At 40.1% G+C, this 144179-nt stretch overlaps 2 protein-coding genes across 3 annotated transcripts; both read right to left on the bottom strand.

Annotated features, from left to right (window-relative positions):
- Positions 1-1330: 1330 nt before the first annotated feature.
- Positions 1331-2812, bottom strand: LOC120105591 (snakin-1-like). Its single transcript, XM_039118178.3, has 3 exons — positions 2718-2812; positions 2478-2607; positions 1331-1702 (listed from the first exon to the last, which is right to left on the bottom strand). The coding sequence occupies exons 1-3, from the start codon at positions 2718-2720 to the stop codon at positions 1506-1508; spliced, it is 330 nt and encodes a 109-aa protein (XP_038974106.3). The 5' UTR covers positions 2721-2812; the 3' UTR covers positions 1331-1505.
- Positions 2813-2930: 118 nt separating this feature from the next.
- Positions 2931-6604, bottom strand: LOC148714922 (uncharacterized). 2 transcript variants are annotated; one of them, XM_088717248.2, is made up of 9 exons: positions 6431-6604; positions 6109-6353; positions 5594-5992; positions 5403-5504; positions 4914-5306; positions 4409-4808; positions 3920-4072; positions 3713-3838; positions 2931-3200 (listed from the first exon to the last, which is right to left on the bottom strand). In XM_088717248.2, exons 1-3 carry the CDS (start codon positions 6597-6599, stop codon positions 5720-5722), a joined length of 687 nt encoding a protein of 228 aa, XP_088573374.2. In that variant the 5' UTR covers positions 6600-6604; the 3' UTR covers positions 2931-3200; positions 3713-3838; positions 3920-4072; positions 4409-4808; positions 4914-5306; positions 5403-5504; positions 5594-5719. The 2 variants fall into 2 exon arrangements, with proteins under 2 accessions (XP_088573374.2, XP_089779993.1); XM_089923867.1 differs by lacking the exons at positions 2931-3200; positions 3713-3838; positions 3920-4072; positions 4409-4808; positions 4914-5306 and having other exon boundaries at positions 5320-5504.
- Between the last annotated feature and the right edge of the window lie 137575 nt (positions 6605-144179).

The following is a 144179-nucleotide window of genomic DNA, read 5'->3' as shown; positions in this document are numbered from 1 at the left end:
GGAGCTAGGATTTGCAACACGTGCTAGCATGTTCATCTTGCAAACATGATCTAATCCAATTAGACCCTTGATCAATTCCCTTGTGTGTGACCCATTGGGTTCCTTATCTTAGCCAGCAGTAGGTGCAGGTGCAAGTTGACCTAACCTGATTAGAATACCTCTAATCCAATTTAGGTTCAATTTAGTGCTAAACCTGACTTAGCAATCAGAACCTTTCTGATGCTTTGATCTAATCAAACTCTTTGATCCGATCAACCCACAAGACATGATTGACGTCTAGCAACGTATCATGTCTACCCGGAAGATGAGGAATGTATTGGACAAATCCAAACATACCCTTCAGTGAAAAGTTACTGTGCAATTCAATCCCTCAGTCATACTACATCCTGAATAAGTGCATGAGTATGGATCAATATCAAACTCAATCACTTATTCATGTCTCTCTCAATCTTTTATATGATAATTCAAACAATGAAACATTAGAAACTCTTTCTAATATTCATTTTGCTTTGATCAAAGGCTTCTTGAATCATCATAAGATTAGAGTAAGTAGGATGTTACATTCTCTTACTAGAAGTGACTGATTCCTTGTTGACCTACTCACAACCTTCGTACAAAATCCACCATATCCAGAATACCCCGTACACAACGCAATGTCGTGAATGAGGGTAAACCAAAACATAGCTTCAAGTGCACAAGGTACCATCTCTACAAAAGAAGGAAGAACTCCCGGCGCTTTTTTTTGTCTCTACCGACGCTTATAAGCGTCGGCGAATTTCCAGCCCACGCTACACAAAGCGTGGGTCAGACGTCGGGCAGGTGGGCGTGGGTCGGGTTTTACCCGACGCGTCAAAAAAGCGTCGTTGGTCTATGCCGACGCTTTTAAGCGTCGTTACATTTACCATACTCCGACGCTTATAAGCGTCGTTAAAGGATTGCTTTTCCCGACGCTTTTAAGCGTCGTTTCTTCTATCAGACTCCGGGGAGAAGGGTTGGTTAATACGGATTTAGGCCGACGCTTAAAAGCGTCGTTAAAGGCTTGGTTTTTCCGACGCTTTTAAGCGTCGTTTCTTCTATCATACTCCGACGCTTATAAGCGTCGGCGAGAAGGGTTGGTGACTACGGCTTTATGCCGACGCTTAAAAGCGTCGTTAAAGGCCTGTTATTAGGTTTACATTCTTGTTGCATTTTCCGACGCTTATAAGCGTCGGCATTAAATTTTTTTTTAAAAAAAAAAATTTTGTAAAAGTAATTTTTAAATACTCTGTGTACATTAAATTCTTACAAAACAATATAAACAAATACACTGAATCACATTTATAACAAAATATGAGTCACAAACAAGAACTTTGATTACATTCATATTATCATATTTGATTACATTGTACTTCAAAAACATTCTAAAAACATACAAGTCAAATTCCTAAGTACACAATCTACAATATGTATCAAGGGTCGGCATCATCATCTCTACAATATTGTCATTAAGCTTGGGGCGAGCCCAGTCAACCAAGCTCTGCTGCTTGCTCGGGACCCTTTGTTCTCATAGAAGCCTTCTGCTGCTTGCAGGGGCAGACACCTTTGTTCCCATAGAAGCCTGGGGGCACGCAGAGGCACTTCATGCAGCATTTCTGGCAGAAGAACATGCATGGCTTGTGGTATTGGGTATTCGAGCATCTCCTTGAGCATTGAGAGGGGCATTCTGATTACAGAAATTCAGAAGTTACACAAGGTAAAAAAAAAAAAAAAACTACAATAGTTTCAAAACAATTGATCCAAGAGCTAAATTTTGAAAAGTTTACTGCTCCTAAGTCATATGAGATGTGCAGCATCAATATCAAATGGGAGGGGGCTGTATGTGGTGAATTGCATTTTCCAGTCTGAAGGATAGAAAGAGTAGAAATCACTAAATAATTATTTATGATAAACACTATATTATAACTTATTAACAAACTTTCAGTAGAAGTAGATGCAATTTGACATAGGTAGAAGTGAACTGGGAAAACAAATGATTGTTAAGCTTAGAAACAAGATAAGAGTTGCAGAAAGGTAATATAACACCATAACTTGATACAATTCAACTTCTTAATTACTCATAATCATTTACAAATACCCAAGGCCTAGTTCTGTGATTAGTGAGAGTCGAATAAACATATCGCAATCTAGGGGCATCTAGCTAAAGTCACCAGAAAAATCTATGACAGGAACAATGCCTGCCACTAGGTTTTAATGTTTAATCTTCACAGTGAAAAGTAGACAATGGGATTCCAGAACCAAGCAATAAGACAGTTCATGGCATGAGATAACATGAAATTTATAAGCTGATCCTCTCATCAGAGGATCAATCTGCGTACACAAGAAAATACAGTAAACAAACACAGCTTCAAGGCAGCAAAATATATACAGTAGCAATATAAACTAAAATCCTGGCCTTCTCAACAAAGAGCAAAATACTTGTCTTGTTATAATTTGCTAACCTGTATGGTCTCTCTTGCCCTGGCACCAGAACTGAAGAAGCATAAGAGTCTTACGGATATCACCTAGACAAGACCTGATTAAGTGCTCCATCAATTGGGCAGAAATTTGAGCTTTCTCAGAAGCACAAATCTACAGAAAAATTGAGAATGAACAATTTGTAACACCAATTAACACATCCAAGGTACCCAAGGCATGTAGAAATGACAGATATATGATTTCAAAATTGTAATTTTTTTTACCATGTGTACAAGTGACAGCAGCTCCTCAGATGATGGATGTTTGAACTCCAAAGTGACCCGGTCCAGAAGCTGTGGTAAGATAGGATTCTTATCTACATATCAGATAAATATTCAAAGGATAAGAAATTTATAGTCGCTAACAATCTCTACCATGGATTGATTAGTTACTCACCATTGCTTGTAAGTATTATGGGTCGCTTTGCAATTTCAGCCAGCTGAAGTATAGTAGAAATAAAACCACGATCTTCATCAAAAACAGTATCTACATCCTCAAAGAGAATTAGGGTTTTATTTGCAACTTGGGTCAGGGCACGTCTATTCTCTACAACATTACAAGAGCATTCTATATGAGCTTTCTCTATTTCACATTCTCTTAAAGCCATCTTAATTGAGCAATTCTCTAAGTCCTTAGCTTCTCTCATGCAAACTGTGTTAGGCAGTAACTCAGAGTTATGCTTTTCCCTCGGACCTATCAGTTGAGACCTGGATGAAGGAACACAAGCACATCATGTTAATCTTCATCAATAAAAATAATATAAAAACAATGCAGTTTGTTTTATCCCTGACTGCATTGCAAAAGCAGTGGAGCAAAATACAATACATGCAAACATAGACAGTCTGTCAAAGTCATCGCTCAAAATATACAGAGAACAATCAAATGAAAATATAGCTTAAACAAGCTAGAACACCACCTATTTTATGTGTTGCATTCAAATGGGTCAGCACTTGTTCCTTTCAGATTGATAGAATAATAGAACCATCATAAAAAAAGATCCGATAATCCTTCTGTGCGGCTCATCTCTATCATAGTAGAGATTTAATACTGCAGAGAGCTTTTTCACAGAATCTAGAGAATATTTTGTACCGAGATCTAAAAACTAGAGAATATCTTGCTAAAAGCAAACTAAAGAAGAACATGTAAATTAAGTTGATAAACAGCGAGAGGGAACTGGCAGAAATTAATGAGCAAACTAGTAATGTTATAATTGATTTACTTTTGGATGTGGAATCTCTGCTAGTGCTCCTTTCTGTAAGTGATGATGGCTCCATTTCTCCTGTTATATTTGTATATTTTTCATGCAATGCCTCTTCAGATAAACTTGGCTGAGCATTCCCATATGCTGCAAGCATTACAAAGTAAGGTATGCGAGATTGCTACATAGCTAGAGTTGATGCCAAGATATAGGGGGGGAACTACTTACGCTTGATATAGGTAAGAGCCACAGTGAAAAGGATATTGAAAAGGATCATATATCCGGCCAATGCACCCGTACCAATCCAGTACCATTTGGCCTCTGTAAAAATTCCACGCCTGTGGAAACAAGATTCACACCTTGTACATATGCTTGGCATGCCTGTGGAAACACATCTTTTGTGGAAGTATTTGTCCATATATAGTTAGAAAGCTAAGGAGAAATTAAACAAAATTAACCACCTAAAATATGGCATACAACTTAAATTTCTATAACTAACAAATGCATGTTTTTTAGCTGGATGATGCCAATTCAATACTTCAATTGATCAAGCAATAGTAATACGTGTTAAAAATTCTCACCCTGCAAATCCACTATGGATTAACTCAGCATTACTGGGATGCTGGACCTGTACCAAGTAGCAGCAAATGATACATGTCAGTCACTAATTTGCAGAGAAAAGAGCGAGAAGACTTGTCAATAGTGCAAGAGTTATACCATTATACCAGTAATGGGACCGGTCTATTGGCCCTGGAGCCCGTTAGGACCTAAAATGGAGTGGAGTGTCTAGATAGTGTTTCTTCCTTTGGCTGAGGTTGACCGAATCTGCATTATCTATCTTAAACCGATCAAACTCTACAAACTAATTGTTATACATAAGATTTTGGAAACCATGTTCCTGTCAAGTCAACATAGAACATACTAATTAAAGTCCTTTCCAAGATCTATACTTATCAAAGTTCTGGCATAATCGTATTTTGGAAATTGAGGTAAGTATCAAAAAAAAAAATTTAAAACAATCTAAAAACATTCATCTCAAAATCGTAAGTACACAATCTACGATGTATCAAGAGTCGACGGCATCATCATCTCTACGAGTAGATGAAGTATCAGCAACCTACAAGAAAAAAATACTTTAGAAACTAAAAATACGAAAGTCATCACGCTCATACAAGAATACATTATAATTATATAAAATATTCAAATATATTTAGTTATGTACCGGAGGAGCAAATCTCTGCAAAAAAGATGAAATATGGTCAAGCTGATCCTGCAAAGATTGTATCTTCAACTCTTGGCTCTGCTTCAACTCCGCCATATCAGTCATATGACTCTGCCTCATCTCCTCTATCCTTGTCTCATATGACTGCTTTAACTGTGCTATCTCTGTCTTCAAACTACAAACCTCTGCAGTGCTAGTACCTTGTCTGGCATCTTGGGTATATCGGCTCACTGCAGACAGCTGAGTGGGGGTAACTCCGACACCGTAACCCCTCACGCGTCCATAACGTTCTGGGCCCATCAATTCTGCATAGACCTGAGCCTCGACGTGACTGGCCGCGTCGGATGATGATGACTCCCCGACGCGCTCTGAAATGAGATTTGTAGCTCTTTCCTATATCTCTCTCAAAAAAATAAACAGTCACATTAATAATTTAAAGGAAGTAAAATTAATAAAATAATTATGATCAAATAAAAAATGAATACATACAACTATATCTCTCGACTCGTCCCGGACAAAGCTGCCATCTCGGTGAGTGTGGGTCATCTTATAAAACTCTACCTCACCAGGCTCCCTTCCATGCTCTACTATCTACACATACAGAAAGTATATTGCCAAACTATCTATCATGATACGTGCTATATATTAGTAGAGTTTCAAATAGTTTCAAACAAACTTACGAATTCATTTCTACGTCTCGCATAACTTTTCGAGCCTGAAGTATGAGGAACTGCTTGAGATGCTCGTGCAGCTCTACCAATATTAGAATATGTCTGCCAAAATAAAAGCACACAGTATAATATTATTCAATGTATATATTTGCAATCTATATTAATAATAAAAATAATATAAGATATTGAAACAATATACGTGACCTGTCCTTTTTCAGAAAACCAGTAGTGAACAAGCTCCCTCCACTGCTGAGGGTATACATCAGGAGGAGTCACACGAGCAACCTCCTCCTCTGTCATACCCTCACGCTTGAAGTCCGTCTTCAATTTTGCTTTATATTCTTTCCATTTGCGGTTGAGGGACTTTAGCACCCAATCATGGCTCTCTGGAGGGAGTACAAACTTACCCTATAACAAGATACAGAATGTTATAATAATATTAAACCTCAAAAGTAAAATCATGGTAGTAAGCAAATTAACATGCAGGAGGTGTCAAATTAAAAAGAACAAATTCAATTCATTACCTGTATGAGTCTAAGAAGCTCAACCTTATACGAAGGAAGCATGTCATTCCACTTCGTATAGTTGAGCGGACACAGCTGACCCTTGCGTGCAACCGATCCTAAAAAGCTTGATAGAAGACTTCCAGCTCTATTAATGGGCTGCCCCAATTCGTTACATCGGATGATGATCTTCTCACCCGGAGGAAGCTTCCACACATCCTTTGCTTGAGTGGGTCCCCGTCTTGTCCTCACTGTCCCTTGTCCATCTATTCAAATTAAATAAAATGTCTTAAAAAGTTGAATACAAATATGAACATAAAATATGAACTTTAAATCGAATTACCCTGGATCCGGAGCTCATCCTCCGGACAATCAGCAGGAGGCTCGCGCTGAGATCCTGACTCGTGCTGCTGGTGCTCATATGGCTGCTGGGACTGCAGGGACTGCTCAGAAGTAGATCCCACCTGAGAATGCTGGAACTCCACATCTCTAAATCGTCTCCCTCGGGACATATTGTTACCTGGTATGCACAAAAGAGAATCAATATTATTTTCAAGCCTAAAGTATGCATACACATATGTAGTTTCATAGGAGCCTAAAGTTGATCTTATCATTTCTCATAAGGGTAAGTGCACCAATCCAAGATATTACGAATCAATATCTAATATGCATAAGGGCAAGTAATGCATAATGCATCAAAGTTATATCAAAGTAATGCATAAAAGTATGCATAAGTTTGTAATGTCCATACAAGAAATCAAAGTTAATATTTCTCCTATCAGATAGCAAAATCATCAGCACTCTACTATAAAGTTACTAGGAAGATTAATGGAAACTTAGCCATCTGATTCAGAGAATGCATTCACTACATGCTAATTATTCTGAGACAAAAATTATCCAATTTCCTTTTGATCACCAGTTTATCAATATTCCATGGTACGAGGAGAGACTGAAATAATCCAATTTATCAGCCAATAGGCTATCAAAATATCTGCCAATTTTTTCTAATCAGTTTTCCTAAAACCGATTAGAGCTTCAAATAAAGGTCAACATCCGCTAGAGCAACCGGTCTTGGTTGAGCAATGCCTTCTATCAGAAGTTGATGGCTCTTCCGATTATTATAACACAAACATGCAAGGATAAGTATGAAATACATCTTAATTAAATTGATGATTACAACATCAGCTATTCCTTGGAAGAAACTACACACATCACTGGAATAAAACTATAGCTCAGGTCAATGCTTTCCCAATTTCCTTCTCCCATCACTCTCATCCGAAACAAAGCCTTTTGAAATTTGACTTTATCAAAGAACCTTAGATACCTTGATGAGGTTTAAGGATTGTATTAACCTTAATATCCTTCACATACCTTCCCCTATGTTTAAATTAAGCTCGAGAGGATAATTATGTGATATCCATCCATCACACACACAACATCCTTTAAATTGCACGTTCCACTATCTTTAAATTAAGCTTGAGGGCACATCAAGTGAACCCCATCCACCGAGACCAAAACACAAACACACATAAAAAAAGGTGAATAGATCAAGGTGTTTTTGTCCACAAGGGCATTTGCATGATAAGACTGTTTGCCAGAGCTTAATGAGACACCAGCAAATAAATAAAGTCGGTCTGAAGTCGTGATGTTAATGCTGCAATAAGACCAAGAAACAAAGAATTAAATTGGTTACAGGAAATAGTCAGGTCCTAAGTAAGCAAAATAGCTAGTGTCCAACATACAAGGCTAGAAGAAACAAGTCATTGGGCAAATTAACTAGAATCAACATTCTTCATTGCTCATCTGTTAAACTTGAAACATTGTACTGTTCTCTGCAATACCCTAACTATATTACAAACCGAAGTCCTGAATGGGCGCTGGTCTTCCACTTTCAATGGAATTTCCACCATGTCCATTTATCAAGACTATTTTCCTAAGTTTGTTCTATTTTCCTAAATTCTGAATTAGTTGAAATCCAGTTCTTAAGCACCAAATACAGGGGTTGGGGTGTTAATATGGAGCTGACATAGTAATTTACAGGAGATGCTTAGCAAAAAAAAGTGAGAGTAGATTTATATCTGATTATATAAATATAATATAATAACTCCTGTAGAATGTAACTATCATATGTAAACTTCTTCTGTTACATATAGGTGATAAATTAAAAACAGAATACATTATAGTATCAGGAATTACAAACTTTCATACTTTCCCTTGCATGCATTGGACATTATAGGCAATGATGTTATGAGGCAAACTCAAAACTTGATGATCGTCAGACTAGCCACCATACCATCACCATTAAATACCACGTAGCTGACACAGAAAAGTGAGATATTTCTGTATGACTTTTGCATGCTACTGTAGCATTACTCATCGAATTTGTCCTAAAGAACTACTCTCCTATTGCATGTTGGGGCTCTTTTACCATATCACTTCTTTCATGTATGATCTGCGTCTTTTGCAGAAAGTCACAACAGTTTGCTAGGCTTCACAAACTCTTGTATTATCACAAAGTATCACTCAGGCAAAACAAATGTAATCTAAAGCTTGCACCATGCCCCCAAACCCAAGGTGCGAAACAAATGTAATCTGAAGCTTGCAACATGTCTCCAGCCCTAAGATGCGTTAACCTGTCTTATTGCTTGAATTCCCAGCAGGCGGGCAAAAGAAAAGGGAATAATGAGCGTTCAGACCTCCTCCTACTCCATTAGATCACAAATATCATTATAACTATAATCTGACATCCAAACAATAAAAAGTCCCCTCTACATATGTATATCATATATTTCTAAATAACATCTATTATATTGTATAGCACAGATAATGTCCTTAAGTGGACACATATGATGTTTCTTTGTTTTTAAGAATGTCACAGCTGTCTGTTTAAAGAGGCTGACATGAATTCATTAACAGATTCAGGCTATACTCATTTGAATGAAAATATGGTTTCGGGTCCGGATTTGTAGTTTTTTAAAATATATATATTTGGTTTTTTGGCAGATTCAGTTGTGCCAAGTTTCCACAAAGTCCAATACCAAAATCATTGCAAATACAGATTGCCGTGTGCATTCAAATTGAGATTATGCCAAAAAATTCCAAAATAATTGGATGTAAACATGCAATGGGTTCTTAGAATGACTACTTACATACAAAACCTGATCTTGTTTGCATTATGGTTAATAAATCAGATTTAATTAACAATAGCAGGGATGGGGATATACTGCATCATCAAACTATTGTCATTGTGGAGACAATTTCCAAATGCTTGCACCCAACAGTGCCTATATGGTTCAGCAAATAACCCCATCATGATCCCAAATAAATACAGACATGCTCCTAGATCAACATCCTATATTATTTTCAAGCCCCATGAACACGGTTGGCAAGAGGATTAAAATAGCAAAGAAGAACTAAATTAGTGGAAGTGTAGATAGCAGCCATTCACGCAGTTCAACCCAAATATAATGAGAATCAAGCATAAATACTGAAAAAACAGGGTGTTAACCAAAAGAGGGATCATACATAAAACCAAAAATGGTGACATGTCATTCAAGAACTAATTAATTCTCTATTTCCATTCCCGATCGATTGAATGCAATGATGCCATGAACCAGATGCAAACCTTCGTCAATAATTTAGAAGATTCAGAAATCATAAGAAGCGGACGCTCAAAAGAAAGGGAGAGAGAGAGCATACGATTGCTGGAGCCGAAAATGGTTGCGAACTCTCTTCGATCGCTGAGACGGAGAGGATGTGGATCTGCGACGATAGAAGATACGAATCGATTAATTGGGGCCTGAATCGATCGGGACTTGGGGCCGGTCGGTCGACGCCGGAAAGGAGAGAGAACAAACCCAGAACATCCGAAGAAGAGGAGGAGGAGAAGAAGGAGAACAAGCGAGACGGTGGGAGAGGAGGGAGGAGGAGAAAAATACCTCCGGCGGAGCGGGTTGGGATCGGTCCGCGCCGGAGAGGAGGTAGCGCCGGAGACGAGGAATGGGGGCTAAGGCAGCGCCGGAGACGAGGAATGGGGGCTAAGGCAGCGCCGGAGACGAGGAATGGGGGCTAAGGCAGCGCCGGAGACGAGGAAGATGAGGGTGCTCGGGAGTAGCTAGGGCAGATTTGCGGGCTCGGGGTCGGCCGCTGGGTATTAAGTGGGCTTCGGCGACGCTTATAAGCGTCGTTTGATGTTAGGTCTTCGACGACGCTTTTAAGCGTCGTTGATTGCTTCGAATTACCAACACTCCTACAAAGCGTTGGAAACAGTGGGCGCGGGAGAGGAATTTGCCGACGCTTTTTCCTAGCGTCGGCAGATAAGCGTCGGCGTTTTATTCTTTTACTGTAGTGCATGGTGATCTCAGGTCTAAGGATTACTTGCACAACTCCCACTATGAGAACCATCTTTTGATAATTAAGTAAGAATCCATAAGATGTTCTCATGGCTGGTCATTTCAGTAAACTCATTCCTCTAATGAGCACCCACATCTTTGTATTAGTGTCTCACACAAGTGATTGTGAGATCAATCACCCTCTACATTGAGCATACATAAGATGTGCCAGTCTTTCCGATAATATTGATCCCCGACTCAATATACCAATTTGACTGGGAATATTCTAAATTAGGATTTTAGGATTTTAGGTCTCACTGGTATGATCTCATCATAACCCTAAAACCAATGTCCTAATTTATGGGGTTCATCATCCAATAATAAAATAGATAAGCAGCAAATGATGAAACACAATGCCTTTATTGATATATATCGAGTGTCAAAGTACATGATTTGGAGGATTACAAAGAGAAACCCATCAAATGATTGGCTTATAGGGCATCTACTCTTTCATCGCGCATCTTCCGAGTAGTGCTCGTGACTTCGCTCATGCTGTGGAACTGGGCTTGGATCAGGAACCTTACATTGTCGATCTCTTCCCGCACATGGGCCGTCATCTCAGCCACGGCGGACAGGGAAGGGACCAACGCTGAAGAAGGTGCAGGAGAAGGAGCAGGCACTGAACCCCGGAGCTCCCTAAGTAGGTCGTCCCGGAGATCTCTAACTATCTCCTGCCGCAACTCCCGGAGCTGCTCAGGAGCGATCCGGACCTCCATGGGCTGAGTAGGTGGAGCTGAGGAGGAGGGTCCGACTGAGGTGGTGGGAGCAGAAGTGGAGGGAAAGGTAGGATAGTCTGAGTTTGGGTCAGGACTGGGGGAATGTCTGGTGGTATGTGTGGAGGTGGATGATTTCCTAACCCAGGTTCCCTCGACCTTCCGAAACCCCATCCTGTGTAGGGTTTCCGGACGCATGCGATCTGTCCATCGCAATGCGCGAGAGGGTTCCCCCTCAGGAATGGGAATCTCGGCCTCCCTAAACAGAAGAGTGAACATCATGCCATAGGGGAGGGTGAGCCTAGGTCTATCTAGTGGCTCACATAGGTATCTATACATCATCTTGGGAAAGTTGATTGGGGTGTCCTGGAGGATGTAGAACATAAGAGCTAGGTCTCTCTCAGATACAAAATCGAAGCGGCCAGTCTTCGGGAAGAGGGACCTAGAGATGATACTCAAGAGGAGCCGCATCTCAACAGAAAGTGAGCTAGCGGACACCTCATCTAAGGGGGACTGAGGTGGATGTCCTAGAATGGCCGTAAGGGCCTCAGTCCTATCCTCGGGGTGTGTGGGAGCTACCCCTACTTGTGGAAGGTGGAGGATTTGGGCTATAAAATCCTCGAAAATAAACAATGGGACACCGGCTACAGTTCCCTCTATTCCCCCATTGCCCCTATGGACAGTACCATAAAACTCTCTAACTAGGCCAGGGTATGTGGGGAGATCTAAGGAACAAAAATACTCTAAACCCTGGGCCCGCAATCTCTCTCCTATGGTAAAGCCCTCCCTGGAGAGATAGTCAAAATCGACGTATCTCCCGGTGGAGACCGCCTTCCCGGCGCACGGCCTCGAGGGAACCTCCCTTGGCGGGGAACGAGCCGGAGGTTGTGGCCTCATGGGATCGTTCCGAGCTTTGGACCGTCGCTCGGTGCCGCTCGCGGGTTGGGGCCTCTTCCGGCTTGGGACAACGGCTTTACGAGGCATGGTCGACCTAGAATGGGGTAGAACGCTAATGGACGGAGGAAGGTCGACGGAAAAAGTCCTAAGGACGGTCGAAGACAATCTAGGAGACGGCTCTAGGGTTTTTTGAACAGTGGCGGCGGTGAATAGAAGTGTTGATAAAACGCTTGGATTAGGGTTAAAAATCCGGATCCCGACCTCGAGTCGACTCCACTGAGTCGCGAGTCGACTCGACCTCGAGTCGACTCTAAAGTATGCGCGAGTCGACTCCCCCTCATGAGCCATCGACTTAGAGTCGACTCCCGTCAATGTGCGAGTCGACTCCTCTTATGCTTCATCTTCCTCGAGTTGACTCCCGTCTGTGTGCGAGTCGACTCCTTCTTATGAGCCGACTCCGAAACTTACTCGAGTCGACTCGAACTCTGGCACGCACCTAAAAGTTATGCTATTTTCGTACCAAACCAGGGACACTCACTAAGTTATGATCTAATTTGATGATCATAGTTGAGAAACTCTATTTTTAATCATCAAAATCAATGAACTAGTGGAAAATACCACTAGGATGGATCAATCACTCCTAATCCCCTCCTAAGCACACTAAATCTCTCTTCACTTAAGGGTTTTGTAAAAATGTCAGCTAATTGATCATCAGTGCAAACAAATTGAAGTGTCACATCACCATTCAGTACATGATTTCTTATGAAGTGATGTCTTATCTCAATATGTTTAGTTCTTGAATACTGAATTGGATTTTTAGTTAAGTTAATGGCACTTATATTATCACAATTAATGGGAATTTTATCTTGTTTAATGCCATAATCTTCCAATTGTTGTTTGATCCACAAGATTTGAGCACAATAACTCCCGGCTGCAACATATTCAGCTTCAGCAGTAGATAATGCAACCGAGTTTTGTTTCTTGCTAAACCATGAGATTAAGTTTTCTCCTAGGAATTGACATGACCCGCTGGTGCTTTTTCTATCACGTTTACATCCAGCAAAGTCTGAATCTGTGTATCCTATTAAGTTTAGGCTAGATTCTTTAGAATACCATAATCCTATATTCTTTGTTCCTATTAGGTATTTAAAGATTCTCTTGACTGCAATTAGATGAGATTCCTTAGGATTAGACTGATATCTAGCACACATGCAAACACTAAACATGATATCAGGTCTACTTGCAGTAAGATACAATAAAGATCCTATCATACCTCTATATAATTTCTGATCTACAGATTTACCTGATTCATCTTGGTCTAATTTGCATAATGAGCTCATGGGGGTGCTGATTGACTTGTTCCCCTCCATATCAAACTTCTTAAGCATCTCCTTGATGTACTTAGCTTGATTGATGAAGATGCCTTCTTCAGATTGTTTGATTTGAAGCCCGAGGAAATAATTCAGCTCTCCCATCATGCTCATTTCAAATTCACTCTGCATCAAGTCAGCAAATTCTTCGCAGAGGCGATTGTTAGTAGCACCGAAAATAATATCATCAACATAAATCTGTACTAACAACATATCTTTGTTTTTCTTCTTTAGAAACAATGTTGTATCTACATTACCCCTAGAAAACTCATGTTCTAATAGGAATTTGCTAAGCCTCTCATACCATGCTCTAGGTGCTTGTTTCAAACCATAAAGTGCCTTGTTCAATTTATATACATGATTAGGGTATTGATGATTTTCAAAACCAGGAGGTTGTTCTACATATACCTCCTCATTAATATACCCATTTAAGAATGCACTTTTTACATCCATTTGAAATAATTTGAATTCCTTAGAGTATGCAAATGCTAGTAAAAGTCTAATTGCTTCAAGTCTAGCTACAGGAGCAAAGGTTTCATCAAAATCTATACCTTCTTCTTGATTATAACCTTTTGCTACTAGTCTAGCCTTATTCCTTATTACAATTCTATTTTCATCAAGTTTATTTTTATAAATCCATTTAGTACCTATAATTGAATATTCAGTAGGTCTTTCAACTAGATTCCATACTTTGTTTTTAGTAAATTGGTTTAATTCTTCTTGCATTGCATTTATCCAATTTACATCTTTTTCAGCTTCTTCTATGTGTTTGGGCTCAAAATGTGAAACGAAAGCTAGATGATTGTTTAAGTTCCTAAGAGATGCTCTAGTCCTAACAGGTTGAGATGGATCATCTAGAATTAATTCCTTAGGATGCCCGTGAGCAAACCTCCAAGCCTTAGTCAGCCCATGATCCATAATAGCCTGTTGGCTTGATGATGCATTTCCAATTAATTTTTGATTATCATCTTGTAATGTCATCTCATCTATCTTCTCTTCAAGAATTTCACCATCATCATCAAAATTAACTCTCTTGCTAGAAGAGATATCACTAAAATCATCAAAAACAACATGTATGGATTCTTCTATAACTAGGGTTCTTTTATTAAAGATTCTATAGGCTTTACTAGTTGTGGAGTACCCCAAGAATATACCCTCATCAGATTTAGAGTCAAATTTTCCTAGATTATCTTTTCCATTATTATGAACAAAACACCTACATCCAAAAATATGAAAATAGTTCACTTTTGGTTTTCTGTTTTTCCAAAGTTCATAAGGTGTTTTCTTTATGATGGGTCTTAATAAAACTCTATTTAATATATGACAAGAAGTATTGACAGCTTCTCCCCAAAAGTACTTAGGGAGGTTACTTTTACACAACATAGTTCTAGCCATTTTCTCTAGAGTTCTATTTTTCCTCTCCACAACTCCATTTTGTTGTGGTGTCCTAGGTGCAGAAAAATTGTGTGTTATTCCCTTTTTACTACAAAACTCATCAAATAAATGATTTTCAAATTCGGTACTATGGTCACTTCTAATAGCTATTACAGAAGTATCTCTAGCATTTGTTACTTCTTTATGAAATTTATTAAAAATTGAAAATGCTTGATCCTTATGGCCTAAGAACATGACCCAAGTATATCTAGAATAATCATCTACGATAACTAGACCATATTTATTTCCACCTAGACTTGTGGTTCTAGTTGGTCCGAATAGGTCCATGTGTAGTAGTTGTAGAGGTCTAGAGGTAGAGACACAATTTATAGATTTAAAGGAGTTTCTTGATTGTTTGCCAAATTGACATGCTTCACATATTTTATTCTTTTCAAACTTTAATTTTGGCAAACCTATCACAGAATCTCTTTTAACTAGTTTAGATATGGTGTCCATGCTTGCATGACCTAACTTACGGTGCCATAACCAACTAGCATCATTATCCTTAGTTTCATTAACAACTAAACATGGGTTGTGTTTGGCAAGATCTCAAGGTCTACAACATACACATTTCCACGTCTTATTCCTTTAAAAACTAAACTATTGTCATTTGGGTTTGTTATGATGCATAGTGATGGTTTAAACATAACATTATAACCTCTATCACATAATTGACTAATGCTTAATAAATTATGCTTAAGACCATCAACATATCGAACATTATCAATAAAAGTTGAAGGGGTAATTTGTATTTTACCTATACCAATGATGTGACCTTGGTTATTGTCTCCAAAAGTCACAACACCTCCCTTCTTAGCTTCAAGGGTGAAGAATTGATCCTTGTCACCCGTCATGTGTCTTGAGCAGCCACTATTCAAGTACCAACAATTTTTGTCGACCTTGGCTGCAAGACACTCCTACACAAGCAAATCATATAATCTTAGGTACCCAAGTTTTCTTGGGTCCTTCATGGTTAGTAATGTTGGTTCCTTTTGGAACCCAAACCCTCTTAATTTTTCTTTTAGTTTTCCCTTTCCTATACTTACACACATTTGCTTTATGTCCTAAAATTCCACAACAAAAGCAGGTTATTTTCTTAGTTTTACTTTTTCCTGCTTTAACAAAGAAGTTACTAAGAAGTTTTTGCTTATGTTTAGGTTTATACCCTAAACCCGCTCTATTGAATACCGCTCGTTGACTATTAAGTATCATATTCAATTTTTCAGAACTATATGTAAATTTTTCAACCAAGGGTTTGTATTTTTCAAGTTCTTTAGTTAGTGTTTGTTTTTCTGCTTTTAGATCATTTAGTTCTTTTGTGAGACTCTCATTTATATGTTTATTATTTTTGGGTTCTAATGTTTCTTTGTTCAGCCTTTCATTTTCTTTAGTTAAGGTATTATTCTTTTGTATCAAGATTTGGTTACTTGTTTTAAGTTCTGCATTTTCTTTAATAAGAACATCTTTATCCTTAACTAATGAATCATACTTACGGAGATGAGTTTGGTTAGTTACTTTTAGTTCTTTGTTTTTAATGTTTATTATTTTGTATTCATCCATTAATTCATTGAAAGCATCATATAATTCATCGAAAGTAAAATCTAAATGTGATGCGGATGTTACCTCATTTTCATTGGCCATGAAGCAAAAATTGGCCTTTTCTCCTTGTTCCTCATCCGATGATGATGATGATGTGTCGGAGTCCGATAGGGTGGTGACAAGGGCTTTCTTCTTCTTGTACTTGCTCCCCTTCTTCAGTAAAGGACACTCAGCTCTGATGTGTCCCGGCTTCTTGCACTCATAACATCCAATCCCCTCATTTTTCCTTTCCTTACCTTTATCCTTTCGATAGAAATTTGAGGGGCCTCTCCTTTGATGAAAGGACTTCTTTTGGTTGATGAATCTTCTGAACTTACGTACGAGAAGAGCCTCATCATCCTCTCCCTCGTGATCTTCTTCTTCACTGCTGCTACTGCAAGACAAGTCTTTGTTAGATGATGTAGATTTGAGAGCTATTACCTTTTTCTTATGGGAGGACTCTTCTTCGCTGTGTTGCTTCATTGTTAGCTCGTGCGTCATTAGGGATCCAAGAAGCTCCTCAAGTGGTAGCTTGTTCAAGTCCTTGGCTTCTTGGATTGCCGTCACCTTGGCTTCCCATGACCTTGGTAGACAGCGAAGAATCTTCCTGACAAGATCACTGTTAGTATAGTTTTTGCCAAGGCTTTTTAGGCCATTGACAATGTCAGTAAATCTAGTGAACATGCAAGTGATTGTTTCATTAGAATCCATCTTAAATAGTTCATACTTATGAACCAATATGTTTATTTTGGATTCTTTGACTTGATTCGTGCCCTCATGGGTCACTTCAAGTCTATCCCAAATCTCTTTTGCAGAATTGCAAGTAGAGACTCTATTGAATTCATTCCTATCTAATGCACAGTAAAGCACATTCATTGCTTTGGAATTGAGTTGTGCCTTTCTCATGTCATGATCATCCCAATCCTTTTCGAGTTTGGGTACAGTGACACCCTCTACATAGATGGATGGGATGTATGGTCCATTTACTACAATGGTCCACATCTCATAGTCTTGGGCTTGGATAAATATTCTCATCCTAGCCTTCCAATATGAGTAGTCGGATCCATTAAAGAATGGGGGTCTTTGGGTGGACTGACCCTCAATGTGGGAAGATCCAAATGGGGTTGTCATTTTGATCTTTCACTCTTAGGGTAGAAAAGTTTAGGCTCTGATACCACTTGTTGCCCAGAAAGACAACCCAAGAGGGGGGGTGAATTGGGTTTTAAAATAATTTTGCAATTAAAACGTTTATGGATGACTAATTAATACTTTTGCAAGATGATTAATTAGTTGCTATGTGCTGTGAGTGAAATGAGAGTAAGAGAGAGAGACACAAGCAATCACAAATACAATGTTTATAGTGGTTCGGAGCTATCCCTTGCTCCTACGTCCACTCCCCAAGTCTCACTTGGGAATTCACTATAACCCCTTGGATTACAGCCGGTTGTTTTACAAGCTCACAACCCAACTTGTTGTTTTACGAGCTCACAACGAACTCGGTCGGTTTTCCCAGGCTCACCGACTAGAACCACCCCAATTGTTTTCCCGGGATCACAATCGAACCCTTACACGTTGGTTTTACCCTCGGCTCACCAACCAACCTCTACACTTTTGATTCAATCCCCTGATTGAATCAAGCAAAGACAAGATGGAAAGAACAAAGACAAATAGAAAAACAGAGCTTCTAAAAAGCAGATATACAGCAATATAAACTAGAGAGAAGTTAAGAGCCCTCAAACACGTTTGAGTTGGAGTAGAGTAGGGCTTCTTGAACTGTGAGTCTCCTCTCGAATGTCTGGTCGACTTGAAGGCAGGAGGAGACTTCTTTAAATGCTGGGAAGAGGTTGCTGGATGGAGTTAATGGCGCTCTTCCTTCTTTTCTGTTGAAAACCAGTTGGCCAAGATAGGATGCTTGATTTCTTTGAGTGGAATAGTGCTTCTCTACCTTGCTACAGTCCTCTGTGGCTATTTAAGCCATCCCCCACGGAAACTAGCCGTTAGACACTTTTTTCTGCCCGTTCTGCACACTCTGCACATCCTGACAATATGTCCGTTGGGGTCGGAGTCGACTCGCGCGATCTGGAGTCGACTCGGCTGTAGCGGGAGTCGACTCATGCTTTTCTGGAGTCGGCTCGGCAACTGTTCCGAATTTGAATTAAAGTAACCTCCGCGACTGGGAGTCGACTCGACTTAACCCGGAGTCGACTCGCCAACTTCTGGAGCTGACTTGCCATTTTCGGAGTCGGCTCATCCCATGAAGTCCATGGAGCTAATTTTTCAACTTGGCCCACTCGAGTCGACTCGACAATCCTGGGAGTCGACTCGGCGCTCAGAGTCCGAACTCCCGATCTTCTGTCTTTTGGCTCGTCCAGTCTTGGAGTCGACTCGAACTGTTCCGGAGTCGACTCGGCTCTCAGTTTCCGAAACACAGCCTTCTGCCTTTTTGATGTAGCGCTGCCTTGGAGTCGACTCGAGCTGTCTGGGAGTCGACTCGGCTCTCAGAGACAATAATTCGGTCTTCTGTCTTTTTGGGGTCGCGCTGTCTCGGAGTCGACTCGCGCATTGCGGGAGTCGACTCGGATCTCAGAGTCCGAAAACTGCTCTCTGACTTTTGCCTTGTGTACCACTGAGAGTCGACTCTCACTTTCTTTGGAGTCGACCTGCCAACCATCGGAGTCGACTCGCGTTCCACAGGAGTCGACTCGAATCTCAGGGTCGAAAATCGCTTTCTGACTTTTCTGTCTGTAACTCCTTGGAGTCGACTCATACTACTCCGGAGTCGACTCGGTAATCATCGGAGTCGACTCGCGCACTTCAGGAGTCGACTCGCTGACAGATTTTGAGTTGAGTCTTTCTGTTCGTCTGTCAGTTCTCAGTCGGAGTCGACTCGTAATGATCCGGAGTCGACTCGAGCCCGTGCCAGTGATTCTGATACGCTTGGAGTCGACTCGTAATATCCCGGAGTCGACTCGAGTCTCAGACTTTGGTTCAAACTGACTTCTTAACTTATCCAAAATATCTTGAACCAAGTCTAGAAACACTTAGACAAGATTTTCACTGAAATACTCAATTGAATTCATTAGTAAACAAAAGATATACTCAAATGCTTTGAGCTCATCAAAATCAAATAGGGTTTTAATCAATCACTCCACACTTTTAAACCAAAAGATTTCCACTGCACCCTTAGAGATGGCTTAACATTCAGCTTCTAAGGTAGAATCTATAATGATCGGTTGTTTGAAACTCTTCCAATTTACTGAACCACCATTGCACATATTCTGATGTAGACTTTCTATCATCAATATGTGTGCATCCTTCTACCTTCAACTCTGATCTTCTCCCAAGGACCAAGAACATGTCCTTAGTTCTTCTCAAGTACTTAAGACTGTTCTTCACAGCTATCCAGTGCTTTTTGCCTGGATTTGATTGACATATGCTCGTGACATTCACAGCATGTACTATATCAAGTTATGTACACAGCATGGCATACATGAGGCTCCCTATCGCTGATGCATAGGGGATCTTGCTCATGCGTTGAATCTCTTCAGATGTGTTGGGGCACATCTTCTTGGAGAGATTTATTCCATGCCTTAGGAGTAAGAGACCCCTTTTAGAGTTTTCCATGCTGAACCTTTTCAGCACTTCCTCTATGTACATCTTCTGTGATAGGCCAAGCATCTTTTTAGATCTATCTCTATAGACCTTTATTCCCAAAATATAGGATGCTTCCCCAAGGTTTTTAATGGAGAATTCTTTTGACAACCAGACCTTGACCGAGGTTAGCATGGGAATATCATTCCCTATCAGTAGGATGTCGTCCACGTACAGTACGAGAAATACGACAGCGCTCCCACTAACCCTTTTGTAAACACACGGTTCCTCTTCGTTTTTGATGAAATCAAACGTTTTGATTGCGTCATCGAAACGAGTGTTCCAACTCCGAGACGCTTGCTTTAGTCCATAGATGGACCTTTGCAGCTTGCAGACCTTGTGATCTCCATCACTGGAAGTGAAACCCAAAGGCTGTTCCATATAGATATCTTCATCAAGATATCCATTCAGGAAAGCAGTTTTCACATCCATCTGCCAGATTTCATAATCATGAAATGCTGCAATAGCAAGCAATGTTCGGATGGATTTTAGCATGGCTACAGGTGAAAAGGTCTCCTGATAGTCAATGCCTTCGCGCTGACTATACCCTTTCGCCACAAGCCTTGCCTTATAGGTCTCTACCTCTCCATCCGAACCTATCTTTCTTTTGTAGATCCATTTGCATCCAATAGGTACAATACCTTCGGTAGGTCTACTAAGGTCCAGACTTGGTTGGAATGCATGGAGTCTAACTCTGACTTCATAGCTTCCAACCATTTCTCGAAATCGATATCAGATATCGCCTCGTTGTAGGTTTTGGGATCCTGTATGTGATCCCTATCTCCCACTAGGAACATTTCCTCGGTATCCTCTTCTATTATACCTAAGTATCTATCGGGAGGATGGGAGACCCTACTAGATCTACGAGGTGGTCGAGGGACATCGTGTACTGGCTCTGTATGAATGGGTTCAATAGGATCCATGACTCGTTGCTTTTTAGAGACTTTCTCTTCAAGCTCAATTTTCCTCCCACTGCCTCTATCAAGGATAAACTGGTTTTCCAAGAAGATGGCGTGACGGCTCACAAACACATTGTGATCCTCTGAGACGTAAAAATTGTATCCTAATGACTCTTTAGGATATCCTATAAAACGAGCACTTATGGTCCTAGCCTCTAGTTTGTCCGCCTGTAGTCTCTTGACGTGGGCCGGACATCCCCAAATCTTGAGATGACCAAGACTTGGTTTCTTACCATGCCATATCTCATACGGTGTGGTAGGAACGGATTTAGAGGGAACTCTATTTAGTAGATATACTGCGGTAAGTAAGGCATCTCCCCAAAGAAACATAGGTAAATCAGTGAAGCTCATCATGAACCTGACCATATCCAATAGGGTCCGATTCCTCCTCTCTGACATCCCGTTGAGTTGAGGTGTACCCGGAGGTGTCCACTGTGAGACTATGCCGTTTTTCTTGAGATAGTCCCGGAATTTCCCACTAAGGTATTCTCCTCCTCGATCTGATCGAAGAGCCTTAAGAGGTTTTCCAGTTTGTTTTTCTACTTCATTCTTGAACTCTTTGAACTTTTCAAAAGATTCAGACTTGTGTCTCATAAGATACACATACCCATACCGTGAATAATCATCGGTAAAGGTAATGAAGTAAGAATAACGTCCCCTGGCTAGCACATCGAATGGACCACATACATCTGTATGTACTAGGGTAAGTATTTCAGTGGTCCTCTCCCCATGTCCTACAAAGGGCAGTCTAGCCATTTTTCCTTGAAGACAGGACTCGCAAACTGGATATGACTCGAAAGTCAATGAGCCGAGAAGCCCATCTTTATCCATTTTGTTCATCCTATCCTCTCCAATATGGCCAAGTCTGAGATGCCACAAATATTTTTGGTTTATCTCATCTCTGGATCTTTTGGATCCTTTGGCACTCACTTCTTACTCGGTAACATTCACAGATACATCCCTATGTAAATGATAGAGACTGTCAATCATAAAACCACGTGCGACTATTTTATTTCTTAAATAAATAGAACAGCAGTCTTTATCAAATGTAAAAACATGACCTTCCTGTGCTAGACATGAAACAGAAATCAAATTTCTGCTAGCAACAGGTACATAATAGCAGTCTCTAAGTAATAAACTAAATCCAGACGGTAGTCGCAGATGGTAGGTGCCCACAGCCACAGCAGCAACTTTTGTCCCGTTGCCAACCCGAAGGGTTACCGCACCTTCCGCCAGCCTTCTACTTTTCTTTAGACCCTGCATGGTAGTGCACAAATGAGCACTAGAACCAGAATCTATAACACAACTAGAAGTAGAAGAAACCGTTAGATTAGTTTCAATAATGAGCAAGTCTATACCTTCTGAAGGTGTGTCACCTTTCTTGTTCTTCAGGCTCTCGAGGTATGAAGGACAGTTTCTCTTCCAGTGGCTGTCGACATTGCAGTGGAAACATTTTCCTTTGTCGTTAGCCTTTTTCTTTTGAACTTCCTTCTTTGGCTTCTTGTCTTTCTTCTGCTTCTTAGCAGGCTTCTTTTTCTTCCAAGTAGACTTTCTCTTAGAACCAGAAGTCAACTCAGCAGCAAGGACATTGCCCCTTGAACCTTTCAAGGCTCCCTCAGCAGTTACCAACATGTTTATCAGTTCAGTCTTAGTGCATTCAATCTTATTCATGTGGTAGTTTACTATAAACTGACCAAATGAATCAGGAAGTGACTGTAGGATCAAATCCACTTGTAATTCCTTGTGCATGTCCATACCGAGCTTCTCAAGCTCCTCCAGATCCTTGATCATAGTCAGACCATGATCATGGACAGACTGCCCCTCGCGCATCTTTGTTTTGAAAAGCCTCTTGGACACTTCAAAACGAGCTGTGCGACTCTGCTCACCATACAACTCTTGCAGGTGTGCCAGTATGTCCCTAGCAGTCTTCATATTTTCATGCTGGCATTGGAGTTCATTTGACATGGATGCCATCATATAGCATTTTACTCTAATGTCATCATCCAACCATTTTTTATGCATCTCACGCTGAACATCAGTAGGACGTGTTGGTAGTATGGGGATATCTGAATCGAGTATGTAGCCTATTTTCTCAGAGTCCAAAACAATTTTGAGGTTTCTAAGCCAGTCTTTGTAATTGGTTCCGGTCAGTCGGTGGTCTCAAGAATACGGGTCAAAGGGTTTGAAGCTGACATTGTATCTGCAGAGAGTAAAGATTCTAGTTAAACTTTTGTACTTGATCCTAATCTGTTCTAAGGTCTTTTAGAACAAATGTAACTCCCACTATTTTCTCGAATCCCTCACACTCCCCTGGTAGGGAAACGAAAATCCCACACGACTAGGGTTTCTAGTGGGTACTGCGGTCCCACCAATTTACATGCCACCTCATCTAACAGTTATTGGTGACACATAGATTGATGAATGTACAACTCTTGTACAATGCTTCTCAAGCATGTTGCAGTGCTCCTTGGTCTCTAAGCCATGAAGACCTCACCTAACAGTTATTGGTCCCATTTCTTAGTTAAGTCATACCTACCGTATAACCGTAGAAATAAAGTCGTCATTGGGTCCTCACCTAACAGTTATTGGTGCCCAACCCCACCTTTACCCTACAACATCTCATGTCTATAGAGAGGTCCAGCCCTCCGATGCAACTTGACCACTGTGTCCAGCCGAGACAAATCAACATCAGAAATGCCTTAGCAGCTCTACCACAGTAGAAGACCTATTGACTTAATATTGGTTAATCAGGTCTTAGTGTTTGCAACTTGAGCTCTTCATAAGAGGTAATCGAACAATCGGCCAGGTAAGCAGGTGGGAGGCTCCCCTTACTCAGAGAATAAGGTCCTAATTAAGTAACCACCTTTCATGCTTTCCTAGACACCAATTAGATCAATTAATCTAATATGACTTGCTCATGTTGGTTCACTCTCGACTTGATTGAGGAGGTTTTAATTTAGGTCTCAATTGTGTTTGCTACATTACATGTAAACCTATCTACCCGACTCTCATTCACATCACATGCAAACGGCACATTGCAGGCAGTTATAATCGCAGCAATAATTAAAGCTAAACTTTAAATCGGTGATGATCATGGATTCTAGTTAGGTCGTATTACAAGCACATGCACGTCAATCGATCAACTGGTCTTCAACTCTTGAATTGGTTCCAAGCCTCCTTGATTCGATCCTTGATCAACTCTTGATCCAATCGCCATCAACCGCTTAGATCACCTGTTCATCTCATGCCTAGTCTTCAACTTGATCACCTGTTCATCTCCTTTTAGGAGGCACGCAGGCCTCTCAAAACATCAAATAAGATGCATGCAAGCATCTGAAAAATTACATGACATTGCAGATCACATCGCAGGTCATTACATTTGATACCAAAAGGGTTTGAATCCTATGATCATCACTATATGCAATAATTATAATTTTTAGATCTGAAAACTAACTGATTATATCATGACATAGGTTGCTGATCATGCTAATTATGATTCTAAACTTTGTAATCTCATTAACAACGCAATTAGAATCATCATTTTATCACATAAAAATCAGCATGCAAAAATCAGCACCACTGAAAAATCTGCATGCAGAAATTTTCAGCATGCATGATCATTCAATTTTCAGATCTAATAAGCCTTTAGATAATTAATTCTTACCTTAATCTACGAAGCCTAGGCTCTGATACCACTATTGGTAACCCGCCCATGCCGCTAATATTTCAAAAAAATTCAGATGGCAGCGGAATCGGCATAAGCGGGATCGACGTTCATCGCATGAACGTTGTTTCATGAATCGTCGTAGTTAGATAAGAATTAAAACTTTTTTAAACCTTTAGGAAGATCAGATCTTCACCTTGTGCGGGTAGATGATCACTGCAAATTGAAGTTCATGGTCTAGGATGAAGGTTTGCTTGAAGCCGTTCAAGTGTCCGGCCTCTACGGGTATCCACACGAAGCAGTGATCCGATCAAAGCTCTCTTGTCTTCCCGGGGTGCTAGCTCCCTTGCAAAGACTTCTTTTGATGGCTGATTTCCTCTCTTTCAATCAACCCTTGATTGTGTTTGAGAGGAGGAAGAAGTATTATGAAGAAGAGGAAGAAGAAGAATCCCCACGCAGCCTTCTTTCTTTTCCCTGCGTTGGAAGAAAGAAGGGAGGAAGAGGATGCCGCCAACACCTTTGGCTTTTATCTTCCTTGCTTGTGGCTGAACCAAGAGGAGAGGAGAGGGAGGCGTACGGCAAGGAGGAAGAGGACTTCTTCTATGCCCTAGGTGCCGCCCACAAGTCCCTTTTTATAGACATGTGGAGCTCCTAACATTTAGGAGTTCTTGATGTCTTTCCTAAGAGGGGGCGCCGTCTCTTCTCCCTTCTTCACGTGGAAAGGGGAGGGGCTATCCCCTTCCTCATGGTAAACCCTAATCCATATTAGGTAGGGATTGGAATGCCCTAATGTGGTCAAGCCCTAATCCAATTAGGCTTAGCCCAAGGGTGAACCAATTTGGATCCAATCTAGGTAAGTCCTAATCCAATTAGAACTTAAATCAATTTTGACTCAATTGAACTCTTCAATCCTAATCCAATTAGGAGTCTTATTGATTCATTAGATTAATAATTAATTGTGACTTAAGAAACCCTAATCCAAATTAGGACATATATAATTTTAGTCCTAATCCAATTAGGACTCTATTTGAATCCGAAGTCCTAATCCGATTAAGACTCTATGAATCCTACTCCAAGTAGGAATCCAATTTTGATTCAAAACTCCTAATCTCATTCAGATTGCAGGAATCCTATTCCAAGTAGGAATCCCAGTCCTACTCCAACTAGAATTTCCAGTCCTAATCCAATTAGGACTATAGGAATCCTACTCGAAGTAGGACTCTTGTTTCAAGTCTAATTAATTAATTCCCTTTCCTTTTTCAACTTCTTATCAATCGAATTGATTACTCGTGATTCATAATCACTTTTCAACCATCGGATCGGTCAATACTTCTAGTGTGTGTGACCCCATAGGTTCTACTCTGACTGGTAGTGAGATATATTATGATCTCTATCATAATATCATTGAAAACTCCTTTCAATGGATTGGAACGATTCCAACTCTACTCTTTAGGATTTATCGATCATCGAGATAATCCCTGTGAGTCCCACCATCCACCAGTGACACCTAGCAGCATGTAGTGGCTACCCAGTAGAATAGAATGATGAACCTCTAGGTGCAGTTATCGTGTGATACAGTCCTACTATCGTGGATCCCTACAGGACGGAGGTCATGGATAACTCGTCAAACCCCTTCGTCTGTCATATGTCAAGATTTATTTGACTTGAGTTCGATAGTGAAAAGCTCTTTCTCCACTTTATATTACTGCCCTGGCCAAGGTCTTAGAACTCAGTCTAACAAATTACATAGGATCACTCCTCTTCTATCAAGGTCGATAGATTCCATGTAAGTGCATACCCTACTCCTACAGTGAACTTACTGCAGCCAATCTACACTACAAGGACCCATATGACTAGAGACCATGTATACGTGTAGTCAAACTACAATAACCTCACTGTGAGTAGCTGAAGCACCGCAGGTCAAAGGACCAGTCATACTACTGCAACATCAAGCAAGTCACTGACGAGTGGATAGACATCCAAGTGACTTATTGTCTTGGTCACGCTCAGTACCCTTGTTCTCTAACAAGAACCTGCACTATCACTTCAGTGTCCCTACACTATGGACTCAAGTCTCGTCCATCCAGAAGAAAAGTGATCTGTGCACTGATCGGATCGATCACCGTCCTCGTGATGATCCATTGATCAGGAGCATTTAGAAATTAATCACTAATGATACATGGCTCAAATTCTCAACTCTTGAGAATATGTATCATCATCTTATTAATTTCTTGGACGATTCATAGACACATAAATAATATGAATGAAAAGATGCCTTTTATTTATCCAATAATAAATAGTCAAGTACAAAATTATGTCCCTAGAATTAATAATGTGTCAGCCAGATTGGCTTCTAGGGCATACTTCTAACAATAAACACTGCTTGCCATATTCTAAATCGGATTTTGATACGACCAATAACCAAGAAAACTCCTTATGAACTTTGGAAGAATAAGAAACCAACTGCTAAATATCTTAGAGTATTTGGATGTAGATGTTTCATCCTAAACAATGGCAAGGAGGATCTAAGTAAATTTGATGCCAAGTCAGATGAAGGTATCTTCTTAGGATACTCCACATCTAGCAGGGCATACAGAGTATTTAATAAAAGAACTCTTGTAGTGGAAGAGTCAGTGAATATCATATTTGATGAGTCTGATAGTGAGTCTGCTAGGAAAGAAAATATTCTTGATGATGATACAGGAATTATCGACTTTGAAAAGTTGAATATTAATGACGTGCCAATTCAAGATAAGGGAGATGATTGCGTGCCACCACAATCTCAAAACTTGCCAAAGGAATGGAGGTATGCATATGGACACCCTAAAGACTTAATCATTGGTGATCCATCTCAAGAGGTAAGAACTCGATCATCTCTTAGAAATTTAAATGATTATCTTGCTTTTGTTTCACAATTAGAATCTAAGACTTATGAAGAAGCTGAAAAAGATACTAATTGGATAAATGCCATGCAAGAAGAATTAAATCAATTCAAAAGAAGTAATGTATGGACATTAACTGAAAGACCAAAGCATAATTCAGTAATTGGAACAAAATGGATCTTTAGAAATAAATTAGATGAAAATGGGTTAGTTATAAGAAATAAAGCTAGACTTGTAGCTAAGGGATACAATCAAGAAGAAGGAATAGATTTTGATGAAACATTTGCTCCTGTAGCTAGATTAGAGGCCATTAGACTACTTCTAGCATTTGCATGTTTCATGGATTTCAAATTATATCAAATGGATGTAAAGAGTGCATTCTTAAATGGTTTTATTGAGGAAGAAGTATATGTAGAGCAACCTCCTGGTTTTGAGAATCATGAATTGCCAAATCATGTGTTTAAACTACATAAGGCATTATATGGATTAAAGCAAGCACCTAGGGCTTGGTATGATCGATTAAGCAAATTTCTGCTTAATAATGACTTTAGTAGAGGAAATGTAGATAAAATACTATTTCTCAAAAGAAAGGACAAAAATCTATTAGTGGTACAAATATATGTAGATGACATAATCTTTGGTGCCACAAATGATACTCTTTGCAAAGAATTTGCTTATTTAATGCATGGAGAATTCGAAATGAGTTTGATGGGAGAACTAAGTTTCTTTCTAGGATTACAAATCAAACAAACTAAAGAAGGCATTTTCATTCATCAAACTAAGTATACAAAGGAAATACAAAAGAAGTTTGGGAATAAAAATCATAAGGGAGTAGGTACTCCAATGAATCCTACTAGTAAGCTAGACAAAGATGAAAAAGGAAAGAGTATTGATATTAAGCTTTATAGAGGACTAATTGGATCCTTGCTCTACCTTACTGCTAGTAGACCAGACATCGTATTTAGTGTAGAAATATGTACTAGATACCAATCAGATCCTAAGGAGTCACATTTAAGTACTGTTAAAAGAATCCTTAGATATTTAAGAGGAACTACGAATATAGAATTATGGTACTCAAGAGACTCCTGTCTAGATTTGCTTGCATACTCAGATGCTGATTTTGCTGGATGCAAATTAGATAGGAAGAGCACTAGTGGTACATGTCAATTCTTAGGAAACAACTTAGTATCATGGTTTAGCAAAAAGCAGAATTCAGTGGCACTGTCAACAGCTGAAGCTGAATATATAGCTGCTGGTAGTTGTTGTGCTCAAGTACTATGGCTTAAGCAACAACTAGAGGACTATGGAGTTAAGCTAGATAATATTCCTATTAAGTGTGATAATACTAGTGCCATCAATCTTACTAAAAATCCGGTTCAGCATTCTAAAGCCAAACACATAGAAATACGATATCATTTTATTAGGGATCATGTGCAAAATGGAAACATATGTATTGAGCATATATGCACTGAAAAACAATTAGCCGACATATTCACAAAATCCTTGAGTGAAGATAGATTCTGCACTATAAGGAGGGAATTAGGCATATGTGATCCTTTTTATTGAAGAGATATAAAAGGGAGCAAGCTGTCTCATGATACATTCCTCCCATTTCTAAAAATCCATGAAACATGAGTCAAACTTGTCATCTATAGATTTTCTACTCATGTATCATTGTCCTAGAAAGAATTTATAAGGATTGGAAGCAAGAAAAATTTTTAGAAGCAAAAAGGAAGAGAAAGAAAAAAAAATTCTGAACTTGGGTCGACCCAACCCAGAATAGGGTCGACCCAATGTTGAGTCGACCCAAGAAAATTCTTGAGTCGACCCAACATCGGGACCCCACTGTTAAAAGGAGGACCCGAGAGCTCTTTTAGGGCACTGTTTGCCCTTGTCCTCTTCTGAAAACCCTATTCCCTACTCTCCAAACTCCTTCAATTATCTCCAAACAGTAGATTACTTTAAGATCTTGGAGAAATGGGACCCAAAAGAGCTGTAGCCAAGAGATCCGGAAGAGTCTCACGGATCCAACGTGAAGAAAGACATGCTACGGAGCCATCTACAGTGTCTCCACAACGTGAGGCATGTGCAGAGCCACCTCCTCCTCCTTCCCCCTCAGTAATACTTGCAAGATTTGTGGGGAGACCAGTTACAACGGGGAGAAGGATCCATTCCGAGTTCTTTGATCAAGAAGGGTTCCGTTTGAGGGAATGGATCCAAAGGCAAGGTTGGGAGTATCTTTGCTCCCTAGATGTGATGATCTACCCCGGATTAGTTCGGGAGTTCTATGCCTTCCTCAAAACTGGAATGGGAGGGCTTATTTCGGAAGTTTGAGGAGTTAGGGTTCGAGTTTCCGAGGAGAGTTTGAGTGAGCTACTTCATCTTTCATGTGAAGGAGCCACTCCAGAAAAGCCTGAAAATAAGATGAGAGCCCTACAGTTGATAATGGAAAATGAAAACTTCGACTTTTCCGAGAAGGTAATAGCTAGCTCTCTTTCTGCTGAAATGAGGTTATTGCTCAGTATCATAAATAGGATTTTATTTTCGAAGAGCGGAAGATTCGATCTCATCACGGAGCGAGATCTAGTAGTGATGGAGCATATTATTTAGGGTATTCCCCTGAATCTCCCGGCCATGATCCTGAGGCAGATGAGGAAGGTGATCTGCAACTCCAGAGTATCTCTGCCTTATGGTATGATACTCACCTTGATCTTCCGACAGCACGACATATCTGTCGAGGGGGAGATCTCCAGGCAGCTACTTCATACTGATACATACACTGCACGATCACTTATACGCATGGGCTATGAGAAAGTGAACGGGCAGTGGGTTCATACTGGAGCAGAGATTCAGGGTGATGCACCAGAGGGTGATGCACCAGATATTGGAGACCCTATCCCTGAGGATGAGAAGCATATGGATCATCCTACTGCACCTTCAGAGGCTGGACCATCGTCATCTGTTCCTGCGGGAGACATAGATGAGTATTGGAGTAGGATGACTGAGCTTATATTAGCTCAGACGAGGATTTGCTCTGATAGGCTGACGAGCAGACTCGATGTCATGACTGTTGAGATCAGTGATCTGAGAGAGCAGATAGGAGCTCTACGGAGAGAGAGAGAGGTTCATCGACCATTTGTGCCACAGGCAGCTGAGTCAGAGATTTCGGCACAGAGTCATCCAGCTCATCATGCTCCACGCCAGACTCAGTCTCATCAGGCTCGACCTTCCCTCGCCACGTACACTAGGAGGATGAGGACTAGATCCCAGCCATTAGATACTCCCTAGGCTGATATTAGTATTTATGTTTAGAGCCTAGGATAGGTATCTAGTTCTCATATGTATTTTGTGTTCATCATGTACTTTAAACTTTGATTGAGGAACATTGTATTTGCTTTTGTTTTTGGTATTAATGTACTGAAATGTTCCTATTTTGATCAATGAAGTTTGAATGTATGTTATTTATTGTGTCTATTCCCATGCACCTATTTGATGATAACAAAAAGGGGGAGAAGTAAAGAAAGAGAAGTAAAGAAAGAGAAATAACTTGTAAAAGAAATTGAAAATTATAAAGGAAAGCATATACATTTAAGGGGGAGCAATTTATAACAATGAAAATGATCAAATCAAAAATTTCTATTGAATTTCAGAATTTGGCACATAGAATTTCAGAATTTGGCACATACCCTTCACACCTCGATACATAATCTGAAACTCATGCATTATCTCAAATTTTTGAAGTTTCATCTTTAATGAAATATAAAAGTCAAATTCAAAAAGTCAAATTGGAAAACATTTGGATAAAATAGGGGGAGACTTAACTCTCATATTTGAAAAGCTGAAATTCAGCAACTTGAGTCCTTTTAAAACTGATTTTAAGATAAGTATCAATAGGCTCATACTCTATATTTTGTAATCATCAAAAAGGGGGAGATTGAGGATGATAGTGTTATTTTGATGATTAACAAGCAATAATCAAGAGTATGTTACAAGTTAATTCGATACTTTATTTATAAGTCTGTTACTCTCAGTATATTTGTATAAATGCATTTCATTGTTTATTTGGATGAATTTAACCTTGAGTTGCAGCAAAGTGTGGATTGAGTCAACCCCAAGGATGATTGGGTCGACTCCGGTGATGACCCAAAGATTGATTCATAGATTGATTTTGATGATCACACAACCTTGAAGTATAGATACTAATGTTTATGTTGCAAGGAGAAAGATATTTATTTTGCAAGGAACATAGCAAGTTGGAAGAACACAAGAAGGCCTCCAAAGCTCTCAAGTTGGAAGAAAGCTACAATTTATTGGCCCAAGCTTAAAGTTCAAAGGATTCAAATTGGAGGAGTAAAATCAAAAGAAAAATTCAAAAGAACAGTCTTTGAGTCGACTCCAGTGGAATTCGAGTCGACTCCAGAGAAGTATGAGTCGACTCCGGAGAAGTATGAGTCGACTCCTAGGAGTCACAGGCAGAAAAGTCAGAGAGCAGTTTTCGGGTCTGAGATTCGAGTCGACTCCAGTGGAACGCGAGTCGACTCCGATGGTTGGTAGGTCGACTCCAAAGAAAGCAAGAGTCGACTCTCAGCGGAAAAGGAAAAAGTCAGAGAGCATTTTTGGGACTCTGAGATTCGAGTCGACTCCCGCATTGCACGAGTCGACTCCGAGACTCCGCGACCATCAACAGACAGAAAACCAAGTTACTGCCTCTGAGATTCGAGTCGACTCCCAGACAGCTCGAGTCGACTCCAAGGCAGCGCTACACCAAGATGGCAGAAGGTTGTGTTTCGCAAACTGAGAGCCGAGTCGACTCCAAGGAAGTTCGAGTCGACTCCAAGACTGGACGAGCCAAAAGACAGAGGATCGGGAGTTCGGGCTCTGAGATTCGAGTCGACTCCCAGGACAGTCGAGTCGACTCGAGAGGACAAAATTCAAAATTGGATCCACGGACTTCAGTGGATGAGCCGACTCCGAAATTGTCAAGTCAGCTCCAGAAGTTGGCGAGTCGACTCCGGGTTAAGACGAGTCGACTCCCAGTCGAGGATGCACCATAATTCAAAATTGGAACAGTGGCCGAGTCGTCTCCAGTAAAGCATGAGTCGACTCCTGCAACAGGCGAGTCGACTCCTGATCGCGCGAGTCGACTCCGATCCCAACAGTAATATTGTCAGGAAGTGCAGACTGTGTCCAACGGCTCTATTTTTGTCTCTAACGGCTAGATTCTTGTTTCCACGCCATCTAAAGCTATAAAAACAAGAGGAGAGCTAGGGGAGAAGGCATGGAAGTGGGAGAGATCATCTAGGAAAGAGATCTCAAAGAGATTACAAAGGAAATCTCCCACAAGCACAAAAGGGCCATCCAAAACGAAATAGAGAGAAGAAGAGCATCCAAGTGAATCCGAAAGCTTCCTCTCCATCCGCGTGCTGCCTCGGGGATCCTCTACTTCATGCCAAATCAGAGGAGGATCAAGTAAAGAAGAAGCCGAGCTCCTCCATCTTCAAAACTCGTTTGAGGGCTTCTCTTTACTCTATTTGTTTATATTGTCATATCTGCTTGTTTAAGAAGCTTTGATTTGTTTTTATTCTTTGTTTTAATATCTTGTAACTTGATTCAATCAAGGGATTGAATCAAGGGGTTAAAGGTTTGTTGGTGAGCCAAAGGGAAAACCAGCGGAGATAGGTTTGTTGGTGAGCCGAGGGTAAAACCAACGTGTAAGGGTTTGATTGTGAGCCCGGAAAAACAATCGGGGTTGGTTCTAGTCGGTGAGCCTGGGAAAACCGACCGAGTTCGTTGTGCGCTCGTAAAAACAACAAGTTGGGTTGTGAGCTTGTAAAACAACCGGCTGTAATCGGTAGGATTATAGTGAAATTCCCAAGAGGTCTTGGGGAGTGGATGTAGGTGCTGGGGTGCACCGAACCACTATATGTCCTTTGTGTTTGTAATGCCTCTAGTTATTGTCTAACTAACACACTTACTTACTTAGATAAATTGCTTGCTTAATTCTTATCCGCACATCCTTTAGTTGCAAGCATATTTAATCAAGTCGAAGTCTATACATCAAACCCTTGCTAAGTTTAACTTTCACTGTGCATCTATACAACTTAGCATAGTTAATCATAAAGTTTTAGAAGTAGCATAAAAGTTTTAAAAGACCCAATTCACCCCCCCCTCTTGGGTTGTATCTACTGGGCAACATGTGGTATCAGAGCAGGTGCTCAAATATTATTTGTAGTCTTAACCGACTAGAGCCAAAGATCATGACAACTCAAATAGATAGTTTTCTAGAAGAAGGACAAGCAATTGACACACCTCCACTATTTAATGGCATAAACTATGCACATTGGAAAATACGCATGCGCATCTTTATTCAATCACAAAACTATTACTATTGGAAAATCATAATAAATGACCCTCACACACTCTCTCAAACTTTTAATGAAAAGGACTTAGCACAATTAAATGCTAAAGCTATGAACATATTATATTGTGCGATTCAAGAAACAATGTTTAATGAAATTTCTGCATGCTTATCTGCAAAGGAGATCTGGGATACTTTAGAAAATATTTATGAGAAATCTCAGAGTAGCTCACATGTACTTCAATTGCATACTAACAATGAGACTGCAGAAAAAGGTGTTGAAACTTCCATCTCAGTCGAGTCGACCCCAAGTATTTCAGAGTCGACCCTCAAGTTAACCGAGTCGACTCCAATAAGGTCCGAGTCGACTCCAAGGCAAATCAGCTTCCTAAAGACAAAGAAGAAGAGGAAGCAAGAAGAAAGGAAGAAAGAGGTAAAACGCAAGAAAGCCTTGACCAAGAGAAATTCAGACAAGGAATTGAAAGTTAGGAGCAACAGTGAACTACAAAAGGTAACTAATTTATGTTTTATGGCATTAGAAGAAAAAGTAAAATCTGAATCTAATTTTAAACCAAACGAATCTCATGAAGAATTTTCTTATGATGAACTTTTAAATGCTTTTCATGAGTTGTATAGTGATTGTAGAAAATTATCTGTAAAGAATAAAAATCTTAAGAAACTAAATTCTGAAAATGAAAGCTTAAGGTCATTTTCAGAAGAATTGATTCAGAAAAATCATAGCTTAATTAAAGAAAATCAAAACTTAAGTAAAGAAATTAACCAATTAAAATGTTTTATTAACAAATTCACTGTAAGTTCAGAAAGATTAAAAATGATGTTTGAAAGCCAATATGCTGATTTTGATAAATCAAAATTTAGCTTGACTCCTTCACTTAGCCATAAATCTCTAGAGAAAAAGGTTATCAATTTACCAAGCAAACCATTAAATAAGATAACTTATTTCAAAAATGAAAAGGATGGGAATAACAACTTTACCTATCGTTCTAGTATAATTAAATCAAATGGTAAAGTTATTATTATTAAACAGATATGGGTTCCAAAAGGAACCATATGTCCTAACTCTCAAGGACTCAAGCAAGCTTGGGTACCCAAAATGAGAAAATGAGGATGTACACATAGGTGTACCAAGGTACCTATGGAACATAAAGAAACTTAAAAAGTTATTAACAAAAAAAATAATGAAATCAGTAATTCTTGCATCTCATCATTATTTGTGCTTTAGTATTTGATATGATTTGCTAGTAGTGATCAATTTTGTGATATAGAAAATACTTTTGGAAATATAATCAAATCTCTTCATTTTTTAGTATACTTTACTCACTATTGGACAAGTTGCTAAATGATTAATCAATTTATTAAGAATAACTCTATGAATTCTCTATATGCTTGATTGAGAGTTATTATCCATGGCATTATTGTTTATTGATCATAGATATGATAATGTGTACTTGGTATGCTTTTGAATATATGCACTATGAATACCAAGAAACCATCCTTGGCATATAAAATCAACTCATGCTAGTATGTACTTAATCTCAAAAGACCTTGCCATAGGCTTACTTAGATTATCTACTTAAAGGTCAAAGTTTTGCTATGCATGCTAACTAAGGAAACAAACAAAAATCATTTCTAAATCTTAAGATGTTGTTTCCATCTCCAAGTTTTTCAAAAGCTTACATTGGATTTATTCTTGAAAAATAAAACTGAAGTATTTTTTCTGTATTTACTAAATCTTGTAAAAGTGGTTCAAATGATAAAGGTTTCCAAACTGTGAAGATAAAGAGTATCATGGCACAGTGTTGAAAACCAAAATCCTGGTAAAGGTTATACAGAAAATAATATTAAATCCAATGATTTCAGCACCAAGGACACCATAAGCAAAATAGGATTAATAGAATTCTTGAAGAAATGAAAAAGACAATTATGTATGATAGTCATCTACTTCAATAAATTTTTAAAAGACTATCATCACTGCTTGTCATACATATGATTTCTATTTTTGATGAAAATTTTGATCTTCTGAAAAATGGAAAATGAACCATTGCATATCTTTCATATTTTTCAGTCGTACATGTTATTATGAAAATAATGCCAAATCTGATAAAGATACTTCTATCCTTGGATATCATTCATCAAGCAATGCATATAGAACATTCATGAAAAATTCTAGTTGTAGAAGTATCAATTCATTTTATTCTTTATGAGACTAATGATTTATTATCAAAATACTAAAATCAAATTATATGGTTAATCTTTTACATATGCACTTAATGAAGAAAAATTGATGACTACTAAAAGACTAAATCAAGAAAAGAGGAAATAGATCTTGATAAAGATTCTTGCATGATTAGAAGTAAAGATCATCATTATCATGTGCTTGCTTCATGAGCTTTATATTCTGTCAAATGAATGTGTAGAAGTCACTCCTATGTGGTTACTTCATTAAAAAGGAGATCTATGAAAAATAACCACCATATTTAAAAATACACATTACATATATGATAAAGCAATATGTGATTTAGAACAAGCATCAAAAGCATGATATATAAAAGCTTAAGCAACCTTTTTGATAGAAAGTAATAGTGATAAATCTATGCATCAAAATAATGAATTTGTGATATCTTATTTGCTCAAAGTATGCATTGATGACATCATTTTTGGTTCTACTAATGAAGAGTTATATTGCAAAGTGAGTTTGAAATATGATGAATGAATTAACATCTTCTCTCAAACTCCAAATTAAGACAAACAGGAAAGGGGATCTTCATTGACCAACGTTAGTCCACAAGAAAACTCTTATAGAAGATTGGCATGAAGAAGGTATATCTATGACCCCATCTTGTAGAATTTGAAAAGGATGAGCAAAGTAGATCTATTGTGTTAAAGCTGTATTGAAGCATGATAGAATAATTATTTTACAGCTAGTAGACCAGATTGTATGCTCATTATGTGACCTTGTGCAAGACTTCAATCTAACTTTAATTAATCATATTTTATTGATAACAAATAAATCATAATCTGAATTTTGATAGAAACAAATGTTTAAGATAAATTGATTAAAACATAGTTAACATATCTTATTGATAATTATCTTAAGCAAATAGAATCTAAACTAAATTGACTTAAACTATCTTGGTTAATGAATCTATCTCTTTAGTTCAAATGATATGTGCTTGCTTATATTTAGGCAATCTCTTGAGTAAAGTGACTCAACATGCAACTATTGTCATATCTTATATTGAGTCATCTAGTTAAAAAATATATATGTTGGATGAATGCTTTGTATCTTAAAGAAACTAATGACCTTCCTTCAAGAAAGAAAAATGAGAGATTTCAACTTGAAGGATATCTTCATGTAAGATACACTAAACATTCACATGCAAATAAGAGAGAGGATCTTCTTCAGCCAAAAGTTCACACATAAGAAATCTAGTTTGGCTTGAAGAACATATAATGAATAGGTAATTTAGATACCTTTCTCACAAATTAGTTGAGCAAAGTCAGTAACTTAAATCTTATTATGGCATGATTAAATTCTTTAATTATTAATTTTTGATATCATGTCTATATGTGTATTGACTGACTTATACTTTTAGAAATTATTTCATGGTTTGCCCAAACTAAAATATATCTTTGCCTATGTCATAACCATGAAATACACAAGTATATGCTTAAAATGTTGATGTAAAATAACTTGTGAGAAGTTATGAAACCTTGAGCATAATGAAAATGTTGTTTGCATGATATACATATATATGATACGTAAGATTAATTCTCTATTCTGCTCTCTCATGAAAATTACTTGAGAATAACAAAAAGAGAGAGAGATAAAGAAAAGAAAATGGATATTATTCAAGAGAAGTAAAATCCAAGTAGAGGCAAACACTTCAACCTTAAGGAAAAGCAAAACAAACTTAATATATTCGACACATTTGTGAGACTTGTGTGAGCATTCTTTTGGAAGAGATAAAATCCATAATTAATTACACTTAAACAGGGAGGTTTTGAAGTAAACATTTTAACCTTTCTATATTGCTCATCATAGGGATGGTGCCAATGGGGAGGCTAGTGGTAGTACCCGGCACTATTTGACCCAACTATTCGGTGTAGGGCATATTAGGGACGGCACAAGAGGGAGGCTAGTGGTAGTACCTCGTGCCCCTTCCCAACTCCACCGGATAGGGAGCAAATAGAGTATAGAGCATAAGAAAGTTATAAATGAAAAACAAAGTAAATGAAAGTAGAATTAAGTCAAATTTTTAATCACTTGAAAACACACTTTAAGGATGAAATCATTGCAAGATTATATTTAAATAGGGGGAGTTTATTTGAAAAGAATTGATTTTGATCCTTGACATTCTTGTACTTAGTATTTTAATGCATGACTTAACACATGGTATATTTTGCATATGGTATGATGTCTTGATTTATGGATTCTCAATATTTTGTAATGTTTCATACTTGGACAATTTGATTGAATGTTTGAATTGCTACATAACATCTTTTGTCTAGTTTTATTGAAAAGAAATTTCAGATTTGTCATTCACAATCATTGTTAAAATCTGAAAGCTAAATAAAATTGTAGAAAGGAGAAGAGAAGAACATCTCTATTTAGGAAAAATAAATTGATTTTGTTTTATCCTTCAACTTGCCTAAATTTGGTATATAATGTTCAAATTCGTACCAAAACTCAACATTTAATACAAAGATTCTGAATATGCTCTTATATGTTTGAAATATGTATTTTCAATCGTAATCATTTAAGATGAGCTATAATGTGGAAGATACATATCTCAAAGTATGATTGAAAATCCTATGTAATTCCGAATCTGATTTTGTATAAAAGCTTAAACTAAATGTGATTTTTAAAATAAAGTCTTACTTTAAGAAAAACAGAATTAATTTTGATGCCTTTGATGATTGCTCCGATACGCATCCGAAACATATCATTTCTTATCTTCAAAGTATACTAATATTGGTTCAAATGATGTGTCTTTCGATGATCTTGATTGCAAACAAAAATTTCTAAATATATGATTCTATTTTGATATAAAAAAAAATATATATTTATTGTGCTTCATGTATACATTGCTGAAAAACTATGATTAAGAAATTGAGTTCTATAAATATATATACCTCAATGATCATCTATATATTTTTCTCTTCTACATTATTGAAGACTTCCATCAATAGAGTGAATGATCTTAAAGCTAGAAACATTTCACCTCACTCAAATGACTCTAAAAGAAAGAAAATGTAAATGCTTTTGAAAGAAACTGAGCTTCAATTGAATCATTTTATGATTAATACTTTTATACATTTTCTCTAAGATTAGGAGAAAGCATAACTTGTTCTTAAAGGATTAGAAAGAGTGATTACTATAAATTCTGAATAATTCTAGATCACTCTACATTCTCGATATTACAGAATTTCAGTGTTATTCACGTTTATTACTAAAATCTGAAATTCAACAATTTAAAATGATTAAAGAAGAATGCATCTTTTGAGGGGGAGCTTTAGATATTCAGTATCCTATCCCAAAGACACTTTATTTTGATGCATACTTTGAATTTTATGGATTGATTTTGATGAACCTCCTTATATTGCAAGACATGTTTTAATTTCCTTGAGATGAGTTCTATAAAGGTTGTCTTATCTCAAACCTTGAGTCTTATGAAAATAAGCTGAAATATATTTTTGAGATTGACAATCTTATTGAACATTATCTTAGGATTCTAAACTCTTAAATGGAATGATCATTTGAGGGGGAGAAAGAAAATTTCAGAAGGAAAGATCTTATGGAACTTAATCGCATAAATCTATAACTAAAGGAGAGAGAAAGAACACTAAATGAAAAGTGATTCTAATACTCTCCAATATGTATCATCTAAAATTTAAATCTGAAAATCTGTATGATACACCTTGAGGCGTGTTATTTGGTTAGTATATCTCATGCATCACTCTTGAACCAAACTGCAAATCTTAAGAGCCTCTAATTTAATGAAAAAGGGGGAGAATAATGTGTTAAATTTTCTTGAGTATCTCTTAGAAAATCTATTTTTGGAACTTCACTAATGAGCTCTAATTGGCTTGCTTTTTGGAACTTCAATTTTGTGCAAATTCATTATTTTATGTATCAAATTGTGCTTATTTTCTAAAGAAATAAAAGAAAGTCTTTAAAAGAGCTCTAAGATGTATCAAAAATTGCATGAATGTATATTTTGATATTTGTGCCACAATGCTCCTATTATCATAAAAGAACTTTGAAGTCATTAAGAAAATTAATTAAATTGCTCTCATGGTTGATAAAATACTTAATAGATTGGGCAAAAGGTCTTAAATGAACAAGCTTTCATACTTAGTGAAGAGAGGTTAGATCTCCACTCATGTTTTTCCTTGAATATCATTAACCTAAGGAAGATTCCACCTACACTTGTTTAGAAAACTATCAAATTAAAAAAACCTCTTGAATTCACACTCGATGTGTTCTGCTCTGATCTTTGTACTTAATGTTTCACTATCTTTTTGATGTTGTCAAAAAGGGGGAGAAATATCTAAGTATATGCTATATACCTCAGAATGCTTTATTACTTTGAATTGAATACAAATCAGCTTAAAATTTAAATATGTTGATTGTGTTAAGCTGATTAAATCTAAAAGCATTATCATGAAGTATGTTTTTAAATATATATGTTTTCCACTTCATGCAACTTAGCTATGTATTACTTCTAGAAATCAATATCTTTTATATTGCATATACTCCAAGTTTTGTCATCATCAAAAAGGGGGAGATTGATGACCCAAAGATTGATTCATAGATTGATTTTGATGATCACAAAACCTTGAAGTATAGATACTAATGTTTATGTTGCAAGGAGAAAGATATTTATTTTGCAAGGAACATAGCAAGTTGGAAGAACACAAGAAGGCCTCCAAAGCTCTCAAGTTGGAAGAAAGCTACAATTTATTGGCCCAAGCTTAAAGTTCAAAGGATTCAAATTGGAGGAGTAAAATCAAAAGAAAAATTCAAAAGAACAGTCTTCGAGTCGACTCCAGTGGAATTCGAGTCGACTCCAGAGAAGTATGAGTCGACTCCGGAGAAGTATGAGTCGACTCCTAGGAGTCACAGGCAGAAAAGTCAGAGAGCAGTTTTCGGGTCTGAGATTCGAGTCGACTCCAGTGGAACGCGAGTCGACTCCGATGGTTGGTAGGTCGACTCCAAAGAAAGCAAGAGTCGACTCTCAGCGGAACACAAGGAAAAAGTCAGAGAGCATTTTTGGGACTCTGAGATTCGAGTCGACTCCCGCATTGCACGAGTCGACTCCGAGACTCCGCGACCATCAACAGACAGAAAACCAAGTTACTGCCTCTGAGATTCGAGTCGACTCCCAGACAGCTCGAGTCGACTCCAAGGCAGCGCTACACCAAGATGGCAGAAGGTTGTGTTTCGCAAACTGAGAGCCGAGTCGACTCCAAGGAAGTTCGAGTCGACTCCAAGACTGGACGAGCCAAAAGACAGAGGATCGGGAGTTCGGGCTCTGAGATTCGAGTCGACTCCCAGGACAGTCGAGTCGACTCGAGAGGACAAAATTCAAAATTGGATCCACGGACTTCAGTGGATGAGCCGACTCCGAAATTGTCAAGTCAGCTCCAGAAGTTGGCGAGTCGACTCCGGGTTAAGACGAGTCGACTCCCAGTCGAGGATGCACCATAATTCAAAATTGGAACAGTGGCCGAGTCGTCTCCAGTAAAGCATGAGTCGACTCCTGCAACAGGCGAGTCGACTCCTGATCGCGCGAGTCGACTCCGATCCCAACGGTAATATTGTCAGGAAGTGCAGACTGTGTCCAACGGCTCTATTTTTGTCTCTAACGGCTAGATTCTTGTTTCCACGCCATCTAAAGCTATAAAAACAAGAGGAGAGCTAGGGGAGAAGGCATGGAAGTGGGAGAGATCATCTAGGAAAGAGATCTCAAAGAGATTACAAAGGAAATCTCCCACAAGCACAAAAGGGCCATCCAAAATGAAATAGAGAGAAGAAGAGCATCCAAGTGAATCCGAAAGCTTCCTCTCCATCCGCGTGCTGCCTCGGGGATCCTCTACTTCATGCCAAATCAGAGGAGGATCAAGTAAAGAAGAAGCCGAGCTCCTCCATCTTCAAAACTCGTTTGAGGGCTTCTCTTTACTCTATTTGTTTATATTGTCATATCTGCTTGTTTAAGAAGCTTTGATTTGTTTTTATTCTTTGTTTTAATATCTTGTAACTTGATTCAATCAAGGGATTGAATCAAGGGGTTAAAGGTTTGTTGGTGAGCCAAAGGAAAAACCAGCGGAGATAGGTTTGTTGGTGAGCCGAGGGTAAAACCAACGTGTAAGGGTTTGATTGTGAGCCCGGAAAAACAATCGGGGTTGGTTCTAGTCGGTGAGCCTGGGAAAACCGACCGAGTTCGTTGTGCGCTCGTAAAAACAACAAGTTGGGTTGTGAGCTTGTAAAACAACCGGCTGTAATCGGTAGGATTATAGTAAAATTCCCAAGAGGTCTTGGGGAGTGGATGTAGGTGCTGGGGTGCACCGAACCACTATATGTCCTTTGTGTTTGTAATGCCTCTAGTTATTGTCTAACTAACACACTTACTTACTTAGATAAATTGCTTGCTTAATTCTTATCCGCACATCCTTTAGTTGCAAGCATATTTAATCAAGTCGAAGTCTATACATCAAACCCTTGCTAAGTTTAACTTTCACTGTGCATCTATACAACTTAGCATAGTTAATCATAAAGTTTTAGAAGTAGCATAAAAGTTTTAAAAGACCCAATTCACCCCCCCCTCTTGGGTTGTATCTACTGGGCAACATCCGGCACATCAAGAAAGCATCTGGCACACTTCTGCAAAAATGGCACGGATGAACAGTAGTTGGGTCGACCCAAGGAAAGCATGAGTCGACCCAAACCTCAAGCCTCTCAAAGACTCAAGAAAACAGTTCTCTGGAAACACTGAGAGGGTCGACCCAAGAGGAAGTTGAGTCGACCCAAGCTTGAGTCGACCCAAACACTGAGAGGGTCGACCCAAAGGCAATGACAGAATACATGACAGAAAAGGTTCTCTGGAAACCCTGAGAGGGTCGACCCAAGTGGAAGTTGAGTCGATCCAACTGAACCTTGAGTCGACCCAAAGAAATGTTGAGTCGCCCAAGTGAAGGAAGGCTGAAATTTCTACTCATTGTATTAAATTCAAATTTGATTACAAGTGTAATTACATATCAAAAAAGTCCTCAAGGGACTGTACATCATAAAAACAGATAAAAATACACTAATTTTTCTTTGTAGTGGAGGATGTGGCTCCCGAACTCAGTCTAGTGTGTTTGATGACCATGCTTAACCCCTCATTGACGTTCCCTAGTTGTTCGAGGATCTCCGAGGTGGCCCTAGACTGTATCGAGGTGAACTGGGTCAGACTTTCTTGGAGGGTGTCAAGTTTGGAGATCAAGGCATGTGCTAGCCTTTCTGCACCCTGACTTTGGCTACCAAGCTCATTTCTGATGCTATCTCGCATCTTCCTCGTGTCATCCTTTACGTCACTCATATTCCAATATTGAGCTTGGACTAGGCTTCTGATGTTGTAGATTTCCTCCTTCAGGTCAGCAACCATCTTGGACACGGCTGCTAAAGAGGGAACAACTTCAGAGGAGGGAGCACTGAGTGGACCTCGGAGCTCTCTCAACAGATCTGAGGATGATAGTGTTATTTTGATGATTAACAAGCAATAATCGAGAGTATGTTATAAGTTAATTCGATACTTCATTTATAAGTCTGTTACTCTCAGTATATCTGTATAATAAGTTAAAGATGCATTTCATTGTTTACTTGGATGAATCTAACCTTGAGTTGCAGCAAAGTCTGGATTGAGTCGACCCAAAGGATGATGGAGTCGACCCCGGCACATCAAGAAAGCATTTGGCATACTTCTGCAAAAATAGCACAGATGAACAGTGAGTTGGGTCGACCCAAGGAAAGCATGAGTCGACCCAAACATCAAGCTTCTCAACAACTCAGAAAATAGTTCTCTGAAAATACTGAGAGGGTCGACCCAAGATAAAGTTGAGTCGACCCAAGCTTGAGTCGACCCAAACCCTGAGTGGGTCGACCCAAAGGCAAGACAGAACAGATGACAGAAAAGGTTCTCTGGAAACCCTGAGAGGGTCGATCCAAGAAGAAGTTGAGTCGACCCAACTGAACCCTGAGTCGACCCAAAGAAATGTTGGGTCGACCCAAGTGAAGGAAGGCTGAATTGCAAGTTTCTGTGGTTCTGAGAGGGTCGACCCAAGGAAAGTTTGAGTCGACCCAAGTGAAAGTTGGGTCGACCCAAGGACAGGTTGAGCCGACCCAAACACGGGCAGAAGCATAACGGCTAGTTCTACAGAAGTACTTTTTGTCCTTCCAACAGTGAGTAACGGCTAGTTTTTGAATTCTAACCATTGGGGCTTGTCCAATGGATGAAGAAAACTATTTAAAGTGACACTATTCATCAGAGAGAACATCCTTTTGCAAGAATATCAAAGAGTACACAAGAAAGACAAAGTACCCTAATCTTCTTCATCCAAGTGCTTCATCATGAGTCAAAAGAAAGTGGTTGAGCAGATTCAAAGAGTCATTAAGAGCTCCATCCACCCGTGAAGAGTGAAGCATCCTTGACAAAGAAGAGAGAAGTCATATCAAGCGATAACTATTCTCTAAACTCTTCTTTGTAGATTATATTGTTATATTTGCTCATCTAGGAGTTTAAATCCTCTTCCTTTGTTCATTAAACTACTTGTAAAGGTTAGTTGGTTAGCCCGCAAAACCAACGGAATAGGTTGATTGGTGAACCCAGAAAACCAATTGTAAAGGTTCGTTGGTGAGCCCGTAAAACCAACATAGGTTCGTTGGTGAGCCCGTAAAACCAACATAGGTTTTTGGTGAACCCGAAAAACCAAAGTGTAAAGGTTTTTGGATTGTGAGCCCGGAAAACAATCCAACTGTAATCCGCGGGATTATAGTGAATTCCCAAGGGGTCGTTTGGAGAGTGGACGTAGGTGCTAAGGAGACACCGAACCACTATACTTCTTGTTGTTTGCATTGTGATTTGTTTAAGTTCACTAACTCATCATTTAACACAAGTAAGATAGTTAAAATTAAAAGAAACCAATTCACCCCCCCTCCTGGCTTGTCACCTTGGGCAACAAGATCATCTCTCAGCTCCCTCACAATTTCCTGTCTCATCTCCCGGAGCTGCTCAGTGCTGATCCGGACTTCGAAAGGTTGTTGAGGTGGTGGAGCTGTAGAGGGTCCAGCAGAAGTAGATGGGAATGATGGACCAGATGTGGAAGAAAAAGTGGGAGGAGCTATGTAGTGGTCCTGGTCATGATCAGGACTAGGTGAGTGATGAGTGGTAGGGTCTGATGGTGTGGATGAAGAGGTTTTCCTAACCCAGACATTATCTACTTTATGGAACCCTATTCTATGGAGAGTCCTCTCACCGATGTGATCAGTGTTACGAAGTGAACGAGAGGGTTCTCCCTCAGGAATAGGGACCTCTAACTCCCTAAAGAAAAGTGTGAATAGCATGCCATAAGGGAGACTCAATCTAGGTTTATCTAGGGGTTCACAAATATATTTGTAGATGAGTTTGGGAAAGTTGATGAGAGTGTCTTGGAGAATGTGGAACATTAGTGCTAGGTCTCTCTCGGAGATGAAGTCAAACCTACCTGTTTTGGGAAAGAGAGTCCTAGAAATGATACTTAGGAGGAGCCGCATTTTAGCTGAAAGCTGATTTGCAAACACCTCCTCTATTGGGGATTGAGGTGGGCTCCCTAAAATGGCCGTAAGGGCCTCAGTCCTATCCTGGGGATGAGTGGGAAAGATCCCTTCTCGGGACAGATGGAGGATTCGAGCAATGAAGTCCTCCGAGATAAAAACAGGAACACCCGCTACGGTTCCTTGGATACCACCACTACTTCGAGCTACAGTCCCATAAAATTCTCTAACTAACCCTGGGTAAGTAGGGAGGTCTAAAGAACAAAACAACTCTAACCCTTGAGCCCTAAGATGATGCCCTAGGGTGAACCCTTCCCGGGAGAGGAAGTCAAAGTTGACTTTCCTCCCGGTAGAGACTGTTCTCCCGGCGCACGGACGTGAGGGAACTGGCCTAGGCGGGGAAGGAACCAGAAGTGGTGGCCTCACGGGTTCGTTCCGTGCCTTGGACCGTCGCTCGGCACCGCTCACGGAGAGAGGTCTCTTCCGGCTTGGGACAACGGCTTTCCTAGGCATTTTGACCTAAAAATTGAGGGATGGACAAGAGAAATGGAAGAAAACTCAAGGGAGAGGACTTAGAACGGGTCAGAGACGAGGTCCGAGACGTCTCTAGGGTTTTGGAATAGTGGCGGCCGAGAATAGAAGTGAGGAATAAACGTTTCGATTAGGGTTAAAAATCAGATTCCCGACCTCGAGTCGACTCTGGTATGTCGCGAGTCGACTCGACCTCGAGTCGACTCCTAAATATGCGCGAGTCGACTCGAACTCTAGCACATAATCAAAAAATCTTGTTATTACCGTGCCATAGGAGAGAGTTATGGAAATATTTAAGATTTAAGATCTGATTTGATGACCATAGATAAGAAATTCTATATCTAACATAAGCTAATCATCAAAATCAATTATTTAGAGGGGAGTATCACAAGAATGGATCAATCACTCGTAACCCTCTTCTAAGAATGCAAAATCGATCTTCACTCAAGGGTTTTGTGAAGATATCAGCAAGTTGATCATCAGTGCAAACAAATTCAAGCATTACATCACCATTTAACACATGATCTCTTATGAAGTGATGTCTTATATCAATATGTTTAGTTCTTGAGTGTTAAATTGGATTTTTAGTTAGATTTATGGCACTTGTATTATCACAATTTATGGAAATCTTATCTTGTTTAATGCCATAATCTTCAAGTAGTTACTTGATCCATAAAATTTAAGCACAACAACTCCCGGCAGCAACATATTCGGCTTCAGCCGTAGATAGTGCAACCGAGTTTTGTTTCTTGCTGAACCACGAAATTAAGTTTTCTCCTAAAAATTGACAAGATCCGTTGGTGTTTTTTCTATCAAGTTTACAACCAGCGAAGTCTGAATCAGTGTACCCTATTAAATTTATGCTTGATTCTTTAGAGTACCATAGACCTATGTTTTTTGTTCCTATGAGATATTTGAAAATTCTCTTAACTGCAATTAGGTGTGATTCTTTAGGATTAGATTGATATCTAGCACACATGCATATACTAAACATAATATTAGGTCTACTTGCTGTAAGATATAGTAAAGATCCTATCATACCTCTATACAGCTTTTGATCAACTGATTTACCTGATTCATCTTTGTCTAGTTTGCATGATGAGCTCATGGGGGTGCCAATTGCCTTATTTTCATCCATATCAACCTTCTTTAGCATTTCCTTGATGTATTTAGCTTGATTGATGAAAATCCCTTCCTTGGATTGTTTGATTTGAAGTCTGAGGAAGTAGTTCAATTCTCCCATCATGCTCATCTCAAATTCACTCTGCATTAACTCAGCAAACTCTTCGCAAAGAAGATTGTTAGTAGCACCGAAAATAATATCATCTACATAAATTTGTACTACCAACATATTTTTATTTTTCTTTTTCAAAAACAGAGTTGTATCAACATTTCCTCTAGAAAATTCATGGTCTAATAAAAATTTGCTAAGTCTTTCATACCATGCTCTAGGGGCTTGTTTTAGACCATAAAGTGCTTTGTTTAGTTTATAAACATGATTGGGGTATTGATGATTCTCAAAACCACGAGGTTGTTCTACATAAACTTTCTCATTAATATACCCATTCAAGAAAGCACTTTTTACATCCATTTAGAATAATTTGAAATCTTTATTGCATGCAAATGCTAGTAACAATCTAATTGCCTCAAGTCTAGCTATAGGAGCAAAAGTCTCATCAAAATCTATACCTTCTTCTTGATTATAGCCCTTTGCTACTAGTCTAGCCTTGTTTCTAATCATAATTCTATTTTCATCAAGTTTATTTTTGTATATCCATTTAGTTCCTATTATTGAGTATTCAGTGGGTCTTTCAACTAAGTTCCATACTTTATTTCTTGTAAATTGGTTAAGTTCCTTTTGCATAGCATTTATCCAATTTACATCATTTTCAGCTTCTTCTATATTTTTAGGTTCAAAGTGTGAGACAAATGCAAGATGATTATTTAAGTTTCTAAGAGATGCTCTAGTTCTAACAGGTTGAGATGGATCATCTAAAATTAATTCTTTAGGATGACCATGAGCATACCTCCAAGCCTTAGTAAGCCCATGATCAACAATTACCTCTTGGCTTGTTGAAGTTTCTCCAATTTGCTTCGGTTCATTCTCTTGTAATGTCATATCATCTATCCTTTTCTCAAGTATTCCTGCATCATCATCAAAAGCTACTCTCTTGCTAGAAGAGACATCATTAGTATCATAAAAAACAACATGTATAGACTCTTCAATAACAAGGGTTCTTTTGTTGAAGACTCTATAAGCTTTACTTGATGTAGAATATCCCAAAAAGATACCTTCATCAGATTTAGAATCAAATTTGCTTAAGTTATCTTTGCCATTATTATGAATGAAACACCTACACCCAAAAACATGAAAATAGTTTACTTTGGGCTTTCTATCTCTCCAAAATTCATAAGGTGTGTTCTTTATAATTGGTCTCAATAAAACTCTATTTAATATATGACATGACGTGTTAATGGCATCTCCCCAAAAATACTTAGGGAGGTTACTTTCACACAACATGGTTCTAGCCATTTTCTCTAGGGTTCTATTCTTTCTTTCCACAAGTCCATTTTGTTGTGGTGTCCTAGGTGCAGAGAAATTATGAGTTATCTCCTTTTTACTACAGAATTCATCAAATAGATGATTTTCAAATTTCGTTCCATGATCACTCCTAATAGCTATAACTGAAGTATTTCTTGAGTTAGTTACTTCCTTATGAAATTTCTTAAATACTGAAAATACTTCATCTTTATGAGCTAAAAATATGACCCATGTGTATCTAGAAAAATCATCTACAATGATAAGACCATACTTGTTTCCACCAAGGCTTGTGGTTCTAGTTGGTCCAGAAAGATCCATGTGAAGTAGTTCAAGGGGTCTAGTAGTAGAGACACAATTTATGGATTTAAAGGAACTTCTAGATTGTTTGCCATATTGACATGCTTCACAAATTTTATTTTTCTCAAATTTTAGCTTTGGCAAACCAATCACAGAATCTCTTTTAACTAATTTTGATATTGTATCCATACTTGCATGACCTAATTTACGGTGCCATAACCAACTTGCATCATTGACTTTAGAATCACTAGCTACTATGCAACGGCTATTATTGGCGAGATCTTCAAGATCTACTACATAAACATTGCCACGTCTTATTCCTTTGAATACTAAGCTATTGTCAATTGAGTTGGTTATGATGCATAGAGATGGCTTAAACAGAACATCAAAACCTCTATCACATAATTGACTAATGCTAAGTAGGTTATGCTTAAGACCATCTACAAATCGTACATTATCAACAAAGGTTGAAGAGGTGATTTGTACTTTACCTATGCCAACGATGTGACCTTGGTTATCGTCTTCAAAAGTCACAGCACTTCCCATTTTAGGCTTTAGGGTGAAAAATTACTCCTTGTCATCCGTCATGTGTCTTGAGCAGCCACTATCCAAGTACCAACAGTTTTTGTCGACTTTGGCTGCAAGACACTCTTACACAAGGAAATCATACAATTTTAGGTACCCAAGTTTTCTTGGGTCCTTCAAGGTTAGTAATGTTGGTTCCTTTTGGAACCCAAACCTTTTAAATTTTTCTTTTAGCTTCTACTTTCCTATGGTCACACACATTAGTTTTATGTCCTACTTTTCCACAGCAAAAACAGGTTATATTTTTAGTTTTACTTTCCCCAGCTTTTATAAAAAAGTTTTTAAGAAACTTTTGCTTATTCTTAGGCTTATACCCTAAACCAGCTCTATTAAACACAGCTCGTTGATTATTATTAAGGATCATCTCCAATTTTTCAGAACTATATGTAAACTTTTCTACAATAGGTTTGTATTTTTCAAGTTCTTTTGTTAACTTCAGTTTTTCTGTTTTTAGTAAGTTTAAGTCTTTTGTAAGATTATCTTTTATAGTTTGTTTACTATTTTTAAGTTCTGAAACTTCCTTAGTTAGTCTTTCGTTATCTTTAATTAAGGTATTAGTTTTTTGAGTTAGCATTTAGTTGCTTCTTTTAAGTTCTAAATTTTTTTTGATGATAGAATCTTTGTCCTTAATTAATTTACCGTACTTATGGAAGTGAGATTGATTAGTTAGTTTTAATTCTTTATTTTTAAGGTTTATTGTCTTATATTCATCTATTAGTACATTAAAAGCATCATACAATTCATCAAAGGTAAAATCTAAATGCGTTTCAGATATTACCTCATTATCATTTGCCATGAAGCAAAAATTTGCTTTTTCCTCTTGTTCCTCATCCGATGATGATGATGATTGATCGGAGTCTGTCAAGGTGGAGACAAGAGCTTTCTTCTTCTTGTATTTGCTGTCCTTCTCAGCAAGGGACAGTCGATTTTGAAATGTCCCAGCTTCTTGCATTCATAGCAACCGATTCCCTCACTTTCTCTTTTCTTACCTTTGTCCTTGTTGTAGGAACTTGAGAAACCTCTCCTCTGATGAATGGATTTCTTCCGGTTGATGAATTTTTTGAACTTTCGCACGAGAAGAGCCTCATCTTCATCTCCCTCATTATCTTCTTCTTCACTGCAGCTACTGCAAGAGGGATCCTTGTTAGAAGAAGTAGACTTAAGGACAATTACCTTTTTCTTGTGGGTGGACTCTTCTTCATTGTGTTGCTTCATTGTGAGCTCATGTGTCATCAAGGATCCAAGGAGCTCCTCGAGTGCCAGCTTGTTCAAGTCTTTGGCTTCTTGGATCGCCGTTACCTTAGCTTTTCATGACCTTGGTAAAGATCGAAGAACTTTTCTGACAAGATCACTGTTAGTATAACTTTTGCCAAGGCTTTTTAGGCCATTGACAATATCAGTGAATCTAGTATACATGCACGTGATAGTTTCATTAGATTCTATTTTAAATAGTTCATACTTATGAACTAGCATGTTTATTTTGGATTTCTTGACTTGATTCGTGCCCTCGTGGGTCACTTAAAGTCTTTCCCATATCTCTTTTGCAGAATTGCAAGTAGAGACTCTATTGAATTCATTACGGTCTAAGGCACAATAAAGTACATTCATCGCTTTGGCATTTAGTTGTGCCTTCCTTCTATCATTGTCATCCCAATCTTTTTCAAGCTTGGGTATAGTAATGTTATCTATAAAAATAGAAGGAATGTATGGTCCATTAACTATGATGCTCCAAACCTTATAGTCTTGGGCTTGGATAAATATCCTCATCCCAGCCTTCCAATAGGTGTAGTCGGTTCCATCAAAGAATGGAGGCCTATGGGTGGATTGCCCCTCAATAAGAGAAGATCCAAAAGGAGTTGTCATTTTGATCTTTTACTCTTTTAATATAAGAGCTCCGGCTCTGATACCACTTGTTACCCAAAAAGACAACCCAGGAGGGGGGGTGAATTGGGTTTGGATTAATTCTCGACCAATTAAAAACTATGATTAGTAATTAACTAAATCTTTTGCAAGCAAATTAGTTAAGTTACTAGATGAAGTGAACGAAGAGAGAGAGAAAACAGCAACCAATACAAACACAAACCAATTTATAGTGGTTCGGAGCTAACCCTTGCTCCTACGTCCACTCTCCAAGCTTCACTTGGGAGTTCACTATAATCCTCCGGATTACAGCCGGTTGTTTTACAAGTTTACAACCCAACTTGTTGTTTTCGCGAGATCACAACGAACTCGGTCGTTTTTCACAGGCTCACAGACTAGAACCACCCGATTGTTTTTCCGGGATCACAATCGAACCCTTACACCGTTGGTTTTAACTTCGGCTCACCAACAAACCTTACAACCCTTCATTCAATCTCCTGATTGAATCAAGTAAGAAAATAGTTTTGGAAAAAGTTACAAGGAAAGCTTCTTAACAAGCAAATATTAAACAATATGAAAAGAGTAGAGTTAGAAGCCCTCAAACAGATTTTGGAAGAGAAAGAAGGGGCTTCTCGAACTATGAGTCTCCTCTTTGAGTGCACTGAAGATCTGATGTCAGAGGAAGAGCCTTGAATGCGAAGGAAAGACTTCTAGTTATGTATTGAATGCGATTCTTCCTTCTTTTGCTTATCATTTCTCTCAATAGACTCTTGGTAGATGGAAAACACTTAATGCTCAGATGGAGTGACTCTCTTAGTGTCTACTACTGTTCACTCTGGCTATTTAAGCAGTCCCCTTTGAAAACTAGCCGTTAGGCACTAATTTGTGGCCGTTCTGCACAGTCTGCAACTCCTGACAATGTATCCGTTGGGGTCGAAGTCGACTCGCTCGATCTGGAGTCGACTCGGCTGTTGCTGGAGTCGACTCATGCTTTACTGGAGACGACTTGCCCACTGTTCAGAATTTGAATTAAAGTGCTGTCCCATTCTGGAGTCGACTCGGCAAAACCTGGAGTCGACTCGTCAGTATCCGGAGATGACTCGGCCCTCTGGAGACGACTCATTCTCAGGGTTCCAGAGATCTAATTTTCTGCATTTCTTTCTCGAGTCAACTCGGATCATCTTGGAGTCGACTCGGCTCTCAGAGCCCGAAAAACTGATCCTCTATCTTTGGAGTTGAACTGCCTTGGAGTTGAACTGCCTTGGCGTCGACTCGGATTATCTTGAAGTCGACTCGGCTGATTTGGGGTCGACTCTCGTATTCTTGGAGTCGACTCGTTCACAGAGTCACTTTATTTGATTTTCTGCCTTTCAGTCTGCTTTCCTCTGAGAGTCGACTCTTGCTTGTTTAGGAGTCGACTCGCCAAACGTTGGAGTCGACTCGTCAAACGTTGGAGTCGACTCGAATTCTTCTGGAGGCGACTCGGTAACAGGGTCCAGAAAACACTTCTCTGTCCTTCTGTCTGTTACTCCTTGGAGTCGACTCGAAACCGTCGGGAGTCAACTCGGTAAGCATCGGAGTCGACTCGAAACCGTTGGAGTCGACTCGGTGACAGGGTCTGAAATTCATCTTTCTGTCCTTCTGTCTGTTCTCAGTCGGAGTCGACTCGTAGTGTACCGGAGTCAACTCGAGCTCGTGCCAGAACCTCTGAAACACTTAGAGTCGACTCGTACTCTTTCGGAGTCGACTCGAGCTTCAAACTTTGGCTTAAATTAGTTCAATACTTAGCCAAATGACTTCGACAAAGGCTCGATGCTATTAAAGATAAATTCACATATATTTGTCTGAAATACTAGATTGAATTCATTAGTATAACTTGAAATATATTCAAATGCTTTGAGCTCATCAAAATCAAATAGGGGTATAACCAATCACTCCACAATCCTGCATTTATAAATGGGTCAATGGTTTAGTAATCATATTTCTAGTTTTGTATGTGGATAACATTCTTTTAATCGGGAATGACATTCCTGCATTACAAGGAATAAAGGTTTGGCTATCATCTCAATTTGCCATGAAGGATTTGGAAGAAGCATCTTACATCCTAGGGATGAAGATCTATAGAGATAGATCTAACAGATTGCTTGGATTATCCCAATCCACATACATTGATACTATACTGAAGAGGTTCAGTATGATTAATTCCAAGAAAGGCTATCTTTCAATGGGCCATGGAATTAACTTCTCTAAAAGAGATTGTCCGACAACCCCTCAAGAAAGAGAGAGTATGGATAGAATTCCATATGCTTCGGCAGTGGGATCTATAATATATGCCATGACATGTATTAGACCAGACGTGGCATACTCACTAGGAGTAGTGAGTAGATACCAGTCTGATCCAGGTAGCAACCACTGGAAAGTTGTGAAAACCATTCTTAAGTATTTGAGAAATACTAAAGACCAGTGGCTTGTCTATGGTGATTCTGACTTAAAACTTGAAGGATATACCGATTCAAGTTTTCAGTCAGATCAAGATGATAGCAAGAGCGTGTCGGGATATATCTTTACTCTTAAGGGTGGGGCCATCTGCTGGAAGAGTTCCAAGCAACATACAGTGGCAGATTCTACATGTGAAACAGAATACATCGCAGCATCTGATGCAACCAAGGAAGCCGTATGGTTGCGCAAGTTCATCACCGAGCTGGGAGTGGCACTTTCCATTGATGGTCCAGTTCCTATATTTAGTGATAACACTAGAGCCATAGCTCAGGCAAAGGAACCTAATGTACATCAGTGGACCAAGCATATTCTGCGACGCTATCACCTGGTTCGAGAGATTATAGAACGAGGTGATATTGATCTTCAGAAGATTGATACAAAAAAAAATCTGGCTGACCCATTTACCAAAATTTTCGGCATCAAAGAGTTCAATGAACACAAGTCAAAGATGGGTATTAGATACTGTGCCGATTGGCTTTAGGCTAAATGGGAGTTGTTGGAAATTGTATCCTAATAGTCAATCGTCAGCGAATGATGTTCGGCATGGTGTCAACTGTATCTGATCTCGCTGTGAGAGCGAATGATGATTGAATTTTGTAAATAAATTGACAAATTAATAAAGTGTTATTTGGCATTATTCATCATTTTACATCTTCAAATAAACTCTTATATGATGAAGTCCTTAGGACTTATTAATGATAAAGGAGGATTTATCTTCGAGTCCTTAAACCAGTTCGCGACCAAATTATATGTTGTTACTAAGACGATAGTATTATCGAGATTAGGTCATTGTGTGACATATACGTTGGTTGTCCCCTTAACCAAGGAGTGTGGAGACACTGGTATGCCACACAGGTGAAGTGTAGGAGTACATTTCACTGAACGTGACCAATTCCGGAACGCTCTACTGTCAAGAGATGTTTCGAGTAGATATGGGTATAAGTTTGGCCCTTTGACCTGATACCGCAACCTGTGACTAGCAAGCAGCTCATTGTATTTTGATACCGAACTATCTGAATTTCTAATTCAGTGACAGAAGGTCACTGGTGTTGCCCAGATAGACAACCCAAGAGGGGGGGGTGAATTGGGTTTTTAAATTAACTTAGCTAATTAAAACTTTGTGGATGATTAACGAAATACTATAGCCAGTTATTTAATTAAAGCTAAGTGCTGTGAGTAATGTGTGGGGAAGAAGATGAGAGACAATGCACTACAAACACAAAGTTTTATAGTGGTTCGGAGCTAACCCTTGCTCCTACGTCCACTCCCCAAGTCTCACTTGGGAATTTCACTATAACCCCCTTGGATTACAGCCGGTTGTTTTGCAAGCTCACAACCGAACTTGTTGTTTTACGAGCTCACAACGAACTCGGTCGGTTTTCCAAGGCTCACCGACTAGAACCAACCCCGATTGTTTTTCCGGGCTCACAATCAAACCCTTACACTCGTTGGTTTTAAACCGGCTCACCAACCAACCTTAATCCCCTTGATTCAATCCCCCGATTGAATCAAGTAAATACACGAGATAGAAGAAAACAGAAAATAGCTTCTCAAAAAGCAGATTTAAAACAATATAATCGTAAAGGAGTTAGAAGCCCTCAAACACTTTTAAGATGGTGAAGAGGTGTGGCTTTTGGAACTCCGGTCTCCTCTTGAAAGAGTGATCGACTTGAAAGCAGGAGGAGGAAGCTTTGAATGCTGGGAAGATGTTGGTGGAGCAGTAAATGCAGATCTTCCCTTTTTCTCGTTGAAGAGCACTTAGAGAGCTTGAAGACTTGAATGCTAGGAGTGGAATATGTGTTCTCTACCTTGCTACAGTCTTCTGTGGCTATTTAAGTCAACCCCCACGGAAACTAGCCGTTACTCTGCTTTTTCTGGCCGTTCTGCACACTCTGCGCAGCCTGACAATGTGACCGTTGGTGGGTTGGAGTCGACTCGCGCGATCAGGAGTCGACTCGGCTGTAGCAGGAGTCGACTCGAGCTTTTCCGGAGTCGACTCGGCAACTGTTCCCAGTTTGAATTAAAGTTGCTGTCTTGACTGGGAGTCGACTCGTCTTGACCCGGAGTCGACTCGCCAACTTCTGGCGCTGACCTGGCAATTTTGGAGTCGGCTCATCCTCTGTAGTCCGTGGATCCAAATTTGAATTTTGTCCACTCGAGTCGACTCGACTGTCCTGGGAGTCGACTCGAATCTCAGAGCCCGAACTCCCGATTCTCTGTCTTTTGGCTCATCCAGTCTTGGAGTCGACTCGAACTTCCTTGGAGTCGACTCGGCTCTCAGTTTCCGAAAGTTGGTCTTCTGCCTTTTGACGTGAAGCTTGTCTTGGAGTCGACTCGAGCTGTCTGGGAGTCGACTCGAATCTCAGAGGCAGTAACATGGTCTTCTGTGTGTCGATGGTCGCACAGTCTCGGAGTCGACTCGCGTACTGCGGGAGTCGACTCGAATCTCAGAGTCCATAAAACGCTCTCTGACTTTTTCTGTGTGTACCGCTGGGAGTCGACTCGCATTCCACTGGAGTCGACTCGAATCTCAGACCTGAAAAACTGCTCTTCTGTCCTTCTGTCTGTTTTCAGTCGGAGTCGACTCGTACTGATCAGGAGTCGACTCGAGCTCGTGCCAGTGACCTTGATACGCTTGGAGTCGACTCGTGAAACTCGGGAGTCGACTCGTATCTCAGACATTGGTTCATGCAGACTTCTTAACTTATCCAAAATGCTATGAACCAAGTCTAGAGACACTTGGACAGGATTTTCACTGAAACACTCAATTGAATTCATTAGTAATCACAAGATATACTCAAATGCTTTGAGCTCATCAAAATCAAACGGGGTTTTAATCGATCACTCCACAATCTCCCCCTTTTTGATGATGACAAAACTTTGAGTATATGTAAAATGAGTTGCTCAGTAAATAATGAATTAAACTCCATAAATGAATTCAAATGTCTTGATAATTTAATTTATCCAAGTTTGAAAGGAGTGAAACATTAAATTTCGGAGTTAAAGTTCCCCCTTTCATTTGGAATTATATAAGCCTTCATATTCTGCAATCAATTGTTTGGCTTATATGACATTAATGATTTAGCTTGATTAAAATTCAGATTCTCCCCCTCAACATATGCATTCAACTATGTTTTGATTTTCTGAATTTCCTTTTAATGCTTTGAAATTTTTGAACTAAAAATTTTGTTTTTAGAGGGAAAATCTGTCAATTTGTTCTTGAGTAGGATTCAGCTAATCTCCGAATATCCCTTGAATAGATTCTGGAGATTACTCCATTAGGAGCCCCAAAAGAGAGATAATGAGCCTCGAGGTACCGAATCCACTTAGAACAAATTTATGTGTGTTTTTAAGAGTTTATCGTTTTATTTATTTCCATTGATTTCTTTTACATATTTTTTAATATTTCTCCCCTTTTACATATTTTACACATTTCTCCCCCTTTTTGTCATCATACCAAAAAGGAGGTAATCACACACAATCAATGGCACAAATGGCACAGTAAATCATCAAATGGCACAGAAATGAAGATAAGATGTCTACTCATTGTATTGATATGAAGGTGAATACATTTGAGCATACAATAGGTAAAGCAAGAACAATACAAAAGAAGACAAAACACAACTCAAAATCATCTATGACCTCCTCGAGGATGTGCCTCCCCCTCTCGAGGATACATCTCCTCCTCTGGAGGATGTAGCTCCCCCTCTCGAGGATACATCTCCTCCTCTGGAGGATGTAGCTCCTCCTCTCGAGGATGTGACTCCTCCTCTCAATCGGCTCTGCTCCATGAGGAGGGCGACTGCCTCTGTAACATGGCCCAGCTGCGTGATAATAGACGTGGTGGCTCTGCTATGTGTAGTGGAGAGCTCAGTCACCGACGTCTGAAGCCCAGTCACCGAGGTCTGAAGTGCGTCCAGCTTGTCGATGAGCACATTCGACAAGCGCTCGGCCCCCTCGGTGGTGGTGTGCATGTCACGGCGGATGTCATCCCGCATCCTCCTCGTGGTGCTCGTGACCTCGCTCATGCTGTGGAACTGGGCCTGCACCAGGGTCCTAATGTTGTAGATCTCCTGCCGCACCTCAGCCGTCATGTCTGTCACGGCTGTCAAGGATGGGACCAGTGCTGAGGATGGAGTGGGTGCAGGAGTGGGAGCTGGCACGGAACCTCGGAGCTCCCGGAGCAGCTCGTCCCTCAAATCTCGGACGATCTCCTGCCGCAGCTCCCGGAGCTGCTCTGGATCAATACGGACCTCCATAGATGGTGGAGCTGAGGAGGAAGGTCCGGCAGAGGTGGTAGGAGCAGGAGGAGTGGATGGAAGGTCTGGATGGTCTGGGGACTCTGGGTAGTCAGAATCTGGCTCAGGACTGGGTGATGGTCTGGTGGTCTGAGCGGTGAGAGTGGACTTCCTAACCCAGATCCCTTCTCTCTTCCGAAATCCCATCCTGTGCATGGTCCCCGTACCCAAGCGATCAGTCCATCGCAAGGCACGAGAGGGTTCCTTCTCAGGAATGGAAATTTCGTACTGCCTAAAGAGAAGAGTGAATAATATTCCGTATGGGAGGGAGAGCCTAGGTCTATCCAGGGGCTCACACATATACCTATAAATGAGCTTGGGGAAGTTGACCGGGGTGTCCTGAAGAATGTAAGACATAATAGCTAGGTCCCTCTCATTCACAAAATCAAATCTCCCTGTCTTAGGGAAGATGGACCTGGACAAAATGCTCAAAAGGATTCTCACTTCAATAGGAAGTGAGCTAGCAGATACCTCATCTAGGGGAGACTGAGGTGGATGCCCTAAGACGATCGTAAGGGCCTCAAATCTATCCTCAGGATGTGCAGGAGCCACCCCTACTAATGGAAGGTGGAGGATATGGGCAATGAGGTCCTCTGTGACACGCAATGGGACACCTAATACCGTGCCCTCAATACCTCCATCTCTCCGATGGACGGTACTGTAGAACTCTTGAACTAGGCCAGGATAGGTGGGAAGGTCCAAGGTGAGGAAGTACTCTAGACCCTGGGCTCTAAGCCTATCCCCTATGGTGAATCCTTCCCGGAAGAGATAGTCGAAAGTGACATACCTCCCGGAGGTGACGGCCTTCCCGGCCAACGGCCTAACAAGAACCACCCTAGGCGGGGAACGATCCGGAGGAGGTTGCCTCGCGGGATCGTGCTACGCCTTGGAGCGCCGCTCGGGACCGGCCACGGGACGGGACCTCTTTCTAACAACTCCCTTGCGAGGCATCTTGACCTAAACGAGATGAAAACCTAGAGAACGAAGAAGGATCGATAGAGGAAGCTCGGGACTGACCTGAAAAGACCTAGGAACGGACGGAAACTCAATGTCCGGCGAAGAATCGACGGGAAAAAGGGCTTGGAGACGATCGAGGATGACCTAGGAGTCGGCTCTAGGGCTTTGTGAACAGTGGCGGCTTGAGAAAAAGTGTTTGCGAAACGACAAACCTAGGGTTAAAAAGTCGGATCCCGACTGCGAGTCGACTCCCTTGAGTCGCGAGTCGACTCGACCTCGAGTCGACTCCAGAAAATGCGCGAGTCGACTCTCCTTATGCGCCTGTAGACTTCGAGTCGACTCCCGATAATGTGCGAGTCGACTCCCCCTCAGCTGCCAACTTTGCGAGTCGACTCCCCCAAATGCGCGAGTCGACTCTCCCTTAGGAGCCGGCTCTGAAACTTACTCGAGTCGTCTCTAACCTTGGCACGCACTTAAAAATCATGCTATAACCGTGCCAAATGAGGGAAAATCACCTAGTTGGGATCTGATTTGATGATCATTGAATAGAAACTCTATTTTAACCTCATTTTAACCATCAAAATCAATTAATCTAGTGGAAACTCCCACTAGGATGGGTCAATCACTCCTAATCCCCTTTTAAGTACACTGAACCTCTCTTCACTTAGGGGTTTTTTGAAAATATCTGCTAATTGATTATCAGTACAAACAAATTGGAGAGTCACATCACCATTCAATACATGATCTCTTATGAAGTGATGTCTTATCTCAATGTGTTTAGTTCTTGAGTGTTGAATTGGATTTTTAGTTAGGTTTATGGCACTTGTATTATCACAATTAATGGGGATTTTATCTTGTTTAATGCCATAATCCTCTAATTGTTGTTTAATCCACAAGATTTGAGCACAACAACTCCCGGCTGCAACATATTCAGCTTCTGCAGTGGATAATGCAACCGAGTTTTGTTTCTTGCTAAACCATGAGATTAGGTTTTCTCCTAGAAATTGACAAGACCCGCTGGTACTTTTTCTATCAAGCTTACATCCAGCGAAGTCTGAATCTGTGTACCCTATTAAGTTTAGGCTAGATTCTTTAGAGTACCACAGCCCTATGTTCTTAGTTCCTATTAAGTATTTAAAGATTCTCTTAACTGCAGCTAGGTGTGATTCTTTAGGATTAACCTGATATCTAGCACACATGTGTTGGGAACCCGCCCATGCCGCTGATATTTCAAAAATTTCAGATGGCAGCGGAATCGGCATGCACGGGTTCGACGTTCATCGCATGAACGCTTGTTTCGAGACCTTTCGTAATTAGGTAAGAATTAAAACTTTTAGAACTAATAGGAAGATCAAATCTTCACCTTGCGCGGGTAGATGATCACCGCGAATCTGAATTCGTGGTTTTGGAAGAGGGTTCGTTTGAAGCCGTTCAAACGTCCGGCCTCTACGGGTATCCACACGAAGTAGAGAACCGATCAAAGCTTTCTTGTCTTCCCGGGGTGCTAGCTCCCTTGCAAAGACTCCTTTGATGGCTGATCTCTTCTCTTTCTTTCAACTCTTGAAAGTGCTTGAGAGGAGGAAGAAGAAGAAGGAACTCAAGGAAGAAGAACACAGCTTCTGCAGCCTTCTTTCTTTTCCCTGCGTTGGAAGAAGGATTGGAGGAAGAGGAAGACGCCAACGCTTGGACCTTGCTCTTCCTTTGCTTGCGGCTGAACCAAGAGAGGAGAGGGGAGGGTGGCGGCAGCAAGAGGAGGATGAAAAGCTCTCTTAGGGCGCCGGCCTCTAGTCCTCTTTAAAAAGGGATTGGAGCTCCTAACTTTTAGGAGTTCCAATGACAACCTACCAAATAAGAAGGGGGCGCCGGCCCTAGCTCCTCTCTTCTTGTCGCCCCAAGCATTTGGAGAGGGGCTGATGCCCCTCTTAGTTGGTTAACCTAATCCTCTTCCAAAGAGGATTAGGTGCCTCTCTCATGGTTTCATCCTAATCTAATTAGGATTGGCCAAATTGGGTTCAATCTATGCTAGTCCTAATCCAATTAGGACTTGAATGAACCATGACTCAATTGAACTCTTCAATCCTAATCCAATTAGGAGTCATGTTGATTCATTAGATTAATAATTAATTTAGACTTAAGGAATCCTAATCCAATTAGGATTTGTTTAATTTTAGTCCTAATCTAATTAGGACTCTATTTGAATCCGAAGTCCTAATCCTATTAGGATTTCTAGGAATCCTACTCCAAGTAGGAATCCAATTTTAATTCAAAACTCCTAATCTCATTAGGATTGAGGAATCCTATTCCAAGTAGGAATTCCAGTCCTAATCCAATTAGAACTCTAGGTATCCTACCCGAAGTAGGATTCTTGTTTCAAGTCCAATTAATTAATTCCCTTTGTTCTTCTTCAACTTCTTATCAATCAAATTGATTTCTTGTGATTCCTAATCACGATTTCAACTATCGGATCGGTCAATACTTCTAGTGTGTGTGACCCCATAGGTTCTATTCTGACTGGTAGTGAGATATATTGTGATCTCTATCACTATATCATTGAAAACTCCTTTCAATGGGTTGGAACGATTCCAACTCAACTCATTAGGGTTTATCGATCATCAAGATAATCCCTATGAGTCCCACCATCCACCAGTGACACCTAGCAGCATGTAGTGGCTACCCAGCAGAATAGAATGATGAACCTCTAGGTGCAGTTAAACATGTGATACAGTCCTACTATCGTGGATCCCTACAGGATGGAGGTCATGGACAACTCGTCAAACCCCATCGTCTGTCATATGTCAAGATTTATTCGACTCGAGTTCGATAGTGAAAAACTCTTTCTCCACTGTGCATACTGCCCCGGCCGAGGTCTTACGAACTCAGTCTTATAAATCACATAGGATCTCTCCTTATCTATCAAGGTTGATAGATTCCATATAGGTGCATACCCTTACTCCTACAGTGAACTTACTGCAGCCAATCTACACTGCATGGACCCATATGGCTAGAGACCATGTATGTGTGCAGTCAAACTACAATAACCTCACTGTGAGTAGCCGAAGCGCCGCAGGTCAAAGGACCAGTCACACTACTGCAACATCAAGCAAGTCACTGACGAGTGGATAGACATCCAAGTGACTTCTTGTATTGGTCACGCTCAGTACCCTTGTTCTCTAACAAGCACCTGCACTATCACTTCAGTGTCCCTACACTGTGGACTCAAGTCTCGTCCATCCAGAAGGAGAGTGATCTGTGCACTGATCGGATCGATCACCGTCCTCGTGATGATCCTTTGATCAGGAGCATTTAGAAATTAATCACCAATGATACATGGCTCAAATTCTCAACTCTTGAGAATATGTATCATCATCTTATTAATTTCTTGGACGATTCATAGACACATAAACAATATGAATGAAAAAGATGCCTTTTATTTATTCAATAATAAATAGTCAAGTACAAAATTATGTCCCTAGAATCAACAATGTGTCAGCCAAATTGGCTTCTAGGGCATACATCTAACAATCTCCCACTTGCACTAAAGCCAATTGGTCATATATCTTAGGCCCATCTTCTCAAGGTGGGCTTCAGTCTTTTGCTGACTCAGCTGCTTAGTGAACGGGTCTGCCACGTTATCCGTGGAGTCTACTCTCTGCACCTCTACATATTTCTTCTCCACATAGTCGCGTATGAGGTGAAAGCGCCGCTCTATATGCTTAGACTTCTGATGAGACCTTGGCTCCTTAGCAAGGGCTATGGCGCCATTGTTATCGCAGTAGAGTGTTATGGCATCTGATGTCATCACATCCAACTCTGCAATGAATTTCTTGAACCAGAAGCCTTCCTTAGCAGCTTCAGAGGCGGCGATGTATTCGGCTTCCATAGTAGAATCAGCAATGATCGGTTGTTTAGAACTCTTCCAATTTACCGCACCACCATTGCACAAGAACACATATCCAGATGTTGACTTCCTGTCATCGACATCAGTCATGAAGTCTGAATCTGTGTACCCTTCTACCTTTAACTCTGATGATCCTCCAAAAACCAAGAATAAATCTTTAGTTCTTCTCAAGTACTTAAGAATATTCTTCACAGCTGTCCAGTGTTCTTCACCTGGATTCGACTGATATCTGCTTGTGACACTCACAGCAAGAGCTATATCAGGTCGTGTACATAACATGGCATACATGAGGCTTCCTATTGCCGATGCATAAGGAATCTTGCTCATGCGTTGAATTTCCTCAGATGTGTTGGGGCACATCTTCTTGGAGAGATGAATTCCATGCCTTAGGGGTAAAAGACCCCTCTTGGAGTTTTCCATGCTGAACCTCTTCAGCACCTCCTCTATGTACATTTTCTGTGACAGGCCAAGCATCCTTTTAGATCTATCTCTATAGACCTTTATTCCCAAAATATAGGATGCTTCCCCAAGGTCTTTCATGGAGAATTCTTTTGACAACCAGACCTTGACCGAGGTTAGCATGGGAATATCATTCCCAATCAGGAGAATGTCATCTACGTACAGTACGAGAAAAACGACAGCACTCCCACTAACCTTTTTATAAACACATGGTTCCTCCTCGTTTTTGATGAAATCAAACGTTTTGATTGTATCATCGAAACGAGTGTTCCAACTCCGAGATGCTTGCTTTAGTCCATAGATGGACCTTTGCAGCTTGCAGACCTTGTGATCTCCATCAATGGAAGTAAAACCCAAAGGCTGTTCCATATAGATATCTTCATCAAGATATCCATTCAGGAAAGCAGTTTTCACATCCATCTGCCAGATTTCATAATCATGAAATGCTGCAATGGCAAGCAATGTTCGGATGGATTTTAGCATGGCTACAGGTGAAAAGGTCTCCTGATAGTCAATGCCTTCGCGCTGACTATACCCTTTCGCCACAAGCCTTGCCTTATAGGTCTCTACCTCTCCATCCGAACCTATCTTCCTTTTGTAGATCCATTTGCATCCAATAGGTACAATACCTTCTGGTGGATCTACTAAGGTCCAGACTTGGTTGGAATGCATGGAGTCTATCTCTGACTTCATAGCTTCTAGCCATTTCTCGGAATCGATATCAGATATCGCCTCGTTGTAGGTTTTGGGATCCTGTATGTGATCCCTATCTCCCACTAGGAACATTTCCTCAGTATCCTCTTCAAGTATACCTAAGTATCTATCGGGAGGATGGGAGACTCTACTAGATCTACGAGGTGGTTGAGGGACATCGTGTACTGGCTCCTTATGAATAGGTTCTTTAGGATCCATGACTCGTTGCTTTTCAGAGACTTTCTCTTCAAGCTCAATTTTCCTCCCACTGCCTCTATCAAGGATAAACTGATTTTCCAAGAAGATGGCATGACGGCTCACAAACACATTGTGATCCTCTGAGACGTAAAAATTGTATCCTAATGACTCTTTAGGATATCCTATAAAACGAGCACTTATGGTCCTAGCCTCTAACTTGTCCGCCTGTAGTCGCTTGACGTGGGCCGGACATCCCCAAATCTTGAGATGACCCAGACTTGGTTTCTTACCATGCCATATCTCATACGGTGTGGTAGGAACGGATTTAGAGGGAACTCTATTCAATAAATAAATCGCTGTGAGTAAGGCATCTCCCCAAAGGAACATAGGTAAATCAGTGAAGCTCATCATGGACCTGACCATATCCAATAGGGTCCGATTTCTCCTCTCTGACACCCCGTTGAGTTGAGGTGTACCCGGAGGTGTCCATTGTGAGACTATGCCGTTTTCTTTGAGATAGTCCCGGAATTCCCCACTAAGGTATTCTCCTCCCCGATCTGATCGAAGAGCCTTAAGAGGTTTTCCAGTTTGTTTTTCTACTTCATTTTTGAACTCTTTGAACTTTTCAAAGGATTCAGACTTGTGTCTCATAAGATACACATACCCATACCGTGAATAATCATCGGTAAAGGTAATGAAGTAAGAATAACGTCCCCTGGCCAGCACATGGAATGGGCCACATACATCTGTATGTACTAGGGTAAGTATTTCAGTGGTCCTCTTCCCATGTCCTACAAAGGGCAGTCTAGCCATTTTTCTTTGAAGACAGGACTCGCAAACTGGATATGACTCGGAAGTCAATGAGCCTAAGAGCCCATCTTTATCCATTTTGTTCATTCTATCTTCTCCAATATGGCCAAGTCTGAGGTGCCACAAATATCTTTGGTTTATCTCATCTCTGGATCTTTTGGATCCTTTGGCACTCACATCTTGCTCGGTAACATTCACAGATACATCCATATGTAAATGATAGAGACTGTCAATCATGAAACCACGTGCGACTATTTTATTTCTTAAATAAATAGAACAGCAGTCTTTGTCAAATGTAAAAACATGACCTTCCTGTGCTAGACATGAAACAGAAATCAAATTTCTGCTAGCAACAGGTACATAATAGCAGTCTCTAAGTATTAAACTAAATCCAGACGGTAGTCGCAGATGGTAGGTGCCCACAGCCACAGCAGCAACTTTTGCCCCGTTGCCAACCCGAAGGGTTACCGCACCTTCTGCCAGCCTTCTACTTTCCTTTAGACCCTGCATGGTAGTGCACAAATGAGCACTAGAACCAGAATCTATAACCCAACTGGAAGTAGAAGAAACCGTTAGATTAGTTTCAATTATGAGCAAGTCTATACCTTCTGAAGGTGTGTCACCTTTCTTGTTCTTCAGGCTCTCGAGGTATGAAGGACAGTTTCTCTTCCAGTGGCCTTCGACATTGCAGTGGAAACATTTTCCTTTGTCGTTAGCCTTTTTCTTTTGAACTTCCTTCTTTGGCTTCTTGTCTTTCTTCTGCTTCTTAGCAGGCTTCTTTTTCTTCCAAGTAGACTTTCTCTTGGAACCAGAAGTCAACTCAGCAGCAAGGACATTGCCCCTTGAACCTTTCAAGGCTCCCTCAGCAGTTACCAACATGTTGATTAGTTCAGTCTTAGTGCATTCAATCTTATTCATGTGGTAGTTTACTATAAACTGACCAAATGAATCAGGAAGTGACTGTAGGATCAAATCCACTTGCAATTCCTTGTGCATGTCCATACCGAGCTTCTCAAGCTCCTCTAGGTCCTTGATCATGGTCAGACCGTGATCATGAACAGACTGCCCTTCGCGCATCTTCGCTTTGAAAAGCCTCTTGGACACTTCAAAACGAGCTGTGCGACTCTGCTCACCATACAACTCTTGTAGGTGTGCCAGTATATCCCTAGCAGTCTTTATATTTTCATGCTGGCATTGGAGTTCATTAGACATAGATGCCATCATATAGCATTTTACTCTAATGTCATCGTCCAACCACTTTTTATGCATCTCACGCTGAACATCAGTGGGACGTGCTGGTAATGTGGGGATATCTGAATCGAGTATATAACCTATCTTCTCACAGTCCAAAACTATTTTGAGATTTCTAAGCCAGTCCTTGTAATTGGTTCCGGTCAGTCGGTTGGTCTCAAGAATACGGGTCAAAGGGTTTGAAGCCGACATTGTATCTGCAGAGAGTAAAGATTCTAGTTAGACTTTTGTACTTGATCCTAATCTGTCCTAAGGTCTTTTAGAACAAATGTGACTCCCACTATTTTCTCGAATTTCTCACACTCCCCTGGTAGGAAAACGGAAATCCCACACGACTAGGGTTTCTAGTGGGTACTGCGGTCCCACCAATTTACATGCCACCTCACCTAACAGTTATTGGTGACACATAGATGGATGAGTGTACAACTCTTGTACAATGCTTCTCAAGCATGTTGCAGTGCAACTTGGTCTCTAAGCCATGAAGACCTCACCTAACAGTTATTGGTCCCATTTCTTAGTTAAGTCAGACCCACTGTATAACCGTAGGAATAAAGTCGTCATTGGGTCCTCACCTAACAGTTATTGGTGCCCAACCCCACCTTTACCCTACAACATCTCATGTCTATAGAGAGGTCCAGCCCCCCAATGCAACTTGACCACTGTATCCAGCCGAGACAAGTCAACATCAGAAAGGCCTTAGCAGCTCTACTACAGTGGAAGACCTATTGACTTAATATTGGTTAATCAGGTCTTAGTGTTTGCAACTTGAGCCTTTCATAAGAGGTAATCGAACAATTGGCCAGGTAAGCAGGTGGGAGGCTCCCCTTACTCAGAGAGTAAGGTCCTAATTAAGTAACCACCTTTCATGCTTTTCTAGACACCAATTAGATCAATTAATCTAATATGACTTGCTCATGTCGGTTCACTCTCGACTTGATTGAGGAGGTTTTGATTTAGGGCTCAATTGGGTTTGCTACATCACATGTAGACCTATCTACCCGACTCTCATTCACATCACATGCAAACGGCGCATTGCAGGCAGTTATAATCGCGGCAATAATTAAAGCTAAACTTTAACTAGGTGATGATCATGGATTCTAATTAGGTCGTATTACAAGCACATGCACATCAATTGATCAAGTGGTCTTCAACTCTTGAATTGGTTCCAAGCCTCCTTGATTCGATCCTTGATCAACCCTTGATCCCATCGCCATCAACCGCTTGGATCACCTTTCATCTCATGCCTTTGCTTCAACTTGATCGTTGATGTACATCACATCACAGAAATACAACCAGATGTAAAATAAAAATAAAAATAATTTACATCTCCTTTTAGGAGGCATGCAGGCCTCTCAAAACATCAAATAAGATGCATGCAAGCATCTGAAAAATTACATGACATCGCAGATCACATCGCAGGTCATTACATTTGATACCAAAAGGGGTTGAATCCTATGATCATCACCGTATACTACAATTATAATTTTCAGATCTGAAACTTAACTAATTATATCATGACATAGGTCGCTGATCATGCTAATCATGATTCTAAACTTTGTAATCCCATTAACAATGCAATTAGAATCATCTTTTTATCACATAAAAATCAGCATGTAAAAATCAGCACCCCTGAAAAAATCTGCATGCAGAATTTTTCAGCATGCATGATCATTTAATTTTCAGATCTAATATGCCTTTAGATATTTAATTCTTACCTTAATCTACGAAGCCTAGGCTCTGATACCACTGTTGGGAACCCGCCCATGCCGCTGATATTTCAAAAATTTCAGATGGCAGCGGAATCGGCATGCACGGGTTCGACGTTCATCGCATGAACGCTTGTTTCGAGACCTTTCGTAATTAGGTAAGAATTAAAACTTTTAGAACTAATAGGAAGATCAAATCTTCACCTTGCGCAGGTAGATGATCACCGCGAATCTGAATTCGTGGTTTTGGAAGAGGGTTCGTTTGAAGCCGTTCAAACGTCCGGCCTCTACGGGTATCCACACGAAGTAGAGAACCGATCAAAGCTTTCTTGTCTTCCCGGGGTGCTAGCTCCCTTGCAAAGACTCCTTTGATGGCTGATCTCTTTTCTTTCTTTCAACTCTTGAAAGTGCTTGAGAGGAGGAAGAAGAAGAAGGAACTCAAGGAAGAAGAACACAGCTTCTGCAGCCTTCTTTCTTTTCCCTGCGTTGGAAGAAGGATTGGAGGAAGAGGAAGACGCCAACGCTTGGACCTTGCTCTTCCTTTGCTTGCGGCTGAACCAAGAGAGGAGAGGGGAGGGTGGCGGCAGCAAGAGGAGGATGAAAAGCTCTCTTAGGGCGCCGGCCTCTAGTCCTCTTTAAAAAGGGATTGGAGCTCCTAACTTTTAGGAGTTCCAATGACAACCTACCAAATAAGAAGGGGGCGCCGGCCCTAGCTCCTCTCTTCTTGTCGCCCCAAGCATTTGGAGAGGGGCTGATGCCCCTCTTAGTTGGTTAACCTAATCCTCTTCCAAAGAGGATTAGGTGCCTCTCTCATGGTTTCATCCTAATCTAATTAGGATTGGCCAAATTGGGTTCAATCTATGCTAGTCCTAATCCAATTAGGACTTGAATGAACCATGACTCAATTGAACTCTTCAATCCTAATCCAATTAGGAGTCATGTTGATTCATTAGATTAATAATTAATTTAGACTTAAGGAATCCTAATCCAATTAGGATTTGTTTAATTTTAGTCCTAATCTAATTAGGACTCTATTTGAATCCGAAGTCCTAATCCTATTAGGATTTCTAGGAATCCTACTCCAAGTAGGAATCCAATTTTAATTCAAAACTCCTAATCTCATTAGGATTGAGGAATCCTATTCCAAGTAGGAATCCCAGTCCTAATCCAATTAGAACTCTAGGTATCCTACCCGAAGTAGGATTCTTGTTTCAAGTCCAATTAATTAATTCCCTTTGTTCTTCTTCAACTTCTTATCAATCAAATTGATTTCTTGTGATTCCTAATCACGATTTCAACCATCGGATCGGTCAATACTTCTAGTGTGTGTGACCCCATAGGTTCTATTCTGACTGGTAGTGAGATATATTGTGATCTCTATCACTATATCATTGAAAACTCCTTTCAATGGGTTGGAACGATTCCAACTCAACTCATTAGGGTTTATCGATCATCAAGATAATCCCTATGAGTCCCACCATCCACCAGTGACACCTAGCAGCATGTAGTGGCTACCCAGCAGAATAGAATGATGAACCTCTAGGTGCAGTTAAACATGTGATACAGTCCTACTATCGTGGATCCCTACAGGACGGAGGTCATGGACAACTCGTCAAACCCCATCGTCTGTCATATGTCAAGATTTATTCGACTCGAGTTCGATAGTGAAAAACTCTTTCTCCACTATGCATACTGCCCCGGCCGAGGTCTTACGAACTCAGTCTTATAAATCACATAGGATCTCTCCTTATCTATCAAGGTCGATAGATTCCATATAGGTGCATACCCTTACTCCTACAGTGAACTTACTGCAGCCAATCTACACTGCATGGACCCATATGGCTAGAGACCATGTATGTGTGCAGTCAAACTACAATAACCTCACTGTGAGTAGCCGAAGCGCCGCAGGTCAAAGGACCAGTCACACTACTGCAACATCAAGCAAGTCACTGACGAGTGGATAGACATCCAAGTGACTTCTTGTATTGGTCACGCTCAGTACCCTTGTTCTCTAACAAGCACCTGCACTATCACTTCAGTGTCCCTACACTGTGGACTCAAGTCTCGTCCATCCAGAAGGAGAGTGATCTGTGCACTGATCGGATCGATCACCGTCCTCGTGATGATCCTTTGATCAGGAGCATTTAGAAATTAATCACCAATGATACATGGCTCAAATTCTCAACTCTTGAGAATATGTATCATCATCTTATTAATTTCTTGGACGATTCATAGACACATAAACAATATGAATGAAAAAGATGCCTTTTATTTATTCAATAATAAATAGTCAAGTACAAAATTATGTCCCTAGAATCAACAATGTGTCAGCCAAATTGGCTTCTAGGGCATACATCTAACAACATGCACACACTAAACATAATATCAGGCCTACTTGCAGTAAGATACAGTAAAGAACCTATCATACCTCTATAAAGTTTTTGATCTACAGATTTACCTGATTCATCTTGGTCTAACTTACATGATGAGCTCATGGGGGTGCTGATTGACTTGTTTCCCTCCATATCGAACTTCTTGAGCATCTCCTTGATATATTTGGCTTGATTGATGAAGATGCCTCCTTCAGATTGTTTGATTTGAAGCCCGAGGAAGTAGTTCAGCTCTCCCATCATGCTCATCTCAAACTCACTCTGCATCAAATCAGCAAATTCCTCGCAGAGGCGATTGTTAGTAGCACCAAAAATGATATCATCAACATAAATCTGTACTAATAACATATCCTTATTTTTCTTTTTCAGAAATAATGTTGTATCTACATTTCCCCTAGAGAATTCATGTTCTAATAGGAATTTACTAAGTCTCTCATACCATGCTCTAGGTGCTTGTTTTAGACCATAAAGTGCTTTGTTCAGTTTATACACATGATTGGGGTATTGATGATTTTCAAAACCAGGAGGTTGTTCCACATATACCTCCTCATTAATAAACCCATTTAGAAAAGCACTTTTTACATCCATTTGATATAGCTTGAAGTCCTTAGAGCATGCATATGCTAATAATAGTCTAATAGCCTCAAGTCTAGCTACGGGAGCAAAGGTTTCATCAAAGTCTATACCTTCTTCTTGATTATAACCCTTTGCTACTAGTCTAGCCTTATTCCTTATAACAATTCCATTTTCATCTAGCTTATTTTTATATATCCATTTTGTACCTATAATTGGATATTCAGAAGGTCTCTCTACTAGATCCCACACTTTGTTTCTAGTAAATTGGTTTAGTTCTTCTTGCATTGCATTTATCCAATTTACATCATTTTCGGCTTCTTCTATATGTTTGGGCTCAAAGTGTGAAACAAAAGCTAGATGGTTATTCAAATTTCTAAGGGATGCTCTAGTCCTAACGGGTTGGGATGGATCATCTAGAATTAGTTCCTTAGGATGCCCATGAGCATACCTCCAAGCTTTAGTTAGCCCATGATCCACTATAGGCTCTTGGTTTGATGATTCTCCCTCAATCAACTTTTGATTATCATCTTGTAATCCCATCTCATCTATCTTTTCTTCAAGTATTTCAATATCATCATCAAAATTAACCTTCTTACTAGATGAGATGTCACTAGAGTCATCAAAAACAACATGTATAGATTCTTCTATAACTAGGGTTCTTTTATTAAAGATTCTATAGGCTTTACTAGTTGTAGAATAACCTAGGAATATTCCTTCATCAGATTTTGGATCAAATTTTCCTAGATTATCTTTCCCATTATTATGTACAAAACACCTACATCCGAAAACATGAAAATAGTTAACCTTTGGTTTTCTGTTTTTCCACAGTTCATATGGTGTTTTCTTTATGATGGGTCTTAATAGAACTCTATTTAATACATGGCAAGAAGTATTAATGGCTTCTCCCCAAAAGTACTTAGGGAGGTTACTTTCACATAACATCGTTCTAGCCATTTCCTCTAGGGTTCTATTTTTCCTTTCCACAACTCCATTTTGTTGTGGTGTCCTTGGTGCTGAGAAATTATGGGTTATCCCCTTTTTACTACAAAATTCATCAAATAATTGATTTTCGAATTCGGTACCATGGTCACTTCTAATAGCTATAACTGAGGACTCTCTAGCATTTGTTACTTCCTTATGGAACTTCTTAAACATAGAAAATGCTTGATCCTTATGCGCTAGAAACATGACCCATGTGTACCTAGAGTAATCATCTATTATAACTAGACCATATTTATTTCCACCTAGGCTTGTTGTTCTAGTTGGACCAAATAGGTCCATGTGTAGTAATTCTAGAGGCCTAGAAGTAGAGACACATTTTATGGATTTAAAAGAGTTTCTAGATTGTTTGCCAAATTGACATGCTTCACATATTTTGTTCTTTTCAAATTTTAATTTTGGCAAACCTATCACGGAGTCTCTTTTAACTAGTTTAGTTATTGTGTCCATGCTTGCATGACCTAACTTACGGTGCCATAACCAACTAGCATCATTTTCTTTAGTTTCATTAACAACTAAACATTGGTTATGTTTTGTAAGGTCTTCTAGATCTACCACATATACATTTCCACGTCTCATCCCTTTAAAAACTAAACTATTATCATTAGGATTTGTTATAATACATAGTGATGGTTTAAACATAACATCATATCCTTTATCACATAATTGACTAATGCTTAACAAGTTATGCTTAAGACCATCAACATATCTAACATTATCTATAAAGGTAGAAGGGGTGATTTGAACTTTACCAATACCAATGATGTGACCTTGGTTGTTGTCTCCAAAAGTCACAGCACCTCCCTTCTTAGCTTCAAGGGTGAAAAATTGATCTTTATCACCCGTCATGTGCCTTGAACAGCCACTATCCAAATACCAGCAGTTTTTGTTGACCTTGGCTGCAAGACACTCCTACACAAGCAAATCATGTCATCTTAGGTACCCAAGTTTTCTTGGGTCCTTCATGGTTAGTCAAGTTGGTTCCTTTTGGAACCCATACCCTTTTATTTTTTCTTCTAGTTTTACTTTTCCTAAAATTACATGCATTTGCTTTATGTCCTACTATTCCACAACAAAAGCAAGTTATTTTCTTAATTTTAGTTTCCCCAGCTTTAACAAAGAAGTTACTAAGAAGTTTTTGCTTATTCCTTGGTTTATACCCTAAACCCGCTTTATTAAATACGGCTCGTTGATTATTAAGTATCATGTTTAACTTTTCAGAACTATATGTGAATTTTTCAACTAAGGGTTTGTATTTGTTTAGTTCTTTAGTTAATGTCTGATTTTCAGTTTTTAGATCTTTTAGCTCTTTAGTTAGATCCTTGTTTAAGACTTGTTTATGGTTTTTGAGATCTGAAAATTCCTTTGTTAGTTTCTCAATATCTTTCGTTAAGGTGTTAGTCTTCTTAATTAGGAGTTGGTTGCTTGTCTTAAGTTCTAGATTTTCTTTGGTGAGATTATCTTTATCCTTAATTAATGAATCATGCTTATGAATATAACTTTGGTTAGTTACTTTTAGTTCTCTGTTTTTAACATTTATATTCTTATACTCAATCATTAATTCATTGAACGCATCATAAAGTTCATCAAATGTAAAATCAAAATGCGTATCGGAAATTACCTCATTTTCGTTGGCCATGAAACAGAAATTGGCCTTCTCTTCTTGTTCTTCATCCGATGATGAAGATGATGCGTCGGAGTCCGATAGGGTGGTGACAAGTGCCTTCTTCTTCTTGTACTTACTCCCCTTCTTCAATAAGGGGCACTCTGCTCTTATGTGTCCCGGCTTCTTGCACTCGTAACACCCAATCCCCTCATTTTCCCTTTCCTTACCTTTGTCTCCGCGGTAGGAATTTGAGGGACCTCTCCTTTGATGATACGTCTTCTTGTGGTTGATAAACTTCTTGAACTTGCGCACAAGAAGTGCCTCACCACCATCTTCCTCATCTTCTTCTTCTTCACTGCTGCTGCTGCAAGACAGGTCCTTGTTAGAAGAAGTAGATTTTAAAGCTATTACCTTTTTCTTATGGGAGGACTCTTCCTCGTTGTGTTGTTTCATGGTAAGCTCATGCGTCATCAGGGATCCAAGGAGCTCTTCAAGTTGAAGCTTGTTCAAGTCTTTAGCTTCTTGGATCGCCGTCACCTTGGCTTCCCACAACCTTGGTAGACACCGAAGGATTTTCCTGACAAGTTCACTGTTAGTATAGTTCTTGCCAAGGCTTTTTAGGCCATTGAAAATATCAGTAAACCTAGTGAACATGCTTGTGATTGTTTCATTTGAATCCATTTTAAATAGTTCATATTTATGAACCAAGATGTTTATTTTGGATTCCTTGACTTGATTCGTGCCCTCATGGGTCACTTCAAGTCTGTCCCAAATTTCTTTTGCAGAATTACAAGTTGAAATTCTATTGAATTCATTACGGTCTAAGGCACAATAAAACACATTCATTGCTTTAGAGTTTAGTTGTGCCTTCCTCATGTCATGTTCATCCCAATCCGTTTCTAGTTTGGGTATCTTAACACCCTCTACATATGTGGATGGGATGTATGGGCCATTCACTACAATGGTCCACATCTCATAGTCTTGGGCTTGGATGAATATTCTCATCCTAGCCTTCCAGTATGAGTAGTCGGATCCATTGAAGAAAGGAGGTCTTTGGGTGGACTGACCCTCAATGTGAGAAGATCCAAATGGGGTTGTCATTTTGATCTTTTAACTCTTGAGTGGAAGAGTTTTTGGCTCTGATACCACTTGTTGCCCAGATAGACAACCCAAGAGGGGGGGGTGAATTGGGTTTTTAAATTAACTTAGCTAATTAAAACTTTGTGGATGATTAACGAAATACTATAGCCAGTTATTTAATTAAAGCTAAGTGCTGTGAGTAATATGTGGGGAAGAAGATGAGAGACAATGCACTACAAACACAAAGTTTTATAGTGGTTCGGAGCTAACCCTTGCTCCTACGTCCACTCTCCAAGTCTCACTTGGGAATTTCACTATAACCCCCTTGGATTACAGCCGGTTGTTTTGCAAGCTCACAACCGAACTTGTTGTTTTACGAGCTCACAACGAACTCGGTCGGTTTTTCCAGGCTCACCGACTAGAACCAACCCCGATTGTTTTTCCGGGCTCACAATCAAACCCTTACACTCGTTGGTTTTAAACCGGCTCACCAACCAACCTTAATCCCCTTGATTCAATCCCCCGATTGAATCAAGTAAATACACGAGATAGAAGAAAACAGAAAATAGCTTCTCAAAAAGCAGATTTAAAACAATATAATCGTAAAGGAGTTAGAAGCCCTCAAACGCTTTTAAGATGGTGAAGAGGTGTGGCTTCTGGAACTCCGGTCTCCTCTTGAAAGAGTGATCGACTTGAAAGCAGGAGGAGGAAGCTTTGAATGCTGGAAAGATGTTGGTGGAGCAGTAAATGCAGATCTTCCCTTTTTCTCGTTGAAGAGCACTTAGAGAGCTTGAAGACTTGAATGCTAGGAGTGGAATATGTGTTCTCTACCTTGCTACAGTCTTCTGTGGCTATTTAAGTCAACCCCCACGGAAACTAGCCGTTACTCTGCTTTTTCTGGCCGTTCTGCACACTCTGCGCAGCCTGACAATGTGACCGTTGGTGGGTTGGAGTCGACTCGCGCGATCAGGAGTCGACTCGGCTGTAGCAGGAGTCGACTCGAGCTTTTCCGGAGTCGACTCGGCAACTGTTCCCAGTTTGAATTAAAGTTGCTGTCTTGACTGGGAGTCGACTCGTCTTGACCCGGAGTCGACTCGCCAACTTCTGGCGCTGACCTGGCAATTTTGGAGTCGGCTCATCCTCTGTAGTCCGTGGATCCAAATTTGAATTTTGTCCACTCGAGTCGACTCGACTGTCCTGGGAGTCGACTCGAATCTCAGAGCCCGAACTCCCGATTCTCTGTCTTTTGGCTCATCCAGTCTTGGAGTCGACTCGAACTTCCTTGGAGTCGACTCGGCTCTCAGTTTCCGAAAGTTGGTCTTCTGCCTTTTGACGTGAAGCTTGTCTTGGAGTCGACTCGAGCTGTCTGGGAGTCGACTCGAATCTCAGAGGCAGTAACATGGTCTTCTGTCTGTCGATGGTCGCACAGTCTCGGAGTCGACTCGCGTACTGCGGGAGTCGACTCGAATCTCAGAGTCCATAAAACGCTCTCTGACTTTTTCTGTGTGTACCGCTGGGAGTCGACTCGCATTCCACTGGAGTCGACTCGAATCTCAGACCTGAAAAACTGCTCTTCTGTCCTTCTGTCTGTTTTCAGTCGGAGTCGACTCGTACTGATCAGGAGTCGACTCGAGCTCGTGCCAGTGACCTTGATACGCTTGGAGTCGACTCGTGAAACTCGAGAGTCGACTCGTATCTCAGACATTGGTTCATGCAGACTTCTTAACTTATCCAAAATGCTATGAACCAAGTCTAGAGACACTTGGACAGGATTTTCACTGAAACACTCAATTGAATTCATTAGTAATCACAAGATATACTCAAATGCTTTGAGCTCATCAAAATCAAACGGAGTTTTAATCGATCACTCCACAACTGGGTATAGTCATGTACTTGCGTAGTCAGTTGTGAGTTGAGATGGAATTGACCCCTCTTGGAAACAGGAGATAATGTCTTGTGATTAATTTAGCAAAACCTTGGCCAGGGTAATCCCAGTGAGGAGTCACGGGATATCTAAAGTTAATCACATAATGGATGTACTAATTATAGGGTTGACAGTGAGCTCTAAGTCATTCTGGCATTAGGAGTCAAAGGGATTGAATTATACAGTAACCATAGTTCAGGATTCCAGAATATTTGCTTCGCATATATTCGGCCTATCCGGACGTCAGGTACCATTGCTAGATGGTCACATCGATTAGTGTAGGAAGTCGTTCCTATACTACCGGCTTAGGTTCGAACCTATGAGGTCACACGCATAGAAGATTCCTGATTGATGAAGAAGGCCGATGAATGATTAAGAATCATTTGGGGGTAATTTGGTCAATTCAATTGGTAAATTATCTTATAAAATAATTAAAGTAATTATCGAAGGATTAATTAGTAATTAGTTTGCTAATGAACTCAATTGGATTGAGTAATTAGACTAAGGATGAGTCAAATTGAATTAGATTCAATTCTGGACTCAATCAGGATTTTTGACCTAATTGAATTAGGTCTGAATCAAGAGGACTTAGGTTGACCAAATTAAATTAGATTAAATTTGTGCTTAATTAGAGATTGACCTAATTGGATTAGGTTCAACCCATGGTAATTGGATCATTCTAATTGGTAGGATTTAATTAAATTAAATGGGTTTGATCTGAAACTGTTCGGATCTTGAAATCCACTTGTCACATATCCATGCATGGCGCCATAAATTGATTTTTAATATGATTAAAAATTAATTTAATTTATTTAATGGTGCCATGGGACACTTGGCAACATCATGGACCTCTTTCATCATCAGATGGGGTGACATGGAGAGATAAATTCATGAAAAGAATTGGATAAGATCAAATTCTCTCTCTTCATGGCATATGTCATCCTTATCTTTATCTCACTTCTAATTAAGGTTGAATTTCAAATTTAATCACCACAAAATCACCACGTGACCCTATAATCTGACTGGGGGCATGAAAATTTCGAAATTAGAAGAGGAAAGTGGCAAAATGATGAATGGTTTAGATTAGATCAAGCTTCATCAGGTAATGGCACATGAACTTGAATTTTGAATTCAAAATTCAAAACCCTACAAAATCCTCCTCAAATATGGGATGGTTAGCATGAAGTTAGAGGGGATAGCAACATTAAAAGGACCTCCATCAGCTGGTGGTCGAATTCAAGAAAAAAAAAGAGAAAAAGAAGAAAAAAAGGGAAAAGAAAAGAGAGGAACCCTAGTTCATGCATGAAAAAATTCTGCATTCAATCTAGCCGACTTCTTCCTCCTCTAAGTCTATCACGCCATTAGTGTTAGGGGTTCCTGATCATAAGAGTCTTTAGATCAGATCTAAGTCCTCTTCAATTCCTCTAAACCTTTCCTCCAAGTTCTTCCAAGAAGGCGGATCAAAAGTTGATAGCGTTGGGAAGATCAAATTTCAGCCTCAAGAAATTCTGCGCAAGCTAGCACTTCTACAGGATTGGATCTCTTCATGAACTTCGCGTGTACTTCTCGTAGAGGCCATTTGTGTGCGTGGCTGCAAAGTCAAGGATCAGATCCACAACTTTTATCCATCATAAAAGATATTAATCTAGCATTAATCATTTATTATGGTATCAAGATATAGGTCCGATTTCCTGAGGTTTTACCCTCTTTTGGGGCTCCTCACGGAGATATCTCCAGAATCCATTCGATGGATATTCGGAGATTAATTGGATTAGAGTTCTTAAGTTTCAGATATGATAGTTAATCATGCATGAAAGTTTTAGCATAATTGTTTAAATGATTCCGGCATAATCTTATGTATTCTTAAGGTGCTGATTTCTAGATTTGATCTTGTAAGCATGCATGAATTAAATTGTTTGATTCGGTTTTTTTGCTGCATTTTTGAAACTTAAAAAGAACTATGTATAGCTTGATCCCCCTTATGAAGGGGTATGTGGAGTGATTTATTATAATCCTATTTACTTTTGATGAGCTCAAAGCATTTGAGTATATCTTATGTTATACTAATGAATTCAATCTAGTGTTTCAGCCAAATATTTGTGAATCTATGTTTAATTATCTCTAGCCTTGGTTCAATACATTTTGGCTAAGTATGGAACTCAGTTTGAACCAAAGTCTAGAACGCGAGTCGACTCCGGAAGATTTCGAGTCGACTCCAAGTGATTCAGACATTCTGGCACAGACTCGAGTCGACTCCAGCACATTACGAGTCGACTCCGACTGAGAACAAACAGCAGGACAGAAAGATGAATCTCAGACCCTGTCACCGAGTCGACTCCTGAAGAATTCGAGTCGACTTCGATGCTTGCCGAGTCGACCCCCGATAGTTCCGAGTCGACTCCAAGGAATAACAGATAGAAAGACAGAGAAGTTGTTTTGGACTCTGAGAACCGAGTCGACTCCAGAAGAACTCGAGTCGACTCCAACGGTTGGCGAGTGACTCCAAAGAAAGCGAGAGTCGACTCTCAGAGGAATGCAAGACTAAAAGTCAGAGAGCCAACTTCGGTCTCTGAGAGCCGAGTCGACTCCCGCAAAGTCCGAGTCGACTCCGAGGCAGTTCAACTTCAATGACAGAAGAACAGTTTTTCGGTCTCTGAGAGCCGAGTCGACTCCCGCAAAGTCCGAGTCGACCCCGAGGTAGTTCAACTTCAATGACAGAAGAGCAGTTTTTCGGTCTCTAAGAGCCGAGTCGATTCCGGCAAAGTCTGAGTCGACTCCGAGGCAGTTCAACTCCAAAGACAGAAGACCAGTTTTCAGGCTCTGAGAGCCGAGTTGACTCCAAGAGAATCCGAGTCGACTCGAGGAAGTAAATCCGAAAGAAAGATCTTTGGATCCCTGAAAACGAGTCGTCTCCAGAAGGCAGAGTCGTCTCCGGATATTGGCGAGTCGACTCCTTTGGCCGAGTCGACTCCAGAACGGGACATCACTTTAATTCAAATCCTGAACAGTAGGCGAGTCGTCTCCAGTAAAGCATGAGTCGACTCCAGCAACAGCCGAGTCGACTCCAGATCGAGCGAGTCAACTTCGATCCCAATGGACACTGTGTCAGGAGTTGCAGATTGTGCAGAACGGCCCTAAAAGTGAGTCTAACGGCTAGTTTTCTATGGGGATTGCTTAAATAGCCAGATTGAACAGTAATAGACACGAAGTAAGAGACTCCATTCAAAGAAAAAGGGATTTCCACCTACCAAAGCCTCTCTAGAGTAAATACAAGAGAAAGAAGGAAGAAGTACATTGAAGTCCATCCTCCAAACGTCTTCTTCGCATTCAAGGCTCCCCTTCTGACAGCAAATCTTCAGCACATTCAAGAGGAGTTGCAGAGTTTGAGAAGCCCCTTTCCCCACATCCAAAAATCTGTTTGAGGGCTTCTAACTCTTCTTTGTTCATATTGTTTATATACGCTTTTCAAGAAGCTATCCTTGTACTCTTTTCAAACTGCTTTTCTTACTTGATTCAATCAGGGGATTGAATCAAGGGTGTCAAGGTTGGTTGGTGAGCCGAGGGTAAAACCAACGTGTAAGGGTTCGATTGTGATCCCGGAAAAACAATCAGGTGGTTCTAGTCGGTGAGCCTGTGAAAACCGACCGAGTTCGTTGTGATCTCGTAAAACAACAAGTTGGGTTGTGAGCTTGTAAAACAACCGGCTGTAATCCGAGGGATTATAGTGAACTCCCAAGTGAAGCTTGGGGAGTGGACGTAGGAGCAAGGGTTCGCTCCGAACCACTATAAAATCTCTTGTGTTTGTGATTGTTTCATTGTCTCTTCCATTCCCTTCATTCACTGCATATAGAAAACTAATTAATCCACTTGCAATAAGTTTTAATTAGTTACTCATAAAGTTTTTTAATTGCAATAATTACTTAAAACCTAATTCACCCCCCCTCTTGGGTTGTCTTTTTGGGCAACAAGTGGTATTAGAGCAGGAACTCTTCTATCAAAAGAGTAAAAGATCAAAATGACAACCCCATTTGGATCTTCTCATATTGAGGGGCAATCCACCCAGAGACCTCCATTCTTTAATGGAACCGACTACTCCTATTGGTAGGCTAGGATGAGGATATTTATCCAAGCTCAAGACTATGAGATTTGGAGCACTATAGTTAATGGACCATACATCCCATCAATTTTTGTAGAGGGTGTTACTATACCCAAACTTAAAAAAGATTGGGATGACAATGATATTAGGAAGGCACAACTAAATGCCAAAGCAATGAATGTGCTTTATTGTGCCTTAGACCGTAATGAATTCAATAGAGTCTCAACTTGCAATTCTGCAAAAGAGATATGGGATAGGCTTGAAGTGACCCACGAGGGCACGAATCAAGTAAAAGAATCTAAAATAAACATACTAGTTCATAAATATGAACTATTTAAGATGGAATCTAATAAAACTATCACTTGCATGTTTACTAGATTTACTGATATTGTCAATGGCCTAAAAAGCCTTGGCAAAAATTATACTAACAGTGACCTTGTCAGGAAGATTCTTCGATGTTTGCCAAGATCATGGGAGGCCAAGGTAACGGCAATCCGAGAAGCCAAGGACTTGAACAAGCTTCCACTTGAGGAGCTTCTTGGATCCCTAATGACGCACGAGCTCACAATAAAACAACACATCGAAGAGGAATCCTCTCATAAGAAAAAGGTAATAGCTCTTAAATCTACTTCTTCTAGCAAGGATTTATCTTGCAGTAGCAGCAGTGAAGAAGAAGATAATGAGGGAGATGATGATGAGACTCTTCTCGTGCGAAAGTTTAGAAAAATCATCAACCGAAAGAAGTCCTTTCATCAGAGGAGAGGTCCCTCAAGTTCCTACTACAAGGATAAAGGTAAGGAAAGGGAAAATGAAGGAATCAGATGCTATGAATGCAAGAAGTCGGGACATTTCAGAGTTGACTGTCTCTTGCTCAAGAAGGACAGCAAATATAAGAAAAAGAAAGTCCTCGTCTCCACCTTAACAGATTCCGATTCATCATCATCATCATCGGATGAGGAACAAGAGAAAAAGACCAACTTCTGTTTTATGGCGAACGAAAATGAGGTAACATCTGAAACGCATTTAGATTTTACCTTTGATGAATTGTATGATGCGTTTAATGAATTAATGGATGAATATAAGACAATAAATCTTAAGAATAAAGAGCTAAAACTAACCAATCAATCTCACTTCCATAAATAAGATAAATTAATTAAGGATAAGGATTTTATCATTAAAGAAAATTTAGAACTTAAAACAAGCAAGCAAATGTTAATTCAAAAAACTAATACCTGAATTAAAGATAACGAAAAACTAACCAAGGAAATTTCAGAACTTAAAAACGATATACAAACTATAAGAAATAATCTCACAAAAGACTTAAACATACTAAAAACAGAAAAACAAAAGTTAGCACAAGAACTTGAAAAATACAAACCTTTTGTAGAAAAGTTTACATATAGCTCTGAAAAATTGGAAATGATACTTAATAATCAACGAGCTGTGTTTAATAGAGTTGGTTTAGGGTATAAACCTAAGAATAAGCAAAAGCTTCTTAGTAATTTTTTTATGAAAGCAGAAAAAAGCAAAATTAAGAATATAACCTGTTTTTGCTGTGGAAAAATAGGACATAAAGCTAATGTGTGTGACCATAGAAAAGGAAAAGCCAAAAGAAAAATTAAAAAGGTTTGGGTTCCAAAAGAAACCAACATTACTAACCATGAAGGACCCAAGAAAACTTGGGTACCTAAAATTGTATGATTTCCTTGTGTAGGAGTGTCTTGCAGCCAAGGTCGATAAAAACTGTTAGTACTTGGATAGTGGCTGCTCAAGACACATGACGGGTGATAAAGAGCAATTCTTCACCCTTGAGCCTAAAAAGGGAGGTGCAGTGACATTTGGAGACAATAACCAAGGTCACATCATTGGTATAGGTAAAGTACAAATCACTTCCTCAACCTTTGTTGATAATGTACGATTTGTAGATGGTCTTAAGCATAACTTACTTAGCATAAGTCAATTATGTGATAGGGGTTTTGATGTTCTGTTTAAGCCAACCCTATACATCATAACCAACTCAATTGACAATAGCTTAGTATTCAAAAGAATAAGACGTGGAAATGTGTACGTAGTAGATCTTGAAGATTTTGCCAAAAATAACCCTTGCTTAGTAGCTAGTGATACTAAGGTTAATGATATAAGTTGGCTATGGCACCGTAAGTTAGGTCATGCAAGTATGGATACAATATCAAAACTAGTTAAAAGAGATTCTGTAATAGGTTTGCCAAAACTAAAATTTGAGAAAAATAAAATTTGTGAAGCGTGTCAATATGGCAAACAATGTAGGAGCTCTTTTAAATCCATAAATTGTGTCACTACTACTAGACCCCTTGAACTACTACACATGGATCTATTTGGACCAACTAGAACGACAAGTCTTGGTGGAAACAAGTATGGCCTTGTCATTGTAGATGATTTTTCTAGATACACATGGGTCATGTTCTTAGCTCATAAAGATGAAGCATTTTCTGTGTTTAAGAAATTTCATAAGGAAGTTACTAATTCAAGAAATGCTTTAGTTATAGCTATTAGGAGTGATCATGGAACGGAATTTGAAAATCATCTATTTGATGAATTTTGTAGTAAAAAGGGGATAACTCATAATTTCTCTGCAGCTAGGACACCACAACAAAATGGAGTTGTAGAAAGAAAGAATAGAACTCTAGAGGAAATGGCTAGAATCATGCTGTGTGAAAGTAACCTCCCTAAGTACTTTTGGGGGGAAGCCATTAATACATCATGTCATGTAATAAATAGAGTTTTATTGAGACCCATTATAAAGAAAACACCTTATGAACTTTGGAGAAATAGAAAGCCTAAAGTAAACTATTTTCATGTTTTTGGATGTAGGTATTTCATTCATAATAACGGCAAAGATAACTTAGGAAAATTTGATTCTAAATCTGATGAAGGTATCTTTTTGGGATATTCTACATCAAGTAAAGCTTATAGAGTCTTTAACAAAAGAACCCTTGTTATTGAAGAGTCTATACATGTTGTTTTTGATGATACTAATGATATCTCTTCTAGCAAGAAAGTAGCTCTTGATGATGATGCAGAAATTCTTGAAGGAAAAATTGATGAGATGACATTACAAGAAGATGAACCAAAGCAAATTGGAGAAGCATCAACAAGCCAAGAGGTAATTGTTGATCATGGGCTGACTAAGGCTTGGAGGTATGCTCATAGTCATCCTAAGGAATTAATTTTAGATGATCCCTCTCAACCTCTTAGAACTAGAGCATCACTTAGGAACTTAAATAATCATCTAGCATTTGTCTCACACTTTGAACCTAAAAACATAGAAGAAGCTGAAAATGATGTTAATTGGATAAATACAATGCAAGAAGAGCTAAACCAATTCACTAGAAACAGGGTATGGAACCTAGTTGAACGACCCACTGAACACTCAATAATAGGAACTAAATGGATATATAAAAATAAACTTGATGAAAATGGAATCGTGATTAGAAACAAGGCTAGACTAGTAGCAAAGGGCTATAATCAAGAAGAAGGTATAGACTTTGATGAAACTTTTGCTCCTATAGCTAGACTTGAAGCAATTAGATTGTTACTAGCATTTGCATGCTCTAAAGATTTCAAATTATTTCAAATGGATGTAAAGAGTGCCTTTTTAAATGGGTATATTAATGAGGAGGTGTATGTAGAACAACCTCCTGGTTTTGAAAATCATCAATACCCTAATCATGTGTATAACCTAAACAAAGCACTTTATGGTTTGAAACAAGCTCCTAGAGCATGGTATGAAAGACTTAGCAAATTTTTATTAGACCATGAATTCTCTAGAGGAAATGTTGATACAACGCTATTTTTAAAGAAGAAAAACAAAGAAATGTTAGTAGTGCAGATTTATGTAGATGATATTATTTTCGGTGCTACTAACAATCACCTCTGCGAAGAGTTTGCTGACTTAATGTAGAGTGAATTTGAAATGAGCATGATGGAAGAGCTTAACTATTTTTTCGGACTCCAAATCAAACAATCTGAAGAGGGGATCTTCATCAATCAAGCTAAATACATCAAGGAGATGCTTAAGAAGTTTGATATGGAAGGAAACAAGTCAATCAGCACACCCATGAGTTCATCATGCAAACTGGACAAAGATGAATCAGGTAAATCAGTAGATCAAAAGATGTATAGAGGTATGATAGGATCCTTATTATATCTTACTGCAAGTAGACCTGATATCATGTTTATGTTGGGAACCCGCCCATGCCGCTGATATTTCAAAAAAATTCGGATGGCAGCGGAATCGGCATAAGCGGGATCGACGTTCATCGCATGAACGTTGTTTCATGAATCGTTCGTAGTTAGATAAGAATTAAAACTTTTTAAACCTTTAGGAAGATCAGATCTTCGCCTTGTGCGGGTAGATGATCACCGCAAACTGAAGTTCGTGGTCTAGGATGAAGGTTTGCTTGAAGCCGTTCAAGGGTCCGGCCTCTACGGGTATCCACACGAAGCAGTGATCTGATCAAAGCTCTCTTGTCTTCCCGGGGTGCTAGCTCCCTTGCAAAGACTTCTTTTGATGGCTGATTTCCTCTCTTTCAATCAACCCTTGATTGTGCTTGAGAGGAGGAAGAAGAAGGATGAAGAAGAGGAAGAAGAAGAATCCCCACGTAGCCTTCTTTCTTTTCTCTACGTTGGAAGGAAGAAGGGAGGAAGAGGATGTCGCCAACACCTTTGGCTTTTATCTTCCTTGCTTGCGGCTGAACCAAGAGGAGAGGAGAGGGAGGCGTACGGCAAAGAGGAAGAGGACTTCATCAATGCCCTAGGTGCTGCCCACAAGTCCCTTTTTATAGACATGTGGAGCTCCTAACATTTAGGAGTTCTTGATGTCTTTTCTAAGAGGGGGCGCCGTCTCTTCTCCCTTCTCCATGTGGAAAGGGGAGGGGCTTATCCCCTTCCTCATGGTAAACCCTAATCCATATTAGGTAGGGATTGGAATGCCCTAATGTGGTCAAGCCCTAATCCAATTAGGCTTAGCCCAAGGGTGAACCAATTTGGATCCAATCTAGGTAAGTCCTAATCTAATTAGAACTTAAATCAATTTTGACTCAATTGAACTCTTCAATCCTAATCCAATTAGGAGTCTTATTGATTCATTAGATTAATAATTAATTGTGACTTAAGAAACCCTAATCCAAATTAGGACATATATAATTTTAGTCCTAATTCAATTAGGACTCTATTTGAATCCGAAGTCCTAATCCGATTAGGACTCTAGGAATCCTACTCCAAGTAGGAATCCAATTTTGATTCAAAACTCCTAATCTCATTAGGATTGCAGGAATCCTATTCCAAGTAGGAATCTCAGTCCTACTCCAACTAGGATTCCCAGTCCTAATCCAATTAGGACTCTAGGAATCCTACTTGAAGTAGGACTCTTGTTTCAAGTCCAATTAATTAATTCCCTTTGTTCCTTCTTCAACTGAATATCAATCGAATTGATTACTTGTGATTCATAATCACTTTTCAACCATCGGATCGGTCAACACTTCTAGTGTATGTGACCCCATAGGTTCTACTCTGACTGGTAGTGAGATATATTGTGATTTCTATCACTATATCATTGAAAACTCCTTTCAATGGGTTGGAACAATTCCAACTCAACTCATTAGGGTTTATCGATCATCGAGATAATCTCTGTGAGTCCCACCATCCACCAGTGACACCTAGCAGCATGTAGTGGCTACCCAGTAGAATAGAAAGATGAACCTCTAGGTGCAGTTACCATGTGATACAGTCCTACTATCGTGGATCCCTACAGGACGGAGGTCATGGATAACTCGTCAAACCCCATCGTCTGTCATATGTCAAAATTTATTCGACTCGAGTTCGATGGTGGAAAACTCTTTCTCCACTTTATATTACTGCCCTGGTCAAGGTCTTAGAACTCAGTCTAACAAATCACATAGGATCACTCCTCTTCTATCAAGGTCGATAGATTCCTTGTAGGTGCATACCCTACTCCTACAGTGAACCTACTGCAGCCAATCTACACTGCATGGACCCATATGGCTAGAGACCATGTATGTGTGCAGTCAAACTACAATAACCTCACTGTGAGTAGCCGAAGCACCGCAGGTCAAAGGACCAGTCACACTACTGCAACATCAAGCAAGTCACTGACGAGTGGATAGACATCCAAGTGACTTCTTGTCTTGGTCACGCTCAGTACCCTTGTTCTCTAACAAGCACCTGCACTATCACTTCAGTGTCCCTACACTGTGGACTCAAGTCTCGTCCATCTAGAAGAAAAGTGATCTGTGCACTGATCGGATCGATCACCGTCCTCGTGATGATCCATTGATCAGGAGTATTTAGAAATTAATCACCAATGATACATGGCTCAAATTCTCAACTCTTGAGAATATGTATCATCATCTTATTAATTTCTTGGACGATTCATAGACACATAAATAATATGAATGAAAAGATGCCTTTTATTTATTCAATAATAAATAGTCAAGTACAAAATTATGTCCCTAGAATTAACAATGTGTCAGCCAGATTGGCTTCTATGGCATACATCTAACAATCTCCCACTTGCACTAAAGCCAATCAGCCATAAACCTAAGCCCCATCTTCTCAAGATGCGTTTTAGTTTTCTACCGACTTAGCTGCTTAGTGAATGGGTCCGCCACATTTTCTGTGGAGTCTACTCTCTGATCCTCTACTTATTTTCTTTCGAGGTAGTCGCTTATTAGGTTAAACTGCCGCTCTATGTGCTTCGATTTCTGGTGAGACCTTTGGCTCCTTAGCTAGTGCTATGGTGCCTTTGTTATCGCAGTAGAGTGTTTATGACATCTGATGTCATTACACCTAATTCTGCAATGAATCTTTTAAACCAAAAGATTTCCACTACACCCTTAGAGACGGCTTAACATTCAGCTTCTAAGGTAGAATCTATAATGACCGGTTGTTTGGAACTCTTCCAATTTACTGAACCATCATTGCACATATTCTGATGTAGACTTTCTATCATCAATATGTGTGCATCCTTCTACCTTCAACTCTAATCTTCTCCCAAAGACCAAGAACATGTCCTTAGTTCTTCTCAAGTACTTAAGACTGTTCTTCACAGCTATCCAGTGCTTTTGCCTGGATCTGATTGACATATGCTCGTGACATTCACAGCTTGTACTATATCAAGTCATGTACATAGCATGGCATACATGAGGCTCCCTATTGCTGATGCATAGGGGATCTTGCTCATGCGTTGAATCTCTTCAGATGTGTTGGGGTACATCTTCTTGGAGAGATTAATTTCATGCCTTAGGGGTAAGAGACCCCTTTTAGAGTTTTCCATGCTGAACCTTTTCAGCACTTCCTCTATGTACATCTTCTATGATAGGCCAAGCATCCTTTTAGATCTATCTCTATAGACCTTTATTCTCAAAATATAGGATGCTTCCCCAAGGTCTTTCATGGAGAACCTTTTTGACAACCTGACCTTGACCGATGTTAGCATGGGAATATCATTCCCTATCAGGGGGATGTCATCCACGTACAGTACGAAAAATACGACAGCGCTCCCACTAACCCTTTTTGTAAACACACGGTTCCTCTTCGTTTTTGATGAAATCAAATGTTTTGATTGCGTCGTCGAAACGAGTGTTCCAACTCCGAGATGCTTGCTTTAGTCCATAGATGGACCTTTGCAGCTTGCAAACCTTGTGATCTACATCACTGGAAGTGAAACCCAAAGGCTGTTCCATATAGATATCTTCATCAAGATATCCATTCAGGAAAGCAGTTTTCACATCCATCTGCCAGATTTTATAATCATGAAATGCTGCAATGGCAAGCATTGTTCGGATGGATTTCAGCATGGCTATAGGTGAAAAGGTCTCCTGATAGTCAATGCCCTCGCGCTGACTATACCCTTTCGCCACAAGCCTTGCCTTATAGGTCTCTACCTCTCCATCCGAACCTATCTTCCTTTTGTAGATCCATTTGCATCCAATAGGTACAATACCTTCTGGTGGATCTACTAAGGTCCAGACTTGGTTGGAATGCATGGAGTCTAACTCTGACTTCATAGCTTCCATCCATTTCTCGGAATCGATATCAGATATCGCCTCGTCGTAGGTTTTGGGATCCTGCGTGTGATCCCTATCTCCCACTAGGAACATTTCCTCGGTATCCTCTTCTAGTATACCTAAGTATCTATCGGGAGGATGGGAGACCCTACTTGATCTGCGAGGTGGTTGAGGGACATCGTGTACTGGCTCTGTATTAATGGGTTCGATAGGATCCATGACTCGTTGCTTTTCAGAGACTTTCTCTTCAAGCTCAATTTTCCTCCCACTGCCTCTATCAAGGATAAACTATTTTCATGAAGATAGCATGGCGTCTCACAAACACTTTGTGATCCTTTGAGATGAAAAAATCGTATCCTAATAACTCTTTCAGGATATTCAATAAAACGAGCATTAATTGTCCTATCCTCTAACTTGTCCGCCTGTTGTCGCTTGACATGGGCCGGACATCCCCAAATCTTGAGATGACCAAGACTCGGCTTCTTACAATGTCATATCTCATATGGTGTGGTAGGAACGGACTTTAGAGGGAATTCTATTCAATAAGTAAATAGCTAAAAATAGGGCATCTATCTAAAGAAACAAGGGTAAATCAGTGAAGCTCATCATGGATCGGACCATATCCAATAGAGTCCGATTCCTCCTCTCCGATACTCCATTGAACTGAGGTGTACCAGGAGGAGTCCATTATAAAACTATACCATTCTTCTTGAGATAATCACGGAACTCTCCACTAAGGTATTTACCTCTTCGATCTGATCGAAGAACCTTAGTGAGTTTTTCTATATGTTTTTCTACTTCATATTTAAACTCTTTGAACCTTTCAAAAGTTTCATATTTGTGTCTCATACACATATCCATACCGTGAGTAATCATCGGTAAAATGAAGTAAAAAATTACAACCCCTAGCCTGCACATCGAATGGGCCACACACATCAGTGTGTACTAGGGTAAGTATTTGAGTGGACCTCTCTGTGTCCTACAAAGGATAATTTGGCCATCTTTCCTTGAAGGCAGAATTCACAAATCAAATATAACTCGAAAGTCAACGAGCCCAAAAGCTCATGTTTCTCCAATTTGTTTATTCTGTCTTCTCCTATATGGCCAAGCCTGAGGTGCCATAAATACTTTAGATTTATCTCATTTTTGGATCTATTAGATCCTATGGTATTCACTGTTTGCTTAGATATATTCACAGATACATCCATATGTATGTGATAGAGACTGTCAATCTTAAAACCATGTTGAATCAATTTAATTTTCAAATAAATAAAAATCTTTCTGTGCTAAATAAAATACAGAAATCAAATTTCTGCTAGCAATAGGTAACAGTCCCTAAGTATCCTGAGCATATCTGACATACCTTCTAAAGGTCTGTCACCCTTCATGTTCTTCATGCTTCTCATGTATGTAGGACAGTTCCTCTTCCAATGGCCATCCATGATGCAATGGAAACACTTTTCCTTGCAATTGGCCTTTTTCTTGGAACTTCCTTACTTGGTGTTTTTTTAGTCTTCTGCTTCTTCGCAGGCTTCTTCTTCTTCCAAATAGACTCTCTCTTGAAAGTAGAAACCAACTTGACAGCGAAAACGATGCCCCTTGAACTTCTTCAAGATCCCTAAGGTAGTTACCAATTTTTTAACAATTCTATTTTAGTGCATACAACCTTGTTCATATGGTAGTTTACTATAAACTATTCATATGAAGCTCGAAGGGATTGCGGGATCAAATCCGTTTGCAATTCCTTGTGCATGGTCATGCCAAGCTTCTCAAGCTTCTCTAAGTCCTTTATCATGGTCAAACCATGATCATGGACATACTGCCCATCATGTATCTTAGCTTTGAAGAGCCTCTTGGACACTTCAAACCGAGCTGCGTGACTCTGATCACCATACAACTCTTGCAGGTGATTTAATATGTCCCTGGCAGTCTTCATGTTCTCATGCTGGCATTGTAATGCATTGGACATGGATGCCATTGTGCAGCGCCTAACTTTATTGTCATTGTTCGTCCACTTAACAAGCGTCTTACGCTGATCAGTGATCGGACGGATTGGTAACATGGGGATTCCATGGTCTAGCATATACCCGTATTTCTCACAATTCAAAACTATTTTGAAATTTGCTGAGCCAATCTTTATAATTGGGTTTGGTCAAACGGTTGTTCTATAGGATATGAGTTAAGAGTCTAGAAGCTGACTTTATAATCCTCAGAGAGTAAAGATTCTAGTTAGACTTTTGTACTTGATCCTAATCTATTCTAAGGTCTTTTAGAACAAATGTAACTCCCACTATTTTCTCGAATTCCTCACACTCCCCTGGTAGGAAAACGGAAATCCCACACGACTAGGGTTTCTAGTGGATACTGCGGTTCCACCGATTTACATGCCACCTCACCTAACAGTTATTGGTGACACATAGATTGATGAATGTACAACTCTTGTACAATGCTTCTTAAGCATGTTTCAATGTAACTTGGTCTCTAAGCCATGAAAACCTCACCTAACAGTTATTGGTCTCATTTCTTAGTTAAGTCAGACCCACCATATAACCGTAGGAATAAAGTCGTCATTGGGTCCTCACCTAACAGTTATTGGTGCCCAACCCCACCTTTACCCTACAACATCTCATGTCTATAGAGAGGTCCAGCCCCCGATGCAACTTGACCACTGTATCCAGCCGAGACAAATCAACATCAGAAAGGCCTTAGCAGCTCTACTACAGTGGAAGACCTATTGACTTAATATTGGTTAATCAGGTCTTAGTGTTTACAACTTGAGCTCTTCATAAGAGGTAATCGAACAATTGGCCAGGTAAGCAGGTGGGAGGCTCCCCTTACAAAGAGAGTAAGGTCCTAATTAAGTAACCACCTTTCATGCTTTCCTAGACACCAATTAGATCAATTAATCTAATATGACTTGCTCATGTCGGTTCACTCTCGACTTGATTGAGGAGGTTTTAATTTAGGTCTCAATTGGGTTTGCTACATCACATGTAAACCTATCTACTCGACTCTCATTCACATCACATGCAAACGGCACATTGCAGGCAGTTATAATCGCAGCAATAATTAAAGCTAAACTTTAAATAGGTGATGATCATGGATTCTAGTTAGGTCGTATTACAAGTACATGCACGTCAATCGATCAACTGGTCTTCAACTCTTGAATTGGTTCCAAGCCTCCTTGATCCGATCCTTGATCAAGTCTTGATCCGATCCTTGATCAAGTCTTGATCCAATCGCCATCAACCGCTTAGATCACCTGTTCATCTCATGCTTAGTCTTCAACTTGATCGTTGACGTACATCACATCACACAAATACAACCAGATTGTAAAATAAAAATAAAAATAAATTACATCTCTTTTTAGGAAGCACGCAGGCCTCTCAAAACATCAAATAAGATGCATGCAAGCATCTGAAAAATTACATGACATTGCAGATCACATCGCAGGTCATTACATTTGATACCAAAAGGGTTTGAATCCTATGATCATCACCATATGCAACAATTATAATTTTCAGATCTGAAAACTAACTGATTATATCATGACATAGGTTGCTGATCATGCTAATCATGATTCTAAACTTTGTAATCTCATTAACAACGCAATTAGAATCATCATTTTATCACATAAAAATCAGCACGCAAAAATCAGCACCCCTAAAAAATCTGCATGCAAAAATTTTCATCATGCATGATCATTCAATTTTCAGATCTAATAAGCTTTTAGATAATTAATTCTTACCTTAATCTACAAAGCCTAGGCTCTGATACCACTGTTGGGAACCCGCCCATGCCGCTGATATTTCAAAAAAATTCAGATGGCAGCGGAATCGGCAAAAGCGGGATCGACGTTCATCGCATGAACGTTGTTTCATGAATCGTTCGTAGTTAGATAAGAATTAAAACTTTTTAAACCTTTAGGAAGATCAGATCTTCACCTTGTGCGGGTAGATGATCACCGCAAACTGAAGTTCGTGGTCTAGGATGAAGGTTTGCTTGAAGCCGTTCAAGTGTCCGGCCTCTACGGGTATCCACACGAAGCAGTGATCCGATCAAAGCTCTCTTGTCTTCCCGGGGTGCTAGCTCCCTTGCAAAGACTTCTTTTGATGGCTGATTTCCTCTCTTTCAATCAACCCTTGATTGTGCTTGAGAGGAGGAAGAAGAAGGATGAAGAAGAGGAAGAAGAAGAATCCCCACGCAGCCTTTTTTCTTTTCCCTGCGTTGGAAGGAAGAAGGGAGGAAGAGGATGCCGCCAACACCTTTGGCTTTTATCTTCCTTGCTTGCGGCTGAACCAAGAGGAGAGGAGAGGGAGGCGTACGGCAAAGAGGAAGAGGACTTCATCAATGCCCTAGGTGCTGCCCACAAGTCCCTTTTTATAGACATGTGGAGCTCCTAACATTTAGGAGTTCTTGATGTCTTTCCTAAGAGGGGGCGCCGTCTCTTCTCCCTTCTCCATGTGGAAAGGGGAGGGGCTTATCCCCTTCCTCATGGTAAACCCTAATCCATATTAGGTAGGGATTGGAATGCCCTAATGTGGTCAAGCCCTAATCCAATTAGGCTTAGCCCAAGGATGAAGCAATTTGGATCCAATCTAGGTAAGTCCTAATCTAATTAGAACTTAAATCAATTTTGACTCAATTGAACTCTTCAATCCTAATCCAATTAGGAGTCTTATTGATTCATTAGATTAATAATTAATTGTGACTTAAGAAACCCTAATCCAAATTAGGACATATATAATTTTAGTCCTAATTCAATTAGGACTCTATTTGAATCCGAAGTCCTAATCCGATTAGGACTCTAGGAATCCTACTCCAAGTAGGAATCCAATTTTGATTCAAAACTCCTAATCTCATTAGGATTGCAGGAATCCTATTCCAAGTAGGAATTCCAGTCCTACTCCAACTAGGATTCCCAGTCCTAATCCAATTAGGACTCTAGGAATCCTACTCGAAGTAGGACTCTTGTTTCAAGTCCAATTAATTAATTCCCTTTGTTCCTTCTTCAACTGAATATCAATCGAATTGATTACTTGTGATTCATAATCACTTTTCAACCATCGGATCGGTCAATACTTCTAGTGTGTGTGACCCCATAGGTTCTACTCTGACTGGTAGTGAGATATATTGTGATCTCTATCACTATATCATTGAAAACTCCTTTCAATGGGTTGGAACGATTCTAACTCAACTTATTAGAATTTATCGATCATCGAGATAATCCCTGTGAGTCCCACCATCCACCAGTGACACCTAGCAGCATGTAGTGGCTACTCAGTAGAATAGAAAGATGAACCTCTAGGTGCAGTTACCATGTGATACAGTCCTACTATCGTGGATCCCTACAGGACGGAGGTCATGGACAACTCGTCAAACCCCATCGTCTGTCATATGTCAAAATTTATTCGACTCGAGTTCGATAGTGGAAAACTCTTTTCCCACTTTATATTACTGCCCTGGCCAAGGTCTTAGAACTCAGTCTAACAAATCACATAGGATCACTCCTCTTCTATCAAGGTCGATAGATTCCTTGTAGGTGCATACCCTACTCCTACAGTGAACCTACTGCAGCCAATCTACACTGCATGGACCCATATGGCTAGAGACCATGTATGTGTGCAGTCAAACTACAATAACCTCACTGTGAGTAGCCGAAGCACCGCAGGTCAAAGGACCAGTCACACTACTGCAACATCAAGCAAGTCACTGACGAGTGGATAGACATCCAAGTGACTTCTTGTCTTGGTCACGCTCAGTACCCTTGTTCTCTAACAAGCACCTGCACTATCACTTCAGTGTCCCTACACTGTGGACTCAAGTCTCGTCTATCTAGAAGAAAAGTGATCTGTGCACTGATCGGATCGATCACCGTCCTCGTGATGATCCATTGATCAGGAGCATTTAGAAATTAATCACCAATGATACATGGCTCAAATTCTCAACTCTTGAGAATATGTATCATCATCTTATTAATTTCTTGGACGATTCATAGACATATAAATAATATGAATGAAAAGATGCCTTTTATTTATTCAATAATAAATAGTCAAGTACAAAATTATATCCTTAGAATTAACAATGTGTCAGCCAGATTGGCTTCTAGGGCATACATCTAACAGTTTAGTGTATGCATGTGTGCTAGATAACAATCAAATCCTAAGGAATCATACTTAATTGCGGTTAAGAGAATCTTTAAATACCTAATAGGAACAAAAACCATAGGCTTATGGTACTCTAAAGATTCGAGCATAAACCTAATAGGATACACTGATTCAGACTTCGCTGGTTGCAAACTTGATAGAAAAAGCACCAGCGGGTCATGTTAATTCTTAGGAGAAAACTTAATCTCTTGGTTTAACAAGAAACAAAACTCAGTTGCACTATCTACGGCTGAAGCCGAATATGTTGCTGCAGGGAGTTGTTGTGCTCAAATTTTATGGATTAAACAACAACTTGAAGATTATGGCATTAGACAAGATAAAATTCTCATTAACTGTGATAATACAAGTGCCATTAATCTAACTAAAAATCCAATTCAGCACTCAAGAACTAAACACATTGAGATAAGACATCACTTCATAAGAGATCATGTACTGAATGGTGATGTGACACTTCAATTTATTTGTACTGATGATCAACTTGCTGATATCTTCACAAAATCTTTGAGTGAAGATCGATTTTGCATACTTAGAAGAGGGTTAAGAGTGATTGATCCATTCCAGTGATACTCTCCTCTAATTCATAGATTTTGAGGATTAGTTTATGTTGGACATAGGATTTCTTATCTATGATCATCAAATTAGGTCTTAAATCCTAGATAAGCTCATAACTCTCTCTTTTGGCACGAGATTAACAATATTTTTGGTTGTGTGCTAGAGTTCGAGTCGACTCGGACATATGTTAGAGTCGGCTCATGGGGGAGTCGACTCACGCATATTTGGGAGTCGACTCGAGGTCGAATCGACTCGGGACTTATCGGAGTCGACTCGAGGTCGGGAATCCGATTGTTAAACCCTAATCGAAACGTTTATTCCTCACTTCTATTCACAGCCGACACTGTTCCAAAACCCTAGAGCCGTCTCCGAACTCGTCTCCAACCCAGTCTAGGTCTTCTCCGTCGAGGTTTCCTCCTAGTTTCCGTGTCCTTCCCCATCCTTAGGTCAAAATGCCTAGGAAGGTCATTGTACCGAGTCGAAAGAGACCCGTCTCCGCGAGCGGGGCCGAGCGACGGTCCAAGGCTCGGAACGAACCAGTGAGGCCACCACCTCCGGTTCCTTCCCCGCCTAGGCTGGTTCCCTCGCGCTCATGCGCCGGGAAGGTTGTCTCTACCGGGAGGCAAGTCAACTTTGACTTCCTCTCCCGGGAAGGGTTCAACCTATAGCATCACCTTAGAGCCCAGGGTTTAGAGTTTTTCTGCACTCTTGACCTCCCTACCTATCCAGGGCTAGTGAGGGAGTTCTATAGTACAGTCGCACGGGTTAGCGGGGGTATCCAGGGAACTGTTATGGGTGTCCCTGTTTTCATCTCGGAGGACTTCATTGCTCGAGTCCTCCATCTCTCGAGTGAGGGGATTGTTCCCACACACTCCTCTGATAGGACAGAGGCCCTTACGGCCATCCTAGGGAGTCCACCCCTATCCCCCATAGAGGAGGTGTTCGCAAATCAGCTTTCGGCTGAAATGCGGCTTCTCCTTAGTATCATCTCTAGGACTCTCTTCCCAAAGACTGGTAGGTTTGACTTCATTTCCGAGAGAGACCTAGCCTTGATGTTCTACCTCCTCCAAGACACTCCCATCAACTTTCCAAAACTCATCTACAAGTACTTTTGTGAACCCTTAGATAAACCTAGGCTCAGCCTCCCTTATGGCATGTTATTCACCCTTATATTTAGGGAGTTAGAGGTCCCCATTCCTGAGGGGAACCCTCTCGCTCACTGCGGTTTACAGATCGCATGGGTGAGGGGACCTTTCATAGGATGGGATTCCACAAGGTAGGGGGAGTCTGGGTTAGAAAATCATCCGCATCTTCTGACCCTACCACTCATCACTCACCCAGTCTTGACCATGACCAGGACAACTATACAGATCCTCCCACCTATCCTTCCACCTCTGGTCCTACACATACAGAGCCCTCCACCTCCACTGCCCCATCTTCTCAGCAGCAGCCACTGGAGGTCCGGATATCTTCTGAGCAGCTCCGAGAGTTGCGGCAGGAGATAGTGAGGAATCTGAGAGATGATTTGCTGAGGGAGCTCAGAGGTCCTCAGAGTGCTCCCTCCACCGAGCTAGTTTCCTCCTTAGCAGCCGTGACAGAGATGGTTGCAAATCTGAAGGAGGAGATATTCAACATTCGAAGCCTAGTTCAAGGTCAATACTGGAACATAAGTGACGTCAAGGACGACACAAGGGAGATGCGAGATAGCATCAAACATGAGCTAGGCAACCAGGGTCAGGGTGCAGAGAGACTAGCCAATGTACTGATCTTCAAACTTGACACACTCCAGGAGAGTGTGAACAACATTTCTTCGACTCAGTCTAGAACCACCTCGGAGATTCTCGAACAACTGGGGAACATCAATGAGGGGTTAAGCATGGTCATCAAACACACTAGACTGAGTAAGGGAGCCACATCCTCCACCACAAAGAAATCCTAGTGTTTTTTTTTACTTTATGATGTACAGTCCCTTGAGGACTTCTTTTGATATGTAATCACACTTGTACTCAAATTTGAATTTAATACAATGAGTAGAAAATTCCTTTCAAAATTGTGCATTCTTGACTTCTTATACTTTTCTGTGCTTTCTGCCTTTTTGCTATGATGACAAAAAGGGGGAGAAAATATATTGAATTGAAATATTAAGGAAATCAATAAAAAGAAAATTCTTAAAGCACAAAGTAATTTGTTCTAAATGGATTCGATACCTCGAGGCTCATTATCTCTCTGTTGGGGCTCCTAAAGGAGTAATCTCCAGAATCCATTCAAGGAATATTCGGAGATTAGTTGAATCATACTCAAGAACAAATTGGCAGATTTTCTCTCTAAAACCAAAAATTTAAACTCAAAAGCTTCAAGACATTAAAAGAAAATTCAGAGAATCTAAACAAAATTGAATGCATATGTTGAGGGGGAGAATCTGAAATCTTAAGAAAGCAAATTCATTAAACACATATAAGCCAAACAATTGATTGCATGACATGAAGGCTTATATAATTCCAAATGAAAGGGGGAGCTTTAACTTCAGGATTTACTGTTTCACACCTTTCAATTTTGGATAAATTAAATGACTAGACACTTGAATTCATTTCAAAACTTTATTATAAATCTTCTTTTTGGTTGAGCAATTCACTTTACAAATACTCAATATTTTATCATCATCAAAAAGGAAGAGATTGTGGAGTGATTGATTATAACCCTATTTGATTTTGATGAGCTCAAAGCATTTGAGTATATCTTATGTTATACTAATGAATTCAATCTAGTGTTTCAGCCAAATATTTGTGAATCTATGTTTAATTATCTCTAGCCTTGGTTCAATACATTTAGGCTAAGTATGGAACTCAGTTTGAACCAAAGTCTGGAACGCGAGTCGACTCCGGAAGATTTCGAGTCGACTCCAAGTGATTCAGACGTTCTGGCACAGACTCGAGTCGACTCCGGCACATTACGAGTCGACTCCGACTGAGAACAAACAGCAGGACAGAAAGATGAATCTCAGACCCTGTCACCGAGTCGACTCCTGAAGAATTCGAGTTGACTCCGATGCTTGCCGAGTCGACCCCCGATAGTTCCGAGTCGACTCCAAGAAGTAACAGATAGAAAGACAGAGAAGTTGTTTTGGACTCTGAGAACCGAGTCGACTCCAGAAGAACTCGAGTCGACTCCAACGGTTGGCGAGTCGACTCCAAAAAAAGCAAGAGTCGACTCTTAGAGGAATGCAAGACTAAAAGTCAGAGAGCCAACTTCGGTCTCTGAGAGCCAAGTCGACTCCCGCAAAGTCCGAGTCGACTCCGAGGCAGTTCAACTTCAACGACAGAAGAGCAGTTTTTCGGTCTCTGAGAGCCAAGTCGACTCCCGCAAAGTCCGAGTCGACTCCGAGGCAGTTCAACTTCAACGACAGAAGAGCAGTTTTTCGGTCTCTGAGAGCCGAGTCGACTCCCGCAAAGTCCGAGTCGACTCCGAGGCAGTTCAACTCCAAAGACAGAAGACCAGTTTTCAGGCTCTGAGAGCCGAGTCGACTCCAAGAGAATCCGAGTCGACTCGAGGAAGTAAACCCGAAAGAAAGATCTTTGGATCCCTAAAAATGAGTCGTCTCCAGAAGGCAGAGTCGTCTCCGGATATTGGCGAGTCGACTCCAAGTTTGGCCGAGTCAACTCCAGAATGGGACAGCACTTTAATTCAAATCCTGAACAGTGGGCGAGTCGTCTCCAGTAAAGCATGAGTCGACTCCAGCAACAGCTGAGTCGACTCCAGATCGAGCGAGTCAACTCCGATCCCAACGGACACTGTGTCAGGAGTTGCAGATTGTGCAGAACGGCCCTAAAAGTGAGTCTAACGGCTAGTTTTCTATGGGGATTGCTTAAATAGCCAGATTGAATAGTAATAGACACGAAGTAAGAGACTCCATTCAAAGAAAAAGGGATTTCCACCTACCAAAGCCTCTCTAGAGTAAATACAAGAGAAAGAAGGAAGAAGTGCATTGAAGTCCATCCTCCAAACGTCTTCCTCGCATTCAAGGCTCCCCTTCTGACAGCAAATCTTCAGCACATTCAAGAGGAGTTGCAGAGTTTGAGAAGCCCCTTTCTCCACATCCAAAAATCTGTTTGAGGGCTTCTAACTCTTCTTTGTTCATATTGTTTATATACGCTTTTCAAGAAGCTATCCTTGTACTCTTTTCAAACTGCTTTTCTTACTTGATTCAATCAGGGGATTGAATCAAGGGTGTCAAGGTTGGTTGGTGAGCCGAGGGTAAAACCAACGTGTAAGGGTTCGATTGTGATCCCGGGAAAATAATCGGGTGGTTCTAGTCGGTGAGCCTGTGAAAACCGACCGAGTTCGTTGTGATCTCGTAAAACAACAAGTTGGGTTGTGAGCTTGTAAAACAACCGACTGTAATCCGAGAGATTTTGTGAACTCCCAAGTGAAGCTTGGGGAGTGGACTAGGAGCAAGGGTTAGCTCCGAACCACTATAAAATCTCTTATGTTTGTGATTGTTTCATTGTCTCTTCCATTCCCTTCATTCACTGCATATAGAAAACTAAATAATTCACTTGCAATAAGTTTTAATTAGTTACTCACAAAGTTTTTTAATTGCAATAATTACTTAAAACCCAATTCACCCCCCCTCTTGAGTTGTCTTTTTGGGCAACAGGGTACATGGGCAACCCAATCAGGTTCAGCCATGGTTTTCAAGAAAAAAAAAAATTCAGCATGCTTAACACCGAAGAACATAGGATTCACTTTTAGTAAGCAGGTGGGAGGCTCCCCTTACTCAAAGAGTAAGGTCCTAATTAAGTAACCACCTTTGAGCTTTCCTAGATACCAATTAGATCAATTAATCAAATATGGATAGCTCAATGTATCGTTCACTTTCGATTGATTTAGGAAAGTTTTAGGTCTCTTGGGATTTACTTCTAATGTAACCATCTACCCCATACCATATTTGATTCGATTTACATCTTATGTAAATGTCACATTGGTTTAGGTTTACATCCTATGTAATTATGAAACCTTTTCATACATTATGTGATTATCTAATGTAAATGACATAATTGTTTCAGTTTACATCTTATGTAAATGTCCTATTGTTTAAGGATTTTATTTACATCTCATGCAAATAAATTTTGTTTAACTAATACATACATCTCATGCATACATTGTTTTAAATATAATCTTAAACAAGTATGAACATTATAATTACCATATGCATCTCATGTATATTTTTCAGATCTGAAACTTTTAATCTATTATGCTTTCTTTGAATTTCAGATCGTGCATTACCTGATTTCAAACATTGTAATCTAATTGCAATTCTAAAACAATTTCCAAGATCAAAGCAAATAAAAATCTGCATACTGAAAATTTCAGCAACCCGAAATTTCAGCACGCAGAAAATCCAGCAAGCATAATTCTATAAAAATCATATTAAAAATGTGGTAATCAATCCTTAAGTCCTAATCATGCTTCCTAGAACCATGAATCTGATACCACTACTGAGTTACGCCCCATTCGATGCGACGTTCGCAGCGGAATTCGAACGGAACGTCGTTCATCGTATGAACGTGCCTCGGATCATAGAATTCAAAAAATTTTCTGGATCCAAATCCAGAAGATCTTTGAAAACATTAGGAAGGGAAGATTAGGATCTGAGGAGGGTTGATTAAGATTTATAAAACTGAAACAAAATCAAAAGTTATTAGATTTGAAGATCTCATCTTCAAAAATTCTGCAGGTGTAGAACACCGCAGCCTGATGATCTATTCTAGGTTCCTATTTGAGCCGCACAATTGTCCGGCCTTTATAGGTATCCACATGAAGATCTAATCATCTGAGAATGGGTCTTACCGGAGTGCTAGCTCCTTGCAAAGAACTCTCATGACTATCATAAGTTGGAATAAGAATCTGCAACATACCTCCTTGATGAAGAACTCTTTCTTCTTTGATTTTACTCGCAACGGAGGAAGAGGAGGGAGGAACCTTTGCGCGTGGATCTTCCTTGCCTTGATGCCGTGGAAGAAGAGGATGCAGAGGACCCCCTTGCTGCCGTGGAGAAGGAGGAAGAATGGGCTTGGGTGTGGAGGAAAGAACTCCTCCTTTCCTTGGGCGAATTGATCTCTTCCTAGGTTCTTCTTCTTTCTTTCTTTCCAACACTTGGAAGAAGATGAACTTGATCTCCCTTGCTGCCATGGGAAGAAGAGAGGAAGCCTCTTGCTGCCGTGGGAAGGGAGAAGAAAAGAGAAAGGGAGGCATAGAGAGGAAGAGGAGAGAATTAATTCATAATGTCTTCCTTCCTACCCTTTTATAGATTGGGTTTAGGGCTTCTCCTAATCTTATTAGGAGTATGGGACTATAACCCACCCTTAGATTAATGCCAAGTGTCCAATCCTTGTGCTCATAGATGCATTACATGTGTCTACTTAATCAATTGATTAATTTTCTAATCATATTAGGGTTCCTAATCTCATTAGGAGAATTAATTGATTTGGGAGCATGCATCCTACGACGCCATGTGGACTTTAAAGTCTGCATAGTGTGAACATGACTTAAGTCATATTCATCCTACGACGACATGTGTTCTTTAAAATCTGCACAAACCTTGGTTTAATCAAATTGACCCAATCATGAACCCAAATCAATTTGGGTCGAACCCAATTTGATTTGGCTCATTAAATCAGCCCAATTGCAATCCAATTGCAATCAATTCCACTTAATTCTTCTTCCATTAACTCACTAACACTTAGTGGGTTAATTCAATCGCTAATTATATTGATGATTGATTTCTATTGTGATTCCAAATCACAATTATGATAGTCTGACTAATTAAATCCTCCATGTCTGTGACCCCATAGGTTCTATTCTGACTGGTAGTGAGACATATTGAGATCTCCATCTCAATATCACTGAAACTTCTTTCAGTGGACTGAAACGATTTCAGTTCTACTCTCAGGGTTCACTGGTCACCAAGTGAATGACTTTGAGTCTCACAATCTACTAGTGACACCTAACAGTATGTGGTGACGACTTAGCAGAATGGAATATCTGAACCTCTAGGTGCAGTTAGCGTATGATACAGTCCCTCTATCATGGATTCCAACGTGACGGAGGTTATGGTATCTCGTCAAATCCCATCGTCCGTCAGATGTCAAATTTATACGACTTCCAGTTCGAGATATGGAAAACTCTTTTTTTCAAAATACCTGGCCAGAAATTTATCAAACTCAGGCTCATAAATCATATAGGATCACTTCTAATCTATTAAGGTCGATAAATTACATCTAGATGCAACCTTATTCCAAAATAAACCTACTATAGCCAATCCGCACTACAAGGATCCAAATGACTAGGGCCCAAGTTCACATGCTCATCAAACTATAGCAACCTCATAGTGAATAGCTGAGGCATCGCAGGTCAAAGAACCAGTCATACAACTGCAGCATAAGTAGTCACTGACGAGTGGATAGACATCCATGTGACTACTATCTTTGGTCACGCTCAGTACCTTGTTCTCTAACAAGTACTCGCATAATCACTCCAGTGTCTCTACACTGTGGACTCGAGACTCGTCCATCTGACTAAGTGATCTGTGCACTAATCTCAGCGGATCGATCACCGTCTCTCATGATGGATCCATCGATCAGGAGCATTTAGAAATTAATTCCTAATGACACATGCCTCAAATTCTCAACTCCTTGAGAATATATGTCATCATCTATTAATTTTCTGGACGATTCATGGACACATACAAACAAGAATGAAAAACAAATTGCCCAATCTTATTTATTAATAAGAGTCAAATTACAAATTTGTGCCCCAGATTATAAATATGCGTCAGCCATGTTGGCTTCTAGGACATACTTCTAACACTTCCTCCCAAACCGACCAATCCTTATCCCAACTAGATTTCGCTAGATCCCAGCCTTCCCGTTCATCATCCACGGGCAAGCTCAGCCCCTATTCCATCGTCCAGAAATCCTGATCCAGCCGTTCCTCACCTTCTCTTCATCACAGATCAGAGCCATAATCTTCTTCCGGATTCCTCCCAAGACTTCCTAGCCGAACAACTGCCCATCTTCTTCTTCTTCCACTCACCCCATGCATGCGATCTTCAGCGCGTCAACCCCTTGAATCAGTTCGGATTGATCCTCCTTGATTTCATATTTCGGTCAACCTTCATCCTGTTGCAATGAACTTCCATCACCCACGGGATAAAGCCTAGGCGTCCATGGATCCCACGATCTCCACATCCACGGATCCCGTCCAGCCAACAGCAACATCCCCGAGCTCCAAGGATGAGCGTCCCAGTCGTGTCCACAAATCCCCTAGCTGTGAGCTTCATCCACATTGTCCCCTGCCTCAAAACAGAACAACCTTATCCCTCTTTCGAACCAAATCCAACGCCATCCCAACATCCCATCCGAGATTCTCCCTAGCTTCCATGATCTCCCCCTGCTTCGGAACAGAACCAGGATCTTCTCAACGTCCACGCCATCATCTGCATCCTCGGATCAAGCCAACTTACGCATCCGTTCCCAACATTTTGAGCCTCACGGATTCCCCTGTTTCGGGACCACTTCCAGCCGAATCCAACGGATAGCTGAGTTCAAGCTTCCCAGCATCCGGATAGACATCAAGTCCCTTTTTCATCCTCATCCTCTTGTTCAATGCATTCCCAACCGCTCTCGGATCAGCTCGTATCCAGCTTTGCATCCAAGGATCGAGAGTTATCTGCTTTCCATCCTTATCTTGAGCTCAAAACAGAGGAGCGAGGGGGAGTTGGCAGCCTATAAAAATCCAGGTGTGAAACAAAGGAATCAACTTCGCTTGGGATCCACTTCTCTTCAGCAACTCTTTGGAATATCCTACTTGAGGAGGGAGAGTGAGACGACGGGAGGAAGGAGGGAGAGCCAATCATCATGAAGCCCCCCTGCAGTGTAGCTGTTCGCGTCTGTATGGAAGGCTAAGCTCTTCACTAGGGTTGGATGCATCCTTAGCAAAAGGATAAGGGTTTTATACTTTTTTATTTCTATTCTTGGGGTTGTATGAACTTATTGTTTTTAATGGATATCTTTTTTTATTTCATATTTAATTTCTGTGATTTTAAGTATGACGTTTATACAACTATTCTTCATGACCACGAAGTTAATAAAAGATCACCCATGCTTAAGGAAGATGCAGTGTCTTGCCACATTAGTTTAGGGTAGATATTTCATGCCAACCGAAGATGGATGTTCCTAAATTACTTTTATGAGATTTTCTTTGAATGCTTAGTAGGCTTGTAGCCAATTTGCATAATAATCCAAGAACGAAATAAATTACAAATAACCCTTGTTCCGATGTTAGTGGTGAATTTCTTGCCCTAGGTTCTCTCAACTGATATCATTTTAATTACATTTCTTATTAAATTGCTTAGTTTAATAGTCTTCATAAATATATATTTTTTCAAATATTTTTAAGAAAACAACTGTACCCCAATCCCTGTGGATCGATACCCGTAATCACTATCCTACCAGATATGTGCTATTGCATGGTCTTTAAAGTTGACTATCAATTTTTGGTGCCATTGCTGGAGATTGCTAGCATAGTTGTTTTTCTCTTCATAAAAAAAATTACTTTCAAAAATAATATATATCTAAAATAAAATAAAAATATTTTCTATTTTTGTTACTTTCCTTATCTTTTTTTTCTCTCTTAATAATTTTTGATTTTTCTCTTGGTATTATTTGATCAGGAATCGAAGAAGAAATTTGGGACGATCAAAAAGGGAACTGCTGGAAAAGGAATGCTGTAGAGGTTTTTCTAAAAAAAAAAAATTGTTAGGAAAATTTTCTTTGGTAACCTCTAAACCTTTCATATTTAAATTGATTCCGAATTAGCTTGAAATTTTGTGGTGATTGTTTGATTTTAATTTCAGCAAAAGTGTGAATGCATGCTTGATACACATACACCAATTAATCCGCACATAGTAAGGGCAATCACCCCAACAAAATAAGAACTGGATTTCATCACCAGATTCTTGCCCAAATTAGGTGAATCAATTCTCACATAGCTATCACTTTAATTAAAATCAATTAGACGTTGGCTCCTAGGGACATTCGAGCTCAATAGGACGAAGATCACCGAAAGTTGCACCAATTTTGCTCTGTGGCTCAGTTGATGTCTAGGCAAGCTTTGTCCCTATAAGGGAGACAGTTCATCTGTTCGAGGCAAGTAGTTTTTAAGTGGGACCTTTGCAACACATCGTGACCCCTCCACTTACCTGGGAGCTTACCTGGACAACTCAGTGCATTAGACCGGATAGGAGGCTTAGGTGCCCTCTTCAAACTAGTTAGGAGCTGTCTAGTGATTTTAGGGCAAATACAAGGATTTGATGTGTTTTTCTTTTAGTGCATGCTTGACTGTACTTGACTGATCAGAAGAGTATAAGTGTATGCTAGGGTGTTGTTGCAGATCTCCTGAATTAGTACCTTTTGATTCTGAAATAGAGCGTTCTATTAGGGCCCTTGAGCCAAAATCCGCACCTATAGAACCATAGGATCTGCTCCATCTGTCGAGATGGCTGAAGAACAACCCAAGCTGTTAAAGAAGTACTTCACTCCTTCCATTTATACCTCTCCATCTTGTATTCGACTACCTGATACCAATGCTGCTGTACAATTTGAAATTAAGTCTAGTGTCATCCAAATGCTTCCCTCTTTTTATGGACTCAACAATGAAGACCCATACAAACATTTAGATGAGTTTCTTGAGATCTGCACCACTGTCGAAATTCAGAACATCACTGATGATGCTCTGAAACTTAGGTTATTCCCTTTTTCTCTTAAGGATAGAGCTAAGCAATGGCTCCATTCATTAGAAGCCAATTCCATTCTTTCATGGGCCCAACTGCACACGAATTTCTGAAAAAATATTTTCCCATAGGAAGAATGAACCAATTTAGGCGTGCTATCACGAGCTTCCCCCAATCTGACGGAGAAGAATTTTATGAAACTTGGAAAAAATTTAGAGATTTACTCCAAAAATGCCCGTATCGTCAAATACCTAAATGGCAATTAGTGCAATGCTTTTATGACGGATTGTCTGAACGAAACCGTCAAATGGTTGATGCTTCTTGTGGGGGTACTTTCATGCTTAAAAATAAACATGAGGCATGGCAATTGTTTGAAAATCTCCATAAAAATTCTCTCCACCATGCCTCCTCCGATCGTCAAGCACCCCCAAGTTCTCAAAGAAAAGGGACCATATATGAAGTTAGCTAGTCCATAGGTCTATCTGACAAAGTCGATGCATTGTCTCGTAAATTAGACCAGCTAATGTCCAGAGAACAGCTTCCAAACTTTTCCCCAAGCACAAGTGTGTGCTCTATGATCTAGCCCGTCTCACCCTATTTTTGAGTGCCCTTCGGCAGCTCAATTTTCTGAATTTGTGCAAGAACAAGTAAATGCTGCCCAAACACAATCCCGACCGCGTAATGATCCATATTCTACCACTTATAACCCGAGATGGCACAACCATCCAAACTTCTCTTGGAAGCAGCAGACTTCCAATACCTCCCAGCCTTATTTCCAAAACTTTCAACCATTCCAAAATGTTCATCCAAACCGTCCTTCTACTCACTATTCATAATTTCAACATGTCCCTCCTCCACCATCCTAGAGAGATACTGCTTTTGAGCAAAAAGTATTGACTGCTCTTCAAGGACTGAAAGCCAATACACAATTGTTGCACTCCCATACCTAGTCTATTGCCAAATTAGAAACCCAACTAGGGCAGCTAGCGAGTGCACTAAATAAGAGAGAGGAAGGCAAGCTTCCAAGTCAACCAGTGAGTAACCCGAGGGGGCAGTGCATGGCTCACGAGGTCCACCCGAATGATGTTCACCATGAACAAGCTAATGCCATGACTACCTTAAGAAGTGGATGTGTAGTGGACAATAAGGTTGGAGGAAAAAAACATAAGAAAAATGAAGACAGGAGTCTGACTATGCCTAAAGAGAATCCAAACTCTTCTTTGTCACCATCTAGTCCAGTATCGACCATACCTCTTACACCAAAGGCCCCTTTCTCTCAATGTCTGAAAGCACCTTCTTCCTTTGGCATGAAAGAAACTTCATTGGAAGAAATAATGGAGGTCTTCAAACAAGTCAAAATCAACCTTCCTCTTCTTGATGCCATAAAACATGTTTCATCCTATGCTAAATTTCTCAAAGACCTTTATACCCAAAAACGAAAATCTAGGACACATGTGCCTAAAAAGGTCTTCCTAACAAGTGAGCTCCATCCTCTAACACAAAACCCCTCCTAATTTCAAAGATCCTGGTGCCCCCACCATCTCTTGTATCGTAGGAGACAATCTTATTGATCAGGCACTCTTAGATTTAGGAGCCAGTGTTAATCTTCTTCCCTACTCAGTTTATGAGAAATTTGGATTAGGTGAATTGAAGCCTACTCCAATGTCTCTGCAATTGGCTGATAGATCTGTTAAAATACCACGAGGAACAATTGAAGACGTCCTAGTCAAGGTAGACAAATTTTATTTTCTAGTTGACTTCATTGTCCTTGATATGGAACCTGTGCCTAATCTTAAGAAACGGATCCCTATGATTCTAGGTTGTCCCTTTTTAGCTACAACCAATGCGTGTATAAATTGTAGAACTGGGGTGATGAATACATCTTTTGGGAATATGAAGGTCAAGTTAAATATATTTCGTGCCTCTGATCAATCCGTAAAGAAAGTTGAGTGCTTCCTAATAGACAAAATAGACGATCTTGTAGAAGAAACCCTTTCCTATATTTTGGCAGATGACCCTCTGAAAATATGCTTGGCCCATTTTAACTTTGCTATAGACAAGGCCATAGAAGCAGTCAACTTCTTGCCCGACAATCAGTCTTCCACAAATTTTCTTCCTTGGAGAACTCGGCATGAACCCGGTATGATTTGATAAGGATGCACCGCGTCTGGCTGAAGACGTTAAACTTAGCGCTTGTTGGGAGGCAACACAATTTTCGTAGGTCATTTTTGCAATTTTTTTCTTATTGCTTTTTTCAATATCTTAACCTCATATTACTGATACAACTATGGTAAAATGCTACTATCCTTCATATGCATCATATCTTCGTCCAAACTAAAAAAATAAAAAATAATATAATAATAATAATAAAATAATAATATAATATTATTAAAAAAATATTGAGGACAATGTCTGATCTAGGTTGGGGGTATAGGATTGAAATTTTTGAAGAATTTTTTGAATTTTTGATTTGTGAATAAGTTTTTCGAATTTTTGATTTAAAAAAAACCTAATTTCTATACCTTAGTGCTGAAATGATAAACACACGAAGTATATAAAATCTAAAAAGCCCAATGACTAGTCAGGAGTAAGATAATTTGAGTTCTTTTCATTAAAAGTTCTTTTAGTGAGTTGTAAGATAATTTTTACTTTGGAATTCCACAACATGGCCTGCACTTCTAAGGTTTAGGTTCAACATTATGTTGTTAAGTCTGGTAGCAACTTTGAGTCCTGACGAATCACACCTATCTAATTCACTATTATCCCATATTTATTTTAAAAAAAGAAAATAAAAAAGAGTGAATTTAGTCAGGTACATCGAAAAGGGCTATCTATTGTCAAAGGTCAGCGGATTTGTGATGATGAACCCGAGCATAGATCCGTAGGGAAGTCTTGATGCCCAACACCATATGCCATCTGGTGTGGAAGTGTTGACTGAATGCTCGCTACACGGAGGAATCATTACAAGAGTAAAAGTGCGTAATTTATTTATAAATACAAAATAAAAAAATAATAATAATAATAAACAAAAAAGAGAAAAAGAGAAAATAATATTGATCTTGGAAAAGATGATAGTGTGAAATCCGTTGTAGTAACAATTCGAGTAAACTGGAATATTACAGATAAAGCCCATGAGGTATTAAAGTAAACATCCACAACTCTCGAAATCCTGCAAGATAGAATGATTTTGAATCAGTGATTAGGTTTTATCTAACCAATTATTGGAAACTACTAGCTTTAGCAGTATTTTGGGGGATCTAAAGTCTTAGCTTGTGTATGGTCTAGATTTCACCGAGCATCCAAGTACAAATAAGTCTTACAACTTTCTAACGAAAACTTAATGACTTCAACTTAAGTTACATACAGACCTAGGATTTGGGCTAACTTAGTAATTAAAACTTTGTGTGCTTTTGAAATTTTTGGCACTAATGCATTTGAAATTAGATTTTATAAAACAATAAAATAAATTTTTTAGACAGCAGTGTGTGGGTATCTGCGCTGGAAACCCTGACGAGACAAAACTCGTCTACTAGGGCCACCTAGGGGTTTAAAGCCTAATTGCATACGGTAAATGCAATCGCGATTCCTGCAAAAGTGAGTTAGTTTTTTTTATTTTGCTCGAGAACTAACAAAATATAGGTTGGGGGGTGTGATAAGTGCTAAATAATGTATATATTTAACTAATTTACACAACACTTATCATTATTTTTTTTACATATTTTAAATTTAACATGAGAAAATGTGTTCCCCTTCATCATTGCATTATTAAAAATAATTCGAGTTTGCTTGATTTTATTGGTCCAGCTAATGTATGCAGGTCGAATCAAACTCATTTGGGATGACCCCTGAACCCAAATCGCATGCACCCCTTGAATTAGATCTTCCCAACCAATTAGAGTCGACCCCAATTTTCAACTCTCAGCACGTGCCATCCCAAACAATTTATTTTCGTGAATCCGAACAAGTCTCTCTCCTTCACTCCCCACGTGTCCAAACTTCTCAATTTCCTTTTCAACACATGGCCACCCCAAGTTCACGTGTCTCCTCCCCTGCTCCGTGTCCTAGCCAGAACCAAGCTGGCAACCACCCATTTCTCCGCTTCCCTCCACGTCATTTTTTTCCCCTGTTTAGGAACAAGCCATATGTGATCCTCCTCTTCGCCCACAGGATGAACTCAAATCCCAGCAATCCCCTCACCCCAATAGATCAATCCTTCATCTCCTGCTAAAAATCCTTCCTCCCAAACTGACCAATCCTTATCCCAACTAGATTCTGCTAGCTCCCAGCCTTCCCGTTCATCATCCACGGGCAAGCTCAGCCCCTATTCCATCGTCCACAAATCCTGATCCAGTCGTTCCTCACCTTCTCTTCATCACAGATCAGAGCCATAATCTTCTTCCGGATTCATCCCAAGACTTCCCAGCTGAACAACTGCCCATCTTCTTCTTCTTCCGCTCACCCCATGCGTGCGATCTTCAGCGCGTCAACCCCTTGAATCAGTTCGGATTGATCCTGCTAAATTTCATATTTCGGTCAACCTTCATCCCGTTGCAATGAACTTCCATCACCCACGGGATAAAGCCAAGGCGCCCATGGATCCCACGATCTCCACATCCATGGATCCCGTCCAGCCAATGGCAACATCCCCGAGCTCCAAGGATGAGCATCCCAGTCGTGTCCACGAATCCCCTAGTCGTGAGCTTCATCCACATTGTCCCCTGCCTCAAAACAGAACAGCCTTATCCCTCTTCCGAACCAAATCCAACGCCTTCCCAGCATCCCATCCGAGATTTTCCCTAGCTTCCATGATCTCCCCCTGCTTCGGAACAGAACCAGGATCTTCTCAACGTCCACGCCATCATCTGCATCCTTGGATCAAGCCAACCTACGCGTCCGTTCCTAGCATTTCGAGCCTCACGGATTTCCCTGTTTCGGGACCACTTCCAACCGAATCCAACGAACAGCCGAGTTCAAGCTTCCCAGCATCCGGATAGATATCAAGTCCCTTTTTCATCATCATCCTCTTGTTCAACGCATTCCCAACAGCTCTCGGATCAGCTCGTATCCAGCTTTGCGTCCAAGGATCAAGAGTTATCTGCTTTCCATCCTTATCTTGAACTCAAAATAGAGGAGCGAGGGGGAGTTGGCAGCCTATAAGAACCCAGGTGTGAAACAAAGGAATCAACTTCGCTTGGGATCCACTTCTCTTCGGCAACTCTTTGGAATATCCTACTTAAGGAGGGAGAGTGAGACGATGGGAGGAAGGAGGGAGAGCCAATCATCATGAAGCCCCCCTGCAGTCCAGCTGTTCGCGTCTGTATGGAAGGCTAAGCTCTTCACTAGGGTTGGATGCAGCCCTAGCAAAAGGATAAGGATTTTATATTTTTTTATTTCTATTCTTGGGGTTGTATGAACTTATTGTTTTTAATAGATATCTTCTTTTATTTCATATTTAATTTATGTGATTTTAAGTATGACATTTATAAAACTATTCTTCATGACCACGAAGTTAATAAAAGATCACCCATGCTTAGGGAAGATGCAGTGCCCTGCCACATTAGTTTGGGGTAGACATTTCATGCCAACCGAAGATGAATGTTTCTAAATTACTTTTGTGAGATTTTCTTTGAATACTTATTAGGCTAGTAGCCAATTTGCATAATAATCCAAGAACGAAATAAATTACAAATAACCCTTGTTTCGATATTAGTGGTGAATTCCTTGTCCTAGGTTCTCTCAACTGATATCATTTTAATTGCATTTCTTATTAAATTGCTTAGTTTAATTATAAATTTTTTTTTTTCAAATATTTTTAAGAAAATAACTATACCTCAATTCCTGTGGATCGATACCCGTAATCACTATCCAACCAGATACGTGCTATTGCATGGTCTTTAAAGTTGACTATCAATTAGACGTTGGCCCCTAGGGATATTCGAGCTCAATAGGACGAAGATCACCGAAAGTTGCACCAATTTCACTCTTTGGCTCAGTTGATGTCTAAGTAAGCTTTATCCCTACAAGGGAGACAGTTCATCTGTTCGAGGCAAGTGGTTTTTGATGAGAGCACAAAAGTGCGATCTAAGTACCAATTAACTTAGCCTAATGCTAGCAAAATAATGATAAATAATAGGTGTTAATATTTACATGATTAAATATTTTATCCTTAGCACTTATTATAATTTTTATCATTATTTTATATAAATTCATCTCTTTCCAGCTGCAGAACAGAGCCCAGATTCAGCTGTTCGCAAGCACCTCAGCATCCTTGCCGCGTCCATGAGCCAGCTCTCTCGAGTTCCAACCACATCAGCCTTCTCAAGACCCCGTCCGCATCCCCAGATCCGTGATCAAATCATGCCGCGATCAAGTCTTTCTCCCTGCGTCCCGATTTCATCCCGCGATGCATCACAACATCGCTAGCCTCCCGTGCGTCCACGAAGCATCCAGCATCCCGAATCTCATCGATTTGCCCATGAAGCCTCTTCCAGCGTCCGTGATGCAGCTGTCTACGTTCAATCCCGTGCGTTCGCCCGCATGGAAGAGATCCCGATCCGTCTCAATCGGGCCACATTCTTCCGCTGTTAGCTTCATCCCGCGATGCATTCCAAAGCTTCCACGCTCCAGCACTCTTCAATGAAAGAGTAGATGCCCTATAAGCCAATCATTTGATGGGTTTCTCTTTGTAATCCTCCAAATCATATACTTTGACACTCGATATATATCAATAAAGGCATTGTGTTTCATCATTTGCTGCTTATCTGTTTTATTATTGGATGATGAACCCCATAAATTAGGACATTGGTTTTAGGATTATGATGACATCATACCAGTGAGTCCTAAAATTCTAAAATCCTAATTTAGAATATTCTCAGTCAAATTGGTATATTGAGTCGGGGATCAATATTACCGGAAAGACTGGCACATCTTATGTATGCTCGATGTAGAGGTGATTGATCTCACAATCACTTATGTGAGACACTAATACAAAGATGTGGATGCTCATTAGAGGAATGAGTTCACTGAAATGACCAACCATGAGAACATCTTATGGATTTTTACTTAATTATCAAAAGATGGTTCTTATAGTGGGAGTTGTGTAAGTGATCCTTAGACCTGAGATCACCATGGTACCTTGTGCACTTGAACCTATATTTTGGTTTACCCTCATTCACGACATTGCGTTGTGTACGGGGTATTCTGGATATGGTGGATTTTGTACGAAAGTTGTGAGTAGGTCAACAAGGAATCGGTCACTTCTTGTAAAAGAAGATAACATCCTACTTACTCTAATCTTATGATGATTCAAGAAGCCTTTGATCAAAGCAAAATGAATATTAGAAAGAGTTTCTAATATTTCATTGTTTGAATTATCATAAAAAAGATTGAGAGAGACATGAATAAGTGATTGAGTTTGATATTGATCCATACTCATGCACTTATTCAGGATGTAGTATGACTGAGGGATTGAATTGCACAGTAACTTGCCACTGAAGGGTATGTTTGGATTTGTCCAATACATTCCTCATCTTTCGGGTAGACATGATACGTTGTTAGACGTCAATCTTGTCTTGTAGGTTGATCGGATCAAAGAGTTTGATTAAATCAAAGCATCAGAAAGGTTCTGATTGCTAAGTCAGGTTTAGCACTAAATTGAACCTAAATTGGATTAGAGGTATTCTAATCAGGTTAGGTCAACTTGCACCTGCACCTACTGCTGGCTAAGATAATGAACCCAATGGGTCACACACAAGAAAATTGATCAAGGGTCTAATTGGATTAGATCATGTTTGCAAGATGAACATGCTAGCACGTGTTGCAAACCCTAGCTCCTGATTCAAATTAAATTCGAATCTGATTCTTAGATTAGGTTGATCTAATATGATTAAATCATGACCTAATATGGGTTAGCCAAGAGTTGAAACCCATTTGGCTTTAATTAGACCTGATTTGATTAGGTTTAATGTTTTCTTTAAGTTGGTTAAACCCAATTGGATTGGGTTTGATAGGACCTTCACTTATGGACCATTGGATCACTCCCTAGATGAAGGATCTGGTCCACTGGTTGGCGCCTTCATCTGGACCATTGGATGGCTTCCTGGATGAAGGATCTGGTCCACTGGTTGGCGCTTTATTCTGGACCACTGGATGGCTCTCTGGATGAAAGATCTGGACCGTTGCTCAGCGCCTGAATCTGGACCACTAGATGGCTCTCTGGATGAAAGATCTGGACCGTTGCTCAGCGCCTGAATCTGGACCATTGGTGATGGCATCTTGCTTCTGGACCATTGGATGGCACCCTGGATAATGATGCCTTGATCTGGACCATTAGATGGCACCTAGATTTGGACCATTGGCTTTGGTTCACTGCATTTGGGCCCTTGGATCATCAGGATTTAAGAGGAAGACATGAGAAAGAAGTTGATACACCCTTCTCCTTAGCACCCCATCATGATGGGATGCCTCTCTTGGCACATGCCTCATCATGATGAGGTGTGTGGATGGGATGCATCCCTTTATGATGCATCCCTCCATCTTTTATAAATAAGGAGGTGCCTTGGGGTTCTAAAGATCATCCAAGAAAAAGCCTCTTCTTCTCTCTCCCTTATTCCTTCTTTCTTACAAGCCTCTCTCTTTTGTCCTAATGATAAGTGCTAAATAATGCATGAATTAATATCTTACTCATAGCACTTATCATTATTTTTACGCATATATTTTAAATTTAAACATAAGAAAATGCATTCCCCTTCATCATTGCATTTTAATAAATTATGAAAATAATTCAAGTTTGATTGATTTTATTGGTCGAGTCCAATTTATGCAGGTCGAGTCTAATATATGCAGGTTGAGTCAAACTCATTTGGGATAATCCCTGAACCCGAATCGCATGCACCTCGTGAATCAGATCCTCTTAGATTTCCGATTTAGCCCAACTCATCTGTTCCTTTCACATCCAATCGAGTTTAGTCTTTTATGTTTTAACCTTTCCTCCCAAAATCTCCCACATTGTACTATTTGAGTCCTTATCACATCCGCAATTAGCCATTCAAATCTTCCTAAAATTTCACATGCAAGCCATCCACATGTAAGTCTTATACATCATCTCCCCGTGTCCGAGATTCTTCCACCGCGTCTCAGCCACGTCATGATGTCTTCCACACTTCTTCAGTCATGCAGCCCCTGTTCCTAAACCCATTCGTTCCCAAGCCAATCTAGCCACACTCAGTTCCATTCCTCCCGTAATGCATGCAAAGGGCTCCATTGTCCCAGATCCTCTTCTTCTTCTGCGATAAGTCCCAAGATTTCCTCCAAATCCAAGTAGCCCGCGATTCATCCTCATCTACACCCAGCCAGCTATTCTGTTCGGAATAGAGCTCCATCGCCAAGCACCCCACGTATCTTCTCCATCTTCATCTCCTCTGCATCCCAATCCTCTCAAACATTCCACCGTCCGCTTGGATCTTTATCCCATCTCCTCCCATGTCCAGATCCTCCTCCCCGTTTTTATTCGCGGCCGTGTTCATCTTCTAGCTTTCCCAGCATCCCGCTTCTTCTGGATCATCTCCCATCCACGAATGTGATCCATCTTTATCCAAGCAAACCTCAGGATTTCATTCCTCCCAACGACTTTCTTCTCATCTTCCTCTCTCCCTTCTGCATTCCAAAAATCTCCTCCCAGCCGAATCATCCAATCATTCCAATCATCCAATCATTCCCTGCCTCAAGACAGAACTCCTCTTCCAATGAGATCAAATCCCAGCTCATGGCTCTTCACCTCTCCCATCCTTATCCAAATGCATCTTCCCCTGCATCTTAAAACAGAGTATCATCCCAAAGCCGAGAACACCATCCCACCTTTTACATGATTCATCCCAGCCAAATAATCTCGAAAGGACAGGTTCCCAGCCGAATGGAAATCGCACATTCATCTCCCAAACTTCATCCACATCCTCAACCGAATCCAGACTTCATCCGGATTTACTCCCAGCTCCTCTGTTCTCAGCTGTATCCATCATTTTCAAGTCTCCCGTGTCTTCATCTCAACTAAAATCCCAGCTTCTCTTCCGGCTTGATCCCAGCGCCCCTATTCCGAGTTCATCATTATCCCATGCGCCCAGACTTTCTTCCGCATATCCCGTTCGAAACAGCGTTCTTCATCAACACCTAACATCCCATGCTCATATCCTCCTAACCTCCTTCGGATTCCATACTTCTCCCCAGCTTCATGCATCGTTATCCCAGCCACAAACGGAATTCCAGCTCCCAACAACCTCATGCGTCCTGCCCGCGATTCATTCTTCTCCCCTGGATAAGCTCCAATCTAGCTAAAACCGCATACATTCCGGGATCCGCCGCATACGAAGTCAAGCTTCCAAACCCCTTCCAAGTTAATCTTTATCCCCTGCTTCAGCGAAACAGAGGTGGAGTCTTCCCATCGACCACGGATTCAGTTCTTCAGCATAAGTAATCCAGCCATCCCGTGCACACGTTCCCTTCTTCCACGTGTTCTTCCCAGCTTTGTTTCAACCGTTCCGAGCTTCACGTAAATCACAACCCACAGCAACAGTGGATCGACCTCTCACGAATCAGCCGTCCTTATCTTCCCATTCGGAAGACCTATCCATCGGCAGAAACAGGGGAAGTGAGGGGGAGTCAGCAGCCTATATAAAGGGGAGACATCTCTTCTTCGAATGATCTCTTCGGAGAGTGGGGCATTCCCTCTTCCCCCACCGGGGGCTGCTCCCATCTCTCTTCTCAGGTGGAGTTCCCACAGAAGTAAAAGGAAAGAGAATTTTTTTGGGTATAGTGGGAAGAACTTCCCACGGGAAGGAAAATAAAAAAATAAAATGCTACTTGAGGAGGGAGAGTGAGACGACGGGAGGAAGGAGGAAGGAGCTAATCATCATGAAGTCCCCCTGTAGTGCAGCTGTTCAACTCTTCATGGAAGGCTAATCTCTTCACTGGGGCTGGATGCAGCCCTAACAAAGGGCCAAGGGTTTTATATTTTTAATTTTATATTCTTGTAGTTGTATGAACTTATTATTTTTAATGAATATCTTTTTGTATTTCATATTTAATTTCTGTGATTTTAAATATGAAGTTTATACAACTGTTCTTCATGATCATTAAAGTAAAAATCAGATAGTGCATGCTTAAGAAAGATGCAGTATGCTGCCACCTTAGATTAGGGTAGACATTGCATGCCAACTAAAAATGAATTATTCCTAAATTACTTTGGTAAAATTTTATTTAAATGCTTATAGGGCTTGTAGCCAATTTGCATGTTAATCCAAGAATGAATTAAATATAAATAACTCTTGTTCTGATGTTAGTGGTGAATTCCTTGCCGTAGGTTTCCTCAAACTGATATCATTATTAATTGCATTTTCATTAAATTTCTTAGTTTAATTTTCTTCACAAACTTTTCTTTCTTCAAATATTTTTAAGAAAACAATTGTACCCCAATCCCTGTGGATCGATATCCGTAATCACTATCCTACCAGATACGTGCTATTGCTGTTAGATGTATGCCTTAGAAGCCAATCTGGCTGACACATTGTTAATTCTAGGGACATAATTTGTACTTGACTATTTATTATAGAATAAATAAAAGGCATCTTTTCATTCATATTATTTATGTGTCTATGAATCGTCCAAGAAATTAATAAGATGATGATGCATATTCTCAAGAGTTGAGAATTTGAGCCATGTATCATTGGTGATTAATTTCTAAATGCTCCTGATCAATGGATCATCACAAGGATGGTGATCGATCCGATCAGTGCACAGATTACTTTCCTTCTGGATGGACGAGACTTGAGTCCACAGTGTAGGGACACTGAAGTGATAGTGCAGGTGCTTGTTAGAGAACAAGGGTACTGAGCGTGACCAAGACAAGAAGTCACTTGGATGTCTATCCATTCGTCAGTGACTTGCTTGATGTTGCAGTAGTATGATTGGTCCTTTGACCTGCGGTGCTTCAGCTACTCACAGTGAGAATTATTGTAGTTTGACTACACGTATACATGGTCTCTAGTCATATGGGTCCTTGTAGTGTAAATTGGCTGCAGTAAGTTCACTGTAGGAGTAGGGAATGCACTCACATGGAATCTATCGACCTTGATAGAAGAGGAGTGATCCTATGTGATTTGTTAGACTGAGTTCTAAGACCTTGGCCAGGGCAGTAATATAAAGTGGAGAAAGAGTTTTCCACTAACGAACTCGAGTCGAATAAATCTTGACATATGACAGACGAAGGGGTTTGACGAGTTATCCATGACCTCCGTCTTGTAGGGATCCACGATAGTAGGACTGTATCACATGATAACTGCACCTAGAGGTTCATCATTCTATTCTACTGGGTAGCCACTAAATGCTGCTAGGTGTCACTGGTGGATGGTGGGACTCATAGGGATTATCTCGATGATCGATAAATCCTAATGAGTAGAGTTGGAATCGTTCCAATCCATTGAAAGGAGTTTTCAATGATATTGTGATAGAGATCATAATATATCCCACTACCAGTTAGAGTAGAACCTATGGGGTCACACACACTAGAAGTATTGACCGATCCGATGGTTGAATCGTGATTAGGAATCACAAGTAATCAATTAGATTGATATTCAGTTGAAGAAGGAACAAAGAGAATTAATTAATTGGACTTAAACACAAATCCTACTTCGAGTAGGATTCCTAGAGTCCTAATTGGATTAGGACTGGAAATCCTAGTTAGAGTAGGACTGGAATTCCTACTTGGAATAGGATTCCAACAATCCTAATTAGATTAGGAGTTTTGAATTAAAATTGGATTCCTACTTAGAGTAGGATTCCTAGAGTCCTAATCGGATTAGGACTTCGGATTCAAATTAGAGTCCTAATTGGATTAGGACTAAAATTAAATAAGTCCTAATCTGATTAGGGTTTCTTAAGTCCTAATTAATTATTAATCTAATGAATCAACATGACTCCTAATTGGGTTAGGATTGAAGAGTTCAATTGAGTCATGGTTTACTCAAGTTCTAATTGGATTAGGACTAGTATAGATTGAACCCAATTGATTCATGATTTGGTTAAACCCTAATTGGATTAGGGCTAAACCACATTAGGGGCTCCCAATCCTCATTAGATGAGGATTAGGGCAACACAAGAAGGAGGGGCTCAAGCCCCTCCTCCTTTGCTTCATTGGTGCGGCAACACAAGAGGGGTCGGCGCCCCTCTTGGAAAAAAGTCTGGGGCTCCTAACTTGTAGGAGCCCTAGATGCTTTATAAGGAGGTGAAAGGGGGCTGACGCCCTAATGCATGTGATGCTCTCCTCCTTGCAGCCGTGGCCTCCCTCTCCCCTCTCCTTGATTCAGCCGCAAGCAAGAGCAAAAGAAGAAGAAGGGTGGCGGCCTCCTCCTCTTCTCTTCCTCCTTCCAACGCAGGGAGAATAAAAGAAGGCTGCAGGCTTCGTTCCGCTTCTCTCGATCCCTCCTTCTTCTTCCTCCTCTCAAGCACAATCAAGGGTTGATTGAAAGAGAGGAAATCAGCCATCCAAAGTTGTCTCTGCAAGGGAGCTAGCACCCCGGGGAGACAAGGAAGCTTTGATCGGTTTCTGCTTCGTGTGGATACCCGTAGAGGCCGGGCACTTGAACGGCTTCAAGCGAACCTTCATCCTAAACCACGAACTTCAGTTTGCGGTGATCATCTACCCGCACAAGGTGAAGATCTGATCTTCTAAAGATTTTAAAAGTTTTTAATCCTTATCTATCTACGAACGGTTTTTGAACAACGTTCATGCGATGAACGGTTGATCCCGCGCATGCCTCTTCCGCTGCATCTGAATTTTTTAAAATTTCAGCGGCATGATCGGGGTATTCTAACAGTGGTATCAGAGCCTAGGCATCGTAGATTAAGGTAAGGATTAATTATTAATAGGCTTATTAGATCTGAAAATTGAATGATCATGCATGCTGAAAATTTTCTGCATGCAGATTTTTTCTAGGGTGCTGATTTTTGCATGCTGATTTTTATGTGATAAAAAGATGATTCTAATTGCATTGTTAATGGGATTACAAAGTTTAGAATCATGATTAGCATGATCAGCAACCTATGTCATAAGATAATCAATTAGTTTTCAGATCTGAAAATTATAATTGCTGTATGTGGTGATGATCATAGGATTCAAACCCTTTTGGTATTAAATGTAAAGACCTGCGATGTGATCTGCAATGTTATGTAATTTTTCAGATGCTTGCATGCATCTTATTTGATGTTTTGAGAGGCCTGCGTGCCTCCTAAAAGAAGATGTAATTTATTATTATTTTTATTTTACATCTGGTTGTATTTCTGTGATGTGATGTACGTCAACGATCAAGTTGAAGACAAGGCATGAGATGAACAGGGGTCTAAGCGGTTGATGGCGATTGGATCAAGAGTTGGTCAAGGATCGAATCAAGGAGGCTTGGAACCAATTCAAGAGTTGAAGACAAATTGATCGATTGACGTGCATGTGCTTGTAATACGACCTAATTAGAATCCATGATCATCACCTATTTAAAGTTTAGCTTTATTTACTGCTGCGATTATAACTGCCTGTGATGTGCCGTTTGCATGTGATGTGAATGAAAGCCGGGTAGATAGGTTTACATGTGATGTAGCAAACCCAATTGAGACCTTAATTAAAACCTCCTCAATCAAGTCGAGAATGAACCAACATGAGCAAGTCATATTAGATTAATTGATCTAATTGATGTCTAGGAAAGCATGAAAGGTGGTTACTTAATTAGGACCTTACTCTCTGAGTAAGGGGAGCCTCCCACCTGCTTACCTGGCCAATTGTTCGATTACCTCTTATGAAGAGCTCAAGTTGCAAACACTAAGACCTGATTAACCAATATTAAGTCAATAGGTCTTCCACCGTAGTAGAGCTGCTAAGGTCTTTCTGATGTTGATTTGTCTCGGTTGGACACAGTGGGCAAGTTGCATCGGAGGGCTGGACCTCTCTATAGACATGAGATGTTGTAGGGTAAAGGTGGGGTTGGGCACCAATAACTGTTAGGTGAGGACCCAATGATGACTTTATTCCTACGGTTATACGGTGGGTCTGACTTAACTAAGAAATGGGACCAATAACTGTTAGGTGAGGTTTTCATGGCTTAGAGACCAAGTTACACTGCAACATGCTTGAGAAGCATTGTACAAGAGTTGTACATTCATCAATCTATGTGTCACCAATAACTGTTAGGTGAGGTGGCATGTAAATCGATGGGACCGCAGTACCCACTAGAAACCCTAGTCGTGTGGGATTTCCGTTTTCCTACCAGGGGAGTGTGAGGAATTCGAGAAAATAGTGGGAGTTACATTTGTTCTAAAAGACCTTAGAACAGATTAGGATCAAGTACAAAAGTCTAACTAGAATCTTTACTCTCTGAGGATTATAAAGTCAGCTTCTAGACTCTTAACTCATATCCTATAGAACAACCGTTTGACCAAACCCAATTATAAAGATTGGCTCAGCAAATTTCAAAAATAGTTTTGAATTGTGAGAAATTCCGGTATATGCTAGACCATGGAATCCCCGTGTTACCAATCCGTCCGATCACTGATCAGCGTAAGACGCTTGTTAAGTGGACGAACAATAACAATAAAGTTAGGTGCTGCACAATGGCATCCATGTCCAATGAATTACAATGCTAGCATGAGAACATGAGACTACCAGGGACATATTAAATCACCTGCAAGAGTTGTATGGTGATCAGAGTCGCGCAGTATGTTTTGAAGTGTCCAAGAGGCTCTTTAAAACAAAGATGCGTGAGGGGCAGTCTGTCCATGATCATGGTTTGACCATGATAAAGAACTTGAAGAAGCTTGAGAAGCTCGGCATGACCATGCACAAGGAATTGCAAACAGATTTTGATCCCACAATCCCTTCTAGCTTCATATAAACAGTTTATAGTAAATTACCATATGAACAAGATTGTATGCACCAAAATAGAATTGTTAAATAAATTGGTAACTAACTTAGGGACCTTGAAGAAGTTCAAGGGGCATCGTTTTCGCTGTCAAGTTGGTTTCTACTTTCAAGAGAGAGTCTATTTGGAAGAAGAAGAAGCCTGCGAAGAAGCAGAAGACTAAGAAAACACCAAGTTAGGAAGTTCCAAGAAAAAAGCCAATTGCAAGGAAAAATGTTTCCATTGCATCATGGACGGCCATTGGAAGAGGAACTGTCCTACATACATGGGAAGCATAAAGAACATGAAGGGTGACAGACCTTCAGAAGGTATGTCAAATATGCTCAGGATACTTAGGGACTGTTACCTATTGCTAGCAGAAATTTGATTTCTGTATTTTATTTAGCACCGAAAGATTTTTATTTATTTGAAAAAAAAATAAATTGATTCAACATGGTTTTATGATTGACAGTCTCTATCACATACATATGGATGTATCTGTGAATATATCTGAGCAAACAGTGAATACCATAGGATCTAATAGATCCAAAAATGAGATAAATCTAAAGTATTTGTGGCACCTCAGGCATGGCCATATAGGAGAAGACAGAATAAACAAATTGGAGAAACATGAGCTTTTGGGCTCATTGACTTTCGAGTCATATTTGATTTGTGAATTCTGCCTTCAAGGAAAGATGGCCAAATTATCCTTTGTAGGACACAGGGAGGTCCACTGAAATACTTATCCTAGTACACACTGATGTGTGTGGCCCATTCGATGTGCAGGCTAGGGGTTGTAATTTTTACTTCATTTTACCGATGATTACTCACGGTATGGATATGTGTATAAGACACAAATATGAAACTTTTGAAAGGTTCAAAAGGCTTAGATATGAAGTAAAAAAAAATAAGCACAAAAACTCATTAAGGTTCTTCGATCAGATCGAGGAAGTGAATACCTTAATGGAGAGTTCCGTGATTATCTCAAGGAGAATGGTATAGTTTCATAATGGACTCCTCCTGGTACACCTCAGCTCAATGGAGTGTCAGAGAGGAGGAATCAGACTCTATTGATATGGTCCAGTCCATGATGAGCTTCACTGATTTACCCTTGTTTCTTTAGATAGATGCCCTATTTTTAGCTATTTACTTGTTGAATAGAGTTCCCTCTAAATCCGTTCCTACCACACCGTATGAGATAAAGCATGGTAAGAAACCAAGTCTTGGTCATCTCAAGATTTGGGGATGTCCGGCCCACGTCAAGAGACTACAGGCGGACAAACTAGAGGCTAGGACCATAAGTGCTCGTTTTATAGGATATCCTAAAGAGTAATTAGGATACAATTTTTACGTCTCAGAGGAGCACAATGTGTTTGTGAGCCGTCATGCCATCTTCTTGGAAAACCAGTTTATCCTTGATAGAGGCAGTGGGAGAAAAATTGAGCTTGAAGAGAAAGTCTCTGAAAAGCAACGAGTCATGGATCCTATCGAACCCATTAATACAGAGCCAGTACACGATGTCCCTCAACCACCTCACAGATCAAGTAGGGTCTCCCATCCTCCCGATAGATACTTAGGTATACTAGAAGAGGATACCGAGAAAATGTTCCTAGTGGGAGATAGAGATCACACGCAGGATCCCAAAACCTACGACGAGGCGATATCTGATATCGATTTCGAAAAATGGTTGGAAGCTATGAAGTCAGAGTTAGACTCCATGCATTCCAACCAAGTCTGGACCTTAGTAGATCCACCAGAAGGTATTGTACCTATTGGATGCAAATGGATCTACAAAAGGAAGATAGGTTCGGATGGAGAGGTAGAGACCTATAAGGCAAAGCTTGTGGCGAAAGGGTATAGTCAGCGCGAGGGCATTGACTATCAGGAGACCTTTTCACCTGTAGCCATGCTGAAATCCATCCGAACATTGCTTGCCATTGCAGCATTTCATGATTAGGAAATCTGGCAGATGGATGTGAAAACAGCTTTTCTGAATGGATATCTTGATGAAGACATCTATATGGAACAACTTTTGGGTTTCACTTTCAGTGATGGAGATCACAAGGTCTGCAAGCTGCAAAGGTCCATCTATGGACTAAAGCAAGCATCTCGGAGTTGGAACACTCGTTTCAATGACGCAATCAAAACGTTTGATTTCATTAAAAACGAAGAGGAACCGTGTGTTTATAAAAGGGTTAGTGGGAGCGCTGTCGTATTTCTCGTACTGTACGTGGACGACATCCTTCTGATAGGGAATGATATTCCCATGCTAACCTCGGTCAAGGTCTGGTTGTCAAAAAGGTTCTCCATGAAAGACCTTGGGGAAGCATCCTATATTTTGGAAATAAAGGTCTATAGAGATAGATCTAAAAGGATGCTTGGCCTATCACAGAAGATGTACATAGAGGAAGTGCTGAAAAGGTTCAGCATGGAAAACTCTAAAAGGGGTCTCTTACCCCTAAGGCATGGAATTAATCTCTCCAAGAAGATGTGCCCCAACACATCTGAAGAGATTCAACGCATGAGCAAGATCTCCTATGCATCAGCAATAGGGAGCCTCATGTATGCCATGCTATGTACATGACTTGATATAGTACATGCTGTGCATGTCACGAGCATATGTCAATCAGATCCAGGCAAAAAGCACTAGATAGCTGTGAAGAACAGTCTTAAGTACTTGAGAAGAACTAAGGACATGTTCTTGGTCTTTGGGAGAAGATCAGAGTTGAAGGTAGAAGGATGCACACATATTGATGATAGAAAGTCTACATCAGAATATGTGCAATGGTGGTTCAGTAAATTGGAAGAGTTCCAAACAACCGATCATTATAGATTCTACCTTAGAAGCTGAATGATTAAGCCGTATCTAAGGGTGCAGTGGAAACCTTCTGGTTAAAAGTTCATTGCAGAGTTAGGTGTAATGTCATTAGATGCCATAACACTTTACTGCGATAACATTGGCACCATAGCACTAGCTATGGAGCCAAGGTCTCATCAGAAGTCCAAGCACATGGAGCGGTGCTTCCACCACATACGCGACTATGTTGAGAAGAAATATGTAGAGGTGCAGAGAGTAGACTCCGCGGATAACATGGCAGACCCGTTCACTAAGCAGTTAAGTCAACAAAAGACTGAAGCCCACCTTGAGAAGATGGGGCTTAGATATATGACTGATTGGCTTTAGTGCAAGTGGGAGATTGTTAGATGTATGCCCTAGAAGCCAATCTGGCTGACACATTGTTAATTCTAGGGACATAATTTTGTACTTGACTATTTATTATAGAATAAATAAAAGGCATCTTTTCATTCATATTATTTATGTGTCTATGAATCGTTCAAAAAATTAATAAGATGATGATGCATATTCTCAAGAGTTGAGAATTTGAGCCATGTATCATTGGTGATTAATTTCTAAATGCTCCTGATCAATGGATCATCACGAGGACGGTGATCGATCCGATCAGTGCACAGATCACTTTTCTTCTAGATGGACGAGACTTGAGTCCACAGTGTAGGGACACTGAAGTGATAGTGCAGGTGCTTGTTAGAGAACAAGGGTACTGAGCGTGACCAAGACAAGAAGTTACTTAGATGTCTATCCATTCGTCAGTGACTTGCTTGATGTTGCAGTAGTATGACTGGTCCTTTGACCTGCGGTGCTTCAGCTACTCACAGTGAGGTTATTGTAGTTTGACTACACGTATACATGGTCTCTAGTCATATGGGTCCTTATAGTGTAGATTGGCTGCAGTAAGTTCACTGTAGGAGTAGGGAATGCACTCACATGGAATCTATCGACCTTGATAGAAGAGGAGTGATCCTATGTGATTTGTTAGACTGAGTTCTAAGACCTTGGCCAGGGCAGTAATATAAAGTGGAGAAAGAGTTTTCTACTAACGAACTCGAGTCGAATATATCTTGATATATGACAGACGAAGGGATTTGACGAGTTATCCATGACCTCCGCCCTGTAGGGATCCACGATAGTAGGACTGTATCACATGATAACTGCACCTAGAGGTTCATCATTCTATTCTACTGGGTAGCCACTAAATGCTGCTAGGTGTCACTGGTGGATAGTGGGACTCACAGGGATTATCTCGATGATCGATAAACCCTAATGAGTAGAGTTGGAATCGTTCCAATCCATTGAAAGGAGTTTTCAATGATATTGTGATAGAGATCATAATATATCTCACTACCAGTCAGAGTAGAACCTATGGGGTCACACACACTAGAAGTATTGACCGATCCGATGGTTGAATCATGATTAGGAATCATAAGTAATCAATTAGATTGATATTCAGTTGAAGAATGAACAAAGAGAATTAATTAATTGGACTTAAACACAAATCCTACTTCGAGTAGGATTCCTAGAGTCCTAATTGGATTAGAATTGGAAATCCTAGTTGGAGTAGGATTGGGATTTCTACTTGGAATAGGATTCCTACAATCCTAATTAGATTAGGAGTTTTGAATTAAAATTAGATTCCTACTTGGAGTAGGATTCCTAGAGTCCTAATCGGATTAGGACTTCGGATTCAAATTAGAGTCCTAATTGGATTAGGACTAAAATTAAATAAGTCCTAATTTGATTAGGATTTCTTAAGTCCTAATTAATTATTAATCTAATGAATCAACATGACTCCTAATTGGGTTAGGATTGAAGAGTTCAATTGAGTAATGGTTCACTCAAGTTCTAATTGGATTAGGACTAGTATAGATTGAACCCAATTGATTCATGATTTAGTTAAACCCTAATTGGATTAGGGCTAAACCACATTAGGGGCTCCCAATCCTCATTAGATGAGGATTAGGGCAACACAAGGAGGAGGGGCTCAAGCCCCTCCTCCTTTGCTTCATTGGTGCGGCAACACAAGAGGGGCCGGCGCCCCTCTTGGAAAAAAGTCTAGGGCTCCTAACTTGTAGGAGCCCTAGATGCTTTATAAGGAGGTGAAAGGGGGCTGACGCCCTAATGCATGTGATTCTCTCCTCCTTGCAGCCGTGGCCTCCCTCTCCCCTCTCCTTGATTCAGCCGCAAGCAAGAGCAAAAGAAGAAGAAGGGTGGCGGCCTCCTCCTCCTCTCTTCCTCCTTCCAACGCAGGGAGAATAAAAGAAGGCTGCAGGCTTCGTTTCGCTTCTCTCGATCCCTCCTTCTTCTTCCTCCTCTCAAGCACAATCAAGGGTTGATTGAAAGAGAGGAAATCAGCCATCCAAAGTTGTCTCTGCAAGGGAGCTAGCACCCCGGGGAGACAAGGAAGCTTTGATCGGTTTCTGCTTCGTGTGGATACCCGTAGAGGCTGGGCACTTGAACGGCTTCAAGCGAACCTTCATCCTAAACCACGAACTTCAGTTTGCGGTGATCATCTACCCGCACAAGGTGAAGATCTGATCTTCTAAAGATTTTAAAAGTTTTTAATCCTTATCTATCTACGAACGATTTTTGAACAACGTTCATGCGATGAACGGTTGATCCTGCGCAAGCCTCTTCCGCTGCATCTGAATTTTTTAAAATTTCAGCGGCATGATCGGGGTATTCTAACAATTGCGTGGTCTTTAAAGTTGACTATCACCTAACCCAAGACAAGAGGGTCTTCTTTAGGACAAAAGGGTTAGTGAATGTTTTAGAGGTAGAAAGGAAGAAGGAAGTGAAGAAAAATCAGCCAATTAAATTCTTTGGAAGGATTGAACAATTAGAATCAAGTTTTGGTGGAGCTAAAGTCTTGAACCCATTCCTGTGTGGATCAACATTGGAGGGTGAACATTTGGGCACCTTAGGACATCTTCAGACATATTGGATATAGCGTGATAGGTATTTTTCTATACCAAGATTATATTTTCTACATTATTTGGTTATACTATTAAGATGATCTTGGCTTATTAGGGTTTCATATAATAGGTTTTATAAAAAAAAAATTATAATTCCGTATCTTCCACTGCGCCCTAGGGCACTGGAAAATCCAACAGTGGTATCAGAGCCACCCTTAATCCTTTTAACCAAATGATAATACATGCTATTATCTTGATGTTATGAGATAGCTAGGTTATTTGTATGCATGATTAGTTTATGCCATGAGATAGTGTTATATTCATGTTGTAGCACAGCATAATTGCTAGTGCTAAATTATAGAATGTGCAATGAGACCAATATAGTAGTATGAAAACTTTGGGCTGACCCATTCTGGAACAATCGACTCAGTTGGTGTCTAGGAAGGAAGCCACAGGTGGTTACTTAATTAGGACTTCACTCTCTGAGTGAAGGGTGCCTCCCACCTGCTTACCTGGCCAATTGTTCGATTACCTCTTATGAAGAACTCAAGGTTGCAAATACTAAGACATGATTAACCAATATTAAATCAATAGGTCTTCCACCGTAGTAGAGCTGCTAAGGTCTTTCTGATGTTGATTTGTCTCGGCTGGATACAGTGGGCAAGTTGCATCGGAGGGCTGGACCTCTCTATAGACATGAGATGTTGTAGGGATAAAGATGGGGTTGGGCACCAATAACTGTTAGGTGAGGACCCAATGACGACTTTATTTTTATGGTTATACGGTAGGTCTGACTTAACTAAGAAATGGGACCAATAACTGTTAGGTGAGGTCTTCATGGCTTAGAGACCAAGTAGCACTGCAACATGCTTAAGAAACATTGTATAAGAGTTGTACACTCATCCATTTATGTGTCATCAATAACTGTTAGGTGAGGTGGCATATAAATCGGTGGGACCGCAGTACCCACTAGAAACCCTAGTCGTGTAGGATTTCCGTTTTCCTACCAAAGGAGTGTGAGGAATTCGAGAAAATAGTAGGAGGTACATTTGTTCTAAAAGATCCTAGAACAAATTAGGATCAAGTACAAAATTCTAACTAGAATCTTTACTCTCTGAGGATTATAATGTCAGCTTCTAGTTTTTTTAACTCATATCCTATAGAACAACCGTTTGACCAAACCTAATTATAAAGACTGGCTCAGCAAATTTCAAAATAGTTTTGAATTTTGAGAAATTAGGGTATGTGCTAGACCATGGAATCCCTATATTACCAATCTGTCCGATCGCTGATAAACGTAAGACACATGCCAAGTGGACGAACGATGACAATAAAGTTAGGTGCTACATAATGACATCCATGTCCAATAAATTATAATGCCAGCATGAGAACATGAAGATTGCTAAGGACACATTAAATCACCTGCAAGAGTTGTATGGTGATCAGAGTCACGCAGCTTGAATGTCCAAGAGGCTCTTCAAGGCCAAGATGCGCGATGGGCAGTCTGTCCATGATCATGGTTTGACCATGATAAAGGGCTTAGAGAAGCTTGAGAAGCTCGGCATGACCATGCACAAGGAATTGCAAACGGATTTGATCCCACAATCCCTTCTAGCTTCATATGAACAGTTTATAGTAAATTACCATATGAACAAGATTGTATGCACCAAAATAGAATTGTTAAATAAATTGGTAACTACCTTAGGGACCTTGAAGAGTTCAAGGGGCATCGTTCTCGCTGTCGAGTTGGTTTCTACTTTCAAGAGAGAGTCTATTTGGAAGAAGAAGAAGCCTGCGAAGAAGCAGAAGACTGAGAAAATGCAAGTAAGGAAGTTCCAAGAAAAAGGCCAATTGCAAGAAAAAGTGTTTCCATTGCATCATGGACGGCCATTGGAAAAGGAACTATCCTACATACATGGGAAGCATAAAGAACATGAAGGGTGATAGACCTTCAGAAGGTATGTCAGATATGCTCAGGATATTTAGGGACTGTTACCTGTTGCCAGCAGAAATTTGATTTCTGTATCTTGTTTAGCACAGAAAGATTTTTATAAGACTACTGTTTCATTTATTTGAAAAATAAATTAGTTCAACATGGTTTTATGATTGACAGTCTCTATCACATACATATGGATGTATCTATGAATATATCTGAGGAAACAGTGAATACCATAGGATCTAATAGATATAGAAATGAGATAAATCCAAAGTATTTCTGGCACCTCAGACTTAGCCATATAGGAGAAGACAGAATAAACAAATTAGAGAAACATGAGCTTTTTGGCTCATTGATTTTCGAGTGATATTCGATTTGTGAATTCTGCCTTCAAGGAAAGATGGCCAAATTATCCTTTGTAGGACACCGGGAGGTCCACTAAAATACTTACCCTAGTACACACTGATATGTGTGGCCCATTCGATGTGCAGGCTAGGGTTGTAATTTTTTACTTTATTTACCGATGATTACTTATAGTATGGATATGTGTATGATACACAAATCTGAAACTTTTGAAAGGTTCAAAGAGTTGGGATATGAAGTGGAAAATAAACAGAAAAACTCATTAAGGTTCTTCGATCAGATCGAGGAAGTGAATACCTTAATGGAGAGTTCCGTGATTATCTCAAGGAGAATGGTATAGTTTCATAATGGACTCCTCCTAATACACCTCAGCTCAACAGAGTGTCAGAGAGGAGGAATCGGACTCTATTGGATATGGTCCTGTCCATGATGAGCTTCACTAATTTACCCTTGTTTCTTTAGATAGATGCCCAATTTTCAACTATTTACTTATTGAATAAAGTTTCCTCTAAAGTCCGTTCCTACCACACCATATGAGATATGACATGGTAAGAAGCCGAGTCTTGGTAATCTCAAGATTTAGGGATGTCCAGCTCAACTCAAGCGACAACAGGCGGATAAGTTAGAGGATAGGATAATTAATATTCGTTTTATAGGATATCCTAAATAGTCATTAGGATACAACTTTTCGTCCCAAAGGATCACAAAGTGTTTGTGAGCCTAGATGCTATCTTCATGGAAAATAGTTTATCCTTGACAGAAACAGTGGGAGAAAAATTGAGCTTGAAGAGAAAGTCTCTAAACAGCAACGAGCCATTGTTCCTATAGAACCTATTTATATTAAGCTAGTACACATAGTACCTCCCCCACCTTGTAAATCTAGTAGGATCTCCCGTCCGCCTGAAAGGTACTTAGGTATGCTTACAGAGGATGTAGAGGAAGTGTTCCTCATAGAAAATAGGGATCTAGGTAAGGATCCCAAAACCTACAACGAGGCGATGTTAGACATCGATTCCGAGAGATGGCTGGAAGCGATGAAGTCAGAGATGGACTCCATGCATTCCAACCAAGTCTGGACCTTAGTAGATCCACTAGAAGGTATAATACCTATTGGGTGTAAATGGATCTATAAGAGAAAATTAAGTTTGGATGGCTAGGTAGAGACCTATAAGGCAAGGCTAGTGGTGAAAGGTTATAGTCAGTGCGAAGGTACTGATTATAAGGATACTTTTCCACCTCTAGCATTGCTAAAGTTCATTCAAATATTGCTTGCTGTTGCAGCATATCATGATACTGTGATGGTGGTCACAAGGTCTGTAAGCTGCAAAGGTCCATCTATGGACAAAAGCAAGTATCTCGGAGTTGGAACACTCGTTTCAACGATATAATCAAATCGTTTGATTTCATCAATAACGAAAAGGAACCATGTGTTTATAAAAAAGTTAGTGGGAGGGCTATTGCATTCTTCGTATTGTACATGGATGATATCCTTCAAATTGGGAATGATATTTCTATACTAACTTAGGTCAAGGTTTGGTTGTGTAAGGAATTCTCCATGATAGACCTTGGAAAAGCATTCTATATTTTGAATTAAGGTCTATAGAGATAGATCTAAGAGGATGCTTGTCCTATCACAGAATATGAATATAGAGGGAGTGCTGAAGATGTTCGGCATGGAAACCTCTAAAAGGAGATCATTACGCCTTAGGCATGGGATAAATCTCTTCAACAAGATGTGCCCCAACACATCTGAAGAGATTCAGCAGATGAGCAAGATCCCTTATGCTTCGGCTATAGGGAGCCTCATGTATACCATGCAATGTACGTGACTTGATATAGTACATGCTGTGAGTGTCACGAGCATATATCAGTCAAATCCAGTCAAGAAGCGCAGGATAGCTATGAAGAACAGTCTTAAGTACTTGAGAAGAACTAAGGACATATTCTTGGTCTTTGGAAGAAGATAACAGTTGAAGGTAGAAGGATGCACACATATTGATGATAGAAAGTCTACATCAAAATATGTGCAATGATGGTTCAGTAAATTGGAAGAATTCCAAACAACCGATCATTGTAAATTCTACCTTAGAAACTGAATGTTAAGCCGTCTCTAAGGGTGCAGTGGAAACATTTTGGTTTAAAAGGTTCATTGCAGAATTAGGTGTAAATGCAATCAGATGCCATAGCACTCTTCTGCAATAACAAAGGCACCATAGCACTAGCTAAGGAGCCAAAGGTCTCACCAGAAACCGAAGCACATAGAGCGGCGGTTTAACCTAATAAGCGACTACATCGAAAAGAAATAAGTAGAGGATCAAAGAGTAGACTCCACAGGAAATGTGGTGGACCCATTCACTAAGCAGATAAGTCAGCAGAAAACTGAAACGCATCTTGAGAAGATGGGCCTTAGGTTTATGGCTAATTGGCTTTAGTGCAAGTGGGAGATTGTTAGAAGTATGTCCTAGAAGCTAATTTGGCTTACGCATTATTTTATTCTGAGACATAAATTTGTACTTTACCTAATTATAAATTTATTAAGTTGGGCATTCTTTTCATTCATGTTCTTATGTGTCCATGAATCGTCCAAGGAATTAATAAAGATGATGACGCATATTCTCAAGAGTTGAGAATTTGAGGCATGTGTCATTGGTGATTAATTTCTGAATTGCTTCTGATCGATGGATCATCGCGAGGATGGTGATCGATCCGATGAGATCAGTGCACACATTACTTTTCTTGTGGATGGACGAGACTCGAGTTCACGGTGTGGCGACACTGAAGTAATAGTGCAGGTGCTTGCTAGAGAACAAGGGTACTGAGCGTGACCAAGACAAGAAGTCACTTGGATGTCTATCCACTCGTCAGTGACTTGCTTGATGTTGCAGTAGTATGACTGGTCCTTTGACCTGCGATGTTTCAACTACTCATAGTGAGGTTATTGTAGTTTGACTGCACACATACATGGTCTCTAGCCATATGGGTCCATGCAGTATAGATTGACTGCAGTAGGTTCACTGTAGGAGTAAGGTATGCACCTATAAGGAATCTATCGACCTTGATAGATAATGAGAGATCCTATGTGATTTATAAAACTGAGTTCGTAAGACCTCGGCCGGGGCAGACTGTATAGTGGAGAAAGAGCTTTCTACTCTCGAGCTTAAGTCGAATAAACCTTGACATATGACGGACGATGGGGTTTGACGAGTTGTCCATGACCTCCGTCCTGTAGGGACCACGATAGTAGGACTGTATCATACGATAACTATACTTAGAGGTTCATCATTCCATTCTGCTGGGTAGCCACTATATGCTGCTAGGTGTCACTGGTGGATGGTGAGACTCACAGGGAATATCTCGATGATCGATAAACCCTGATGAGTTGAGTTGGAACTGTTCCAACCCATTGAAAGGAGTTTTCAATGATATTGTCATAGAGATTGCAATATATCTCACTACCAGTCAGAATAGAACTTATGGGGTCACACACACTAGAAGTATTGACCGATCCGATGGTTGAAACGTGATTATGAATCACAAGTAATCAATTCGATTGATAATAAATTGAAGAAGGAACAATGGAAATTAGTTAATTGGACTTAAACACGAATCCTACTTGGAGTAGGATTCTAGGAGTCCTAATTAGATTAGGACTGGGAGTCCTACTTGGAGTAGGATTCCTACAATTCTAATTAGATTAGAATTTTGAATTCAATATGGATTCCTACTTAGAATAGAATTTCTAGAAATCCTAATTAGATTTAGACTTCGGATTCAAATAAGAGTCCTAATTGGATTAGGACTAAAATTAAATAAGTCCTAATTGGATTAGGATCTCCTAAGTCCTAAATAATCATTAACCTAATGAATCAAGATGACTCCTAATTGGGTTAGGATTGAAGAGTTCAATTGAGTTATGGTTCATTCAAGTTCTAATTGGATTAGGACTTGTATAAAACCCAAATTGGTTAAACCTTGGACTAAGCCTAATTAGATTAGGACTTAGCCACTAGAAGACCTCCTAATCCTTCTTAGAGGAGGACTAGGGTTAGCCAAGAGGGAGGGGCGCACGCCCCTCCTCTTTTGCTTTGTTGGTGCGGCAAGACAAGAGGGGCCGGCGCCCCTCTTGGAAAAGTATCTAGGGCTCCTAATTTGTAGGAGCCCTTCATGCTTTAAAAAGGGATGTGGGCGGCACCCTAGGGCTTATTATTGAAGCCCTCTCCCTCTCCAACTCGTGGCCACCCTTTCTCCCCTTGGTTTTTTAGCCGCAAGCAAGGTGAGAAGAAAAGAAAGCTTGGCGGCCATCTTCTTCCCTCCTCCTTGGTTCCAACGCAGGGAAAAGAAAGTAGGCTGCAGGGGCTTTGATTCTTCTTCAAACTTCATCCTTCTTCTTCCTCCTCCCAAGCACAATCAAGGGTTGATTCAAAGGAAGGAAATCAGCCATCCAAAGTTGTCTCTGCAAGGGAGCTAGCACCCCGGGGAGACAAGGAAGCTTTGATCGGATCTCTACTTCGTGTGGATACCCGTAGAGGCCGGACATGTGAACGGCTTCAAGCGAACCTTCATCCTAAACCACGAACTTTAGTTTGCGGTGATTATCTACCCGCACAAGGTGCAGATCTAATCTTCATAATTGTTGACCCCCTAATGGATTTTGATGAATACAAAACACTAGAGTATAATTCCCTTTATATTAACAATTTATTTGAGAATTTTAGGTGTTTAACTAAGAATATTGTTAAGAATTGTCAAGGCATGTTCCCATATTTTTCAAGGATTTATTGAAGATTTTTTTGAGATGAAGAAATCAGATCAGGGGCAGCCGAGACGTCTCCGGTTTGTCCCAGAGACGTCTTTGGCATGTAGAGGAAGAAATGGCACGTCTGGAGATGTCCCCGGCACCTGCCAAGGCATCTCGCAAGGTCGGAGTCGACTCCCGACTCTGCGGAGCCGACTCTCTCAGAGACGGCAGAAAGGTCGATTTCAAGGGATACGCGCGAGTCTTCTCCGAAGGACGCGGAGTCGTCCCCACGCATAAAGCACAAACTTCCGGAGATGTCCCCAGATAGCGCGGAGCCGACTCTCTCAGGGATTCTAGAGGACTCGTTTTTCATTGAGAAAACTTCGGAGTCGTCCCCGACATCACGGAGTCATCCCCACGCATAAAGCATGAACATCCCAAGACGTCCCCGTAAAGTGCCGAGTCGACTCTCTCAGAAAAACAGAAAAACAAGAAGTCGAGCTGTTCTTCTTCGGAGTCATCCCCAGAAAGCGCCGAGTCGACTCCAACATCGTCAAAAGAATTTTTATACAGCCGAGACGTCTCGCATTCAAGCAGAGACGTCTCCGGAGCGCCTGGGACGCGACTGACACACTTTTGCAGGTTTGTTTGAATTTCAAACGGCTATATTTTTGTGTCTAACGGATCTATTGCTTGTAGGGCTATAAAAAGGAGCTTTTAAGTGCCTTTAAACAATCTTCTCACCAACAAAACACAAGATCATTCAAGAGAGAAGAAAGAGAAAGAGGTTCAAGGGAGTTAGTGCTTTAAAGAGGAGAAATCAAGTGCATTCAAGTCTTCTTCTGATTTCGTGCTCATCTACTCACTCCCACTCGGCAATCAAAGCTCACATTCAAGCCAACGTGATCCACATCGGAAGAACCATCATCACCCACGCTTCCAACGGCAAAAAGGGTTCTTCCGATTTTGTTGTTTCTCATTGCTATATTTGCTTTTATAAGAGCTTTTAAATCTTTGTAAAACATTTGAATATTGAGCTTGTTCCAGTCAAGGGACTTGGAACAAGTGATAGGCGTCCCAAGCCTAAGTTAAAATTGGAGGATTGTAGGGTTCGTTGTTAGCTTGGGGTAAAACAACGAGTTGGGTAGTGCACTCGGAAAACTACCGGGCTGTAATCGCTGATTATAGTGGAAATTCCCAAAGGTGTTTGGGGAGTGGATGTAGGAGCAGTGGAAGCCCCGAACCACTATAAACCTTTGTGTTTGCGATTGACTGTGGTTACAACTTTAGTTTCACTTTTGCACATACACTTGTGTGTTTTCTTTTAATTAGACAAAAAGTTTTAAAACACCCAATTCACCCCCCCTCCTCTTGGGCGACCATCTCTGGGCAACAAGTGGTATCAGAGCAGGTGCTCTGTGTATTCTAGAAGACCTAACCGTCTTTGCCAAAGATCAAGATGGCAACACCCTTCAACAATGTTCCTGCTGAGGGACAGGCTACCAATAGACCTCCACTCTTCAATGGGACAAATTATTCCTATTGGAAGACTAGAATGAGAATCTTTATTCAAGCACAAGATTATGCCTTGTGGAGGGTTATAATCAAAGGACCATACGAACCATCTCATATAGTAAATGGCGTTCAGGTTCCCAAACCTGAGGAGGATTGGGATGAGAATGATAGTAAGTTAGTTCAACTCAATGCTAGAGCGATGAATTCATTGTTTTGTGCTCTAGATGTAAATGAGTTTAATAGAGTCTCCACCTGTAGTTCCGCCAAGAAAATATGGGATAGGCTTGAAGTTACCCACGAGGGTACTAATCAAGTCAAAGAATCTAAAATGAACATTCTAGTTCACAAATATGAGTTATTTAAAATGGAACCCAATGAAACTATTTCATACATGTTCACACGCTTCACTGATATAATAAACGGTCTAAAGAATTTGGGTAAATCTTATACTAACTCAGAACTTGTGAGAAAAATTCTCAGGTCCTTGCCAAAAGTTTAGGAAACGAAGGTCACGGCGATCGTAGAAGCTAAAGACCTCAATACTTTGGCACTTGAAGAACTATTGGGCTCATTGATGACGCATGAGCTCACAATGAAGCAACATGAAGAAGATGTGCCAAAGAAGAAGACAATTGCCCTCAAGGCTACTTCAAGTGCTTGTGAAGAAGAAAGCAGTGAAAGTGAAGAAGAAAGTGAAGATGAAGACTTGGGCTTAATAGTAAGGAAGTTCAAAAAATTCATGAGAAGAAAGAAGACCTTCCCAAGAAAGAAGTTTGGAGGGAGAAATGATTGGAAAAAGGAAAAAGAAAAAGAAAGAGACCCAATCATATGTTATGATTGCAAGAGACCGGGACACATCCGCTCCGAATGCCCTCAACAGAAGAAGCACTATGGAAAGAAGAAGAAGAAGGCGTTGAAAGCAACTTGGGATGATAGTGACACATCCTCCTCCGAGGAAGAGAAGGATGAGACCGCCAACTTGTGTTTCATGGCATTCGACGACGATGAGGTATGTCAAAGCTCAATTACAGATTTTACTTTAGAAGAATTATATGAAGCTTTCCAAGAACTCATGAATGATTGTGGTATGTTAGGAGCAAAAAATAAAGAACTAAAGGCCTCCAATCAAAAACTAAAGGATGACATTAAGAACCTATTGATTGAAAAGGAGAGCCATGAAAATGATAGCATCATTGACCTAAAGGATAAAAATTCAAAACTTACCATTGAAAATGAAACGGCAAAAACACTCATTAAGGAATTAAATCTAAGAGTCAAACTCCTACTCAATAGTAATACTTCACTTGCACAAAATGTTGAATCCCTTAAAAATGATAAGGAAGAATTAGCTAAAGAAAATTTGAACCTTAAAGATGAGCTACATAAGTATAAACCAATTGTGTAGAAATTTACACATAGCTCGGAAAAATTAAATCTTATTCTATCTAATCAAAGAGCTGTTTTTAATAAAGCCGAATTAGGATACAAAACTAGCAAACAACAGAAATATCTAAAGAACTTTTTTGTAAAAGCAAAAGATGTCAAAACTGAAAAATCTACATGCTTCTATTGTGGGAAAAGTGGACATAAAGCTTATTCTTGTATTCAAAGAAAGATTCAAACCAATAAGAACACACTTGTAAAGGGTAAAAACACAACTAAAATGTGGGTACCTAAGGGAACCAACTACACTAACCAAGAAGGACCCAAGAAAACTTGGGTACCTAAGAGCTTCACATGACTATTTTGCAGGTATGCCTTGCAGCCGGGAGCAAAAAGAGAATGTGGTATCTTGATAGCGGTTGCTCAAGGCATATGACCGGTGACAAGAGCCTTTTCGTCACCTTGAAATCAAAAGAAGGAGGACTAGTCACATTTGGAGACAATGCTAAAGGTCAAATCATTGGCGTTGGTAAAATCTCCATATCACCCTCCTCATTTATTGACAATGTATTGTTAGTTAATGGATTAAAACATAATTTATTAAGTATAAGTCAATTTTGTGACAAGGGCTTTAAAGTATCATTTGAATCTTCCCTATGCATAATTAGTAGTCCAATTGACAATGAGATCATACTTATGGGACATAGACTTGGAAATGTTTACATGGTAGACCTTGATGATCTCACCATGAAGGATGGCCAATGTCTTGTAGCCACGGATGCCAAGGTCAATGAGACTAGCTGGTTATGGCATCGTAGGTTAGGGCATGCTAGCATGGATTTAATTTCTAAATTGATTACAAAAGATCTAGTCAAAGGACTACCAAAAATAGACTTTGAAAAGAACAAGATTTGTGCTGCATGTCAACTAGGGAAACAAATAAGAAGCTCTTTCAAATCTAAGAACATAGTCTCAACATCAAAACCCTTAGAACTAATTCACATGGATTTATTTGGACCCACTAGAACTGCTAGTCTAGGGGGTAAGAAGTTTGGTCTTGTAATTGTTGATGATTTTTCACGTTATACATGGGTTTCATTTCTTGCCCACAAAGATGAGTCCTTTCCCGCTTTTATCAAGTTTCATAATAGGATTTCGAATGAACTTAATCTTAAACTAAAAGCAATTAGGAGTGATCATGGTACCGAGTTTGAAAATCAGCATTTTGAAAAATTTTGTGAAGAAAACGGTATCAATCACAATTTTTCGGCCCCTAGGACACCCCAACAAAATGGAGTAGTAGAAAGGAAGAATCGCACACTAGCAGATATGGCTCGCACCATGTTGTGCGAATCGGATCTACCAAAGTATTTTTGGGCTGAAGCAATAAATATTGCCTGTCATATTTTAAATCGTGCCTTAGTTAGATCCATCTTAAAGAAAACACCTTATGAGTTGTTGAAAAATAAGAAGCCCAATATAAGTTATTTTCATGTTTTCGGTTGTCGTTGCTTTATTTTAAATAATGGAAAGGACAATCTAAGTAAATTTAGTGCTAAATCAGATGAGGGGATCTTCTTAGGTTATTCCTCATCTAGTAGAGCATACAGGGTCTTCAACAAGAGAACTCTCGTTGTTGAAGAATCCATTCATGTTGTTTTTGATGAAGCTAATGGAGATTCTTCTAGAAAAGAAGAAGATGGTGATGCGGGTATACTTGAAGACAGAATGAAGGGGTTCTCCATACAAGACAAACAACTTGAGTATGAAGTTAAGGAAGATACAATTCAGCAAGATGAAGAAGATCAACCCCAAGCAAGAGATCAAGATCTTCCAAGGAATGGAGGTATGCACATGGTCATCCAAGGGATCTAATCCTTGGTGACCCTTCACAAGGGATAAGAACAAGATTCTCTTTAAGAAATACTAGTAATTATCTTGCATTCGTTTCACAAATAGAGCCTAAATCACTAGAGGAAGCCGAAAAAGATGAAAATTGGATAAATGCTATGCAAGATGAATTAAACCAATTTGAAAGAAATCAAGTTTGGACTCTAATGAAAAGACCCCCTAATGTTTCAATTATAGGCACCAAGTGGGTATATAGAAATAAACTAGATGAAGATGGAGTAGTAATAAGAAACAAAGCTAGGTTGGTAGCCAAAGGCTACAATCAGGAAGAAGGCATAGATTTTGATGAAACTTTCGCTCCTGTTGCTAGGTTAGAGGCTATTAGACTACTTTTGGCATATGCATGCTTCATGGATTTCAAACTCTATCAAATGGATGTAAAAAGTGCATTTTTAAATGGTTATATAATGGAGGAAGTTTATGTAGAACAATCTCCAGGTTTTGAAAACCACTTACATCCAGATTATGTCTTTAAATTGCATAAAGCATTGTATGGACTTAAGCAAGCCCCTAGGGCATGGTATGAAAGATTAAGTAATTTTCTAATTGAAAATAAGTTTAAAAGAGAAAATGTAGACAAAACACTCTTCATTAAAAGAAAAGGGAATGACTTATTGCTTGTGCAAATTTATGTGGATGATATAATTTTTGGTGCTACTAATGATAGTCTTTATCAAGAGTTTGCTAAGCTTATGCAGGGAGAATTTGACTGACTCATTTCAAATTTGCTAAAACAATCATTAGTAGTCTTTATCAAGAGTTTGCTAAGCTTATGGGCGAGCTAAACTTCTTCCTTGGGCTACAAATAAAACAATCAGAGAAAGGCATCTTCATCAGTCAGTCCAAATACATCAAGGAAATGTTGGAGAAGTTCAAGATGAAGGATGCAAAGGAAATCAGCACACCCATGGGCTCAAGTTGCAAGATTGACAAAGATGAAAAAGGTAAAAGTCTAGACTGCAAATTGTACAGAGGTATGATAGGGTCTTTACTTTACCTTACTGCTAGTAGACCAGACATATTATTCAGTATTTGCATGTGTGCTAGATACCAAGCATGTCCTAAGGAATCACACTTGCAAGCTGTTAAAAGAATATTCAGATATCTAGTAGGGACATCTAATGCAGGCTTATGGTATTCTAAACAATCTGATTTAAATTTAATTGCTTATTCCGATGCTGATTTTGCCGGGTGCAAACTCGACAGAAAAAGCACAAGTGGCACATGTCAATTCTTGGGTGCTAACTTGGTTTCTTGGTTTAGCAAGAAACAGAATTCAGTTGCCTTGTCCACAGCTGAGGCTGAGTATATTGCAGCCGGAAGCTGTTATGCCCAAGTTCTTTGGATTAAGCAACAACTTGAAGATTTTGGTATCAAAATGGACAACATACCAATTAGATGTGATAATACAAGTGCAATTAATTTAACAAAAAATCATGTCCAACACTCTAAATCAAAACACATAGAGATTAGGCATCACTTTATAAGGGATCATGTGCTGAAAAATGATGTATTGATTGAGTATGTATGCACTGAAAATCAATTGGCCGATATCTTTACAAAGCCCCTTTGTAAAGATAGATTCAACTTTTTAAGGAATGCTTTGTGCTTGTATGATCCTAGCAAATAGATTGAACTTGTAATGCAATGCTTTGTAAGCTCTAGAGATACATGTGAATGCTACTCAAACTAATAATACACTTCAAGGTCACATATAGCAAACCTAGTGCCTAATAAGTGAAAACATGAATCTATCAAAGTTAGATGACGAATTGTTTGACTTTCCGGAGGATGGTTACCCTCCCTTGGACTCTTCATGGAGATATTTTCAGAGCCTATTTCATAGGCATTCAAAATTTGGTCAAATATTCCTCATTTCAATATTGATAATTCAAAAATCAATTATCAAACTTTTATAGGATGTATTATTGAGGGGAAGGATCACAAACAAGCTCACTCTATATTCACCAAAAGAAATCATGCTGATTATTGTGGTTGAATAAAACAAATTGGGAAAAGATAGAAATAATTCTGAAATTTTTCAATGCCGGAGACGTCTCTGGCAAATCACAGAGACGTTCCCCCGGCGAGACGTCTCGCATTAGTCGCGGAGACGTCTCGGGGACCGAATAAAAGTTTTTAAAATAGGTCGAAACAGCTCGAGCCGTCCCGAGCTGCCTTCCTTCGTCCCCAACGAAAACCTAAGCCCTAGCCTTCATCTTCTCTCCACCACAAATCGAACCAAAATCTCTCCCCATTTCCCTAGATTTCCAATCAATGGCCTCTAAGAAAGCTAGGCGTACGGGTGGGAGGCGTCCTAGGGTAGCAAGCGACGATGAGGAACGGAGGGAAGAGCCCTCCGCGCCGTCTCCTCCGGTTGCTCCGCCAACCGTGACCCCCTCCTGTGCGAATCGCACAGTAACCACAGGTAGATACATTGATTTTAATTTCCTAGCTAGTGAGGAGTTCTCTATTGGAGAGAGACTCCGTGCCCAAGGTTGGGAACACCTATGTTCCCTAAATATGTCAACCTATCCCGGCCTAATAAGAGAAATGTTTAGCAATTTGGCCTTAGGGAGCTCGGGGTACACCGGATATGTCCGAGGCACATTGGTAGAGATCAATGAGGACATCTTGTCTAGCTTATTACAAATCCCCAAGTACGGTGAGGCTCCGACCTCACATCCCCAAAGGGAAGTTGCCTTAAACCTAATCCTAGGTAGAGCCTAAGACGGGTCTTGGGTTAAGGTCTCTAAAAGAAAATCCCAAACCATAGAGCCTAAGATCCAACATCAGGAGCCTGACCACCTCTCTCCTCCACATAGCCCTATGGCCTTTCCTGATGTACCTTCCAGCTCGGCTGGACCATCCACTTCAGTGCCTCCTCCTCCAGCTAGTGGATCATTGTCCTTATCAGACGAGCAGATGCACACCCTAGCATCTATGATGTGCCAGTAGATGAGGGAAGAGATGAGATCAATAATCTCTGCTGAGTTAGCTCCCATCCGTACCTCACATGAAGCACTCCTAGAAGAATTGAAGGAAATCAAAGTTCAGATAGAAGCTATAGCGTCAGAATTGGTTTGTGTGGCAACAAACCAAACAAGAAGATCATGTGAGATACAGGCTGAATTGAAGATCATATCGGATGGTCTTCAAGAGTTGGCAAGTCCTGAAGGAAATGTGGGCAGTGTGGCTGCCCAACTTAGAGGAAGGATTGACAGGGCAACCCATGAGTTTGAAGCACTAGTGACAGCCTTCAATCAATCTCAGGAAGATCACTTTAGAACCCTAATGGATTCAATAAATAGATTTATAGAGGCTGCTGCTGGGGCTATTGAGCGTGGTTGCCGGTGAGGAACATTTTGTGGACATCTAGGGTTTATCTTTCTGTAAAACCCTAGGCTTATTTGGAACTTCTTCTCTTGTATTAGCAATCAATACTTGTAATGGCTTTTTATACTTGTAATAGCTTTTTATCCTTGTAATGGCTTCAAATGATTGTAATACCATATGAATGTCATACCCTTCTTTTTGAAACTTTGTGTATGTTTCTAATTCTATGATGTGCCATGGAAATGTCATAACATACTTTAAATGTTCAAACTTGACAATGTGCAATCATTTTACTATTTTGCCAACTTAACAATGCATATTAAACAGGGGGAGCACAACCTGTACTAACTGTATTTGAAAGGTCTGAAATGAATTCCAAAACAAAAGGGGAGTGAAATGAATGCTGAATTCATTAATGGAAGTAACTTGGAAACGGGGAGCATAACTTGAAAATCATTGATTGATTCATGGTAATATGAATGCTGAATTCTAATAGGAATTGCGTTTTAGGTACCTAAGAAAAATTTGTCCCCTTCATTGTTGATGACAAAAAGGGGGAGTAGAACCACCAATATGGAAATGGAATGCAAAATACAAAATTTACACTCATATTTGAAAGTTTAATTAGAATCAACAAAATGAAAAGATAAAATTGAAGAATGTTGGCT

This window comes from Phoenix dactylifera, chromosome 6 (genome assembly GCF_051530095.1).
Source record: "Phoenix dactylifera cultivar Ajwa chromosome 6, Ajwa_hap1_PhDact_Kaust_v1.1, whole genome shotgun sequence".
NCBI classification, from domain to species: domain Eukaryota; kingdom Viridiplantae; phylum Streptophyta; class Magnoliopsida; order Arecales; family Arecaceae; genus Phoenix; species Phoenix dactylifera.
This window is presented reverse-complemented; position numbering and strand designations above follow the sequence as displayed.

What these genes read in the sequence shown, in the direction of transcription:
- LOC148714922 (XM_088717248.2), bottom strand. Translation starts at nt 6,599, where the DNA reads ATGTCCCGAGGGAGACGATTTAGAGATGTGGAGTTCCAGCATTCTCAG. An exon ending in GGATGAGCTCCGGATCCAGG is followed by an intron (nt 6,354 to 6,430) that starts GTAATTCGATTT and finishes TAATTTGAATAG; the next exon opens with ATGGACAAGGGACAGTGAGG. An exon ending in AGCTTCTTAGACTCATACAG is followed by an intron (nt 5,993 to 6,108) that starts GTAATGAATTGA and finishes ATCTTGTTATAG; the next exon opens with GGTAAGTTTGTACTCCCTCC.
- LOC120105591 (XM_039118178.3), bottom strand. An exon ending in GGGCAAGAGAGACCATACAG is followed by an intron (nt 1,703 to 2,477) that starts GTTAGCAAATTA and finishes TTCTGTAATCAG; the next exon opens with AATGCCCCTCTCAATGCTCA.